Below are 116042 nucleotides of genomic sequence, written 5' to 3'. Positions count from 1 at the left end.
CCCTTTCCTCGGAGAAGGTTCATTCTTGCCTTCCTACATGCTCCTCTATGACTTGCCTACTCCACTCTCTCACTTCTAATTAACACTCCATCTACAAGCACGTGGCAAGCATGGCTACTTGGTTTACACCTTCCCTGGCCCTCTGTGATTCAGGCCCTTACATCCCCATCAGACATGGGCGCACATCTGAAACAGACCTTGCAGGTTCATGTCCTCTGAAAGGCATCTATCCTACATCTACCAAAACCCCTCTGAGAAACAAACATGCCAATGGGGGGAAATAGAGGCTCTCAGGGTCCTGTTTCAAACCCCCACACAACGGTTCATAACCAAACCACTAGAGTCAATGCAGTTTCTCTTTTTCAGGTGTGAGACACAGTCAGTATTTCCTGTCTTCCCCTCCTCTCCCTTTCCACCCTTCCTTCCCACTTGGTGAGAAATGTTAGCACTACGCTCAAAACGCCAAGTGATTTTTCAGTTATTCCCGTCTTGAATCTGGAACAAACTAAAAGTAGTTGAACCTAAGTCAGCCCAGCAGGAATATAAATTTGCTTTTTCCTGACAAAGAGTTACAGATTTTTTTACCCTTTGGACTGCCCTGAGTTTGCTCATGGTAACTACTTTCCCCATCTAACAAGCATACAGGGCCAACCTTTGAATTCACCAGACACACCACCAAAAAGCAAAAGCTGCATTAGGTCTTCTTACTGCTGTCCCAGCCATGTGAGTCCAGGCCATGCAGTACATCAATGCTTTAATGCTTTACACCATGCATTATAGGCAGTGGAGAGACAGTCAGTGAAGTCAAGCAAATGACCCATCTCAACCCCAAATTTACACATTTGGTCACAGGAATTACAGATAAACTAGATCATCATTGACTGAAATGAGAGAAGACAGCTAACGTGGTAGGATGGCCGGGGGAGGGAATTATAGTCATTGCAAACACCTCTTGTGGCCGTTCAAATGACAAAAATCCCATTCAGAGAACTATAACCTTGGCCTGAATTGAGGAAAATCATCTCTCTGGACTCTGGGTTCCTCTTGCTTCTTTTTATCTGTCTACAGTGTAGGCATCTGCTTCTAAGTGGCCTCTCCGTTGACAATCATGGGTCTTAGGGACCCACTCTGTAAGTGTTACCCACAGCTACATGACAGAGATTTAAAATGAGGCAGGACAAAGTGGAGTAATTAAGGATACTAACTGAAGGGCTCTTACACTAGCTCTACAACAAGGGCCCTGGTTCAAAATGGGGAGCAAGAGCACCAAATTAGAGTGAAGTAGCTAGCAAAAACAGAGGTTGTGTAAAACAATGATAAATATCTTATGCATTCATCAGTATGCGTCCATCAAAAAGGAACCTCAGTAGGTAAACTTACTGACAGGGGGGTCGAGTTCTGGGGCAGAAAAAAAAGCAGGAATTCCTACAGGCACAGGTTTAACCTTTTTGCTCAAAAGACAGTGAGGACGTTTTTTAAAGCTTTAGATGACTGCCTCAGAAAGCTTCGTTCAACAATAAATGTTCATTGGTGTAAAGCTGCAACATTTTCCTCTTTTCCATTCTGAATGTAAGACACCACCTTCACCCCTATGCCTACAAACGATTAATTAGACAGCTGGTGTGTGGATGCTGCTTATCACACTGGAGGAGAAACGGTAGCACGCAAGGTTCAGGGTGTGAGTTAGGAGGGCAGCCATCCTACGCTTGCTCCGTGGGCGAGGAGACGGAGCTTCTGGGGTGAGTCAGGGAAGGAATACTCGAAGGAAGGCTGGGAGCTGCAGAGGATATTAGATCCGAAACTTTCCCAGGCAGGCAGAGTCTCTGCGTTAGCTGTCTGCAGGCACGGTGCATCGCAGGCTCTGGCTCGCTCAGAAATATTCACTCAGTTGTTTCTAAATGGCAGCTGCATTTTAGAAATGCAGGAAGAAAAGCATCGGCTTTTGTGGAATAGGTGTGAAGTGATGTAAAGGTATAAAATGTTAAAGCAGGAGGAAGGGGCAATCGAAACAAAAACTGAGGGTTCAAACCGACTACCAGTGTACTGCTGGAAACGCCAGGAAAGGTCTTCCTCCTTCCCCGAGAACCCTGATTGTGGCTTTGTAGGGCGAAACAGAAGTGAGAAGAAACCACTGAGATTGACTTGCAGTTCCCAAGACATCCCAACTAGGTGATGATCCACGACAATTTTGCCTTATACTACAAAATGATTTTGCCTGCTGGTACCTGTCCTCAAATGAGCCACAAGCAAAACTTAGACCTAACAGTGTGATGCACTGGTGGGGAGAGAGAGGGATGGGGAGAAGTTCTTATTTCATTTGAGCAGATCAAGACACGGCTGGAAAAATAAGTCTCTCTAAAACATTCTGCTGCCCAGTTGATTAGAGGAAGAGTTTCAGACTAATGCACCGTTACTCAACATTAATATGGAACTAAACCAGAAATAGTCACATGTGACAACTTATGGAAACCTCAGTAAGGAGACAGACAAAAAAGAAATGTATGTGGTATTATAAATGACTTAAGATATCAGCATTTCAGGATCCTATTTTTATCCTCCTAAAAAATGCATTTACACATCCCACACATTAGCTACATAATCTCTTCCTAACACTAACAAGCCAACAACCTTCCCCATCACATGGAATATAAAGAGCTCATCAGCCACTTGGAAAAAGCAAAGAAAGTGTCATTTGGAGAGGCCTTGGGGTGGGGGAGGGTGACCCAAAGTTTTTAAAGTCATGGTGCTGGATGCAGAACTGTTATCCATCACCTCACGCACAGCCAGAGTTTGTGGGCACCTGCTGAACCTCGCGGGCCACCAGTCCCAGACAGGGAAGAACAAGTGCATCTTGACACCACAGGCAGCGAGCTTGCACTCACTGCCTCGGGAGCGTGGAGGGACAGACAGGATCATCAGGTCCAAAAAGCGGCTAGAAAAATTCATCAACAACAGGCCCACAAATAAATAACAGAGAGACTGGGCAAGGGTGTACCCCCTAACAGGCCAAACACAGAGCCTGGGAAGGTGGGGAGAGTGAGGAGGAAGGACTGCCGCTGGCAGCCGGGCTCACATGCTCACCTTAAATGGCATCTCCTGCTGGCACTGTCAGAGTTAAGACGCTGGGCAGCCGAGATGGCCCATTAATCTGATTCAGGAGGACATTTGTCATGTTACAAATAACCTTCAGGGGGGGAAAGAATAAAATGAAAAAAAAGCTCTTCTATGTGACTGGAGAAAGTGAGAGAGGCACAGAGAGCATTTACACTCCTGGGAGCTTCCGTGGTGCTGGTCACCTCAGGAGCTGCTTAATTACACCGTTAAGCCCATTCCCCCCTGGGGCTCTCTGCAGCCAGCTAGCACTGGAGAAGCACTGGGGGTAATATTTCAGATGGGCTGACAGCAGGGATCACCGGCAGGGTCACTTTGCTGCTCTCTTCTCCTGCTCTATGTGCATTAGAAAATTAATACGGAAATTCAAATGATAGCAATTCTGTAGCGGGAATGGGTAATGAAACAGAAGAATAACACTGCAGTGCTGACATGGAATAAACTCTGGCCAGGGAGAGGTTAGGGGTATGCATGGTCAGTGTTCCCTTCAGTGATCAAATTTAAAGCAAGCCATGCGGGGAGTGAGGGAAGAACAGGAGGATACCTAACACTGCCGCAGAGGTGCCATGCCTCCGACACTGCTGAGCTGATGGTTTGCTTTTCCCCTTTACACAGATCCAGTCCATGCCGCGCTGTCTCATTCCGTCACTGCAGCAGCCAAGACATGTATCACCAGGAATGGTGATACAGAGATGGAGAGGAGGATGGGTGAGCTGCCGTGGCCTGGATCACCTGGCCACCACAGCGCGGCAAGGAGAGCCAATCTCTCTCAGTGCTGAGGTGGATGGGTGCACAGTGGAGATCTCTGGGAGGGTGCAAGCAAGCTTACATCACTGAAGGTTGGGGGGCAGCTGCTAAACGCAGTGATTGCAGATGGGTTTTGTGATGCTACAGTTTAGACCAGAGATTAATAAGCTTGTCTTCAAGTAGCCATTAGGGATGCGGCAGGACAGACCTTGTTTCTTTGCTTGCACCCCTCCTGTTGAGCACCCACCTGTGTGATGTGGCCACCTGTACTTTTGACTCACACCTGTGTTTGTGTGTGTACTTGCTCTCTCCCTGCCAACAAGTGCTTTCTCACACGAAAGGGCCTTTGAAGGTGGGGTTACTTTTTTTTACACCATCATTAAAGTACCGTGGCATTCAAACCCCAGTTAGGACCCCCGTGCTCTAACAGGATTTGTAGTCAACAGGATTAAGGCAGCTTTTCAAAAAGAACATGAAGAAAATAACTTGCTCTTTTTGATAGCCACAGGTCTTTTTGCTGGTGCTACCTAAAGGGAGTGGGGTGCTACACCTGCAGTTACCAGGCAACAGCCAGGAATTATCTTCTTTTTTTGGGCTTTACCCAGTGGACTTGTCAGCTGAGGCTTTCTGGTGCTGAGAGGAAATAGAGAGGCTGGAAGCCTCAGGGAAGGAGGAACAGGCTCAAGAACCCTGCAGATGATGAATTCCTCACTAGTCTCTCAGATTTCTCTTTCTTGTCTCCACAAGAAGATATTAGCTGGTCCATCATTAAGGATGCTGGAGCTGTGGGCTCAGACACTTTGAAATGTTCTGAGCTTTCCTGGGTGGAAGATGGGCTGTTCTCCCCTCTCCTTTGTCCTGCACTTTCTCCTCATCTCCCTCCACGCTGGGTGCCATGGCCCTGCAGCCACCACCTGCTTCTCCCCTGCTTACAGAGAGAGCCTGATATCCCCTGGGTTTAATTTATTTATTTTGTGGCTTTTATGATGCTGATATAAAACCCTGGAAAAAAGTGACAGCTATTATTAGTGCATTGCTGGAATGAAGTGATTAAGTGTGTGCCAAAAAAAAAAAGGGAAGGAAATAAATAAAAAAAAAAAAAAGCAACTAAGCTTTAAGCTTTGTCTACAGAAAGAGCATTGATGCATCTGCGTGCCTTGCCTGGAACAGCCTGTGCTGTGAGGATACACATCAGGGAACTCCCCAGGCTGTCGGCGCTGTACAGCCTCTCAACGTACAGCCTCTCAACGTCAAAGTAGGATCCGGCTGCTCTTTGTGCCCAGCCGCTGGAGGTGGGAGCTTCTCCAGCGCGCAGGCGGCTGCCTGTGCAGTTACGGTTCCATCTCACAGGGAGCCAGAGCCCCCGCTGCGATCGTCTGGGAGAGGCAGGCGACATTTGTGCACGCCTTTTCTCTCAGCACCTTTCATGACACTCCTGTATGGATTGCTTTGTCAGCAGTTGGTAGTCAGTGTTGTAAAAACCCGCTACATCTGGGGCAGGGAGGGAGAAGGCAGATGACAGACTATTGTGTCCTGTTTGGAGAGGTGCAGCTCTGCCATTACTGCTCACGCAAGGACCACGGTTCGCCATGGCTACTTAAAAACATCATGGCAGATCCTATGCTTTTTTGAAAGAAGATCGTCCAAAGCAGGTAGTAGCCTCGCAGGCTCTGCCTCGGGCTGCCCCACGGCTGTCTTAAAGCCAGCCTCTGTGGGCACGGCTCACCCAAACTCACATCCCAGGACAGCTGGGGTCTGCGGGCTCTCGTGGGCTCTGGCAGTCACAGCTTTGCTGCAGCCGAGACCATGACGGTCGGCTTGGAATAGAAAAGGCAGGTTGCTCGGTGTGGAGGGCAGCCCCTGGGCTGCCCTTAACAGACAGTACTGGCACAGTAGATTAGTCTTCATCATGCGCTAAGGGGAGGTCTGGGGCCAGGTGAACATTCCTGTCTGTGGTACAGCTGGCAGGCTACCTACCCGGCTGCACTAGCAATGCCCAGGCAGCATCAGGCCATCTGAGCCATCCTTACAGGCAGCCTCTGCCTGCAAAAAAAAATGCCAAGGGGAATTTCCTTTCCACGCGGCAAAGGTGGTTTCCCTCTCTTGAGTCTTTGCAGGACTGCCCGTGATAGGCGGGGTGGCTGGTGGCGTACCTGTCATCCTGTTGCTCTCATCTGTAGGGGGGATAGCACAGCACCCTCAAGCAAAAAGACCCCATTAACATGGTTTGGGTCTAGTTTAAAAAAAAAAAATAAAAATTAGTAGCAATAAGCTCAGTTTGTTGCCCCAGGAGCAGGATAACGCTCTGACTAAAGAAAGGCAGCACGTCCAGGAAAACGTGTGGGCTGCAGTGCATGATGGCTTTCACTGATCCCAGCGTCAGGATGACTCACTATGAGATGGTGCGAGGACAGACCTGTGGAGCGCTAATAAATCTGTTAGGCGAGAGGGGAGCACGCGAAAGTAGAGTTTTCACTAAGCTGCTTAGGAGACACAACATACTTCTAGGGCCAGCTTGTAAAAAAATAGAGACACAGAGCAGCAACTGCCGGTGGCAGCTATTGCCAGAGGCTGTGTGCCCTCCCAGGCAGCCACAGTGTGGGGACCCCAGGCAGGGAGTAGCAATTTATGGGATGGGTGAAAAGGAGCACCAACCCTCCCGCACTTTAAAGGCCTGCGTATGCTCCTTTCTGGCAATCGGTTCCCAGCAGTGCTGCCAAACTGGTTGTCCCTCCAAAGAATTGACAACTCCACAAAAAAAAAAAAAGGGGGGGGGAGAGGGGGTGGACAGGGAATGTGGTGGGTTGACCTTGGCTGGCTGTCAGACAGCCACCCAGCTGCTCTCTCATTCCCCTCCTCAAGAGTACAAGGGGAGAAAATAAGATGAAAAAACTCATGGGACATGATAAAGACAGGGACATCACTTACCATCACGGGCAAACATTAATTTAGTTTATTACCAATTAAAATACAGGTTATCCCCGGGTACTTAACAGAGGGGTTCACCTTGGCATGACACAGGCTGCTGAGCCTCACAGGTCCGCCAGCGCGGGCAGTGGTGCTCGCAAGGTGCTCAGAGCAAAATTTGGGTTTAGTGGGATTTTATCATTTGAGAAACAGCTGACCCCTGTGACAACTGACGGGAGGGACAGAGGAGGGGGTGTGACTGCAGAGGCTGCTTACAGGGACTCAGGACCGAGCATGAGGTGCCGCCTGACCCCTGATACTGAGTGACATGTACTGTTTACCTATATCTTAAAGCACTCCGGGAAGGTGGCAAAAGCTATAACAGAGTCGGAAGGCCTGAGGGAGGAAGAGAAGCTGCTTTCTAGGCCTATGTGAGTACTATTTCTGATCTTCTGATCTTTCCATGATCATATGACATTAAAGAAACAGGGGAAAAAAAGAATTCTTTTCTTGCTATGGCAGAATGTGATGACTTAAAATTCAGGCCCGATAGTTGTGGTTTTGAAGCCAAAGGGATGTGTTTATGCAGACTGGAAAGAAAATAAATCCCTTCAAAGAATAAGCTTCAGAAAATACCTCCCTGGTAATCCATCCGTCACTTCCAATAAGCTGGTGATGCAGTATCAGGTATTGTCATCCTCTGGAAAAAAAAATTCTTCCAGCCAAGCGTAACATCATGGGGGAAAGGGAACTTTCCTGAGCTGCACTGGAGAAGGAGGTGCCATGCCCCAGACCCCACACCCTGCACCCCAGGACTGCCTTCTACTTCCCAACCTGCTCAGACATGGGGCAACCCTCCCCTGCGTCCTACTGGGCTCTTATCCTATGACCAGTTTTCCCCTATCTTGGTACTGCCTGCTCTTTCTGTTTAGACCAAATACACTTAGAAAATCCCAAAGCAAAGCCCAGCAGGCACAGTTCTCGGCATGGGCAAAGCCGTGAGCAGCCAGGCAGCAGCAGCAGCCCAGGTACCACTGAACGGTGCTGCTGCAAGGACCAGGATTTTCCTCTCATCCTCCAGACAACAACATTCAGTTTTGCCCATGCTTTGAGCTGCCTCTGCATATTGCTTCAGCGATGTCCTTTCCACCCTGGCTGCTGCAGAGTGGGTTGAGGGACAAGAGACGTGGGTCCAAGATACCTTCCCCTCTCCGGCAATGACTCACATAGGTGGGAGAGGCCTTTTTCTTCCATTGAGAAGTCTGGATGAAGGTTTTTCAGGCAAAATATTTCCATTTTCGGAAAACAAAACAAAACAAAACAAAAAAGTCTGGCCCACAGACATGTCAGTGGGAAAGACGGACAAGCCCAAACCCATGTATTTTCTTCAGAGAATAAAATTTCTGTTAGAGAAAACCTAAATCTGACAGAGAGTTCCCCCAGCATTGATGCTGACGTGGAAAAGTTTCTTCTTTCCTTTTTGGTCATGTCCTTTTATCTTCTAACTCAGAAAAATGGGGTATAGGATATCTCTTGCTCTCTAAAGGCCTGAATAAATTCAACCAGACAGATGCATAATGAGGTTTATTTAACAGACCCTTTACACTTCAGATGTTTCCACAGACAAGCATGCATGTGGAATCCGTCCGTTTCACAGGAAGCCCATAATACCCACTTGAATTCGAAATGCACACTTAAGAAAAAACTGCACTGTATCTCAATAACTGCAGGGGACTTTGGAGGTCACAAACACGGGGAGACAAGTGGATGTATTAGCATCAGGCATTAATTCCCTTTTGCAAGGTCTACAGCACATGGCAGTTCTTGACCTGTCACAGCACAGCGTTGATTTTCCGATGTTTAGTGGGCTTTTTCTGACCAGCATTAGCAATTGTAACAAACTGTATTGCAGTTTTATTAATCAAACAAACACCCACTGGAGACTGCTATTTTTGCTAACAACTCACTAATACCTTTGGTCAAAGTCCATGCATAGTGCCAGCAGGGGTTTAAACAATAATTCAAAGTTCAAGGCCGGGCTCGTTTGTGCACTGTCAGGGTCATCCGTGTAGCTGACAAATTTCACATCAGAGAGAGGAAAAGAGGGAAAAGAAATAGCCAGCATAAGCCAGGTCATCTGCGAATTGCTTTGATCAAAGGATTCCTGATGGCATCCCTTTATTTACAAAACCACTGATTTTCTTTCCTCGACGCTGGTAATGAAAGCTAGATATGAAAAAGCACTCCTGACATCTTCCATATGTCCACGTGCCTTCCAGTGTGACTGGGAGATATGTGTGAACATTTCCTTGTGGCAGGACACAGCTTTCACAGAGCTGCCAGTCGCGCAAGCAGCCCGAGGGCATCCATGTCACACAGACGCAGGGTCCCTCCTTGGGCTGAGGGTCGCTTCATCCATTGGGCTCGGCACTGCCTGAAAACCTACTCCGTTTGCAGCCTGCGGAAAGGTTCCCCAGCCACACATTTCCAGGCTGCTGCCTGAGAGCATCACAGGGCTCTTTTATTTCAGTCGCAAGAAATGCTTTTAGGACTAATCTCGCTGGCAACCTGTTTTTATCGTCCTGCTTTCACATGATTTACACAGTCTTTTCAGCATTACTCAGTCAATGCTCAATTAATCTCGGTTACAAACCTTTATATCTAAACCATTTGTATCTTTCTTTTCAACAATATAAACAAATTTCAAAGCAGGTATTGCAGCATAAAATGTATTATTACCCGAACAGTTCACGTAAGAGAATATTTCATGACACCTTTAGCTTCCTTATACTCTCCAGGCAAAAGATGAAGGGATCAGGCTATCCCAATGTCCTTGAAGAGGTATCAGGAGCAAAGATTTTGCTGAGCTGCCCCTGCTCAGGCACATGGCAGCAGGTTGCTATGAAAAAATATTTGGATTTCCCTTTTTAGCATATGCAGTTGATGGTCTTGGAAGGCTCAGAAAGGCCTGGGGGTCTTGCAGACTTTCATTCATGCATCAAATTTGTCAGATATAACAGACTTGTAGGAAGACAGGATAACCTTGACTGGATAGTTCCTCCTATTTTAGGGTTGAGTAGGGTAGTGATTTACACCTGTGCACACCACCACACAAAAAACTACCTGAACCCAAAAAACATCATGAGGCCCTGTCAGCTCCCTGTGACTATGAGGCCAGTGCTTCACACTGCTTTGCTGCCATAGTGGCTGCCTCTACCCAGTCAGAACCAAAGGGGAACAAGCTTCACCTTGACACAAGCAGCTCGAACCTACAGATGCTGTGAGAACTTGTCTGAGTATCGGTTTTTCTGCGCCGTGCTGCCTTCACGCATGGCCGCAGTAGGTCGGTGTTGCTTGACATTGGAGCCCGGAGCAGACTGCTGACCTCCGCCCAACAGAAAGCAGCAGTGTAAGTAAGGCGCACAGTCATCTGTTTGGGTTTGTTGGCCTTGCTTTTCTCGAGAGAATTTTTCTTGAAAACCCACGATGTCCTGTCTTGGGGTTTGGCGTGATTGCAGGCACCGGTAGGAAGCCTCTGAAAATGAAAAATATCATAGTTTTAACTGAATAGAAGACTAGTACGGTGGTTGAAAGACAGGGGGGACTTTCTGTCTCCTTAAACCATAATGGTTGCAAAATGTGAGACTCCTGTGTCTCTAAATTACTGCTTACTGTGGCACTTCAGTGAATCAATCTCTGCAAATAGCTATCCTGTTTTAACTTCTCTCTAGGCATCCACTAACCCAGCCTCCTGCTCCGACTCTGAATGCAAGAAGTGGCTGCCACTGGCTACTGAATTACAGGCTCTGGCATCGCCACAGTGACATTTCATAACAACAAAAATTAGCCTGGGTTTAAAACGGAGGAAAAAAAAAAAAAAAAAGAGAAAGCATCTGAGGGGTGAAGGATGTTTCTCCCTTCCAATCGCTGTACACGTGGCAGCATGGCACCCTGTAAGACAACACGAGCAGGACTCGGTGCCGACACACCGAGACGAGCCGCCTACCACTTCTCATGAAACGAGAGGCGAGAAGGATCCCCTCCAATTGTCTAGCAACATCACCAGGCCAGTTACTGGAGCCCAAGTGTAGTTTTAGCAGCTGCCGGCATCCGGGGGATGTGGGCAGTTGTATATTGCGCATGCTAACGACACATACCGGTGTTGGCTGATCCTGCATTTCTCTTTACAAACCGCAGTTCCAGTAAACTGGTAAAGGAAAGCTTTAGGGATCGGGGCTAAGAGGTGAGCGCGACCCACAGCATCAGCCCTGTGCCAGCTCTCGGGGGCTGGTCCCAGGGATATTGCTGCTAGCGGCAAACCCGAGCGGAGCAGGGCCCGGCCCTTGTCACATGCAGGCATATGTTCCTATCCTCATGCAGTCTTCTCCACTGAGCCCATACAACAGCTCACGGGGACACGTCATTAACGGGGTCACGGAATCGATACAGCTGAAAAACAACCCTCACAAAACATACTGTGAGGGTTATTTTAAATAGCCTATCTATTCTATGCAAATATTACATATACATAATCATATATTATGTCATATATAATTGCTATATATGTTTTCATACATGTAAATGTATAGTTTTTACTTTGTCTGCCCAAACATCAAAACTTTTTAACCTGGATGACTTTATTGCTGTGGCTTCCCTTTATTGTGAAGCACAGCATTTTTAATAAAATCCTATTTCACAAAGCCTCTGCCTTGCACTGTTGCCTGCTCTGATCGGCCTCTGGTACCACTTTCCAGCTGGGACTCCAAATGGGATGCTATCGTCTCAGGAGCATGCAGCCCACAGGCTGTAGCCAGGACACGTAGCTTATTTAATGGAGCGTGCATAAAATCCAGGTCGTGCCAACGACGGCCACCCAAAATGTTACCCATTTGAACCAGCGCTCCTCTCCACTATCTGGCTGGTCCGTGACCTAGTGATGGGGAGTAACAAGGCGCAGCCATGGTCCCCCTGAAAGCTGGAGGTGCCCCTGCTTCTGCTCAGCTCGGTGGCTGCGGGAAGGCTGGCTGCTCGCAGAAGGGCAGAACAGGGAGTCGGCTGGGGATCTTCCTCAGCATCTCCCTCCCCCAAAAAAAGGCTGCTGGAGGTTGAAAGGCTGCACCCCCTTCGCTCAGCAGAAGAGGTGAGCCAGCAGAGCTGCTGGCCAGCCAGGCCAGGGCGTCTCTTCTGCCGCACGAGCTGCAGCCCCAGAGTGATCCCTCTGCTTCCCGTGCCTCCGCGCTAAACCACCAAGTTGTGCGACAGCGTAACAGAAATGATTTTTTTTTAATATAAAAGGCCCTGCTTTTGAAGCCAGAGGTAACAGGACCATAAATCTTTAGAAACAGCTCATTAGGAAGCTGGAATCAAGCACAAGTGAGTAGGAATTTTAAAGATGACATTCTAATTTTTTAATTCAAATTATTGATACTGCAATCTTCTATTAATTTCCCTATAATTTGTATATGCACTTAAGAGAACATATACCCTCCATCCATCTTGTCAGGCACATACACCCAGGATTTTACCAGCAAGAGAGTGAGAGAACAACCCGAGGTTAGTAGAGAGAAAGCTGGAGCAACCCCCAGTGTCACAGGGAACTCTGAGTTCCTCTCCAGCAAAGGCACCAGAGCAGAGTTTTTTAACACGGGGAAACACGCAGACCCTATAGCTTCACGGCTTTTTTTTTTTTTTTTTCCTGTGAATTACTTCAGTTGAAGTGCTTCAAGCACACCACTGATAATGTCGGGGAACAAATCAATATCATCGAGAGGAGAGCGTTGTTGCTGCACCGCCGTATCACATGTGAAGAGGGACCCAGCACTCCTGTCTGCAGGGGTTTTGCTGGTACGAATGCAACTGCCTGACATTTTCCCTCAGGGAAGAGAGAAGTGTTGGGATTTTAATCTTACTTCAGCTACCCATCCTCACTCTAATTCAGCTCAAAGCTCGGAAACCGTGACAAACCATCTCCGAGGTATGTCATAGCAGACAACCAAAGTGCTTGTTTAGAGAACGGGAGCAATTTTCATATACTCGGGAAAAGCCGAGGTTGAAAATAACTGTTTTCAGCTGACTCATTGCATCCGCTACCTGCTGCCCCAGAAGACACCTATCGCCTGCAGTGAGGAAGGCAAAAGCTCTCTGCCCACAGCCAGCAGCTGCAGATGGCGGGGAGGAGGAGGAGGAGGAAGAAGAGGAGGGACATGGGTCCACTCAGGGAGGTGCAACCCAACCAGACAGCTTCACAAGGGCTAAGGTGCAGCAGCAGCAAATGGGAAGATCTCTGCTGGACTTTGTGACAAAATCCTGTGAATCAATCAGCATTAAAAAAAAAAAAAGCCAATAGAACCAAGTGAGTGGCTCATACTTTTTAGTTGTGCCAGACTCCCTGTGAATTCAGCCCAGGGACATGAGAGTGCTTTGTCACTGTGGTCCCTACCTCCTTGGTGCTTTGTAGACACCCAGTTAAGTAATTAATAGACGCAAAAATCTTGCTCACAGCAAGTTCTCTTGTCTCTGTCTTCAGCAGAGAACTTTGTCATGTGACTTGGTCTTATTTTGGTATCATAAGAGGGAGTTTTGACAACAGTTATAGAAGATGAAGGTTTTTTTCCCCTCTTTTAACATCATGCGACGTGCCATTAATTGGCAATCTTTTGTTATGTTATGCTCACCTCGTGCTAAGCCTAACCATTTTTAATTACTCCCTTGCTTTTGACTTTATAAATCTTTTTCCCTTGCCTTCCACTTGTTTTTTTATGCTCCTTTGTACATTTGCACGTTATCATCTTAGATTTTTCTAGGCTTTGTTCTGATGTAAAATATGGCCAAGTTACATGCAAAGCCTCGGAGAATACCTATTGTTACCTCTTTTCTGCACTTAATTTTCCCCACACCCTTGGCGGCATTATTCATGTGTTTCTTGGCTGGCACTAGCATACTTGGGATACGGATGCCTGGTGATGTTACTGAGATCTGGACAACAAAAAAACATCCCCTGCCCAGTTGCCTAATTCCTGTAGCAACCACATGCCATTCCTCCTACAGGGAGGACATGGGCTATCAGGCTGGTGGGCAATGATGTCCTCTAACCAGCCCCAGCCCCACAGGGCTGGAGGTCAGGCTGCAGCAGAGACCTCTGCCACGTGGCAGCGTGAGCCAGGGGGCCAGCGAGGGCAGAGCACCAAAGATGGTAGGTGGCCGCGGTCAGTGGTCCCATCACCTTGGAAATGCCCCGTGCCCTTTCTGCTGGCCCAGTCCCAGCAGCTGAGTGACACTGTGGGGCTCATGTGACCGCTGGAGCCTTCAGCTCCACCATGTGTGTTAATGCATCCCCTTCCTACGCCCCCAGGATGAGTGTCCTCTCCCTTCAGGAGCATCATTAGATTTTATAGAGTGCTGCTTTTCTATATCTGGTGTGCCTGAATTCATTGCCAGAGTGACATCAGCTGGGAAAAGCTGGTACTGGAGCACAACTTCATTTTAAAGAAGTTTCTTTCCACCCAAAAGCAAGGTCTCCCTATGCTGCGCAGAACATCTCAGTTCTTTTGAAATCCAAAAATCCCAGGCAAATTATAACTTTCCGTAAGCTGAAAGCAACCAATGAGCTGCCTCTTCAAGAGTGTTGCCCAGACTAACTATTAATTTTAACTGTAAATTCTTCATACATGAAACAAGCAAGAGAAAATAGGAGGGCGACTGCAGCCAGCCTTGTTGAAGGACGGAGTTGAGCGCAGAGGGGTTTTCTCTTTCAGGCATACAGGAATGCAGCTTCAGCATCAGCTCTCCTGGGAGCTGGGGGTGGCAATTACCATACCAACGAACCGGCTTCTTGATGGGATCTTTTTTTTTTTTGGTCCTTCTGGTGGTTGTAATTGTATTTTAATGTTAACTTAAGACCACAGGCTTCTCATTAAAAAGCAAGGCAGTTGCAACGCTATACTAAGTGATTTAACGCATGTTTATAATAATTTCTATTTCTGGCTGGCAACACATGTTACTACACAAGAACATATTGTGTGTCGTATGATCTGGGCATAAACCAGGACCGCATTTCTTTATGAAAGATATCAACAATTACTGTAAAGTAAAGTACCTTGGACAATTTTGGCATACAGAGATGAGCAGTAAATATACCAAGATTTTTTTTTTGCAAGAATGCTTTATTTCTGAATATGTGATAGGTGAGGTTGGAGACATCCTTCTCAAAGAGGAATATAGTAGAGAAATCCTCGAAGACTCAGGTCAGCATTGAAAAAAAGTTTCTTTTTCTTGGGACAGGGGACAAATGTGTAGGATATTTTTCCAGCCAAAAATCTCTATAACTGAGCTTGTCTTTTGGGAAAAGAAGTTGTATGAGCTCTCGTTTAGTACTCAGTAATAGCAGTGATGTTTTCTACTCTCAAATCTATTATTGATTTCCACAACCTTGACAGCAGGGCTTCTGATTAGGATTTTGTTTAGTAACTAAAGTTTTGTATTTCCAGCAACTGACAGGCATTTTTGGTGTCTAAGGCAAGCCTTGCAAAGGGAAATTTCCCCTTTTCATATAGAAAACTGATTTCCCTGAAGGTCACAGGGAAAAAAACCCTTTTTTGACACAACCTAAATTAAGTGATGATGGAAACATCCCATGAAAATGAGTCTGCACACTGCATGTCTTGTGGGAGAAGGGAAAAACCTGAGCTTCCCAGGAGAACGTCACTCCTGGACTTGTTTTGGCACCAATGCCCTTTGGTAAAAAGACAGGTGCCGAGCTGGATTTTTGCCTTCCCATTTCATTGAAGAGTTTCCAAGGCGATATAAGGAAAGGGAAGGAGCAAAGTGCATAGCAGACTAAGTTGCTCCAGCAATTCCCAAATTATTCATGAACGTCAGATTGAGTTGGTAGTTTGTGAGTTTCGTTGCAGCATCTGGCCAAACTTTAATTTTGCTGCTGATTGAAAGAAAATTGTCATCAGTAGGTGAAGCAATGGAAAACTGCAGGAAAAGTAGAGAGAGCTACAGCACACTTCTCTCTAGCAAGAGCTCCTCCATGACTGCAAGGCCAAATACAGTTTAAAAAAAGGAAACACAAGATCAGGTGGTACTTAGAGGCTTCAGGATCGAAGGCTTTAAATGGGTAATTTAAAATGCTTCATTGAATAGCTCTGTAATATAACAGTCCATTGGAAGCTGTGTGCTCCCCAGGATCACCACTCACCGGACATATCTATTAGCTGATACTGAAAATAATTCTCCACAGGACACCCAAAGTTTAATCAGAGCAGGTTTTTCGAAAGCCTCCAGTGAGGCCCAGTTAATGAAAGAAGAAATGTTTCTAGGTTCACACTGTTGCAAATGAAAGAGGAAAAAATGTGTTTATCTGTTTACTCTTCCTGGCCCAAGGGGATAATCAATGCCGGTTGCTTCGGTCAGCAGCTAGCGAGGATAGAATCAAGAACTACCGAAACACCACCTGGTTTAGTTACAGAGGCTCTCTGAGATACGGAGCCAACAGGAGACAGTCCCTCGGCTTGCAGCACTGGCCGCCCTCAGCCAGCAAGCAGCAGCGACAGCTCTCGCTGCCTTTCCTCGGAGCTGCTCGGGCTGAGTCAGGAGTTTCTCTGCTTCCCTGCATTTTTGCAGCGGTGGCTCCCTTTCCCTCCCCTCTGGCTTGCACCTTCAGTCAACGTCGGTGGTCTACCTGTATTTATACTCAGTATATTAAATAACGTATCTGAGCAGCTTTGCACCTCTGAGGCAGAAGTTTCTATTTCTTCCTTCAATTTATTCTCTTCAGCCAGGTCTCTCAAAACCAAAAAAAAATAATAAAAGCGCTCCTCCATTTAAGCTTCGTCTACGGCACGGTGAAGTCCAAAGGGCACAATGCCATCTGCCCAAGCAAAGCAAGGGTACCACCCCCGTGAAGAACCCACCCCGAGGACACTCCTTCCCAATATATTTATTGATTTATAAACTCACACAGTACTTTTGTGTCAGGACCTGTTCAGTCCCTCAACACAAGTCGCTTTTCACAGAATCACAGAACAGTAGGGGCTGGAAGGGACCTTCAGAGATCATCTAGTCCAACCCCCCTGCCAGAACAGGGTCACCTAGGGCAGGTTGCACAGTAACACATCCAGGTGGGAGTTGAATATCTCCAGAGAAGGAGACACCACCACCTCTCTGGGCAGCCTGTTCCAGGGCTCTGCCACCCTCTAAGTAAAGAAGTTTTTCCTCGTTTTGAGATGGAATTTGTGCCTGTTGCCCCTTATCCCATTGCTGGGCACCACTGAAAAGAGTCTGGCCCCATCCTCTTGACACCCGCCCTTTAGATATTTATAAGCAATGATGAGCTCCCCTCCCAGTCTTCTCTTCTCCAGGCTAAACAGACCCAGGTCTCTCAGCCTTTCCTCATAAGAGAGGTGCTCCAGTCCCTTGATCATCTTTGTAGTCCTCAGCTGGACTCTCTCCTGTCTTTCTTGAACTGGGGAGCCCAAAACTGGACACAGTACTCCAGATGTGGCCTTGCTAGGGCAGAGTAGAGGGGGACGATGACCTCCCTCGACCTGCTAGCCACCTTTTTTTTAATGCACCCCAGGATGCCATTGGCCTTTCTGGCTGTCTTTTACTCCAGTCCTGTGCAAAGCCACCCTGATTACCCCAGCAGAGCGCCCAGGCCAAGGCTGTCTGTTCTCTTTGTACCCACCAGCCTGGCCTGGCTCGCCTTCTGGTCCAGGGAAAAACTCACCCCTATTGGCACCTATCTGGCTTTATAAGCTTTTTACAGTAGTTTTCAGAAATTAATTAAAGGTGCTGTTTTCAGTTTAGTGCCAGTTCAGTGTCATAAATCAGCTACGGGTATGGTTCTGTGCTTTAACTGGTTTCCGCCTCTACTTGAAGAACTATCCTTTGACAAAGCATTTCAGGAGCAACAATGAGACTAATGAAAAACCTGTTGAAACTAGTTTTCCAAAAAGTCCTTTCTGTCCCAACATGGCCATGAATTGCAGCTCTCATCTGTCTTCTCAATCTGTCAGTTGAGCCAAATTCAGCCAGTGGCCAGTCCAAAAAAGCATACCGATTACAAAAAGGCTGAATTATGCTTTATATATACGCTAATCGGGCACACCAATTCAAGCACGATCGCACCAACTCATCTCTTCAGTTTCGCAGAATTAGTGAACATTTACTGTTTGCAAACCCTTAGATCTAACAGGCCCATGGGTTGAGAAGTTGGTAAGGCAGGACAGACAGACGCAACTCTTCTCTGTAAAAAACCCTCAGCACTAGAAGTATTCCCCAGCTGATTTTTTTTTCTCTTCATTCTTACAGAGCTCACTTTATGCCTGGTGAATAAATCCCGAGGACAACTTCAAGCTCCTGTTACAGCTTCTAGCTCCTTGTTGGGTAAAGTTCAGGTCATCTTATTAATGTATGGTTCTTAGCCAAACTGCTTCCCCATCGGTTCTGCCTCCCTCAGCTGTTTTTAGCAGACAAGAGCCAGGGTGGACCCCAGCTACACAGCGAGCTTCACACCCTCACCGGCCATCGCTAACCTCCTTCCTCTGATCCCAAGGGGGAAATCAAATTCCTGAGGCGCGGATTACAAATTCCTGCACAGGGCAGTTTCTGTGAAGCCCACCGTGCTGGCATGCCTTAGGAGGCAAAGAGCACGCTTCATTTGGGGAATAATTCTGCTTTGAGTTTCTGGAATAAAACATTGCTTTCGGGGGGGGGGGGGGGGGGGGGGGAGGATAAAATAATACTTCTTCTGTCCTAACCCTGAAGTTCAAAGAACTGCACCCGGCAGGTGTCCTTCGCCCTAGTTAATCTCATTAAATCTCATCTCTTGCATTCACTCCCAGACTCATTTTTTCCATACAAGCTGTTTGCAGCTTTCACTCTTACAAGATTTTTTTTAAATGTACTGGTTTCTCATTGTCTTCTGCAGCTGAAGCTTGTTACAAACCCAGTTCCCGTGAAGCAGTTCCTGCAGTCCTTGAAAATGAGAGTATTAAAAAAGAAAAAAACCAACTAGGATTACTGGGATGAAGGGGGAAACAGCTAGCCAACATTTTTTCATCCCAAAATACCTTTCCCTAAGTGGGAAGAATTTCAAATAAACAAAAAATCTTCTAATTTCTAAGAAACAGTTTGTTTTAGTGCCATCCATGCTTGCTTCATTTATAATTGATAACTGATACATAATATATTATATATAATTATATTAATTTGCTTTTTGTCTGCCAAGATGGCAGTATTCTACTTTGATTAGTGAATTCTGATAGTCCCACACGGGACTAGAAATATGGCTCCTTCCATTTAGGTTAGAAGGCAGGTTGCAAAGCTAAGAAAAAAAAACACGTCTTAAGATATGAGATCTATTATGGACAGTGCTTGAGGTTTGTTTTTTTTAATACTAAAGACTCCCAGCTCACTCAGATGATTAGTAGCGAATACCCGAAGCAAATCAACAGACAAAATTAAACGTTTCCACAAGTCTTCACACTCACCAAAGCTTTGCTAAACTAAACAAGTGTTTTTCCTGCTGTTTCTGAACGACCATTTCAACTCTGGCAACCTGAAAATCACTGTAAAGAACAAACTGAAATTTTATCACTATCTGCTGCCCAGCAGTTGTTTTACAATGCGAGAATGTTGGGCAATTAAAAACTAATGCACTGCAGGTAGTTTCAGCTGTTTCTGGTAATGAGACAGCTATTTACATGAGGATTCAACCGTTTCTGATACAGAGTTTTCTTCTCCCTTAAACTGCCTTTATTTTTATTAAGTAACTGCATGAGTAAGATGCTTACAATGATGATCAATAATTAATTACTTTCAGATCCTTTCTTTCCATCATAGCCAGTTACAGTGACACCACCTACAAAAAGAACCTGCATAGATGTTGTGTGTCACGAACCACAAATGCAAGAACCGATTCCTCTGTTTTTCCAGGTACGTGAGAGCTGTTTGACAGGTGACAGACATATCTTCCAATACCACTGCCAGTAGCCCCATTTAATCTCGATTTCCAGAAGACCAGTTCCATGAGTAAAGACTATTTTTAATTAAAAGCAGACGCTCAATATTTTTTCCTCCCTCCTCAGCAATTTTTTAATCTTAGTTTCAAATTATTAATGGCGGAGATGTCAATACTCTAAAATTACACGACGATAAAATTTCAGTTTGGTGCCCAATGAGATGCTACGGGCTCCGATCCTGAAACGAAGATGCAAAATGTAATTGAGTGACAATACATCTAAATGTATCGAGTCCCACATTACAACTCTCGACATCTATCATTCCGCTCCTTTGATTTTTAAGTAGGATTTTGTTTAGCATCATCCATATTAAGAATTACTTTTCCAAAAGAAAAACTACACAGCATCAACCCAAATGTATTGTAGAACTCCTGATACAGCTATATTAAACCCACAGCCTTTAAGAATATGTATGATCTTGAATAACAAACCCTCCCAGTCCAGTCAGTGAAAATATTCTCCTTAGACCTGTGTGAATGGATCTTATGATGTAACGCTCTTTTAAAAAAAGTTTTCCCCATAAACCTGTGTCAATGGACCTGCCATCATCCTTCTGTCTTTCACTCTCAGGCAATGGAGCCCCAGGTCAGCGTATTTTTCTTAAGACCGACAGTTGCAAGCTGTTAGTTTGTAATTCCCTATATTGTTCCAATAAAAATCTCGGTCTGAGAATGGGAATCCCAAAACAAACTCACTGGCATAAAGAAACACATTACTATAAACAGAAATAAAAAGTCCTCAATTAATCAGATACTGAACACTTGTAAATGCACTTTAAAGGCGGCTAACAAATTACTGAAATATTGTAAAAAGTTATTTTCAGTCCCCTTCATGCTGTTGCTGCTGAACTAAACATAAACATTTTGAAGCCAAGTGATCTGGTAGACTGAAAGATGACAAAATATTTCAGTCTTGAATTTGACAGTCCAGATGGAGGAGTTCAGAGGTATAATGAGAATATTCCTATTGAGACACGATTGAAAAATAAGGTAATAACAGTATAATCAGAATTTTATCTTCCTTTTAACGAGGACAGTACTAACAATTGACTTAGCAGGCCACAAGAAATAAGCAGGGCTATTTGCAAGAATGAAACGAAGTCCAAAGTTTACAGGTCAACACGAACCTTTCAAATTTAAACACTCCTAAAAGCATACACCGAAATATTTTACCGGGCTCCATTTTGTCCTACTGCTACGCTTCCATCATTATTTTTATCAAAGCACCATTTTGAGACCTCCAATTAAGATGTTAAAGAAAGTGGTTACAGTAATGAAGGACACCAAGTTCCAGTTCAAAAGCAGAAACACGCAGCCAAGGACTGAATCAAAGATGCATCTTCAGAAAATAAGACAGTCTGCAAGCTCGTTACAGGAAGAAGGCAATCTTAAGAGTAATGAGAATAAAGCATGTGTTAACCTTTAAACTGGTTGCACCTGAATGAGATTACAAACAGTTTTCTGAAAAACTAAGACATCAACAGGCATTAGCTGTATAACATTTTTATTTTACTATATTGACATTTTATGCACAAATATTTTATCAGAGTAAAAATAGAAAATAATTGTTTCATGTAAAATTACCCAAAAAAATGCAAAACACAAAAGAAATACATAATTATTAGCAGAGTATAAGTGTCTTTATTTAAAGAGTAAAAAGTATGCAAAAAACCTTCAGTTTTACAAAAAATTGAGAATATTCTTTCTATGTTTTCCTTCTGGCAGCAACAGAACAACCTTTGACAATATATTCTACATCTTTTATTTTATTGAAGACATCAAGTTAGTCAGAGTTCTCCCTCAACTACAGAGAATGCGACAGTGATTTTATACTGTTTGAAGGATTCTTTCTTTACTAATTAGAACACGGTGGAAAAGCAGATGATGCCACAAGGAAGAACCCAAAGGACTATCATACCTACTGAAAAGCTGCGACATAAGAATTCAGATGTATTTACAAAGAAAGTGTGATATCAGAAGTTTCCCCTAGAGGGCTTACATAACAAAAACATTCAAGGGGATAAAGTATTGACATTACATTTCAATTTTGTTGTTAGTTTATCCTCCCACAGTCCAGTTTGACCTAGAAAGCTGATATTTTAAGCTTCTCTTCTTTTCGTACTGTATTTTAGCTAAAAAGGCCTCTTATGAATGCTGCTCAATATAACCAGTCACTTGTATTGGGCTTCTGGTTAGTACTGGAGCGGTGTGATACACATAGCTGCTGCCACCAAACTTTCAGCTTCATCTTATTCTTCGCAAGCAAACTTGCATCTATTTGCATAAGTCACCTCAACCACTTGCCAACTGGTAGAATCAGATGACTGTAACAGTAATAAATGGATTGATGATTGACCTCATGGCAGATGCATTTACACATTTTGCTCAGGGCTTAAGATTTTTTTAAAAACAAAATATAACCAGCATGCTCAGCAGACTAAGTGCTTTAAGAGCTCAGGAGTGAAAAAAATATTGAGTTAGTGAAAGAATCTAGCAAAAAAAAATAAAAATCACGGCGATGATGAAAAAAGTAGGCTGTAACTACACGCAAGATTTCTAGTTAAGCAAAAGCTATCTGCAGATGAACATCCACCTATAAACAAAAAGCTTTGTCCTCAATGCATTTTTAAAATAAACATGAGTCTTCTGTGTTCTTTGCCCTCGGCCTGCTGTCAAATCAAGAGCAACAGTCCAGTGCTCTCCCTACTCAGTATAAACACATTTTATGTTTAGAAACTCGCTGTACAAGTACTTCTGATCTAAGGTTTAAGAGTAGCTCAATCCCTCACAGAATTATAGGTTTTCCCTTATACATTTGCATTTTAATTGTTAAGTGTTACCACAGGGGAATTCTCTTATATAATGTTGGAAAAGATGCATGGCGACATAATATTTATACTGTTTAATAACATGTAGCGGCAAAACCAAAATCAAAACTGCACCGTTTTCAGCCATCAGAAGAAAAAGTCTAACAGGCATCAGTACAGAAGCTCAAAAGCTGCAGCCTACTTTCTACTGCACGTGGAAGTTTGCATGAAGGACTCTTCACATCTCAGATTTCAGGATACATTCCAACTATTTCCATTCACCACCCAGACTTCAAACTGCACCCAGCTCTGGAGCATGCATTTGGTTTATGAAGCTTCAAAAACATCACTTGAAGTTCAGAATGAAATTAACTTTAAATGAAAAAATAAATCTTTGTATTTTAATATACGTCAGAGCGTACAATAATTTGGAAATCAAACTTCAGTTCTCTGTAAAACTATTTCCAACTTGCATTTTGTTTCTAAACAGGGACTACTGACTGTGATTAACTTAAGTCTTCAGTGACCAAGGCTGACTACCCCGCAGGTATAAGCACCTTGCAGAAGAGCATTAAACCCCGCCCCACCAAAACAACCTACTCTTTGGGTGAGGGCTATTTTTTAAAGTTTTCAAATCACCTGATGGGGGGTGGTAATGGGGAAGAAGTTTATCTTTGTTTTTTGCTAAATGGCTAGCATTAACAACGTCTTTCAAAACAGGTAAGTACTTGCCCTCATATATGCATATTATCTACATATTACAATGAAATACTCATAATTGGCTTTTCACCGAAGCCAGATCTAAACCTGGATCTCCTTCTTCAGCACTGATCTTCAGTTTGGTCTAGTCTTAGTCTCCCTTGCTTATAAACACAGAAGCTATTTTAAGAACCTGATGCTTTGTAACGTTGAATGTGTCTTTCGGCTCTGCTTGATTAAGTGAGAATAATGAGCACATTTAACTTGGAAAGCATCAAATGCCATTTGGTAGTTCAGCAGAGAACAAAAGACTGGAAAGGACCGAGTTCAGACAACTGGATCAGCCTGCTTGCTGAAGGTACTTCATTTTTGTAAAAAGCGCTGCAAAAATTATTTTGTACAGCTGTGGACACAGCGTTGACCACTTCTACCTTTCTCACCAATTTCAGATCGCATACCACAGAGGCCCTGACTCAAAGCTGCAGATGTTGTGGTGATCCCTTAACTTATACTGAAATATATGCTGTTAAAAGATCCAAATTTATGCGAGTCCCAGTTCTTTGTAGAAAACCATGCACTATATTGTATGACAGGAAACAAAAGAAGTTTCCAAATCTGATAAAGGTAAGAGCAGCAACTGCTCTGGTTATATTGGAAAGGCCTCAGGCTTCCACTTTCAGGTCCTAGTGCTTAATTATCTTTCTCTGTTTGCAGGGATGCTGTAGCTAGCGCCACCGCGGTAACTGGTTGTGCAATACCATGGAGCTGCATCTTGGCTAGTTTCTTCTGCTCACACTCTGTGACCAACCGATTCAACTCTGCTGCACTGTATCCGATGAGAGTTTTCAAGTCGCAGACAAATTTGTACACAAACCTCTTGCCTTGCACCTTGCAGATCATATCCCCATCATAGTAATACCTGTAAAAAGGGGAGGGGGGAGAAAAGTAAACTTTCAGCATCAGGAACTTCCATACACACCAGTCATTTACTTAAGGTCACTTGGAGGCCAAAATATTAATCTTTTTCTCATCATGATTCTCACATAATTTCATATACTAAGGGAAGAGGGTTGAAAGTTGTCACTGTACCTCAATATGTTAAGGAGAAACAAAACAGCAATTATTTGATATGCTGTAGGAAGCACCAGTTCAGAAATGAAGGTCTCAGAGCAGTTTAAAAATAACTGAGGGGGTGTGTGTGTGCATGTAAGTTTTATATAGTGCTTTGCCTTAATAAGAAAATGTTGTTTCCCCCCTCATTACTGTCTTTTGCTTTCTTTACTCTTGTCTCTGGCTTTTCTGAGGAAAAAATCATGTTGGAAACAGTTTGAAAATGAGTGGTTTCTATGATACCAAAGCAGCCATTCTCTCCCTGTTGTTTCCAAAGATGAAACTAAAACTATAAAAGCATGGTTTGCTTTTTTCTTTTTTGTATAGTTCATATGCTGGCACAACTACATCCTTTGCCTTTATTTACAGCTCAAAGTGACTTCTATAACTATGAATACTTTTTACAACGTGTCACAGAAGAGTTATCAGACCGAGCAGAAATGCAGTAAAGGTGCCAAAGTCTGTATGACCCACTGTACTCCAGAGACATTATAAATCTTTAGGTAAGACCAACAGAACATAGGTTAGAATTTTACAGTTTTGTTGCTGTTCTTGTCTCACTGCGGGCATTTAACAGAATGCATGTTACATTTCTCATTAAGAAAACTGAAGTGGTTGGGACATAACTTGGACCTGATGAGCTTAACAAGCTTATGACAAATTTAAAAAAAACAAAAAACAAAAAAACAAAAAACCCCACCAAAACGAAACCAAACCAAAACCCCCCACAAAACCCAAAACAAAACCACCAATCAAAAAAAAAAAAAAATCAACCAAAACCAAACCACCCAAACAATTTTATTTCCTCAAAATCGTCACCCAAATCAGCCCATCACACAAGACAGATTTCTTAACTGTCTAAAGCTCAGTCCTCTGAGCAACATGCTCGTGAAGCGAAGATGATTCTCATTCACCAGCAAAATTAAGTCAATTAAAAGACTAACTTTTGTCTTCTAGCTCTAATGGAAAACTGTCCAGGAAATTAATTATTTTTCTTCAAATCTCACTTCCCTAGTGGATAATTAAACAGATGTTGATTTTAGAAAAATTTACCAAGGTGTATATAACAAAAAAAGCTGCTCTTCCCTTTTTCACCCTGCCCTAGTTTCTCTACTGCCTGGTTTCCCTACAGCTGGGCAGAAGATCTAGCATATTTCCCAATAATATCAACATCATTTTCTGTATTAATCACCAATTGACACTGTAATTTCAGCCCATTAGTAAACAAAACATATTACCGTTTTTGTTTTAATAAAACGTTAGCTTGACAACAGTGTTTATCATGGGAGTAGCAAGAAGCAGACAGACATTCCCTTCAGACATTCAAGTGTCAGACATTCAAGACATTCATCCCTTCAGACATTCAAGTGTTAGAAAACATGTCAATATTGATGCAGCTGCCAAAATGGCAACATTTTGAGAAATGTTATTTCTGTAATTCTGTGACTAAAATACAAATGCAAAACTTCTCTAATAGTGATTTATGCAAATTACTGTGCAGACATCTGTTTAATATCCCAGCGATAAGAGCATTATTCAAAAGTTCTTCAGCTGCCTTTGAGATCTTCTGCGGAGTTTGTTGACAAAACCCAAAAAACATTAGCATCATTTACATCACTTTTATGTTCCAGAAAGTTTTCACATATACTTTCAGTACACAAATGCATAGATTCACAAACCAGGTTAGAAATATGGGAATGGCATTGCCACAATAGAGGCTGGGGAGCAGCTCTACTAGAAAGGCCCTGCTTTGGGCAGGAGGTCAGACCAGAGACCTCCTGAGGCCCTTCCTACCCGAGGAATTCTGTGATCCTATTAAAAAAAATAACATTCTAGTTTAATGTATATAAATAATGTAAGAACAGCTATGCAAGACCAGACTAAAAAATCTACCTAGAACAGGCTGTAGACTCCAACAGACCAAAAGCGTAGGGCAACTAAGATGATTAAGGGAGTGGAGCATCTCCCTTATGAGGAAAGACTGAGGGAGCTGGGTCTCTTTAGTTTGGAGAAGAGGAGACTGAGGGGTGATCTTATTAGCGTTTATAAATATATAAAGGGGGAATGTCATGAGGATGGAGCCAGGCTCTTCTCAGTAGCAACCAATGATAGGACAAGGGGTAATGGATTCAAGCTGGAACACAAGAGGTTCCACTTAAATTTGAGAAGAAACTTCTTCTCAGTGAGGGTGACAGAGCACTGGAACAGGCTGCCCAGGGAGGTTGTGGAGTCTCCTTCTCTGGAGACATTCAAAACTCGCCTGGACGCCTTCCTGTGCAACCTCATCTAGGTGTTCCTGCTCCGACAGGGGGATTGGACTAGATGATCTTTTGAGGTCCCTTCCAATCCCTAGCATACTGTGATACTGTGAAAAGCAGATGCCTAAATGCCTAAGGAAAAGCATGAAAGTAGAGTAAGCATATAATGACACTCTTCTTTACTTTCAAATATCTGGGGCTGGAAGTTGCATTTTTCCATACTTTATATCCTTCAAAATATTTCTTTTTCATTAATTTGTCCACTTTCCTCTCAAACTCAAAACATATACACACAAACTCATAAGTTATCCACAATACCGTGCCTAAAGAAGTTAGGCACAAACTAAAACAAAAGGGTATAGTTAAGCTGTGTATCTGGTGCCTGCCAGTTTCTTCTGAGTCCTCCTATTCATGCAAATGAGATCCTGAGCAGTCATTCTATACTGACTTTGTGACGTTCATGGTCTTCTAGACTTCGCTCTCCCCCAGTGAAAGTACTCATTCAGCATTACAAATAATGGTGTTACTTAAACCTTCCCCAAAAGACTAAAGAAAGCCAGAAAGCCGTTTCTCATAGACTTATTTTTAAATAGAAGTTGATTTTTTTACTTTTTTTTTTTTAATAACGTTAGATGAATTTACTTCCTTTTAGAAAAATAGTGTAGCCAATAGTGGAAATGCTGAAAAGCAGATCTTAGATCTCAGACTTCAAGCATATGCTTCACTGATATAATTGTTAAAACTGCTTAAACAGTTTGCAGGATTAGGCAATAAATACCTTGAAAACTAATCAAGAGAAAGAGCTTTAACCATACCAGATTACAAAAATTAGAAGTTCAATCTTAATGATTTCAGAGAAATTCAACAAATTGTCAAATGATTCCAGAGGCCAAAATACTCAGGGAAAGAAAGTCTAAAATTCAGGTACTTGTGTTTTTCCACCTCCTCAAGAACATCACCTACAGTGATTCAGTAATACAAGTCCCTTTTACCAATGTCAAGTACAAAATCATAATGGAACAATGACAAACTGAAACACCTTCATCTTTCTTCAGATGATAAAAGTTAACTATGTTGGAACCACTACTGCTGAAAGTTACCTGTCAACTGCATTTTTTAATTTAACATCCATACCGTAACAACAATGAAATGGATCAATGAACATTTGAACTTAGAAAAAGTTTTGTTACATACAGAAAAATATCCTACATACAGAAAACTACTAACAACTATGTAATTACAGGGAAGTATCACTTTATACCATACAAGAGGAAGAGGAACACAAACAAGTTAATGGTAAAATATAAAAATAAGTCAGTAATTCAGAATATTCGCATCTTTCTGTATCTTTCACCAATAATCAATATTGTTTGGCACATTACTGAAAGCATAAATGCTGAAGATGCATCAAAAAACTGTATTTCCAAAAGTGAGCTACACAAATTAATTATCATGTCAGCGAAAAAAAGAAATATATTTTCAAATGTTCAAGAAGTTATTGTATTAGCTTCTTTATAAAAAAAAAAAAAAAAGAACAAAAAAACCCAACAAATACCTCACCCCTGAGACTAGTACGATCTGATGGGAAGGAGTAGCTTCAGAAGATCTGTTTATCCCTTTACTAAAAAAGCTGCAAGTCTTGCATTATGATAGTTAAAAATAAAGTAGCCAAATGGAAGAAAATCACTGCATATCTGATTAGCTTCTAAATTTTCTTACCTCAAAGCCCGACTAAGCTTCTCGTAGTTCATTGTGGGTTTGTTTTTGCGCTGTCCCCATTTTTGTGCAACCAGTTCAGGCTGATTCAATTTGAACTCTCCTTCGTCACCAACCCAAGAAATACAGTCCCGAGCATCTTTGTCAGTGAGAAGTTCTAATAAAAACTGCCACAACTGGATCTGGCCATTGTTTCCTGTTGAAATAGGGATAGCAAGATCCATTTCAATTAGTCCTTTTTACATTCCCCTCATAGCTAAAAATTTCCAACCAACATATTAAAGTAGACCAACATAGAATACACGATGGAAGGAGAACTTGCACTTAATTAGTTTCTTTTAATTATTCTTTTGTAAACATTTTCCTGCAAAATCATCAGCATTAATCTATTAAAAAATACGCTGATGAACAGAGGGGGAAAAAATATATCAAGATTTCTCATAAATATGTCCCTAGAACTTAAAAAGAAACCCCAAACCAGTAACATAGTCATTTAGACACATATCTATCCCTAAAATAGAACAGATTTAACAAGAGCTGCTTATTCCTCTTCAGGCATACACACACACACACATATATATATACATGCACGCAATAGAAGTTTTTTTTTTTTAAAAATAGTTTAGTCTTCAATAGTAATATTAGAAATACAAAAAACCCCACAAACTTCAGCTTAAGTCAATACAACACCATTCATGTCCAATCATTAAGATTTCTTTTTAACTCAAGTATTAAGAGTTTAGAAATTTAACTGCAGATGAGATAAAGGTAGCAGACCTAATGTCTAAAGGGAGAAACATAGGGTGTTCCCCACTGATGTCAGCCCATAAAATCTTGGCCTAAGAATGAATGATATCATAATAGACTTTTATGAAGAGTTTAAAACAAAAATTCAATGGAAAGGAGAGGAAAGGTTTTAACAGAAAAATTCACAACAGTGGAGAGAACCAAAGGAAAAATGACAGCAAGAAAAAAATAAGATAAAGAAATTAAGATAAGCTATTAATAATCAAAGAATATGTACGAATAACAGTAATTCCAAAATCAAACTGCAGATTCAGTGTGCCGTTTTCCAGAGGGTGCATTCATTTAACAAAACAGGAATCTGAAACTTGCTAAATTCTAAAGTCACCAAATTGTGCAGGGCCAGGGGTGGGAAACAAGTAGAACAAGTAGTAGCAAGGCTAGGATTCTACAACATACAGTTTATTATCTTCCCTTTCTGCAAATGGAAAGAAGTTAAAAGCTTGAATAGATGCTATGTAGTGGTTTGAGAGGACAGACTGTTAAGTGATAGAAAGAGAAATAATTCTATGCATCTCATTTACTGCAAGACACAAAAGCTGTGGGATCACATTAATGTAGTGCCTGCATAAGCTAACAAACCTGCCAGGTCTGCATGTGTTTGTGATATATTTTGTAGCTACAGTCCCCTTCATACCACATGGACTTCTACAAACCTCACATATAGAGTGACAAAGGTATGTCCTACAAAACTGTAATTGAAATTAATGAGCGTTTACTGTATTTGCACTTAAAAATAACAGAGACAGTACCTGTTCTATTCCCAGGGGAACTTCTATCTTCCCCAGAGATCCTTGGAGCTCTCTGTACTTTAGCTGCCTTTGCACTGCTGTTTATTACTTTAATGGTGGTTGGGGTAGCAGGCTGTACAGATGCTGGAATAATCTGCACAGCTGTAAAGCAGAGAACATTGCAGAACATCAATTATAAATTGCTGGCACAGAAAGAGGCATATATTATTTATTACCTGTATTATCATAACATCTAGGAGCTAGCTTTTCCTTTGCTAAAACGACACACTATATAACTCACAATGCTAAGAATAATTTAAAGACTTTTTACCTCTTACAGTGGAAATTGTGGTTTTAGACTCATAGCAAAGATGCCACATTACAGACAAAACATCAGCTTTAGTTTACTACCATGTGTAATACATGTTTCCGTAAAAAAAACCCTCTCATGCCTTTGTTTTAGTCTTTATGCTGTTCCCATATGAACTACCCTAATGCCCTTTTCTCACCTGCTATTCAAACAGCAATCAAATACTCCTCTATTGCAATGGTGTAAGAGGTTGCAAATGCCACACTCTAGGTGGCTTTACCGAGACACAAACCCAGGATATAACGCACACTCTATCTATGTAACATATAAGCTGCTTACAAGTCTTCTGAAAATTGATTCATTTTAATAATTGATGACACTGCTTCAGCTGGAAGAATGAGGTTTCAAATAACTGGAAAGTTACTTTTCTAGTATTGGTTTCTAAACAAGTCTGCTCTTCCACACTCCCTTTCAATTTTCAGAAATGCTTTCTTTTGAAATTACAACATTTGAATATATCCATTCATTAATGCACTATCTAACGTAAAAAAACAGAAGAACTCAAGATCTCAAATATGCATCCTAGACAGCTTATTTCAAGAGAGTGGAAAACCTACCATACAAAATGAAAGTTAGAAACTTTCACAGTTCAGGTCATATATCACATTTCAGCCAATAACAAAATATCAAGAAAACCAACATTTTGTTTTGAAGTTTAAAATATGCCCTCCTCCCCTCACCAAGAAAAAATTCTCCCTCGAGTGACTTTCTAATGTTGTACTATTATAGTGCTGAACCAAAGTACAGTGCTAAACCTGCAAAGAGTTAATTGTGTCAATTAACTGCTGGAAGAAGTACTTACGCTGATCAATAGTAACAGTTGCTATTTCTCCAGAGTGTTCTTGGCTAGCCAACACATCTACAAATTAGGAAAAAAAAAAAAAGTTTTTATTTAACCCACAAATTTCAAGTCACTCAGAGATCAAAAACTTTCATATTTCATAAATGAAAAAAGTCAAAATTGGCTATCAGTTTGCAAGGGACGTGCATAGCTCTTATGACTAGAGATATTTAATGTCTGTCATTCAATTTTTAGAAACCAGGATGTACACGGTGCATTTCAAGGTATTTTATGCATTCTCCATCCCCTAAGACCTTTAGATGTATCACGTAACTGAAGATGAAAATAGTTTTTAGCCTGCCAAGTTACATCCAAGCATGGTAAATCTGAACTGCACATATATATTATTGTATTATGCACATACAATGCATCACTTATCGGTTGTGTTGTGTACAATCCGAGGATTTAATTATTTTGCTTAATAACTTTCACTTCTATGTGACACAAAGATGTCCATTAAATAACTTACAATCAATATTTAATCATAAAACTGTCAAATTCAGGAGACGCACAAACCAAAAATCTTTATTAAAGTAAAGGAGGAATCATCAGTCACTACTTCCTCCCTATTAGTTATGAAATTCGATGAAAGACAGGCAAACAGTGTTTAGCATGCAGACACGTTTCATAACGGCAGACAGCCTCACTAATACCTCCTGTTATCTTGTATTGATGCCCTCATTTTTACTGCCAATATTAAACAGAGGAAGAACAACTGCTCAGAATTGGGTTCATCTTAAAAGAAAGAAAGAAAAACAAAAAAAAGAGAGAAATGAAGAGGGGGAATAAGTAAAATTAGTTACAGAAAAATCTCCCGTACACTTTCGAAGAAGCTCCAAATGGCTCCAGAGGATTTCTCCCCGCGGGACGCGCTGGAAAAAGTCTTCTTGACTGAGGCTGCAGAGCTCCCGCCCAGGAATACTGAGTGCATTGAGGTCAATGTCAGTCATGCTGAACTCCTTCATCACCCACACCACCCAGTGAAGCACCTGGTCTGTTGACCACTGCACTGGGTCTGGGAAAGAGAGAAGAAAATGCAAATCCTCTCGTTGAGGCTCCTGCTCAATTATATAACAACTTTCATAAAAGTAAATACATAACATCAAGAAGCATAGTTACCATGACCAAATTTGACTGGATGGAAAGCTGACTCTTCTTAAAATACTGATGGAGTGGTCTGGCTTGGTGGGGAGATGGAAAAGGCAAAAAAGGGATTTTCTTCAGCAAAAGCTTTTACATCAGAACTACACCTGATATTTCTCAAACACAGAAAATAATTATTTTTCTTCTTCCATAGGACTTTAGTTTCAAAAAAAGAGTAGTCTCTCTCACACAAGGATGGTCTTCCTCAAATATGTTGATCAGCATGTGATTATGACCAAGTATTACGTTCTAAATTTATTCACGTTATCCCAGTTTCTAAACTATCAAAAATTACCATCATACTGGGTTTGGCTGGGATGGAGTTAATTTTCTTCTCAGAAGCCCATATAGTGCTGTGCTTTAGGTTGTTGACCAAGATGTTTTAGCTACTGTGGAGCAGTACTTGCACAGAGTCAAGGTGTGACTAACTAATGTCCTTGGGGTAGAACATGACTCACACAATAAACCTCTACAGTGGAAGAATGCTCAGAGAAGATGGGCAACGGTGAAGTGCCCATGCAGCTCAGAAAATACTGCAAATTGAGATAATGACTTTATCTCAAAAAAAAGACAACTAGGGGGTGGCCTTTGTTTTAGATAAACAGATATCAATAACTGAGTGGATCAACTGGTGGTATAAATGTCTCCCTGAGTCAGCCAAACCATGAACACGTGGTTCAGCCCAACGCAGAGCACACAAACTGGACAATTAGCAAAAGAATTTCAAACAGAGAAACAGCTTGAGCTGGTTTCAGCCCACATATTCCTTCCTGGTGACCGGGGACACCCAAGATCATGACGGTGAGCACATTATTGACAAGAATTACTATTGACGAGAAGCTCAACATGAGCCAGCAGTGTGCGATCGCAGCCCAGAAGGCCAACCGTATCCTGGGCTGCATCAGAAGTGTGGCCAGAAGGTCAAAGGAGGTGATTCTGCCCCTCCACTCTCGTGAGACCCTACCTGCAGTACTGCATCCAGCTCTGGAGTCCCCAACATAAGAAGGACATGGACCTGCTGGAGTGTGTCCAAAGGAGAGCCACGAGGATGATCTGAGGACTGAAGCACCTCTCCTATGAGGAGAGGCTGAAAGAATTTGGGCTTTTCAGGCTGGCCAAGAGAAGGCTCTAGGGAGATCTTATTGTGGCCTTCCAGTACCTAAAGGGGGCCTACAGGAGAGGTGGGGAAAGACTTTACTAGGGCATGTAGTGATAGGATGAGGGGGAATGGCTTTAAACTGGAAGAGGGCAGGTTCAGATTGAGCATTAGGAAGAAATTTTTCACTTTGAGGGTGGTAAGGCACTGGAACAAGTTGCCCAGAGAGGTTTTTGAGGCCCCATTCCTGGAGGTGTTCAAGGCCAGACTGGACATGGCCTTGGGTAACCTGGTCTAGTGGGAGGTGTCCCTGCCTATGGCAGGGGGGTTGGAACTCAGTGATCTTCAAGGTCCTTTCCAACCTAAACCATTCTATGATTCTATGATTATAGAGACTGGTAATGGGAATCACATTGCTATTGTGATTGAACAGCATATTGCAATTGCTGTATTTTTCTAAGTGTAACTTACCTTTTTATTGTGTTTGTAGTATAATTTGTATCACTCTGCTAAATCAGAAATCCCATGTAACATCAACCATCTTCAAGTAAATTTGATATTGAACATTACATCTCCATGCATGGAATATCTAAAAGAACCTGGTCAGAGAGTATTGGACTCCGACGCAAGGCCTCCTGTTCCTCACATGGCCACCCCAGTGAGTAGGCTGGGGCTGCACAAGAAACTAAGAGGGGACACAGCCAGGACAGTTGACACAAATTGACCAAAGGGATATTTCATACCATACGACATCAAAAGTAGCAATAAAACCAAGGGGCAGTTTTTTCCAAAGTAGCCCTTGCATGGAGACTGGTTGGGCATCGGTCTGCTGAAGGCAAGTGATTGCTTTTGCATCACTTTTTTCTTTTCCTTTCTTTCTCTCCTTTTTTTCTAAGTCTATAAACGTTATCTAGGAGCCACAAATTCCATTTTCACAGAATCACAGAATGGTCAGGGTTGGAAGGGACCTCTGGAGATCATCTAGTCCAACCCCCCTGCCAGAGCAGGGTCACCTACAGCAAGTTGCACAGGACGGTGTCCAGGCGGGTTTTGAATGTCTTCAGAGTGGGAGACTCCACCACCTCTCTGGACAGCCTGTTCCAGTGCTCTGCCACCCTCAAAGGAAAGAAGTTCCTCCCCATGTCAAGATGGAACTTCCTATGCTCAAGTTTGTGCCCGTTACCTCTTGTCCTATCACTGGGCACCACTGAAAAAAAGACTGTTCCCATCCCCCTGGTACTCTCCCTTTAAGTATTTATAAGCATTAATAAGATCCCCCCTCAATCTTTTCTCTAGACTAAAAAGACTCAAGTCCCTCAGCCTTTCCTCATAGGAGAGATGTTCTAATCCCCCTAATCATCTTTGTAGCCTTTTGCTGGACCCTCTCCAGCAGATCCCTGTCTTTCTTGAACTGGGGAGCCCAGAACTGGACACAGTACTCCAGATGAGACCTCACCAGGGCAGAGTAGAGGGGGAGGATGACCTCCCTCGACCTGCTGGCCACACTCTTTTTGATGCACCCCAGGATGCCATTCACCTTCTTGGCCAGCAGGGCACGCTCCTGGCTCATGATCATCCTGTTGCCCACCAGGACTCCCAGGTCCCTTTCCACAGAGCTGCTCTCCAGGAGGTCAGCCCCCAACCTGTACTGATGCATGGGGTTATTCCTCCCCAGGTGCAGCACCCTACACTTGCCCTTATTGAATTTCATAAGGTTTCTCTCTGCACAACTCTCCAGCCTGTCCAGGTCACACTGTAAGGCAGCACAGCCTTCTGGCGTGTCAGCCACTCCTCCCAGTTTTGTGTCATTAGCAAACTTGCTGATGGTACACTCTATCCCTTCATCCATGATAAATATATTGAACAGGACTGGATCCAGTACTGACCGCTGAGGGACATCACTTGTTACTGACCTCCAACCAGACCACTAACCACAACCATCTGTCAGCCAGTTCTCAACCAACGCCACTGTCCATTCATCTCACCCACACTTCCTAAGCTTGCCTGTGAGGATGATGTGGGAGACTGTCGAAAGCCTTGCCAAAGTCAAGATAGACAACATCCACTGCTCTTCCCTCATCCACCCATCCAGTCACCCCATCATGGAAGGCTATCAGATTAGTCAGACATGACTTCCCCTTGGTGAATCCATGTTGACTACTTCTGATAACCTTCTTTTCTTCCAGGTGCTTTGAGATGACACCCAGAACAAGCTGTTCCATCATCTTTCCAGGGATGGAGGTGAGTCTGTCCTTTGATAGTTTAGAAACTGGGATAATGTGAATGAATTTAGAATGTAATACTTGGTCATAATAACATGCTGATCAACATATTTGAGGAAGACCATCCTTGTGTGAGAGAGACTACTCATTTTTTGAAACTAAAGTCCTATGGAAGAAGAAAAATACTGTCCTTTATTTTGCTTAGTAAAGGACAGTAACATTGCACCATTTTTCACTGATGCTACCTAAAATCATGCAACATAATCCTTTGGGAAAAGCCATATCAAAAGGGTTTAGGTCTTCAAAACATTATCAGTAGTGAATTTTCATCAAAAAGCTGCTAATTTGTTGATGAAGATACTAAACCACTATCTTTCTGGATGATGATTATTTAATGACTGGACTTGACTTTTAATATCAATGTACCCTGTCTTTTCAAAAGATTCAAGGAATAATTCCAGATTAATAATTTCAGATAACTTCACAGAACCTAGCCTCACAACTCTTTGAAGGAAACTGGCCTCTTTTTCTATTTTTTAAGATGTATATTTATAAATGTTGGGGGAAAAAAAAAAAAAAGACACTTCTTTGGTTTTGGGAGACTACTAGTTAGGAACATTCTTTATTCTCAGAAACTTCCAACTATATTGTAACATAGAACTTAGTGATGCCTTATTTCAACCCAAGTCCCCGCAACGTCAACTCAGATAACATTTAAAATTTTACTCGTTCTAGGAAGGCAGTTTAGCACACTTTTCTGATATCAAGAGACCATATATTCTCTGAGAGAGATCTCTGCCACAGCCAAAACTAGTTTGATTTTCCTGGAAAATCTGCACTCCCGTGACACAAAAGACACTAAATTTTCAAAGTTACACTTGTGGGTTATAGGGTTTTCTTAAAGCAACAACATTATTAAAGTTTATAACAACATTACTCAACATAACAACAACATGGCTTTAAGGAATTTTCTTCTTATATTAATGGGAGAGCATGCTGAATATCAGTCTGCTCCTGATAACGCCTCACTTTTTTTTTTTTTTTTCCAGACATTCTGTGTCAAATCCCTGATTATCAACAGGCATAGCGTGATGAAAGCTATTTTGGAAATGCTTGTCAGTGAGAGCAACAAAAAGACAGGAAAGAGCCATTGCTTTAGTTATGAAAAAAAAAAAAACTTTCAAAATATTGTCAAGCTACATGTCCTGCAAAGAAGACCTGTGACTTTACTAGAATTCTTAAACACTTCCAAATATCCCACTTCCCAAATATATTTCAGTTTTGCAGGTCTGCTTACATACTGCAGCTTCATGTGCTAAATATGCCTTGACAGTACATTTCTGCAAGTCACAACAAGCAACTCAGCTGGATAATCTGAACATGATATAGGTCTAAAACCCACAGTTTCAGCTCAATCCTAAGCAAGGATTCAGAGGTGCTTTTTATAAGCTAACATTAAATTAGCAGCCTGTCAAGTAACAACATCAATTCAAAAGAGATGATGATCTACCAGAATAGTTATATTCAGGTTTGAATGATCTTTTTCCGCTTTGTTGAAGCCAAGTATGACTTTTCATTCAAAATCTGATTTTATACCATAGTCAGCATCCCACATGAACGATTTGTTTCAGTCTCTTTAGAGGGAAGCCCCACCAAGTCTAGTTCAAATTCAGACACATGTAAAAAAGAGCTTCATCACTAACATACACATTTTTAAGGAGGGGAAGAAGAAAAAAACCTGCTTTCTAAAAACTGCAGTGACAATATTTATGCAAAAAGGCCAACACTCCCCCCCCCCCAAATGAACAAAATAACCAGCCCCCACCTCAACACACACAGAGTCGTGTGGTATTACCATAGGGTATTCCAAGGCGCTCCTGCTCCTTTCGGTAGCCTTCCAATGCTGCAGCCCATCGTGTCACTTGTTCAGAGGTCTCATCCGAAATTGTTGTAATATGTTTTGTTCCATCCAAGGTTATCACTTGAGCTTCCTCAACAAGGTGAGCTTCTGCCTCTGCATGATGAGCATCTGGATCAATCACTACCTCCACAGTCTCCACAGGCTTCACAATTTCAAGGATGTTTAACTTGGGCTCTATCCCTAGACATAGAAAGAACAAATACAAAACTTAAAAGATAGCAATGCAAATATGACAATGATGTTGTTTTAAAGCTTTCTGATTATTAGGTGTTAGCATACTTGGGAAAGAAGCATGACACAAAAGCATCACCAAATTTCTGCAAGTGTCCTAAATTAGAATAACATATTCTATTATACAGTATATACTTTAGCAAGGTGAATACAAAGCTGTCCCTCTTTCCTCCCCCGGTATTACAGCTTCCTGTTCTATTTAGGTGATCCATTTCACATATCTTGAACAGAATGTTCAGCATGTGGGCATAAAGAACAAGTATTTTGGTCTGCATGAAATATACTGAACCAAAGGAAAAAGGCAAACCCCAAAAAACCAAACCTAACATCCACCTCTTTCCCCCAACCAAGAGGCCATTCTTTCAGCTTGTACAGTATTTCCCTGCCATCTCTGGGATCTACACATAGGAGTTAACATTTTCTTTCAGTGACCTGCAAGAGGCACTGTGTTCAACAGCAAGTTCAAAGAAAACTAGGAAATTCTTCATGTTTTAAGCTTTATTAGCTATTCATGTTTTGGTTTTACATCTGTCATTTAAGATATTAGACCATGGAGTTGGAAGATGTATCTGTACCTATTATGCAGCAATAAAGAACACATTCAGTAATGCCACTAATACTTGTATCATCACCTCTTCATCTTCCGAGAAGGTGCTTTGTCCAGCTGCTGCCTCACCAAATTTCTGACATTGTATAGAAGACTTTTCTTGTCATTATAATATGCTAAACAGAAAAAAAACTTTCCATTTTTTGTGACATAACATTTCCATTATAATAACAACTAACAACCACACTTCTTTAACAGATTTGTATCAAACATATTTGGACACTGGAAGAAAAAATAATCTGTAAAAATCCATTTTAGCATGACTTGGAAAACCTTGACTAGGGTTAGGCAGTTGAAAGTAGGATTCACAGAACAATCCATGCCCAAAATAACTTCAGTATCTTGTGCCACAAGGTATTACTTTGTGTCCCTCCCATCTAATCTATATTAACGCCCAATGTGAGATGGTAGGTTCTGTAGGTGAAGAGTCTTAAAAGCTAAAACCACAACCTATTCACAGTTTGTAAGGGAAAACAAATGAAGTACATACTTGTAGCACAAGCAAGAACAAACCAAGTATTTTTCGGATAAGTATTCCTCTAGACTTTACAAGCTTGAGAAAAATATTAGAAAGGGAATACTACAAAGACCTTAAGTACAACACACAGCAATATGAAATTAAGGAAGTGACAATAGATGTAGACAACCAGAAAGTGGTTGATTAGATGAAGCAGCAAACATGAAGAAAAAACAAACAAGAATCTTACTTTGGAGACTGTTTTATCTAGGCCATCTAAGATTAACATTTGCAGTGCAGGCTTCTTTTAAAGTCAGATAGAAATGGGTAAGGGAAAACACCAAGAGTTAAGATTCTAGAGTTAAGAAAAAAAAAGCTTCTAGAGAGGAACAGTTCACTATTGCTTCACAAAATAATTTACTGTCTGTCAAATAACTGCTTGTCAAAAGAACTGTGAATCTACTGCTTTATCCATAACACAAACACGGAGATCAAAGTGATGAATTTCTGTAGAAGAATCAGTTTATAAGTAAAAATGTTGTGAAGTAACAGTCTGCCACCTAATCTACTGCAATGTTAGATCAACATTAATTCATTTGGTTTGTCTGCATTTCTTCCCACATCTCTCTCTTTACCTACTGCATAAGAAAAAGAGATGTTCAACCTTCCTTGGACAGCATGTAAGCTGCGGAACACAATGTCACACAGCCCAGAACCATAAACTGGTACAAAAAGTACAAAAATTCAAGGACATTAGCTATCAAGGCATGTCCAGATGTTGCCAGTACAAGCCACTTCACTGCTAATTGTCTGAAGCTAGAGCATATACTACAATTAAGACTGACTTACCTGTTTTTGTTTGGTTGGTTTTTTGTTTGTTTGGTTTTTTGTTTGTTGTTTTTTTTTTTTTTTTTTTTAAAAACTTGAAATGTCTAGTATTAACTACAGCCAGAGACAGGACATTAGTCAAACTGCACCCTTAATCTAAATCAATATGTTTCATTACACTTGTGAACCATTCCTTTCTATAATAAAAATAATAAAAGCCTAGTTATTGCAATGAGGAGTTACACACTTAAAACAGGACACAGACGTCAGCTACCTAAATCCGAAGAACCTTTTGTGCTTAACTACCACTTAGTCCCAATATCTGTGTAAGTATCTATAGTACAGCCATGCACACATGGTCAGAAATCCTCAAAGTAGCTAGACACTAACCTTGTATGTCAGTCAAGCATTTAAAAAGTAGATGGAAGAGCATCTGTTTGGGAAAATGTTAATCTTGCAGGTGTGCTTTGGGTGTGCATAATAGACAGAACTGAGCTGAACACAAACAGCAGCTACAGACATGTTCATTCGCAAACACGGCCTTGACTCGTTTAAGTTTGTGTATGTGGTACGTGAACGACTTGAACAGCATGTTACCTGGACCACCTGTTCAGAGACTTGGCAAACGAGAAATATAAAGCAAAACTACATCGTCCACCTCCATAACACAGGTCTCTCTCCTCCTATCATTCAAACCAATGACTGTCAGAGATTGAAAGTGCTAGAATTAGAGCAGCAATCTAGTATCTGTCTCACACAATTCATCTGAAAAAAGTGTGGCAAGTTCTTCCATTCAACCTTCCTTCTACTCTGGCGATTAAGGAAGTAGAAAAAGAAATGAAAGACTCCTTCAGGTGACAGACTGCCAGCCAGAACTTCCATCTCTGAAGTTTTCCTGAAAAAGATTTCAACCTATTGCATACAACCAGCACTGGAATTTACAGTCAGAAAAGTTTATATTCCCTCCACACTACTCATTTCTTTTCTTTAAAAAAAAAAAAAAAAAAAAAAAAAAAAAAAAAAAAAGCAAGCAACTAAAGGTAGGGTCAGAATCAATTTTATGATGTTATCATATCTCAAGAAAAAAAACACCTATCAATCTAAACAACTTAAGGATGGCAAAATGTTAAATCTGATATTATCTACAGCCTGACAGGGAGGAGAAAGGCTTGATCAGATATAACTTGTGTCGGGATTAAAAAAAAAAAAAAAACCACCAAAATATTTGCTATGGAGGTCTTCCAAATTAAAGCTTTTTTCAAATTCTTTGACATACGATGCAATGCAGTTATTTTGATCTCCACACACTTGCAAGAGGCTTAGTTCAGAGCAGTACAGAACAGAGCTGCGCTCAAAATAGCCGTTCTCACAATGGCAGGAAAACCATATACATTTCCATTCTTCAAACCAGGAGAAAAGAGTTAAGGCAAGGTGGACTGACAGAATGGTCTTTCTAGTAAAAAGAATAAACAGGACTGATATTTTATCTGCTGTAACTTATATTAAAATACCTTTGTATGAAACACTATAAAAGAACTACAATGGACTATATTTCAGTTGGTGTTTATTCCACTGAATTTACAAATGGCTTATCAAAATTTGATAGAACATGAACCAACATAACAACTCGTCTCTTAAGAAATAAGTGAGTTTCAATCATCACAAGGATTAGCATCATTGATTACTGCTAGCTGAATTCTATGTACTATACAAGTTGAGGAAAAATAAATAAACCAAGAATCATTCAATATCTCATCCATAGAAGAAAAACACGCAGATGGCATAAGAGGCTGTTTTTTTCTCGCTGGCTTAAACCGTCACTGCAGTCAGAGTAACAAGTCCATTTCCCTGTTAGTGATCTAAAGAGCTTCCTTTTATTATTTATATCCATGCTATTTGTTTTCTGATATTCTCTCCTGCCATACTTTACTTGCCTTCAACAGACAGATTTGTTAGGAGTTGCTTAAGTGTCAAGTATCATGGCCTGAAAAACAACACTGAGGATTGTTCCAAAGTTATATCAAAGTAGTTAATACTCAGGTGTGTAACAGAGAGAAAGTTCTTTGTGCTATATGATCATGCACCTCAGTTTTACATTAAAGAAGGAAAAATACCCCAAAACTCAGGAAGAAAACAGAAGATAATAGTGAAGATATTTATCATCTGCATCTTTTTGAAACTGAAGGTCTGAGCACTGCATACTACAAGTTACTGGGCATAAGTTAAGAGCAGTTATTCTAGTACCCTGAACGATATTTCTATTCTACTTTTAAAACTGCAAAGGTAGTTCAATCCCCATTACATATGGGGAGCTGAGGATTCAACCTAGCAGTAGTCACCTGACACTCAGCATTAAATGCAAATCGGAAGTCTTACTTAATACTATTAATACAAAACAGAAAGGCTTTCTTCTGTATACCCTGTGTTGAAGCCACAAGAAAACGAAATGTGCTCCCCAAATTTTGCTAATCTACTTTGCTGACATAACTCAAAACAGATAACCAAGGATACTCTACTCCAATAGGAACTTGTTGCCACTGTTTATTTGAAAATATGACAAACATGTAGCTGTTTCCAGAGCCCAATATGAATGTTGTCTTCAGTGAGTGGTGGCAGTCCTTCCACTCAGACATATGCAGGAGGCAAAAGAGAAGAACAGGACAAAAAGTAAAACAATAAAGCTACTCATTCCTAAGGATTCAACAAGGGGAAATCCTGTCATACCTGATAATACAAATAAAAAACTATACATCAAAAAATCCCTACCCACCTGGTTAATGTTCCTTTGTCACAATGGTTTACTCTGAATTCTCATTCAAAAAACCCAGACAATAGTGATCCTAGCCTTTCATACATATTTTTAGTTAGCTACATATATTCTCATAATCTAGTCATTCCTCAAGCACACAAGCCCACTTGCCTCACAAAGATGAAATTGTCACCCACCTGGACAAAAATATTTTGCCTGCTTAGATATTTGGCCTGGTATGAGTCATTGCTCACCCTTAATGAGAGCCTCATACTCTAATTGTCACTATTTGACCCAGTTTTATTTGGTTTGCTTTTTAGAAATTGATATGAAGTTACTATAAAAGACATTTTGAATAGATCAGTCCATAACATTTATTTTAATTATTACAACTTATAACCACAGTACACAATTAAAGAGATATTCTGAAGCTATGTGACCATTCAGTGATTTTCTCAATTTGGCAGCTAGAAATAGTAGGGGATTGGGTTTGCTCGCAAGTGCTCCTACAACATTAATTTGTCTGTACAACAGACAAACATAACTGCTTACCTTGTCTAGATATTACTTGTACACTGAGTTGCACTGTTCCATCTGTTTTTACTCCTTGCTCAAAAAGGCTTCGATCTGGGTCCAGCTTAATAAAAGCAAAAAAAAAAAAAAATATATTTTTAATCTGTATCATATTTTTATCAGACAATATCACAGTTATAAGAAACTCAATCTATTTTAAACTTCAGAAATACTTAAGTGCCTGCAGCAAATTTTCAGAAGCATGCAAATATTTTTAGTACTATGTACACATAGTACATGACAGAAAGAACTTCAGAATTTGAAACTCGCCACACTAGCTAGATTAACATACAAGGACGTTTTTTAAACTAAAAAAGCAATTGAAAACCTGGAAGTACCTTCAGTTTGTGAAAAGTATCTACAGTTCTTTTTCTCAGTTTTTAACACATAAAAAAATCTTGTCTTTAAAGCAGCATTATCCCTGTTGTTTCTGGAAAAGCCACATATGTTCGATTATGACTACAAAGAAAACATCCAGCTAAACACAATGTGAAACAGTTGCGCTGTCTAACATGTGGTGATGCCTGCAGAAATAGTGTTGAGGGGAAACTTTCTTGAGTAGTGTTTTGCTATCTATGCACCTGAACAATATAAAAACCTTCTCGCTTTATTCAGATTCAAAAGAAGATTAGACTCGCATAAGTTGAGGTAGCCCACATTTGTTGCTGCCCGAAGAGAAAATAGTGTAGTTGCTCTCATTCTTCTTTCACTTGCAAGGGTTTTTTTTTTACTTTTGCTTTCTTACCCTCACCCCAGGAACCCTGAAAATTTTTTTATTCTAGTCACACTGAATTAGTACATATTAAATAGCGTGATGATAACAAACCGGAAATAAAATTAAATGCTTGATTACAATTAATATACCAAATGAAGCATGAATTCCACAAACAATGGAAGAAAAGAACACAGTATGTAAAATGGTTCTCCATCAAGATGTTAAATCTTTCATAACATTTCAATTTACCTGGATATCTTGCAGGCATATTTCATGTGCATCCAAGGAACACTGCAGTCTGGGTTCCAGCAACTTCTTAAGATTTCCAATTGGTTCATTGATGTCAATAGCTTGACTCACAAATTCTGCTGTGGTGTAGGTTTGCTCAACGATGCTTAAATACCAAATTAATACAACAAATCATTACCTACACGTTAATACATCTTGTGCAATACAGTTGGTGTACAAAAGCTTAAAAAAAGTTAGAGGTAAACAACATAAAAGGTAATACTGACTCTAAAATCTAAATACCATCCAGAAAAGCTCTTAGCTTGAGTAGAGAGTGAATTACTAAATTTGGTCCCACTGATTCTACAGTTGTGTAACTCTTCTTTAAAAAGTTATTCTTTTAAAAGTTAAAAAGCTAGATTAAATACCAGGATTATTTTCAAATCAGTTTTCAAGAGATTAAGCCATGATTAGTATATTATACATTAACTTGCATGTAAACTAGTTCTATTTTCCTTGCCTAGACTGTATTTAAAAGATATTTAAAAGATATATATAGATATGTATGTATATATATTTAATATATATATTTAAAAGATAAAAACAAATACAGAAACTTAACAGATGGGGAACAAAGAAGGAAAAAAATATCCACTCTTATGCAAAGTAGTTGTCCATGTCTTTTAACCAGTCAGCTCAAGGATAAGCTTAATGCATACAAGACAAGCAGAAGGAACTACAGCAACATGGAGCCCTGAAGGAAACATTAGTCGCATGTCATGGTTGCCCTGCACTAAAACGACGACAGTATTGGTGTAGGCTTTCAGAAACATCAATGTTATGGGACCTGTATCTTAACAATTACCTTAGACAGCTGGTGTCCCTACATTTACACAGAAGGAAATCAGAAAAGTATATAGACATAGTCAGTTTGTGAGCAGTGAAAATATACAAAGAGCTCAGAATAAGAAGAAACTAATCAGTAGTTTTGAATCAGTTCTCCAAAACAGGTTCTTAAGGAGCAGGTCACCTACCAGCTTCAGCTATTTCTATCCAACACATTAACTGCCTCTCTGTGCTTTCAAAAGCAGTTGTAAAAATTAGGAGGGAAGCATTAGGAAGAAAAAAAAACAGGTTGAGGTAATTTAGTCAAAAGCTATCAGACTTCGATATCTACGGTTTCAATGACCCTAACAATATAGTCAATATACAGAACATCATTTCTGCTCGGTTAAAAACAAATGACCCTGTATAACAGTAAAGCAATGGACTGGAGAAACTGCAAGGTTCATCTCAATTACAGAGGGATGCACAGCTGAAAGGTTTGCAGCATGTACATGTAGACATATTCCTACATACACAAGAGTAGGGGAAGAGAACTATTACGAATTTAGCAAGAGACAAACAAAACAGTTTGGGATTTAAGCAATTAAGATTGAAAAATATGATAGCACTATACTAGTTTCCTATAGCGTCTACAGTTCCACTTCAAGAAAACCACCATGTAATTACATATGAAGCAGAAAAACTGAGAGCACAACCAAAACGAAGAACTTCATATCCAGCAATAAAGCTGAAAAATTGCGGAAACAATCAAAAGCAGGATTACTGAGATCACAATGAGCCAGCTACTTCTGCCAGTTCAAAGTTAGTTATTTCGCCTAGCTAGAAAACACTTGTACTTATTTCATAACCATGGCTATCTCTGAAGCATTACAAAATACCCAATAATAAATCTGAATAACCAAACTTAGTGTGCTCAGCCACAAATCTGAAACCAATTAAAGAAAATAAATAAATAAATAAATTGCAGCCTAAGGACACCAAAAAGCAAAGAGAGTACATACCTTTCTTCAGTGCATTCCTGTTTCTCAGTTCCATCGATTTCTATTTCTATCAGCTCCTCTGCCTCTCTCTTAGTCATGGCTAAAATGTCTTAAGAACAAAGCTATGAACAGAGAAGAAATTTTTTTTAAGTCATAGACAAACAAAACTAGATGATGGGTTGTGTCCTATCAAACATCTTTTAAACCAAATACCAGGATAGCTTTTTTAAGACAAAAATTCACCTAAAAAATAAAGCCAAAAGCTAATACAGATTTCACAAAATAGATGATAATACCTGTTCCTCAAACACTCCAGGGGAAAATCCAGTACTATAAACGGACATTAGCCACAGAGCCCAAAGCCTGATTTTCTTGGAGGCATCCAAATTTATGGAATGTTATGGGCCAGCTACAGCTTTTAGTGGCTGGTTGCAAAGAACTTCTTAAAATTCTTTGAAAGTTACGTGTATTTTGCCATCTAGATTCAGCTACATACTACCTTCTTAGCAAGGCTGAAAGATGCTGTTTATAAATTTCAGCAGCTTTTTACATAAAATGCTGCAATAGGAAGCTAGACAGAAGATCCATGATTTCCTCATAGGTAAACAAACTCAACAATAAAGCATTTATTGACCGTTTCATCTTTCCACCCATTCCTCTCATGGGCAATCACTTGACAATAGGTACATAATGAATGCATCTTGCTAAGTCCCAAATTAATGTAGTATGTTAGCAATTAAAAGGAAAACTATTCCATGACGATATTCTCATTGACACTGCAGATTTTCATGCCCTGTAGAATACTGGAGTCTGTTGGAACATAAGGGGGAAAGAAAGAATTACATACAGCCTTTGGTCTGTAAAGACATAGTTTGTGTAATACTATCATGTTTCATTGACCATCCCACACGTCATAAGCATGAAATACATACAATAGAGAACTGGGCCAAATTATAGTAACAGTTTACAATAAATAACACCACCAACTTACAGGAAAAGGAGTAGGAAGTAGGAGTACAGAGGAGAACAACACATTTGAAAACGCAAAACAAGCTACTACTTAAATATCCACAACAGAAGAGATTAGTGAGGAATCGTCCTGGAATCATTCTTTCCCAGGAACAAGTCTACCCCAAACCCAATTGTTAATAAGTGAATTTCTTAAAGACAAGTTAATAAGGGAACTTACTAAACTTTAAAACTTCTCAAAAGGAATAGTAACAAAGTTGTACAGATTTTTACAGAAAAGGTTAAAAGAAATTCAAACTGCTCATCTTATTATATCCTTCAAAAATTATTATAAAAAATTAGTTTTTAAGAAATCAAGTGCTGCATCTGATAGGAATCTGTAAGAAGCTACCAGGGCTAGACAGGAAGTAAACAGCACCTCATGATGTGCACCTCAGACCTCACAACACGAAGCAAAACTAGGATCTGTTCTGCTCACAGATCTGGGTCCATGAAAATCCCCTAACTGCCAGGGTAGGGTCCGCTGAACTGGAGTGGTAGTGTCCACTGAACAGAGTCCTGGGAGTCCAATTTCCGTATCACTTGATCTTGTCTATCACCTTCACAATAAATGAGGAAGAATGAAACACCACTTCTGAAGAATGTAGACAAGCTAAATTAAATATCTGAAAGAACTGACACCTGCACGCTTACAGGTGATCTGGTTGAATGTTACAAGATTTTTCAAAATTCAGGTTTGAGCAAAGTCCCTTACTGAAAACTCCCGAAGAAGCTAACTGGTACCATAATAAAGGGGGAAATTCATTCTTGCAGTAGCAATCAGATTAAAAACCCCAAACAAAGTAACATTTTTTTTTTCTGAGGAAGGGAGTTTACCAGTAAGGTCACAAAAGGGGTTAGACTAGGATTTCTGTTCCTTGATGTATTCCTAAGTTATTTATTGAGAAAACTCTGCAGACATATACTGCTAAATACAAAGTGATGCACAGTGAGTATATATTATAACAGCATAGTAACTATATAGAATTAGGTAAGAGATTTTGAAGTCCCTATGGATTGGACTCCAAATTGGCAGCTGGACAAATAACTGTTCACTCACTCTTTAAAGACAGTTTGTGGTTGCATTTCATAGACTCTACTACATTTCTGATTACCCTGAGGAGATAGGAGAAGGGAGCACAGGCACAGGTAGCAGCAGGTCCAGAAAGAGGAAGATGGTTCCACTGGACACAGATGCAAGCAAGGGAGATGATGGGTGGAAAGAGGAAGAATTACATTATGAAAACATGTGAAATCATTAACAGAATCACAGAATTTTCAGAGTTGGAAGGGACCTCTAGAGATCATCTAGTCCAACTCCCCTGCTAAAGCAGGATTGCCCAGAGCACATTACTCAGGACTGCATCCAGGCGGGTCTTGAAAATCTCCAGAGAAGGGGACTCCACAACCTCCCTGGGCAGCCTGTGCCAGTGCTCTCTCACCCTCACCGTAAAGAAGTTTTTCCGTGTATTTGAACGGAACTTCCTGTGTTCTAACTTGTGCCCATTACCCCTCGTCCTGCCACTTGGAACCATTGAAAAGAGCCTGGCTCCATCCTCCTTCAACCCACCCTTTAGATACTTGTAAGCATTAATAAGGTCTCCCCTCAGCCTTCTCTTCTCCAGGCTAAAGAGTCCCAGCTCTCTCAGCCTTTCCTCATAAGGGAGATGCTCCAAGCCCTTAATCATCTTAGTTGTCCTAAGAGAGTTCAGAGAAACCTAATGGGGAAAATTGTTTTATTTTTCCTGTGCTAAATAGAAAGAATCTTGATGATATAAACACTTCACTCAAAGTCTAGAGAACTTGCTACAGGATGATGCAGAGATTGAACATGTACATCGGTTCAGAAGGGACTAAGCTTCCTGAGCCTTCCCTGAAGGCTACTGAGAAACAAGAGAACTCAAACAGCCTGGTTTGCTAGAAGGGTCAATGTGGTAGGAATACCACAACAGCAGCGTTTGTTGGAAGGAACATATAATACCGTGCTTCATTTGTGGAAGTTACAGCCTATTGATTTTTGTTTGTTTTTATTTTTCCTTCAACCTAGAAAGCCCTAAGACTTACATGTTACCCAAGAAGGAATCTGGCCATAATGCCCAACACAGACCTCCACTAACCCAAGAGAAGGCACCTGTTAACAGAGCCTTTTTTGCCCCTGTGCAATAGCCCACTGCTACTCCAGTACCTTTTACAGTTTGGCATTTGCAGTCAGGGGAGAAAACCCATTGCTCTATTAAGATCCATATTTTCTTTTCCCTGGAACACAAGGAAGTAAGCAAGTAACAAGCCCATTGCAACAGGGAAACAAACTCACTAGTAGAATTAGTGTTTGTTATCCTACCAGGTAATTATGAAGTGGGGGCAGCTGCTGGAGCCCATATGCATTATCGTCTAATACTGAAGCCAAATCACTGGAGATATTTGTGCTGCCAAGAAACTCCAGTGTTGATGGAGCATTCGGTACTATCCATCCCTGTCATTGTTCGAGTTGGTAAATACCAAAGCAAACTATATAACAAAGAAGACAGCTCATGCTTCACAGATCAGCTTTTGCAAGTTACCAGCCAGTTGGGATTTAGCACAAAGACAGCGGACCGCTAAACGGGGTGGAGTCATGCCAGGTTTCAAGTGGTTTCCTTCCTTATCGATAGTCGTAAGTTAGAAATAAACCCGAGCCGGGCGAAGTGGTTGTGCCGCACGCACCTGGCCGAACACCAAAAAGCAAACTACGTAAGATGCCACATACCCTCGTACGTTTTCACCCAAAAAAAAAGTTTTTACGAGTGGAGTAAGTTTTTACGCCGCGGGGACGACTGGCGGACCTCGGTCGGTGCTGCCTGACTCGCCCCCAGCCACGGCGGCGGCAGCACTTGGCCCTCCTCCCCCCCCCGGCCCCGCCACCTCCGCCGCGCTGCCCCAGGGGCCCTTCCCCGCGCCCCACCGCCGCCCGCCGGCTCCATTTCCCGCTCCCAGCACTCGACCCGGAGGCGCCAAGGCCGCTCGAGTCGAGGCACCCCGGCCTCCTCCTCCGGCCGCAAGGCCGCCGCCAAGGGGCCTCCCGCCGGCGGGCGGGCCGGCGGGGGCCGCAGCCAGGCCGGCGCAGACCTGCGGCCGGGCGAGGCCGCTCCTCCCCGCAGGCCCCGGTTCTCCCCCCTCCACACACCCCGCCAGCTTCCCCCCCCTCCCTCCCCCCTTCCTCCTCCTCCTCCTCCTCCCCGCGGCGCCTCGTCGTTGCTTGAACCCGAAACGGAAATGAGACTCGCGGCGCCGGGAAGAAACGGAAACAAAACACGGGCCGGGCCGCCGCGCCGCGCCGCGCCGCGCCGCGCTCACCTGCCGCTGCCGCCGCCGTCCGCCCCGCAGGCCCCGAGCGGAGCGGCCGCACGACACCTCCCGCCGGCCGCGGCCCTCGCAGCCCCAGCGGGTCTCGCCGCCGCCGCCCTGAGGAGGCCGTCGCGCGCTCGGGATTGGGCAGCGCGGCCCAGCGCGGGCCCGGGCAGGGAGGGCGCACCGACACTGCCACCCCCCCGCGCAGGGGCGGGAACTACAGCTCCCGGCGGCCTCCGCGCGCCGCCAATCCGCGGGCAGAGGGAGGGGTGGGGGCGGGGATGATGGCGCCTCTCCCGCCGACCCGTTTCCTCCCTCCCCCTCCCCCCCGGAAGTGTATCGCCGACTTCCGGCGGTAACGGGGGTAGTGGGCTTTTGCCGTCCTCCCTTTTTCTTCCCGCCCTCCGGTTGGCAGCCGAGCGGGGTTGCGTCGTGCGGTGGGCCGGGCGCCGGGAGTCTGAGCGGGGCTCAGCGCTGTGGTGGCCCCGGGTAGCGCGGACGGGGCGGCTTCCCGGCGTGCACTGCGGGGGGGGCGGGGCGGGACGGGACGGACCCGGGGTGGCGGCGGCGGCGACTCTCCCAAGGTGACTGTAGCTGGGCCGGGGCAGCCCCGCCGCGGCTCTCGGCCCTCCTTGCCGCGGCGCCGGGGGGTGATGGGGGGCGGCTTTTCCTCCGTCGGTTTGCTCTTGGGGCGTTTGGGCCCTGGGGCGAACGGCGCCTCCCGGCCCCGCCGCCTGCGGGGGTGCCCGAGCGGGTCAGAAGGAGACAGGGAGGGGGGATAGGGGACGGGGGGGGATAGCGGCGGGGCTGGTGCTGCTGGGTTTGGCTGGGTTAAAAATTCTTGCTTTTAAGGCAAAACCTGAGCTAACTAATCCCGTGTTTCTGTTTTGCTCCCCCCCCCGTTTGTTTTTTTTTTTTTAGCTAAAACGTTGGTGCCATCATGATTCTGCATCAGATTCTGAGACTTTCTTCCATTTTTCGCTCTGCGGTTTCCATTCACTTGCGCAGAAACATAGGGCTTTCTGCTATTGTCTTTAATAAGACAAAAGAGCTCGATCCGGTTCAGAAGCTCTTTGTGGACAAGATCAGAGAATACAACACAAAGAGCAAGTAAGTAAAGGAAATTATTTTAAGGCTGATGGCAAAAGGGGGAAAAATGTTGAGTTTGACAAATGCTAGTATATGCTAGCTTTGTAGGTTGGTTTCTAAATGTTTAAGGTATGCTTTCCTGCAACCCTTATTGATAGTGTCACAAGTGAGGCTTGTTATAGAATCGTAGGACATCTCAAGTTGGAAGGGGCCCGTAAAGGTCATTGAGGCCAACTCCCTGTTTCTCGCAGGACTACCTAAAACTAAGCCACATGACTAAGAGCATCATCCAGATGCTCCTTGAACTCTGACAGGCTTGGTGCCGTGACCACTTAGCTGGGGAGCATGTTCCAGTGACTGATCGCCCTCCTCTACAGTAACGGGAATTGGAGGAGAAAAGAAAAATGTATTTCAGATCAGCTGCATTCTTGTGTACTTGACAGAAAATGTCTAATTTTTCCTCTTAAAAAAAAAAAAAAAAAAAGAAGTAAAGCCGATGTCATTCTTCTTGGGGAGTTAAGGCACTTAAAGTTAAGGTTTTTTGTGCACTACGTGAACATACCAGTATGTTAATTTTTACCCATCTGTGTGCTCTGTAAAAAGAAAAAAAAAAAAAAAAGCCCCTTTTTTTTTCATCTGGGGAAGATGGCTGTTCTTCAGTCTTGCTGCCAGAAGCTGAATGGAAATTGCCTCCAAAAACAATTGAGAATTAATGGAACTGTGAGGCTGATTCCTTAAACATCTAACGTTAATAAGCAGTTCATTCAAATGGAATCTTAGATTCTTGTAATGTTTGAATTAACTACTTAACAGGAAACTGTACTATGGTAATTCTGTAATTTATTCTTGGGAATTATTCTTGGGAAGGAAATAAGCTACTACTTAGTTCTACTGGAGGAAGATCTGTGTTTCCACACCCATAAACTAGCCTGTGTAGGGAGGCATATTTTTGGTGATTTAACAACTCGTAAGCGGTATCTGTGTTGGTACAACTGAGCATTGGTAATCTAAAGAGTTACTATTTTATATTTCTATCCCAAGAAATCCCTGTCTCTTGGGTTTTTTGCTTGTGTAGTATTCAAAACACCTTCTCGTTGCAAGAACAGTTTAGCTATTTGAGAAATAGCGGAGGTGCAAATCACAGTTTTGTTAGGAAATCGCAGAAAGGTTTAGGTTGGAAGGGACCTTGAAGATCATCAAGTTCCAGCCCCCCTGCCATGGGCAGGGACACCTCCCACTAGACCAGGTTGCTCAAAGCCCCATCCAGCCCGGCCTTGAACACCTCCACGGAATGGAGCTTCCACAACTTCCCTGTGCAACCTGTTCCAGTGTCTCACCATCCTCAGAGTGAATCATATCTGGAAAAAGTGAAACAAAGAGCCCTGAAAGCCTGGATATTCATTGTAGCTTTATGTCTTAAAAGGCTACCTCTGTAGCTTGGATTTTCATCATTGATAGCAGAAAGCCTGTACTTTACCCTGAGAACCTTGTTTGTAAGGTAAGTAGACCCTACCTAAGATGTGTTGTATCTTGACTTTTGGAAATATTTTAAATGGTTTGCTTTAGTTGGTTGTCAAAAAAGTTTGTAATTCATAAATGGCCATGAAAATGTAGAACTTCCACATGAAATTTCAGAACTGAGCTATTAATCAGAACTTCTAATGTTTTTTAGGCAAGCTGGAGGGCCTGTCGATACAGGCCCTGAATTTCAGAAAGAGATGAATGAATCTCTTGCTAGACTGCAGCGGGCATATGGTGAGGGAGATCTAACCAAGTTCCCAGAATTTAAATTTGAGGGTGAGTTAAAAATCTTACTGAGTTTCTAATTGCAAGTAAGGATGTGTTCACTGACTGTTTTACTTAATTCCCATTTAGTTTTTATTTGGACCATTTATTTCACATAAGATGCCCTCAGTGAGTATCTTTACTTATGCACAGTTCACATCTGATTCCATCTGGCTCCTTTTTTTGATCAATTGCCTTTTCCATTTGAGATGTGGACTTAGACTGATGCTTAACAAAACTTGCAGTCAGATCCAGCTATCCTAATTACCCTTCACAGGCCCTAAAGAAATAGCACAAATATAATAGAAATAGCCAAGGGCCTATTGCGAGGGTTTTTTTTTCATCCTCCCCAAAGAGGTCAGGCAACTGGTTTTCAAATGATAGTCTGCTATGTCATCCAAACTGCAATTTGTAAATTCTATTAGCTCATCTGGAAAGCTGATGATTTCAGAAAATGAACATAGAACTTAACTTTGTTGCTTAGGATTACTTCGTGATGAAATTATATTAACCTTTTTCTTCACTTGTTTGGATACCACTTCTGTTTAATTGCTCTAAGTTTGTGCTAGCATGTTTTCATATTACCCAGATTGATTATAACAAGAAGAATGCTTGTGTTGATTGGTTTATCAAGAATGCAAAGAAACCGCACAAACTCTGTCTGCCTTAGGACATAAAGGCAACTTTAATTTTTTTACGGACAAGCTCATTTCTGTAGTTCTTTGTTTCTTTTGCTTGCTTATGTAAGTACAGCTCAAAGTCTTCATTGCTCACAAGCAGTTTTAGCCTAAAGTCAGGTTTTGGAGGGGTAAGCTGTCTTTCTTATAAGCTGTAGGTAGCTGGGATGCAGCAATCTTGAATGCCCCAGCGTATTTGGTTTATGTGGCAAGGTTTTGGTAGTGGGGGGCTGCAGGGGTGGCCTCTATCAGGAGAGTACAGGGGGTGTCCACACATCTGACAGAGCCAGTTCCATCCGGCTCCAAAATGGACTCACTGTAGGACACAGCTGAGCCAGTCAGCGATGCTGGTGGCGCCTCTGTGACAACATATTTAAAAAAGGGTGAAAAACATTCTCTATTCTCAACCCTCCTGTGGAGGGAGGGAAAGAGCAGGAGAGCACAAAGCTTGGTGAGCATCTGGCAGCCAGCCAGGGTTAAGCCACCATAGTCAGTGACTTGTAATTCTGATCAGACTGACTGGAATTTCTAATTTAGATTAGGAACACACCTAAAAATGTTTTGGGTTTTGGTGTACTTCAGTTGGATTAAGGAAGAATTTGGTATCAGGTTGTTACTGCTGCAAATGAAACAAAGCATCTGTGAAGTAGGATCTGTGGTGTTTCTAACCCCACCTCCACCCCCCATTTTAGGGACGTTTTCTTTATATTCAGTTTTATTTCTGTGTAATACATGAAACAGTACATTTTAAAGTTTAGGATTTTTTTTTTTGTAATGAAACAAAATTTGTGTGACCATAGGAACAGAACAAAGGGGGAAGAGACTGTGTTTTTACCACTGTTGCCTATCCTTAATCTAATTTCAACAAGTTTTCAAAACTAAGTGGCTAGATGGATAGAAACTTCTTTTTTTTTGTCTTAATGAAGATTACTATAAGCTGAGCATTACCTCTCTGACTCTTTGTAGCAAGGAGAACAGGCATTAATAGCCCACCTGTCAAAAGCCCTAACCCTTCTGAGTTTGTACCTTTGACATCAAGAGCTCCTTCCTCAGTGTTTGTATGTGGAGAATGTCTTTTCCTGAGTGGACTTGAAATTGTGCACTCCATTCTGTTAATCAGCTATAAGACAACAGGAAAGAGCTTGGTTACTTGTTCTTATATCAGAGCTATATTGGAAATACCAGTGTCATGTTATCCAGTAATGTTCCAGTTGGCCCCTTCATTTCTCTGCTGCCTTCTCCCCTACCACAGGTTTTGCTAAAAGCTGTTTTGGTGGAATGTTACTAAGGCACATGTCTGTCTTAAACCTTATGTATAACTCCTCTAAAGTGGAAAAGAACTGTCTCCAGTGTAGTTTATTCCTTTGTACTGCCCCCATCACACACTGCAGTGTACAAGACCTTGCTTTAGCTTTCCAACTTAATGTTTATTTTTCTTTGAATAACAGATGAATTGTGGTGTTCAAGGCTGGACTAAGAAGAGACTAATATGACTTTTCTCTCTCTCCCCTTCCTCCTTTAGAGCCCAGCTTTGAGGAGACTGCAAAGTGATCTCTGCAGGTTGTACACCAAACAGCAGTGTACCTTAATGGAGTTGCTGAACATGGCATGAATTGTAACTTAATAAATGCAGTGTTTCTGTTTGATTTCAGACGTGTGAATACATTCTTAACTGTATGGTGAACATAGTTAGCTGTGCATGTCAACTCTTTAACTGAGGCATCTGAGTACTGTTTCTCAGTGTTAACTGCAGAACTCCTTTGCCAAGCTACATTTTCGCACTGAGAAGTTACAACACTGGCAATGATGTACCAAGAAGGAACTACCTGTTTTTCTGAGTTTGTCACATCCAAAAAGCTTCTGCAGAAAAAACCCCGTGAACTGTAAATCTGTAGCCAAGCCCTATGGTAGTGATGGACCTGCACAGCCAAAGGCATAGGCACAAATATACTAATTTTACACTGCATCAAATAAACATGTAAGTGATGCAGTGTTACTCTTATGGAAGTAACAAACCTGTTAATGAGGTTGAGAGATTTAAATTTTAGTAACTGAATTATTGACACAAACACTTCAGGTTTTGAGGAACTGTTTATTTGTGATGCTTCAACAGCTAGAGTCCAGATACTACAGCTTGAGTTGTTCTGGCATGATTTTTCTTCAGACTAAAATTACACATGCAGTCTACAGAGAGGGAGATACACTTCCTTGTGGAAGAAAAGCTGGAGGCATTTTATATTAGACAATAAAACACTGATTGAGCCTCAATTACAGGAAGTTTTATTTTGTCAGGATACTGAGTTTAAGTCTGTGTGACTACTTCTGCACTCACAGATGGCTTTGATAAATCTAATACAACATCAAAGTACTAATAAGTGAGAGTTGTAGGAGATTTTGAGCCCTTGACAATGGTGGAGACATAAGTAATAGAAGCAGTGGTAGCAAGGTCATATATGAAAGTTACCTGAATAGATTGTTCCAAGCTGTAAGAGTGAATCCTGTAGCGCTGCATGTATACATGAACAAAATGAGAAATCTTCACAGAAATTGATTGTATATTCAATTTAGTTCTATCTTTAAGGATTTTTTAGGGTTTTTTTTTGTGTTTTTTTTTTTTTTTTTTTAAAAGCAATCACAGTTAGGTTGACTAGATCTAAACATTGGCAGTTTCTATTTTCAGCATGTAGTATGCGAAAACAGTATTTACAGAGTAGAGGTCAAAAGATCCCTTTGATACTTTTGTATAACAAGTAGTCATTTGATGTCCCTCACAGAGGCTGAAATCTTCTATATAACAAAGGACTTGGTATGCTTGAAATCCTAAATGAAGCAAACGAGGTCACATAAGTAATACTTCAGAGATTTTAAACAGATTAACATTTAGTATACCTTTCAGAAGAAACTAAGGCATTGAGATTGAAAATAAGTATGCCTGCTATTAGTTAATGTTTACTCATTTCTGGAAAGCGAAGTCTACAGAATGCACTGCTACACAGAAGTAATAACCTATTAAAAAATACAATTATCAAATGACTCTGTTGAGCATCTGATTCATAAGTGTGTTAATATTGATAAACAGATACCACAGCTCTTCAAAATTTGTTCCTTCCCAACTCAGAGCAACCAGGTAGGTGGCCTCAGCAAGTTTCTTACATGCATCCTAGGTGAAGGAATAAGCTTGTGCTGTTTAGTACACTCTGTTTTCATTAAAGAAAAATGGGCAGCATTCAGTGAGCTTTTAAGGCTACTACTGTAGCTTTAAAATATAGATAGTGAAACGAAGTTGCTCCTAGTTGAAGCTTTAGTTGGTGCTCCGTTCCTTTTGCACCAATCCGAAAAGCTGGAGCAATGTACATGCGCTTACAGCCTGTGAGCCCCCTCAATGAGGAAGGGGGGGGGGGGGGGGGGGGAAGTAGTAAGTTTAGCTTCCATATTTAGTCAAGCCTTTTGACCCACGTTAATCTTAGAGGTAAGGCCAGACTTTCTCTAGCTGCTGCTTTGGACTGTGTCCAAGTTAGTTTCTTTGGTTAACGAATATGCACGAACAAGGCAGAGCAGAAGACTTCACAAACAAAAAATGGCATAATTAAGTGGACAATATAGAGATGAGATTGCCAGATAGTGTTACCATTTCAGTTTATCTGATGAAAGGAAAGTAATCATGAAAAGGGTAAAGAAAAAGAATGAAAGAAGCTAATAGACCAGGGAGATGTAGGAAGAAGTAGGTAAAAGAGAACCACTGCTCAGTATGGTAAAGAAAAAGATGGCAAAGTATAGAGCAAGGTGCTGTAGTTGCATGGCACTTGAGACTAAGTAAGAGGAAGCTACAAACACAAACAGAGATAAGGTATCTCCAGGTATTGGTGGCATATAAGGTTAGGGGGGCCTGTGCAAAAACATCACAGAACTAAGGCATTTTGAAGACACCTAGAACATTTAAACATACTACCAAATGCAAAATACTTGCCTTTTCACTTGTAGATTGATAGAGGGTCTTCTTTCTGTTAACAGAAAAGGAACATAGGTTAAATAGTGACTTCTCTGGTGTTAGTTTTAACCCTTTGAGAACTTATTTATGAATGCATATTTCCTGATTTCCAGCAATCCTTAGAGTTTTTCCCCTTCTTAGAAAAAATGATAACAAATCCATTGAGTGCTTTTAGAGAGCTGTCATTGTCTCATTAACCACTGTTAAATTACCTTCCCATACTTGTCTTTTCAATGCTTCCAGTTATGCTTTTTGTCTAGTTCATGGCCAGTATAAACAGCATAGTATTTTAAAGTAATATTAGTATTTCTCTTTAGTACTTTTTTTTTGTACCTCCTATTACCTAGAAGTGCTAAAATAAACTTTTAAAAGAAAAAAAAAAAAAAGAAAAAAGAGAGAGAAAAGACTTAAGAGCAGCCTCCAATGAAGAACACAATTTCAGCCTTGTGGGGGACTTGAGGAATTCTGACTTGCTACAAAGAAATTTAAGTGCATGAAATAAATCCATATTAAAGAAGGGGACCAGACACCCTCATAAAGCCTCTACCTGTCATATTTTTACAAATATTTCCTGAAATAAACTGCAGACATGGCTATGAGGACAGTTCAATTTAGTTCCGAGCATTTTTTGTCTAGTTTGAAGAGAAGACAAATGCATGCCTGTAGCTGAGTTAGGGGTGTGAACCATAGCTATGTAAAAGGACACATCTCTGGACACTTATGACAGCAATAATCCTTAATTCATTTTCTGACCAACACACTGGTTCTAATAAGGGAACCAGCTGGTGTGTAGGATTGAGTTTATTTCAGCATTCAAAAAAGCAACTGTACAAGAATCATGTGAGAAAGGCCTTAAACAATCCTCGCAGTTACTAAACCATGAGAAACGTAAATGAAGTTTGCGGTGATTTGTGTACTACTTGCATCAAGATACTTACTGGGAAGAGCTTCCCTCTGAAAAAGAAAAAAAAAAAAATTAGCACAAGAACATTTTCCTTAGCTAATTTAAAGTTCTTCAAAATAGTTATTTATAGCTTATTCAGCTCTTCAGTTTCTAGAAGGAGTTTTTGAACCAAATGTCCTCTTTTTGGTGTAGTGAGTTTAATCAGGAAAAGATTAGGTTGCTCTCAAATGAACTTCCAAGTGAACAAGAATTCTAACACGGCTCTGTTAGCCTTTTGATTTTAGGCAGCGGACCTTCTCAGCCCCCGACATTTGGCATCCCTCCTTGCTGTCCTGAACTCTACAGTCACTAACGTAAACGGGCTGCTGGGTGTCCAGGTTTTTTGCAGCGATCCTCAAAAGCAAGGTTTCTCCATGTGCACTTTCGCCGCGACCCAGAAGAGGGAGCCAGTAATTTAGTTTCCCCTTCATCAGAACCCGGCCGCTCAGGTCTTTTAGTCTGCAAGTGAACGTGCACGGCTTGCTTTTATGATGCCTTTCTTTGCCATCCTTTCTCAAAACCAGAGCAGAGAGGCTCCTGGAACCAGGGTTCGGCTCGTAGCTTTTCCCCAGATTGCTGTTTGGTAGCCTTATGCAACTGCACAAACATCTCCGTGTTGTTCTTAAAGTATCTTTCGCAGTAGAAGTTAGCAGAATAAAAATGTCTACACAATAAAGTTGCTGTTGTAATACTCTTTAGCTTTAGTAGCATGGAGTTAGAGCCTTCATAAAAAGGAAGACCCGTTACAGTCAGCAGAAATACAGACTGTTTTGACACATGGAAGGAATGATTTTACTTTACTTACTTGAAAAGTAGCCCTTCTTTTGGGCATAAAATACTCCAAGGCCGCACAATGCCATTACCAGAGCCACAAATACTACTGCAGCAATGATACCACTTACGTTAAGGTCATCTGTAATTATAAAACATCAATCCAATGTTATAAGCCGTACAAGTTTCCATTGGCTGGATTTTTTACCTTAATTACTACAGGCACCTTTTGTATCTATAGGTGGGCTTTGGCCCAGGCTACATAAGTTAATTAGTAACATGCAGATGTAGATAAGCAGTCCACAAACATTAGTGCATCACAGCCACGTTAACTGGAGTGTCCAATACACTTCAGCTGCTTAGTTCGGCTCAAAAGTAAGGAAAGAATAAGAGGGTCAAGGGGTACATACTCCTCATTATACCTGTCCCCAATAAGTATTATCCATGTCATATGTCTCTAAGGGAAAATATCTTGAAATCTTTAAAGTGTTTCCACACAGGTAGTTTGCCTAAAATGACTGAAAGAGCTGGTGGCAATGTCAGGTCCCAGTCCTGAAGAACTCTTCAGGAGAGTTACTTAAAATTCAATGTTTTGTTTAAAAATAAACAGCAAAGCTTTTAAAATTGAACACAATAAAGGCCAACAAGTATTTTAGCCAGATGTCTAAAGTTAAATTCTACACTGACCTACTGAAACATCTAGCCGTTTTTATTTTCAAGGTGATGACCCATGCCCATTTCCTGGTATAATCACTAAGAGCTTCAGACAATCATCCATTTTAGGAAAAACAAAAACATCAACAAGAAGAAACATGTTCATAGGTTTTTTTTTTGTTATATATCCAATTATTCATTTGGATCCTGACTTTAAGCATACATTAATATATGGCTGGGAATTTTACCTCCAAACCTATCCATTTTTGTGGATTGGTTGATAGCAATTTAGGGCTTTGGCGAGTATTTCCACAACAAGGGCATTCTGTCTTGGTAGCTTGTGGAAGACTTGTTTATAATCAGCCAGGAATGTATTAAAAGTGACGATACAGTGATTTTCAGCTAAGTTCTAGGAAAGCACCAGACAATTGCTTTATGGAATACTTGGACATGTGCAGTATTAGTTAGGATCTTTTAGAAACTTTGTTTCTTTACCACCTGCTTTCCTATCGAATCTGCAAGAGCTAGTTTTATATTCTGCAAAAACATTCAAACTTTTTGGGTTATTATAGATTCTACCCCTCCAGCCTTTACTAAAGTCTTTATTAACAAACCAATGTTACACTTCACCTACACTGTGCAAGTAGAATTTTTTAAGATGCACTGACTTCTTCCGTGTTCCTCTGGCAGGTATCAGTGAATCACAGTTAAATTTATGATCTGTTACATTAAGATCTCACATGAATGCATCTCAAAAGGGAGGCTTTTCTTAAAGAAAATAACCCAGTGGACTGGCACGTTATGCTGTACAGCTTCCACAAAAGCATTCTGAAATATTAAGCATCTCAGATGAATACTGCTGTTGTGTGAAGTTCAGTGCTTAGCAACCTAAAGGCTGGCTACTACAATAATTTTAAGGTAGCTGCTTTTCTGTGAAATGCAGTGAGACACGTTTGTGCTGTAAGAAAGGAATGCTTTCAGTAGCCAGAGCAACAACATATAAGGAATTGCTATTATTATTATTATTCCTCCCTCAAAATGCCATAATCAAATAAAAAGATATAATTCAATCTGGTTTTAGCTTCTCAGTGACATCACGCAATAAAATCATTCGGATTGCAAGACTGTTTTCCACCCTTATTTGCTTTGATACATACCAACTTGCATTCGCTTCACTGAACATTTCTGAGATAATCCAACCCCATTGGAGGCTTCACAGAAATACTCTCCAGTGTCATTCTTTGTAACTGTGTTAAATAGCTGTTAAGACAGAGTCCAAAACCATTATCAGAATGGAAAAAAATTCAGAATTCCCTGTGGGATAGAAATTTTCACATGTCAACAGGGTTTGGATGGTTGGTTGCGTTTTTAAACAAAACCAAATTAAAAAATGAAAGAAAATAAGAAATTCACCTCTTAATTCAGCTCCCTAGTCATATCCCTTGGTTCTTAAATTCAGCTTCTGGTCTAAGAGGGTCTTTTAGATGGATGTTCTAACCAGGTGGCGTGTATCTATAAGGACATTCTTTTTCAGTGCTTTCCAACAAAATAGATTTTTTTAGACACGTTCTAATTTCAGAATCCCTGATATAGAAATATTTTATTCATTTCACAAAAAAAAAAAAAATAAAAAACAACATCATGTAGTACCAAAAAAAAAATATTTCCCATGGGAAGTTTGTGGGCTTCCACACACCCCCCCAAAAAATGGCACTTTCTAGTGCTAAACTGCATTATTTATCAACTACTACTGCTGTAAAAATAAAAATAGGGAAGCAAGAGATGGACTGAGACTGACTTCATGTTCGTTCCAGTGTTTCTCTGTATTTATTATTATTTTTTTAATCGTTAGGCTTGTCAACTTTTTTCCCTTTAATATATCCTGTACTTTAGAACTAAGATTTTTCAGAAGTGATTGGTAATTTTGAGTAGTCCACTTAATTTCCACTGTGATGAAAGATCCACAGCACCTCAGAATGCTTAGTCACATTTCGGCTTCCAGGTTTGATCATGCACAAGAGTAGGGTGTCCCTAGAACAGCTCTTTACTTCTGAAAAACTTCAGCTTTTTCATTTGTTTTTGTTTTTAGAAGGATCAGCTAGTGGGGGAGGGGTGAGAAACAGACAGCCAGTCCTAAGGGGACCGTCCATTTGTGTCCCCCCCAAAGCAAACAACTAAACCAAAAGACATACTAATGTTACTTACAACTCCGACTCATTCCCTCTGACTTCATATGTACTGGACTGGAAGCTGTAAATGCCACTGGATTGCACAGATTCTGGAGAGCCCCGAGTGCTGCACTCCCACTGAAGTGTGTGAAGTTGCTATTTCAGATTTTAAGGTGCTATCAAATATAACTCTCTTGACATACTGAGAGATCATTCTCACCTGGCACCAGTTAGTTGAATGACAAGGTGAAATTTGTCATTTATTTTCTAGATGCTGCTCATTTCTCGTTACTGCAGCCTTGCAACTCACCCAATTTGCCTCTATCATTCAACCTCTATGGCTTGTCTTTGGTCTAAGGCAGAAACCACCTTCTATGTTTGTTAGCACGTATTTCAGCATGAGATTCATCTCTGACGAAGACCTTGTGCATTTTTGGATCAAGACCCCTGTGCATCGTTGTACTAAACAGTAAATTTGGTTTTCTTGACAGCTGGTTATGACACTTACCAGAGTGCCAGACTTTTTATTCATGGTGTAAGTTATATTTGCTGCTCTAGCACTGCCTGCTCCTGTCTTTTCCAGTAAGGCAACACCGTTCTTGTACCACTGGTACTCAGATGGAGGAGACCCCTCAGTCTCCTTACAGCTCAGTTCCACTACTGTTCCCGTCATTGCGGAGCTGGGTACCTCACATACCGGAGTAGTCGGGGCAACTGGAAAATGAAATCGCACTTGTTACGCAGTCTTATCAGTATTGTCTACATGACAACAGTTTGACAGTCACTGGTGAGGCGGTGAGCACTTCTGTACACACTTAGAGACTACCACATTAACGAAGTGAGGTGCTGGAGTCCTGTTACTGGACAGCACAGTAAAATTTGTGAGTTGCTAAAAATGGAAGAAAGAGGTTTGCTCCCAGACTCCCCCTCCCATGCTGTGTCATCCTGTCTCCAATCTATACACTCCCATCCAACCCCAGAGTTTGTTTCACTTCGTTTCTTGTATGGGGCCTGTTGCTCACAGACAGAGGAGGGATAACTCAGGGAATTTGTAGTTCAGCAATTCCCCCCTTCCCTTCCCCAATATTTAAAAACAGAAGCGAGGAAGATGAAAGAGATTTTTTTGTATTAAAAGAAGCCAGCTGGTTTTGGAAAAATGATTTCCAGAAAGAATTACCAAGACTGGCTATCATCACGGCCACTGTGTGAATCCCAGGTTGAGGGCCAAAACCAACTGCCTACTAACTTTCAGTTTACATTAAAAACAAACATTCCCACACACAGGTGCAGGAGAACTGATCATTCCTTCTGCCATGAAGATGAGTGTCTCTTTTCTGATTTTTATTACGTGAACAGAAAAGGAACTTAATTTTTTTGGTAACTTGAAGCTATGTAGAGGAAAACTAAGGGTGAAGAGGCACGCATGGGACATTAAAAGCTCAAGTGACACCTTGATAAGTATTCATAGCTTTTTCTTGGCTGATTTTAAAATAAAAAGCAAAAATAAAGAAAACCAAGTGAAATACTAACTAATTCAAATTAACTTTCAAAAAAAGGTTTGTGAGCAACACACAAACACACACTCTCCTTTGGGCTCTAAGACTTCAACTTTAAATTAAGAAGCCACATTTAAAAGAGGAAAGCTGTTGAGAGAGTGGACAAAAGGGATAAGTGGGGTTACCTCATTGTTGGAGCTAATCAGGAGTTCATGAATTTATCATCCTTTATGAAGAACTTTGAGACTTTTTTATAATTTTAAAAGATCAATTATTTTTGTACAGAAAAAAAATATAGAAACTACAAAAGCAAACATTTTCTCTTCTCCCTATACAGAGAAAAGAAGAAAACTACCAACCTCTACCATTCATCCACAGGGAAAGATACCAGGAACAATGTAAGAAGAATGTGCTCAGTATTCACTTTTCCCTCCTTTCCCCGAGTGGAAAAGAAAACAAACAAAAAACCCACAAAGAACAACCACCCCTCTAAGCCAAAACCATCTCTCCTGTAAATAAAATGCAGAGATTGCTAGCTCACTGGCTGGCATTGCGCAGACACTGCAGCAGTTTCTCCTTCCAAAACCAGGAGGAGACTGTAGCATATTGGAATGAACTGTTGCTCGGGAATATTTGATAGATGTTGACAGATGCTGACTTTCCAGTGCCAAACACCATGACCAGCTTATTCAGATTCTCAGCCACTGAGTGACTTCAGTTGTAGTAGAAACGGATGTTTCGCCATCACATAAATCAGCATACTTGCTAAGTTTTGAGAACTGCAACCCATATTTATATCAACAAAATCCTAATTATATTCCTTTCTCATGCAAGTGTGCATTTTGCAAAGCTATTTTGTGAAGTATGCTGTAGAATGTGCATGTGCGCATGTGTTTATAAAGTCAGCCCAAAGGAGACCCAAAAACCCAGCAGCCACACACCGTATGGACAACCCTACCTTCAACACCCCTTGCCATCATTCAGTGTCTTTACAGAAGCCCAAATAACAAAGTTTGTACCCAATACTGTGAGAGTAATAGTAGCTTCTCCCAGGCGTTGCCCCTCTTCACTCTTTGCACTGATTTCACAGCGGTATGTCCCAGAATCTTTTCTAGTCACATTTCTAATACGAATTCCTGTATTCAGCATCTCTGCTCGGCCTCGAAGATCACCTTTAAGGGAGAACAAAGAGGTTTCTGCTCTTTGCTTATAGCATATAAGTCTACGTCTCATTGGCTTGTTCTGAAGTCATGTGCAATTTATGAACTATTGCTCATTTGTTCAGTGTTAGTTATCTATCATGAAGGAGCAGTATGTAATCCCCCTCCCAAGACAGTAAGAACCTTCCACAACTTGTCCATTTAGTCCAAAAAAACCCTCAGTTCAGAAAACCTACATCTGTCATACATTATCTACTTGGAAGACAGAATGCTTTTTTCTGCAAACATCTCAAGAAAACAGGTGACAAAGTCAATTTTCCACTAGAGGGATGGCAATCACTAACTTAATTACCTTACAGAAAGAATTGTGAGTGAGACCACAGCAAAGGATTTGACATGTTAACTTGGCAAGAAAAACTTAATGGATTCAGTAAAGATATTGCCATCAGACTTCTTACAATGAGGTTTTTTTCATTCTACAGCTTGTTATGAAATTAAAGTTACATGCAAACACAGGACCATCATTTCCAGTGTTTTTCTAAATTAAATATATGCAGAAAAAAACAAGTTCATCAACAAGACCCGTACATCTTGCAAGCTCTACAAACTAAAAAAATTGCTGTGCTTTAATTTTACTTCTTAACCTTCATTTATTGTGTACAAGGTATCAGAAACCCATATTTTCTTCAACACCTAAAGCTGAGGTAAGTCTTTTTCAGAACACGTAAACAGAAATTCCACTTCTGAAAAGAATACAAATAATTTAAAATATACAGCTGAGTTTATATTTTATGTATATAAAATTGCTGCATTATTCATAGCTAAGCCTCCAGCTCTACAGGAGGCTGCAGAAACCTCTTTGTAGGATAGGAGTGCAGAGTTTGCAGTAGTTTTGGGGAGTTTATATCTGCATGTAATTTTGTTTTTGAAAAATGCCAAGGAATGTGCACTGCCATTTTTCTTAACCTTGAGTTTTATTATATTTAACTTCACTAAAAAGGTAACTAATCATTAATGATTTTATGAAGGAATGCTTCCGTCTCTCCCCCCAGGGAAGAATTATTTTCGTCAAAAGGACAGTTGTTCAGTATGGAGAGTCAAGAGCATTCTCTTTCAGTCATTTTCCTAATGTTATTCCTCAAGAAAGAGCCCATATCTATGCTGGAGAATGACATGTTAAACCAACAGTCTAAGTTTGTAGTACTGTACCTGTAAATTCACCATTGTAGTAAACAAATGAGACTTCTTGAGACTGGATTTTCTTCCATTCTATTCTTAAGCTCATCCCTTTTGAAAATTTGTGCTTGCAACTAAGAATAGCCTCTAGAGAAAAAAAATAAGAATGCAAAAGAGAAAATTAGAGACTTTAGCATTGTGTTTGGGACACGTTCAGGCCCCATGAAATTAATATTCCCCCTTCAAAAGAACTTGAGCTGTCATCTTGAGCAGTCAGCAAGGGCCAGATGCCATCAGACCTTCTCCAGACTTACACAAACAGAATGGAGAACAGAAACTAGTAATTTTCCCATACTTCAGTGGCCTTTGGATCAAAATTCAGAAGTTGGGAACTAGATATTCCCATGTTAGATGGACACAGATTCTGTATTACTACCGTCATTTTAGGCTTAAATATTTTTGTCAGTGAGCAGACCACCATTAAAAAGGACTCTGACCCTATTATCAACAATATTTTGTGAATTACCATTCTGAATTCAGTATCAGTAGTTTAACTGTTCAAATGTATAACTTAATGCAGATTGAAGACATACCAGTAAGATGGTTAAATATTCTCCTAAGTAACTGATGTATTTAGTTACAATTCCACATTGGTTATTGTAAGGGTATGTGGAAGGTGAGAGTCTGCTTCATTAAGGTTTCCCAATCAAAGACCTTTTCAATGCAAAAGTGGTAACAAGCAAAGGGGGCAGCACCAAACCAAAACAGAGACACACGCATGACAGACAGGGACTAACAGAGATGATGGCAAAGACCATCAGCCTCCAAACAAACCGATGGGACTGAGGTGGGGGCACCTGGAGCAAATGAGCATCTCTGCATCAGCAGTTGGAGGAGCCACAGGAGTGGCCTGGAGTGCTAGCTATCGGGGCAGAGAAGGGTGGCTTGAGTAAATTTAGGGCCAGCAACTGATGTCACACTGGGGGTGTGTGTGCAGTATTTGTATCTTCCCTAAACCTGGTGTGCCTGGAGGTGTGTGTGTGATTCACTAACAAACCTCAAACTGGGCAAGCTGGTGAGTAGGGCAGGGATAACAGATGGACAGAGGGGCTCCGCGGGTACTCAGGGGATCCAAGAGCATGCACGTGCTTGTGAATCTAGAGAGTGTTGTGTGAGGGCTTTCACCACTGAACTTCAACCTTCCACCAGCCAGAGAGGAGGAAGGATGCTCAAATGTCTATACTTAATGCTTTACGTGAGCCCAGGCAGTGTTATACGTGGGTGCTGTTGAAGGCAGTGCCTTGTGTGTAGTGGACTGTGTAGCTGGCAGCGCCAGTGTCATGAGTGTCTGTAGGTGTGAGTTTGTGCACACAGGCACACATCCCCAGGACACACACACAGCCTTGCTACTGGTTGAACCTGCAAATGAGAAAGCAGCAGCTGTGTCTACCGGCCTGGGATAAAGACCCCCAGGTCTCCAGGCACACTGGGCTGGGTGCCAGCGGCTGGGCAGGAGGAACACCCAGGTCCCCAGAGCTGCTGGCAGCAGAGGCTGCTCATGACATCCCTCAGTGGTTCCCTCTTATTTTTCTTGAGTTCTTGAGAAAAGAAGGTTCATACAATTGTTCACCTTTCTGTCTGTCCACTCAAGTTTCCCTAACTTATGTATAGGGGGCATCACCAATCAAATTTCACAGAGAGGCTGAGATTTCAAGAGTTACTGATTATTGCTAAGATTGCCATTACCGTGTAGGAAATAAATCAAAACTAGTGCTCCTAATGAAGAGCAGGTCATACTGGGAGCTCAACAGTTCTTTTTTCCTCCCTCACAGCACGGAATCAGCATATGCCATCACTAATACGTAGCTTGCATCATAGTAATTGTGGTCTGTGTTCAAGCCTACAGTTATTATGGGGGAACTAAAGAGGGAGAGAAGACATGACAAACTGTATAGGTGAGTTATTGGGACAAACTCAGTGTTTCAGTAGTTCCATTCTCTGTGGAACAGCATGCTGAAATATCTATATGTATTTTTTCCCAGTAAATAACTCTTAACTCAAGGTAGTAATAAGAATTTTTGGGAGACAACATCAGAGGAAGGAATACAACCACACATCTGACTGGCACCAAATCATTAATAAGTTTAGTATCTCCCAGAAGTTTCTGTAAGAGATAAAAATACAATACGGATCTCGCCACCTTTAGGCTGCTCATCTTCCAATATAGGCCAGAGTATCAAGGATCAAAAGCCTTTATAGTTTTCGCAATGCCTGTTTAGCTTTCAGGAGACAAACATCCACTGCGCAAACATACAGTCACTCTGCATTAACCAGCACTCTCCTTTCCAGTCCCAGCAAACAAGGCTGAAGGACAATTAAGAGCTACCAACAGATCTACCCACTCACCCTTTAGAGTCTGATTTCCCAGGTCAGTTCTGTAGAGAAAGAAAAAGCTTCCAAGGGGCCAGACTGGTAGCCTTGGTGATCTCTCATAGGGGAAAAAATGTCCAGACTTGAAAGAAAAATTGAGGCAGGAGGGCATTCTTTGCCAGAAACATGTTACACATGCACTGGCCGCTTCGAAAAACATGCTGTGCACTCAGGAAGCCAGAGGTTCCTGACTTCAGGTTGAGTGGATGGGTGGAGGCTTCCTGAATCTTAAGATTTGCTAAAGTTTCCTTTCTATTTTGTTTTTGTATCCTTCTCACAAAGAAAAACCATCATTCAAGCTCAGCTTGCTTTTGCTACTGACCTTGTGACAGTTGGCTGGTCTCATGAGCTGGTCTTTATTAGTTGACATAGAGACAGTTCAGCTGAAGTGTTCTCAGCTGAACAAGCCACCTCCATCTTGAATGAGCTGCCCCTTTCTTGCATGCCACATTTTTTTGTTACAAAAAAAGCTAGCATTGATGCCCTCCCACTAATCTTATTCGGACAAAGGGAATGGTGTGGAAGAAAAGGAGTGCACACAGAACAGAGACAACATAATAAACCCCTCTTAGTTATAGTTCCCCTCTCCTGCTTTTTCCCATACTAACAGAGTCAGCAACAGGTATTTTCCAGAACAGGCCTACTTGACTTGCATTAAGGTAGGCCTGCAGGATGCTGTGCATCAGCACAGGCTCTGCCAGGCCTGGAAGAACTTTCCAGGATTTTTGAGAGGTCCAGACAATGTTTAATTTGGATTGACATCTGGTCTGGATGCTACCATTTGGTTATAGAATCATGGAATATCTCAAGTTGGAAGGGACCCGTAAGGATCATTGTGTCCAACTCCCTGTTCCTCGCAGGACTACCTAAAACTAAACCACACGACTAAGAGCATCATCCAGACGCTCCTTAAACTCTGACTGGCTTGGTGCCATGACCACTTCCTTGGGGAGCGTGTTCCAGTGACCCATCGCCCTCCTCTACAGTAATGGGAGTCGGAGGAGAAAAGAAAGTATTTCAGATCAGCTGCATTCAGCTGAACAGCTACGCCTATCAGCCCCTGCCAGTCTCTTAGTGCTGCTACACAAAAAGAACTCGGCATGGCATCTGAGCTATGTTAAACTGATCTCTATCATACAAATAACAAAAGAACAAAATGCACGCCATATATCATATAAAAAGAGAGAATCTAATCGAGCTTTAATATTACCTGAAGAGCTTATCTCTCCTCTTGCCTACCCTGAGCTCTAAATGCATTAAGTTTTTCTTCCCCAAAAGTGACAAAAATACTTAACAGGAGCCCAGCTGACAGCTTTAGACCTCCAAAATATTTGTTTATTTATCTGTTTGAGGTAATAAAGCCTAAAGCTCAGCAAATAATTCTTTCAGTTCCCAAATCCCCACCTCTCTCCATTTCAACCAAATGCAAAGAAAAAAGAAACAAAGAAAAACCCCCACATAACCGACAAACCTCACATGCATACTCTAGGATCCCTTTCACATCTACCCAGCAAACACCAGGTTTTCCTCCCTGCTTCCTTAACATCTTTAGTTAGTAGTAATTTGTCATTTTACATATGACATATACACATATAAATATGTAAGTAGCCATTATAGTTACTGACAATTAGCTGACTTACAGTTGTTCTCTCTGTAGTCCCTCACTTCTCTGTCTTGTAAGATAACTAATACTTCTCCTTTCTATCAGTTCCCATTATTTGGGGTGGAATAAACTCAGGCAGAAGTTACAGAGTGAGCTACCAGGACTGACAAACAAGTCACAGAATCACAGAGTAGATGAGGTTGAAAAGGACCTCTGGGGAGCATCTAGTCCAAGCTCACACTGAATAAGAGAAAATGAGGACAAGAGCAAGATTCACAAAGAGTCAATGGAGAGAGTAGGAGCAGGAACCCTCAGTAAAGATGAAGACAATCTTAACAGTTGCACAGCTTCTGTATACACAGTTTGCATGTATTGTGTATATATTAAAAATAATCACAGCAATGCCCATACTGTACCCTTAAACTCCTCTGCTTTTACATTTTTGTTATCCGTTTCAATGGAAATTCCAGACACTTTATGATCTGCAAGGGGACAGAAAAAAAAAAAAAGACAATTCAGAAAAAAATATTTGTAATTTCACATGTGCTTCAGCAGCTACAAGCTATATTTTTGAGACCTCCTTACAGTGAACAGATTAGATATTGTCTACTAGAGAGAGCATGGGACTACGAGCTAGACCAGGGCTGGCCATGTGGGTGGCCTTGAACAATTCCTCTTTTCTCTATGTCCTGGCACCTATAAAACAGAGTAATATTTCTCTTTTACAATAACATGATAATATTTACATGTGAAGAGTTCTATATAAACAGTAGATGTTTTATACTAGGCTAATGTCTCAGTCTGTTTCTAACTACAGAGACTTGCATTAATCCGTAAGTGTATTTTCCATTGTATTCCTACTACAAGGCAGGCATGTTTACTGAAGAATATCATGTACAGCTCCTACAGGGTAAAACAATGTGTGCAGTAATTGGCAGTTACCCCAAATTCTTGTTGAAATAAGGAAAACATTAGTCAATGTTTCTATAGTTTTATATCGGAGACAGAAAAAAAAAAACCCACCACCATACATTCTTGGATATCTCTTGAATGGAGAATACAGAAATTCCAGAGAGAACAAGTGAAATAACCACTAGCCCTACACCAACACCCACCCAGCTACCTCCTCCCCCACTGCACATCACTATACATCCTCTCTTAAGAGCTGCTCTCCTCCCAGGAAACCACTCCACTGTGTTCTTTCACGATTCAGAAGCGTTCCTGCAAGTCCCAAGAGTCAGTCACGGTTATTCCGATTGCTCCATGGCAGGCTACAAGTCTACCAAGTGCTTAACAACAGCTAAACACAGTTCATTGCACAGGTTTACATTAACTTTTTTATTTTTTTCCAAAAGCATTTCAAGTTCCCTTGTGTTTAGGACCAGCTTTGAAGACAGCATGAACACTTGTAATGCAGTCCATTTCCTCCATCTGCATCAGCCAACTTAGTAATTGCTACAGAGGGCATGAACAAGAACTGAGCCCCTCTCCCCATCAACAATGCCTAGAAACATGGCTTGTTTAAGAGCACAATACTCTTTTGACTGATAGAAACTAGGCTTGCCTTAGTCCTTTTAGTCTGATCTTGCTATTTACCTCTCTCTCACGTACACACAGACCTCCTTTGTTCATCCCCAAAGAATTAATTTTCCTTTCCCCTGCCTAATAGAGGAGGAATTGCACACAGCCTGGCAGATGGATATCTAGTCTTGATCTGAAGATGTGAACAGATCAAGAATCTTTTACTTCTTATTGTTTTCTTTTGACAGTTGACTACTTCTGTTGAAGCATGTGCCTCTTCTCATTTGAATGAGTCCATTTGGGTTTTCAGCTATGGGTTCTTGTCCTGGTTCCGGTGAAGATAGAGTTAATTTTCACAAGGAGTTGGGACAGGACACAACTAGGTCAGCTGACCCAAACAGGTATTTATATTTGCTGTACATTAATCATGTTTTGTATATTCTTCTATCAGTATTATTGTTGTTGCTTTCCTCTTTCTTTCGCTGTTCTGTTAAACTGCCTTTATCTCCACCCATGAGTTTTGCCTTTTTCTTTCAATTGTCCCTCCATCCCACTGCTGGGGGAGTGGAGTGAACAAAAGACTAGGTGGTTCTTTATTGTTGGCTGGGGTTAAACCACAACAGTTCTCACAGCTCTGAGTCAGCATGCTGTTTTCTTTGTATGAAGATACCATCATAGAATAGTTTGGGTTGGAAGAGACCTTTAAAGGTTATCTAGTCCAACCTCCCCTGCAATGCATAGGGGCACCTTCAATGAGATCAGGTTGCTCAGAGCCCTGTCCAGCCTGATCTTGGGATGGGGCATCTACCACCTCTCTGGGCAACCTGTTCAGTGTTTCACCACCCTCATTGTAAAAAAATTTCTTCCTTGTATCTAGTCTACATCTATCTTCTTTTAGTTTAAAGCCATTACCCCTTGTCCTATTGCAATAGGCCCTGTTAAAAAGTTTGTCCCCATCTTTCTGGCCTTTCAGTACTTAAAGGAGGCCTGCAGCAATAAGGTGTCCCCAGAGCCTTCTCTTCTCCAGACTGAAAAACCCCAACTCTCTCAGCTTCACCTCATAGAAGTGTTCCATCTCTCTGATAATTTTGTGGTCCTCTTCTGGACTGGCTCCAACAGATCCATGTATTTCCTGTGCTGAGGGCTTCAGAGCTAGATGCAGTACTCCAGGTGGGGTGTCACCAGAACCGAGGGGCAGAATCACCTCCCTTGGCCTACTGGCCATGTTTCTTTTGATGTAGATACGGTTGGGTTTCTGGGCTGCAAGCACACATCCAGCTTTTCATCCACCAGTATCTCCAAGTCCTTCCCAGCAAGGCTGTTCTCAATCCCTTCATCCCCCACCCTGTATTTGTGCTTAGGATTGCTCCAACCCAGGTGTAGGACCTTGCACTTGACCTTGATAAACTTAATGAGGTTCACATGGCCTCACCTCTCAAACCTGTCCAGGTCCCTCAGGTCCCCCATCCCTCAGACGTATCAACTGCACCACTCAGCTTGGGGTTGTCTGCAAACTTGCTGAGGGTACACTCAATCCCACTGTTCATGTCACTGATGAAAATATTAAACAGTAGCTGGTCCCATACACCATCATGGTTTTCTTCTCAATTAAAGATCATTCCTTATTGTTCAACTCTGGCACTACAGAGGGAATTCTCCATTCAAACTGTTCCTATGGCCCTTTCCCTCCATAATTTTCTAGGTTTTTTTCCAACATCCTCTAAAAATACAGATTACGGTTCTGTCAGTAACCACTGCCTCTGAGTCACGAAGCAACAGTCAGAATAGGTATTTGAGTCTCGTAGCAAAAGTTCGGTTACTCATTCACTGTATCCTGTTGTGGTGGGTTGATCTCGGCCAGCTGCCAGATGCCCACCCAGCCGCTCTCTCACTTCCTTTCCTCAACATGACAGGGGAGAAAATAAAATTAAAAAGCTCATGTGTCAAGAGAAAGATGGGGAGATCACTTGGCAATTACCACCACAGGCAAAACAGACTAAACTTTGGGAAAATTGATTAAATTTATTGCCAACTAAAAATAGAGTAAGCACAGGGGATGTGGGGAATGAGGGTTGCGATCAGTCCATAACAGCTCCTCTCTGCCGCTCCTTCCTCCTCACACTTCTCTGCTCCAGCATGAGCTCCTCTCCATGGGCCGCAGTTACCATCAGGAGCCTGTTCCAACATGGATCCTCCATATAATTCAGCTCCCTTCAAAGCTTATCAACTTGCTCCAGTGTGGGATTGTCCATAAGCTACAGTGTAGATACCTGCTCCAGCACGGTACTCCACGGGCTGCAGGGCAACACATGCTCCACCATGGTTTCTCCATGGGCTGCAGGGGATCCTCCTCCTCTCCCCTGGCAGGGCTGTCTCACACTGTTCCCCTCAGCCCCAACTGCCGGGCAGCATTCTGCCCTTTCTGACAGAGGCTTTACCCACGGTGCCGCCATAGTGGCTGCGGGGCTCAGCTGCGCCCTGTGGTGGGTTGGTTGGAGCCAGATGGAACCCACTGTGTCTGGCTCGGGGCAGTCCCCCCTGACAGCCCAGCCTGGGCACACACAGCCTGTACTCCTGTATTACTCTTCAGAGCTGCTGCTTTCTAGATATCTCCCCCATCCCCTTCCCCCTTTCAAATGCATGTCCAACATTTCTTGTTTCTAAGAAACATAAGTTCATATATGTACATCACCAAAAGATCCAAGTTGGTGTGCAACTATCCTGTCCTTAATATGTTTTAATTTTATCACCACATTTGTGTTACCCCCAAAATATGTACAGCAGAAGTTTATAATACAAAAATAAATAAGTGAAGACAATTCCAGCAATGCCATTTACGTACTCTTAGAATACTGAAATAGCAAAAAATATTTGCATTACAAATAGCACTTGGAAATTTTTTCCACCCCATCAAGAAAGGAAAAACTTTCCTGTTGTACTTAAAAAAAAAAAACACAAACCAAAAATGAGTCCCCCACCCCCTGTTGAAACCAGAGGAGGGAACTGCTTCTCCAGCACCTCCCAAAGTTACTGTTACTCCTGCATGTCCACACCGAGCCCATCTCCTCATTTTTGTCCAAGCTTGGTCTAGAATAAAGCCTGAAGTCATTAAATCATTTTCCTTTTATCCTGTTAAGCCCTATTTAGATTTATGGAAAGAAAATTAGCTTTCTACTTTTACCCAAGCCATGTTGTTTCTAGAACAATACCACCATCACCCCCCCATACCCCCCATCCTATATGCCAATGGATAAGAAAGCACGTTTATCTATTGAAGTAACATCTTCCTTCATGTGTTCATGATGGGGAGGGGCATTTTGTTCTGAGGCTCTGACAGCAGCTGACATGTGCCAACACTCAGGTAGGAAGCATTTCTAGGACTCCAGTGTGTGGGTAAAGCCATTTATAAATTATTGGGACATCAACCTTCTCTGCCTGGACACAAAACAGCTGAAATACATGCAATTCACCACTGTATTACATTCACTTTTTTTGTGGACCTGGAAATTTCTCTCTTCCTCTTTAATACAGATGTCAGGCAGCTCTATGTCACAGTTTAAGTGTTCATAAGCTAGAAGCCACAATAAGAAAATGTTTTATGACTTCTGGGGCAGGATCATGGTACTTACTTCTCACTGTGGAAGTTATGAAATTACTTTGCATACTTTGTTTTGGGAGCTCGCAATTGCACAGTCTCCATGTTTCCCCTTGCATCAAGGGATTTATAGAATACATGAAGACCCTATTATGCAATGCAGAAAGTACAAAATACATCAGAGAAAAATAAAGAAGTTCAGCATACACAGAGCCCTCCTCCTCACACAAACACACCATGTATATATATAGAATCATAGAATGGTTAAGGTTAGAAAGGACCTTGAAGATCATCGAGTTCCAACCCCCCTGCCATAGGCAGGGACACCTCCCACTAGACCAGGTTGTCCAAGGCCACGTCCAGCCTGGCCTTGAACACCTCCAAGGATGGGGCCTCAACAACCTCTCTGGGCAACCTGTTCCAGTGCCTTACCACCCTCAAAGTGAGAAACTTCTTCCTAATGTTCAATCTGAACCTGCCCTCTTCCAGTTTAAAGCCGTTCCCCCTTGTTTTGTCACTACATGCCCTAGTAAAAAGTCCTTCCCCAGCTCTCCTGTAGGCCCCCTTTAGGTACTGGAAGGCCGCAATAAGATCTCCCCGGAGCCTTCTCTTCTGCAGGCTGAACAACCCCAACTCTATCAGCCTGTCTTCATAGGAGAGGTGCTCCAGCCCTCTAATCATCTCCATGGCCCTCCTCTGGACTCCCTCCAACAGGTCCATGTCCTCCTTATTCTGGGGGCTCCAGAGCTGGATGCAGTACTCCAGGTGGGGTCTCATGAGAGTGGAGTAGAGGGGCAGAATCACCTCCTTTGACCTGATGGCCACACTTCTTTTGATGCAGCCCAGGATACAGTTGGCCTTCTGGGCCAACCATGACCCTCTTCAAGAAGCATCACAGACTGAACAGTAACTTAAGGTGGTGCAGATATAGCTGACCAAATTAAAACCATTATATATTCTGATCAAGCAGAAAGACAGGAGACCTCTTCAAAGTTAGAGCATCTCTTCCTTAAAATGTCCTTTTAGAAATGCCTCCACCAATTATTCGGAATCCAAGAGCTGAGCTTTGGGTTTTAATTCACCATATAAACAGCGATACTGAAAATATGACATATTACTGTACCAGTAAATGTTTTTATACAGACTGAAAAAAACCACCTTACTCTTATGTGTGAGTAGCTTCATTTGTTTAGAAGTAAACCCCCAAAATACACACTTTCCATTTGATAATCACTCACACAGCTGTAAACTGACACTACTAGCTGGAGGAATCATTAAGGAAAAACACATTAGTCAAATCAAATCAAAGGAAATAGCGTGCCTGGAGGAAATTGCATGAGAACAGAATCAAAACAAAGTTATAAGTACAAGAGAAAAAGCAGTCTTGTGATATTTGTTTTGCCAAGTTTTAAATAGCAGGTGGTCTAAAGCAAAGCTTAACAAAGGATTTCAGAGGATACTGTAAGTTTAGGAAGTCCGATGTCCCAAGAATAAAGTGATAACAAAGCCAGTTCTCTTACTGAAATCCTTAAGAGAGAATAGGAAACCAGGCATCTGTTTGGCATTCGCATGCTTCAGACACATGACCACCTCAGGATAAACCATTGGTGACACGCTTAGATGCTGATGCGGACTTCTCAGCTATGGAAGCACCTACCATGAGGCACTCATGTGATACCCAGAGTTTTGCCACAGTCACATCATTTAAACACTCAGGTCTGTGTTGGCTCTCCTGTTGCCGTATTTTTTCCTAAGAGAAGTAGTCCATAGATTACATAGTCAATAAATGGGGAAGGGGGAGGAGAAGCTATCGACATTTGGACAGAATTAGTTGTGAATCACCTAAAAAGAAAAAAAAAAAGGAGACAAAAAAAACCCACAAAAAAAGCCTTCCTATTCTTCTTAGTAGTCTAAGATGTGGTGGCTAGGTGGCTACAACCAAAAGGCTAACAACCCTGCTCACAGTGACGTTGGCAGGCCTGGCTATGTTAACTCTGACAATTAACAACAGGCAGTCAGGGCTCAGATTCAGCACTCTTCCCAGCCACGTTGCTGTCAGTCAGCATTAAAAGGCCTTCATCCTCCATCAGTTCGGCTTGGTAAATGCTAACCTCCAGCAAACATACTGGAGAGAGATCAGGAGTATTCACAGCCTCTGCAGGAGTCTCCTGTGTTGAACCAAGTCCTTAACTGATCTCTGAAACTGGAGATTTAGGTGCCAAGGTGTAGCCTGAAATAACTGGAGTAAACCCAGTTTCATTAAGTAAGCATAATATAAACATGGTGTTAAGACTTCAAATTTTGGACAAGGGCTAGAAGAAATTATCTCATATCATTGAAAAAAAAAAAAGTAAAAAGAAGCTCAACTTCAGTCTTTCAGTTACAAAATTTCTTGAATCTTAAAGAATAACAATAGAACAGGAATTACTTTGGGCAGAGTTTATCAGATTCACAAAAAACCAACCCTGGGTATCTTCAGCAGCCACAGAAAACAAATAAGGGAGTAGTCTGAAGGGGGAGAGGGAGGGGACTGCAGGGTGGGAATAATAAACCTATCTAAGCCCAGATGCCAAGAGCAAGTTTGTATTTTAATAGGCGTAGTGCAACGGCATAAAGGATGGTAATCCAAGAGAGAAGGCACATTTTCCGGCTGACCAGCTGAAGGGGTCTAAAACACAAAAGGAATTTAAAGAGCTTCTCAGCCACCCCTTCACTTATGTGGTAGCTGTCAGCAGCGCTTCTGTCATGTTTTGGAAACCGCTAGACTTAAACACAGCGAGTTTTAGTCGTTCAGACCCCGGAGCTGCTGCAACAATCTGAGACCTGGTGGTAACATACACAGCTCTTGAGAGTAGCTTAACACGCTGTGAAATACGTGGCAAGATTTCCAACACTCTTACTGGCTAATTAGGACATAGACTTTGCTAGACTTTGCAAATGTTTTTAATCAAGGAAGAAAACTTAGGGATCCTACACTATGTACACATGTGCTATCCCTATCCCTACATCAGTGGTAAATGAGAAAAGTTTTTTTTTTTTGTTTTGTTTTTTTTTTTGTTTGTTTTTTTTTTTTTTTTTTTTTTTTTAGCAGCTTGAGGAAATTGCTTTTAACAAAAAAGTTAAGTTTTTAGTCCTTACAACTGTAAGGAAAACTGTTCCTTGATGCAGCAGATGCAGTGCTGGTTTCCTGGCACTACAAAGAAATTGTTTTAGTGTATCTGCGCTGGTAATGCTTCAAGCATCAAGAAGAAAATATGGCTCATTATTTTCACCCCATAGACAGCACTAGAAATGTAGTATCTTGGTCTTGACTCTCGGGAATGAAAGAGATACAGCAGAAGCAGCAGGCTTTTAGATACTCAGAAAGTTCAAAGAATAGGGAGATGCAGGGAATAAAAGCTCACTGGCAGAGTAACACAGCTTAACTTCCACATTGTAGGCAGTGCCCTTTCCATATGGAGATTTGTCATAACCTCATGAAAAGCCTTGTAATGAACCGCAACTTGTGTGCGCAGATACCTGCTAGCTTTCCCTCTCTTCCTTTTACACAAGCTCCCTCCTAACTAATTTCTCATTTGCTGAGAAATGGACTAGGTTTTTTGGAGCAAGGGAAGAGCTGGGGCAGTGGGAAGAAAACAGCTAAATCCAATATTTGGTTTGGCTTCTCTTTTGGAAGAGCAGTTATTACAAAATTAACATTCCATCTCTACAGCTGATTATCTGACACACACAAAATTGACCTCCCCCCCACTCCCAGCAAAACAAAAAAAAATTTCCCCAAAACCCAAAGGCATTTTCGCCCCTTCCAGCCCAGGCTCAGAGCCATGCACGATGGAGTAATCATCCATTCTGCTCTCCTGAGCAGAACTATACATATGAGGCTGATAACAAGACAAGCATCCAGATTTTAGATATATCTAACTGACAAAAATCTATAACACACACATTAAGAGTCTTGCTGGGAAGTCAGCAGATACTTTCTTCACCTTTTTTTTTTATTTTATTAAAAGATCTCAAAATAAGAGCAAAACCAGTCAAATTTAAAAATTAAAATTGTCCACAGATACTCAAATAAGATAAAGCAGTCAAGTTTTAAGGTATCCTGCCTGAAGGATCTCTATTGCAAGGTGCCACCCTAAGGTGTACTTTAAGGTGGTTCCTCCAAACAGGAAAAATTTGACAAGTAGTAGGCTGTTTCAGAAAAAAAAAAAAAAACAACCCCCAAACCACAAAAAAAACACTAATACCCTACCCGCCCAACATTTAGGCTAAAATGACAGAGTTTAAATGGCCAAGCTGCTCAAGTTCAAATAGTTTTTCTTGGATTTACTACTTATTATATATCCAGAGGTCTAGAGCCTAATTAAAAAAAAAAAAAAAAAAAAGAGCTATTTTATTTAGATGTAGCATAAAACTGAAAACAATCCTTCACACTCATCCGTTACAGAAAGTAGGTTTTAATCAGCTTCAGTAACTCTGCTTTCATAATGGAAATCACATGAGAAACAGAATGCAGAACTGCATTTTCATCCAGCCAGGAGCTATTTAAACAGGGGAAGAGAAGCTTTGCCAGAAAGTGACTAAGAGCGGGACTTCTACCTGTATTAAACGCTGGTATTGGATGATCTGAGGAGCTCTGCGTCTCACAAGCGAAAGAAGTTCTTGTGTTAAATGCTTCACTTCAACTACAGAGCAGATTAGCAAAGAGGTTTTCCTTTACAATGCCAACCTAAGAATGAGTTAATCTCGGCTTTGTGTCTACTGTTTTGTGCAGTCTGGAAGGCTGGCACACCAGCTGATGGTGCCTTTATTATTAACTTTCAAGTTAAGAAAAAAAAAAAAGAAATCTTGAGAGTAAGAGACTGAAGTTTTCAGAGCCAGTTATCTAACGTTATCAGTAGTAGTCCTAAGAGTCTAAAATCATGTTAATGATTCATTTCAGAGCAGAACCCCAAGGAGCGTTGGTCCTGGAAACACAAAACTGGAAGTGCTTTTAGAAGATGAAGTTGGGAATAAAAAAATCAAGTGGCACGGGACAAGAAAGGAAGAGATTATTTAGGTCAGCCTCTCTGAAGAAACTGAACACCAAAATACAGCAATTCCAGGTAAACTGTACAGCCTCCCAAGTGCTTTGAGCAGTCCCAACACAAAGACTACTGCATGAGATGGTGTGGGAAATTCTGGGAAAAGATAAATTTATAATTGATTTTTGCCTAATTAATAAACAAAATGTGAATTCCAATTCCCTTTGAAGTTGGGGGAGGGTCTTTTTGCCTCCTCTTTTTCTTCTCACACAGAAGAGAGGAACAGTTTGAATTCAAGGCTTGCAAAGGTTCAGTGCAGCATGGAGCTTATTCCAGCAGAGAGACAACTCAGAAAGCATATGCTATTAACCAATAAATATTTATAGCTCACACTTTTACAAGCTCCCAAACTCCGCTACTCTTCCTGTCTCCATGGCAATTCAGAGGGAACTTCTGAAAACGAGGGATGGGGTTTTAAACTCGTCAGGCTCCCACAAAAAAAAGCCTCTTTTCCAGCCCTCTCCAAGTCCTGCTCAACATCGGTTTCCACGGCAACTCAGCAGCAGCTCAAAGGCAGCTTGTAAAGGCACCGCAAGCCTGTAGCTGCTTCAGCTGTTGCTTATTTTAAGATGCATCAGGATGCTGATGGCCTGTCTCATCATGTTTCAAAAGACCATGAGAACGGGCTATGGGAGGAGAAGCCCTTTGCCACTGCCGTCCCGCCCACCTCATATCACACACTCCAGCAGTGATGGGAAGAAACAGATTGCCAGTTGCATTACTAGGTGTAACGATTCAGCAAAACACTTGCCTGTGCAAATACCTAGAGAACTTGTCGTAGAATAACTATTGAATTAAAACAAAGCTGGGTACCCAGCACAAATTAGCACGTTCCTCTGAGGTCAGTAGTACTAGCCTGATTTACATCAACTGTAAAATCAGCCCTGAAACACAAAGAGCTGGGAAACTAGAAGAAACAAACCACCCCAAAAACACCCACGCAACAATTCTGGCCCACAATTAGAGATAAAGATGTCTGAAACCTACAAGGCTTGAGTGACTTTTGCTGGAATTGCTGGGAAATGTGAAAAGGAAAAATCCTTGCAAGAAGTTGTATCATTTATAAACCTACAAATACACATATTAGTTACCTAAAAAAGCCTGAAAACAAATTTAGTTTACCTTCCAACTGTGCCAGCCAACATTAGTTACAATTCCAGTAAACATTGTATAAAAGTGTAATCCCTGCTCATTCAGAACCAGTGAAGTCATTCAGGCTCCCTCAATGTAGGATCATGTTTCCAGACTCTAGGAAAAACATCAAGATGCTACAATTTTAAACCATTGTAAGTAAATACATTGTTATAGTGAAGGAATGCCTCTTCCCATAGTCAGTTTTATTCATTTAAGCTTGAACCAAATTTCTTGTGCATCCTCAGTCCCTTCTCAAGTTTAAGAGCAGTTTTTCCCCAGTAGGTCTTCTCAACCCCTTTTTGATTAACCTCAGCGTTTCTACAAAGGGCTTTCACTGCAGAGGATGAGTATGTATTAAGTTCTGGCTTCTTCTGGAATAGCTAACTAACCAGAATCACACATTGCAAACAGATCTCACGTAGCAGGTAGGACAGCTAATTTGACCAACTATGCCCAAACGTCTCATTTTCAGCAAAGTGTAATAACCAAAGCCAAGTCGGTGTTGTCACCTCATGTCCTCCATGGAACATCTGAAATACGTTAATTTAAAAAGAAATTGTTCTCTCTGAAGAAAATATTGACCTAGAATATACTTCTATACTAATATGCAACAGATGTAAGAATAACTCTTTGTGGTGAGTTTTTAAGAAGGGATTTACACAGGCTTTCTCCCATTCAATTTTTGCTGACTTGGGACATATCATGACCTCATTCTAGCTAGCGTGTCCACTTAAAAAAAAAAAGTCCAAAAACAGCAGGATACTCTTTAAATACAAATACTCAGCAAGAGCCTTGTGTAATGCTTTGTGAATTTGGGATTTCTGAGGAGGTGTTTCCAGTAACTGGAGGTAGTGGTGGTATTTTCACTTAAGCAAATTTCACTCAAACTGTGAATTTTATGACTGCATCCTATTACTGATAAACAGCCCTGAACTTAAACTTTTTAATTTTTTTTTTTTTTCCCACCAGGCTATAGACCAGATTCTTTGCTAATATGATCTGGGAACATGATGACCACTTCTGTCCTGGCCAAAAGAATTTGGTGAACTCTTCCTAATAATCCAAACGCAATCGCTGAATTAGCTCATCCCATTTTCATTCACACATGATCTCTTGCACTGCCAAGTTTGCTCAATTGACTCTTCCTGCCAGAAGCAGCTAATGGTCATGTTTGATGACTATTACTTTCAATCAACACAGTTTACAGTACAAATGCATATCTTTAGCCTTAATTCTACAAGCCTTTAATAGATGATTTAGTTCTTTAATATCAAATTTTATAGAAGCACCTTCCGGCACATTTGAACAAGTCTGAAGCCACTCCTTAAATTCATTTAAGGCTGATATGTATCAAGAGGTTCTAGAACAAACAGAAGATGTTTTGCACGCTTAAAGGAGAAAGGTAATTAGAAGAAATCCTCCGGAAGGTAGAGCTAGGAACAATAGGTCACAGTATTATAGTAGGTGCCAAGTTTTCCTTAAAGGGGATGAAGACGGTAAAAACAAAACAAAAACACTACAGTCTTCATCACATTAAAAGCTACACAAGCAAAACAACATATGGGTATTCAGATTAGAAAATGTTAGAAGAACAACAATGGAAAGTTACACAGGAAACATATAAACATAATAGAGCAACTCTGTGCTTTGTTTGTTTATTTTTAAAGCAAGCATAAATGTTAACTTGGAGATCATCACAGCTTTTCAACAGATGGGATGTGTTAGGAGCCACATCCTCAAGAATATTTGGGTAAGGTTTGCTAATGAAACACTGCTGCTTTGCATCAGAAGAAGGGAAAGCTCAGTATGTGAGCTAACAGTCACAATTCACTGGTTTGCTGCTTCATGTAACAGGATTTGATGATCTTGTCCACAGTTACTTAAACTAACAAAGTACCAGCCGTTTCACTCTCACAAAAGTGAAACAAACAAACAAAAGATGTCAGCAATTCTGTAATGCTGTAAGACAACAGAAAAATAATCCCAGAGACAGAATGATTTGTATGGAAGACATAATCTGGTCAGAAGTAAATAGTCAATCTAGTCACAGTTCAGAGAGAGAAAAAGCACCAAGAACATGTAGAGCTGGGAATTTTTTGAATATATATTTTTTTTTTAAGCAATTAGATTTTTTTTAAAACTTTTTTGTTTAGAATAAGCCATACCCGATTAAGATTCAGCCCCCTGGGCCACTACCTTCTCAAATGCAACCTAGTGCTTAAAAGTCTGGTGGTTAAAATGCCTATATCTGGAATACTCTACACACATAAGATACAGCATCATCAAAAAGCATGTGCTACATTTCTAGAATACTTGTTAGAGTCAATAGATCACAGTTCATGAAATCATGACTCCCAGATGGGCATATATGCTGCTTCAAACTACTGTTTTGCCACCTGCTTATGCCCATATTCCCTTTATAACCAACTGTTCATGAGATACCGATGCTCTAGAAACTTGTGCCACACTATTGTTGCTTAAGCTGAAGTTTCCTTTAGAAGTAAGACTAAATAATACTACTTTGAAGGTGATTGTGTTCCTTCAACTCAGGTCAACTCATTTCGTTTTAAGGATCTCTTTTTGTGAAAGATGACTGAAGATCGGGCCAAGGACTGTGCTTGCAAACAGATTATACAGGCAGATGCACATGAGCATAAGCACTGTGACCACATGAAACCCAAACACAGAATAAGGTCTTCAGAGTTCAGGTCTAAATTCACAGAACAGTATATTTTAGTAAGAGGAGGATCAGGGCACATTTATATATTTATTCCCACTTTTGTTGCAGGGCTGAGATTATTGCAATAAGCCAGGATGGTACAGAGCTAGCATCAGCAGAGCTATGGGTGGTCAAGAAATCAAACACGGGAACAACATGGCTTAGATTGCTACCAGCATTTCTCTTCTAGAAGAGGAACTCATCACCACTAAGTAAAAGTTCACCGGTTCTGCTGAACGTGCCTTTGTAAAGTAAGCCCATAAGTTTTATGATTTATGTTTACAAGTGCCAGGTATTGTTTTAGAGCAGATAAGGAACAGGTTCCTTACAAGAAAAAATTAATTCTCACAGAAAAGAGTATCCACTTCAGACCTTACAAATATGCAACTCTTCATATCCAAGTCAACACATACCTTCCACTTAAAACAGTCTGATTTCTCAACTAAGCCCCTCGCCACATTTAGCCATAGGAGGTTCCCTGGATAGTTTGTCACCCAGCACACAGTTCCCATCCCAAAGCAGAGGCAGCTAAAGAACATGGACTGTCTACCCTTCAGTCACCACAAGTGACAATGTAAAATAATCAGATTTCATACCACATTTTTACATACGAGATTTCAGCAGGGCTCCATAAAGTTATAAGTGATTCAAATGTAGCATATAGGTGCAGGACTGCAGCCTTAACAGCAACATGATGCATTAGATAACTTTTCTAGTTTTCAGGTGGTTAACCCCACCCCACAACTGAAGGTGTTTAAGTTACTAATGTATTTACATTTGACACACTATTTTAAATAGTATGCCTGCAAACAGGGTTACTAGAACTTCAGTCAACTTCTTTATGTGTTTATTGGACACACAAACTACTCAGTTTGATTGATATTCTCTCTAGTTACAATTTGTTCCTCTCCCCCTCTTTGTATTCATGCAACATGAGCTAATTCATCCTTCTTTTGCAGCTAAGTTCTTCCTTACACCCTCCCAATATTTCATTAACTGCTTGTAACATCTAATTTCTGCTGGAATCCATAGGTACAATATTGCTTCAGTAATGAACAGCAGCTCTATTCCTTGCCCATGCTGTTCTACCTCCAAGCTGCTCTTTTGCTTTGGGGGTGGGGAGAGCATGCACTGGTGTATACAATCAATTGTTAAAGATGCCAGTAAGAGCCAAGTTCAACTTTGCCTTCCCCCTGAAAAAATTAGATGAAGGTAAAAACCAGTTGTGTTCAGAGTTAATCAAATGTTAGGCTGATCCTAAATACTGAGTTATTCCCAGCTTTCCAAAGTGAAATGTTTAACAACCTTTTGGGTTTAGTAGAATTTGTTATACAGATATTCTATTCTTTTCAGTTCTATTATTTTACTAGAAGACAAAGTATCTGTCTTAGAGTTTTATGACATTTTTTGATTAGAAAAATATAAGTTCTCCACGACTTTTTTATTGGACTGAAGACTAGCCTAAAAAGGTAAGAAAAAACCTAAACACCTGTGCAGCTTTGATGTTCCATAGAAGACATTAAGTTTGCTTTAACTAAGAAAAATATTCTGCACCTGAAAGTCTGTACATATGAGAACTGGCCATGCCCCTCCTCTTTCTCTGTTTATATAGCTTTCAAAAGCTTTGCATAAACTTTAAATAAGTTGAAATGCTTATAAAGAGACATCACTCCATTCTTCTCTCACAAAAATCAGTGCATTCTCCCAACAGCTATTTATGTTAGAAAGCCACTGCACTCTTTGGCAACTGGGCAAAACCTTTGTAGCACTGCTTTCCCTCCCTTCTCCCCCCTAAAAAAAGAGGGCTAAGAATTTGAACACAGCTGGAAGGCAAGCAGCGACTGTGTGTGTGTATTGTTAGTGTCTTGAGGACTCAGCTAGAGATAAAACTGGAACGTGAATAAAATAAGAAATAGAGTATACAGTGACAGGGCAAAAGTAGAGCTAAAACCATTTTTTTCAGTTAGTCTCTCTACATGTGGTGCTGATTCCCTGTTGATGAACAGCTTCCCCAGATGAATTTTATCCCCTAGAACATTATTAATTGAAAGGCTCCAAAGACAAGTGCATTAACTTCTGGAAGTACCCTTAAGCCATCATTTCAACAACCCTTAAACTGAACACATAGAAAGAAGACAATCATATTTACTTCTTATGCCTAATACATTTCAGAAGACTTCAGTATCACTTGATTCAAACAGCACTAGTTGACGTCCAGGTCTTGTGTAGAAAAGGAAAAAAATAAAGCAAATTATTTTCAGATGGAATTATGTGAAGGCCTCTTAGACTGTACGGCCAGCAGCAATTCCATACACTAGCGCAGCCCAAAGGGTTGCTTCTTGATATCTAAGCATACTTCCACTATGGATGCATCTGCTTACTTCTCTCTACCTCCCCGCTCCCAGGCACCAACCTTGATGTTACCAGTGAATTTGGAGTGTCTGAGTTTGTTTGCTTTACTAGTCACTCCAATACTACAACAACATTATCTTAAAAATCATATCAGCCCTTACTATTACCTGGCTGTCCCATCCTTCCCTCTTTTACATTTGCAGATGCTGTATTGCTCTATTCCAAAATAGAAATATTGATTTTCTTTTCAAATGATTATGACATTCCTGTGCCTCAGTGAATCACATTACACCAGGGAGGACCATTATGTTGGTGAACAGAAGGCAACAGCAGCATTCGTTGCAAGATACAAAGAATACTCAAATACTGACTAAAAATAAAATATTTACCTTTCACATAACAATATTTACTGACATTTAAATGGAAAGCTACTAAGTCTTCTCAGAGGATAGAGACTTTTTCTGCACAAACTCTTCCAACATATAAACATTGCTATTAGTAATCTTTTAATTGGATTTTATGTGAACATTAAAGGAGAATTAAAGAAAAAAAACAGAAAAGAGACACACCTCTTTCCCACCTTCCAAGGAGAACCCTGCAATACATGTTTGTTCTTTAGAGAAAAGGAGGGGGGATGGACAGAGGCACAAAAAAACACCCCCAACAAACCAACAACACACAACAAAGGAACTCAACCCAGTAACATTTGTCACTTATTTTTGTTTCTGAACAGTGCTAAGCAGCTATCAGTGATGTCTTCCTATGATATTCTACTACTTTGGTTTTAGAGATAATCCTCCTCTATATAGTTATCCTACAGTTAAGAGTTGCAAACATCTAAAACCAACTGGAGTTGTTAATGTGCAGTATAAGTCACTGATTAGTTATAATTCTTTAAGTCTCAAGCAATGAAATATATGCATTTATCTGTTAGAAGTTACTAAAATTTATACCCTTTTCCAAATCTTGACATATAACATCTCAATTGGAAGTACGTCACATTAAAATTTGTTTAATTCAGCAGCAGCATCTGACTGAAGAGTCTTCAGTCATGTCACATTTATTACAGAAAGCATGTTTGTTTAGAATTAACTTGCACAACTTAAGAGTTAATTAATGTACACTCCTTTCATAGAGCATGGGTCAGCTAGGTGCTTATTCTTGGCAGGGTCTGACTTTCACCTCAAGCCAGAGCTGTAGGGGCTCACAGCCAGCAGCCCTCCATGAGTCTTGGCACACCAAAGGCCATACTCTCATCCCCAGCCACTGTGCCCTCTCAGATTTTGCTGTATTTACACAGGGGAGCCGCTCCCCAAACCCAGCAGCATAGCCCTTTGTTATTAGAGACAGCTTGCTTTAATCCCAGTTTCAAAAGTGCTCAGCACGACCAGTTAGAAGGGTGTCAAAGCTGCATAAAGGCCCGGTCATGCTCCCCAAAATCCCAGTCAATCTGGAACAAGGGTACATAAAAGAAGAGCCACAAAAAAAAAAAAAAAGCGCCAGGAGTTTAAGACAGAATTTCTCACCTTTGTGGTTGACTAACTTAAAGACTAGAGGAGGAGTAGAAAAATCAGTTGAGGTCGCCCAACAGACAAATGGCAAAGAACCAATATTTACTTTTTAAGACAGTTTTCATAGAAATAGAAAGGGTACTGGAGCACAAAGCTAGGCATAACACGCACCTAAACACACCTACACGTTCTACAGATACCATTCCAGATGATGTGGTTTTACTCACTTTTGCCAGTACAGTTACTAGAAGTTATGAACCAGGACCTCCCGGAGATAAGTACTGTTTATACATTCAAGTGGCAAACTGCTGTCTAACTCACATAATATGTATGGAAACTCTGGTTTTCTGCCTATCATTTCCTCATATGTTTAGAAGTATGTCAAGCACAAGCACTTCAACTCTAACCCAGCTCTAGCCAACATCCACAATGTTATGACTTAGCACGCTACCCCCAAGAATTTCTCCCAATTCATTTTTGCAGCCTGATACACAATGCATAAGCATTTTGGTTTCTTTATTATGTTTATTTGAGCAGAAATTCCTTCTCAAACATGCATGTTCCATCACTACCTCCAAGTACTGTGCTAGCAGTTTGTGAACAGCAAATACAGCTCCTACTGTTAACGTTATCTGGTACCAAAACAACCCCATAATACATCACTTTCCATCCAGACCATATGTTTTGTTTCCCTTTCAGTCTGATCAGGTTTGGATGGGTCTGAGAGTGTGTTCAACCCCAAGAAGTTAATCCAAACAAAAGCTATGTAAATATATCTACTGCAACTTCATACCTGTAGGATCTGTTCTTTCCCGCTTAAGTCTGACCATTTCTTACTTTTTCAAAGAGCCAGGATCAAGTCGTAGCTATTTCAATGCAAGTTTGATCTTCCCATCCCTTACTGAAAACTGCTAAGTTTTGACCTCGTAAAAAGCAAGCATTCAGAAGGGTTTATTACCAGATTTTCCTTTCATGTTTTCCCTGCAAATAATCTTTGAGAGAAACCGGATGCCTGCTTGAATTCCTATTAACCAGGAGGGGTTACAGACTTACTAGTGGTTCAACAACCACTGCTGTTGTATGACTTGCTGCTGTTCAGAAATTGCTATTTTCCCCTTCTTCCTTCTCCGAGAGCTCCTTCACCTCCCAGTGTATATTAGGAACTGACAAGTGAACAGGACCAGATGTTCAGCTGCCAAGCTCACCTTCTGCCTGGTTTAAGAAGTTTTATATAAGCACTCAAGGGCTCAATGATATACTGTAGCATAGAGGTGACACAACTCATTGGAGCCCTCCAGAAAAAGAGTGGCTTTAGAAATACAGGTGAGCACAGACACTGGCAGCCATCCAAATGCTCCTCCAGCCTCCTTTGCTGTCTCATTCTTTCAAATACATATTCATTTCCCTAAAAAAAAAAAAAAAAAACAAAAACCAAAAACTAACACAAACACCTCCCAGTATTTAGATGAAGGAAACAAATCATTTGTCTTGATTACAAGACACCATAATATTTGCTTTAAGCTTCCTGTGGTGGAATTACAGCACAACCACGTACAATGTTTTGAGGAAGACGTGACAGGCTTTTCTGCAGAAATGTTTCATTAAAACTGAGGGTTCCTTGAAGAGTACTTGCGATGGGAAAAGACATGCCAGAAAGTAAAACTGTAACAAAACTAGCTTTACAAAATTGGGCGGGGGAAGAAGGTGACCTAAACAGAATAGAAATAATTCCTGGTAAATGAATTGCTTTTCAGATTCCACATAACATTTCCCTGTTTCCATTAAAATGCTCACCCCATTGCAAATTAGCCACTAAACTAGAAAGTAAGAACTTGTAAATCATCTATTTTCCCACATTTATGCAATAGTGCAACAAAGTTATTACGGTGGAGAAAACAAACAAACAACCAGCTAAACAAGAAAAAACAGCAATAAGATAGTTGATTGTATACATCCACAGGGACACTATTTTAAGCAATTTCTTTTATTTTTTTTAGTATCATTGTATAACTTCTAAGGGAACCTTAATTTAGCTATTCCATATGGCCCTGGCAAAAAGTCTGCAATGACAAATACAAATGTCTACCTTGTGCTTCAATTGTTTTGATATACAAGATATTTATATTGCGATGTGGACATTTCTGGCTGTGTGAACATTTCTTAGTAATCTTCCTTTACGTAAGCATTTACACTGGAGTCACTTGCTAAGAGAAAGTATGACATTGCTAAGTACAACATGAAGCCTTACTTTGAGAAAATTATTCCGAAAAGGGATGACCAGCTGCAGGGAACTGATGACAGACAGACTGTCTTCAAAAGTGCTCCAACAGAAAGATGACTTTTTGAGTGTTGATGGACTCTAAGTAGATCATACTGTATGTAGACTTTAAAATCCTAGTTTTAGAATTAAATTACCATTTGTTCCTGCCCCTCCAAAAGCACTGAGGGCCCAAACCTATACCCCTCCCTCCCAACAAGGGAAGCTTGCTTACTCCTACTGCAGAAGATTCACGTGCATGTCACTGTCCATCTTCAGTGAATATCACTGTGTCACTGTATACATCACTATTATTTACTCATGTGAAATAAGAAAACTGGATTTTTTATTTTTTTTTTTTAATATCAGTTGTACAAGAAGCTTCTCTCATACTTAAGGAGAGCACTACTCTCGTGACCACCAGCACTTGAGAAGAAGCTAAAGCACTTGGGGCACCCTTTGAGGAAGGGTAAAAGCCTTCGCTGACATTTTTAGCTCACTTCTTTAAAAACAGGTCTCAACACATCCCCAGTGACATTTGGGGTTAGTCAGTGGACACAGACAAGTTTGGTAGCTCTAGGTCACGAAAGATGTTCCTATGTGTTTTGTTCAGTCAGCTAAAGAGAAAAGGTGAAGACAAAGTTCAACTACTTGCGAGTTCTTACCTAACCATTTGTGATGTCATCAGCCAGCTTCTGCAGCAGAACCTGGCAGCTACTGTACTGCTGCCAAAACAGTCTGCAGTAGGAAATATTGGCATAATACAGGAAATAATCGCAAAAATCTGTGCAATTCAGTTAGATAGCCAATGAGAAGACCTCATTCAGGCTCAATTAGATCTGCTAATCCCAGAGGTAGTTTTAACTCTCATTATTAATGCCAGATGCCCTATGGTATTCACAATTACCAGAAATACATGTCCTATGACATGAACAAAGAATTGTTGCAACATTAAAGCTAAGAAAACAGGACCTCAGAGGCCAAGAGACAAAAAAAAGCAAGTCCTTCACTTGCATACATCTACCTTACGCAGAAGAAAACACGAGGAACTGTAGTTGTCTTGACATCACATTTCCAGGTACGTTTCATGTCTCCTGGATGCGGGGAGGGAAGACAGTCACCCTCATTTTTTCATTTGCACATCCAACAGCAGGCTGCGGATGGATGTGCATAACCTCAGCTAAGGATACTGCAGGGCCAGCCAGGGACCAGCTCTCTCTGCCTCCTCTCTGCTGGAGAGAGGCAAAGCCCTTACCACAGAACAGCATTTCTTCTGGCTGAGTCCTCTCAGATGAGGACTCCTTTCCGGGTAGCATGCCTAGGTTTAAGGGAAAGAAAGTGACTTGCTTAAAGGCAGCAAAGACCATGATTTCTGAGAGACGTGGCAATAACTCCCAGCTAAAATTTCTTCTGAGTGCTAACCAAGAGGGTGAAATTGAGACCCCACTTGAAGTACTGTGTCCAGCACTGGAGCCCTCAGCACAGGGAAGACATGGACCTGTTGGAGTTCGTCCAGAAGAGGGCCACAAAAATTATCAGAGAGATGGAACACTTCTATGAGGAGAATCCGAGAGAGTTGGACTTATTCAGCCTGGAGAAGAGAAGGCTCTGGGGAGACCTTGTTGCTGTCTTTCAGTACTTCAAGGAAGCCTACAGGAAAATGGGGACAAACTTTTTAACAGGGCCTGTTGCAATAGGACAAGGGTTAATGGCTTTAAACTAAAAGAAGGTGGATTTAAACTAGATACAAAGAAGAAATTCTTTTATAATGAGGGTGGTGAAACACTTGGTGAACAGGTTGCCCAGAGAAGTGGTAGATGTCCCATCCCAAGGTCAGGTTGGACAGGGCTCTGAGCAACCTGATCTCAAAGATGACCCTGTGCGTTGCAGGGAAGATTGGACGAGATGACCTTTAAAAGTCCCTTCCAACCCAAACTATTCTATGATTCTATAAGCTAGAGAGAAGAGTAGGTCTCCCTTTTAAAGACAGGAATGTTTTCCAACCAAGTCTTCAATTTTTATCTGTTTAAGAAGCATACTGGTATCCTGTGCAGTGTCACCATAGTCATAAACAAAAAAAGTTAGGCTGAACATTAGAAACAAACGTTGCCTTTCTGTAGTTAAATTTCTTTTGTTTGTTTATATTTAAGAAGCTTACCATCACCTCACAGCCTATGTTATGGTGTCTAAGGGTCTGTGCAGGTTTGCAGACCACTAGCAGTCTATAGCAAAGAAATACTGCTTCTCAACTAAAACAGCTAGAGAAGGAACCTTCCTTTGGTGTCTCTTCCATAACTCTCTCTCCACAAAATAGGTAGTCTGGTTTATGGTATTATGTTGTACAGGTATTACTAGAGAAGTATGTAGTCTTACAAATTTAAGAAAACCCATCTCACCTGAATACAGAGACAGATTTAAAAATTGGAGTAAGTCCTTACCAAGTTAATCCAGCAAACAAAGAGGATTCAACAGAAGACTGGAGGTTGACAATATTCTCAATTTTGAGTACATCAATTGTATATCACATATACTCTGGAAAGCATAGTTTAAAGACTTCCACTGTCAGTTCCTACGGCCAATGCAGTCATGCTTTACAGTTTCTTGTTGAGGGTGGGGGGGAAGACACAAAAGGCTTTTTTGGCCTTGAACCTCTGTATCTGGCTGAAAGATTCCTGAGCACTAAGGAATGTTTGTTTTAAAGACAAAAACAAGCAAACAAACAAACACATGCTCACCTTATTTGTTGCTCAAACTACCCCAGTGAGCTCCATCAAATGTTTATGCAAGACTACTATTTATTGCCTCTGCATTGTCCTCACACAGACACATTGTACTGAATTTGCTTCCAGCTTCACCAGCTTACATTTAATTTCTACTGTATGCTAATGCAAGAAAAATCACACCTAGAAGCTTCACAAAAAGGCCAGTTCATCAGTACATACCATCTCCTCCAGAGTAGCTGTAATGATTAATAACAATAATTTCTGGACATTTTCTAACTGTCTTGCCAACAGGGTTCACAAGTCTTACTCTGTAGCACCTTTTAAAGCTTTCCAGATAGCATCAGTTTCAGGACCTCATGCCAACAGAGAATATGATTGAAGACCTCCAACTCCCTTATTTTCCCCTCAATTAAAGGTGAAAGAGAAGCTTTAAATCCAAGAAACCACTATTTCTGTGGGTCATTAGTACTTCTTAGTAGGTTCTCACTAAAAAGCAATCCAAAATTCATCTACCTCAGCACTGTTCTTGGCTATGCTGATGTCCTTTCACCAACAGCTCTTAATTTCTGCAGCTAAACTACCAAGCAAGTTCTCTAGACCCACTCCACAATATAATGTTCACATGCTTCAGGTACCAACCACTACTTTCTTTTCCTCATCAGTTTCTGCCCATTCCCCACTACCTCTATAGCACGTTGGGCCCCAGTCCCACATAAAAGACCGCTCAGCCCATGTGTTGTCTGACTTGGACGCCAGTATTACTCAGTCTTATTGTTCTTGTGAACCTACTTCAGCCACAGGAGCAGCAGCAGACTCCCGATTGCCTGGATTTCTGCCTGGATTTCCTCTGGCTCACACAAACAATCGACATTTGCACACCCACCTACAGTCGCTTTCTTCATGCAAAGACTTCTTATCAGCACCTTGCTGGTAAACTTTCTCCCCACCTGGTGTATCTTGGGAATTGGGACAGGAAGAGGAAAAAAAATAAATGCAAGTCTGACAACAATGTAGGCACCAGACTTTGATCCACTGTACGGCTTCCAAACCACCCTCTATCATTTCCTCACTGGTCAAAGCCAGCACCGCCAGCAGACACAACTAAGCAGAAAGCTGAGCAGCCTGAAGACACTGAAACCTGTCACCAAAAAAAAAAAAAAGAAACCCACAGCAGCCTCATCTGCTCAGATATACCCATGCAGTTAACAACAAACAAAGACAAAAGAGATCAAAGAAAATAATTTTTATTATTACTTACTATATGAAAGAGAAACTCTGCGCCAGCTGCCCATCCAACAGCCCAACATTACCATAAGGTCTCATAAAAGCAAAGAGAGAGGAAAAGAAAAACCACCACCAAACCAAAGACCTAACAGACACGTGTCACTTCAGGTCTCTCCTTGACCGGACTCATCCCTCCTCAGCAAAAAGAGGAGCTTACACACACACAAGTTTCTGTCAGGTGAGGAGGAAGGAAAGGTAAACTACAAAACATACCCTACTTCATCAGCACTGTGGATGTCCCACATCCACAGTGGACTGAACCTGTTCCAGGCTGGTCCCAGGTGGTCACTCCATTGGCAAGACTGTGCTACGTAATTCTTTTCAAAGCATTATTTCCATGTACAGCCTCTTTCCCTAAAGTATCAGCAAGACACAAGAAGCATACAACAGGAGCACAGTAAGATGTGATCTGAAAGTGACAGCCTTATCACACGACTGGCACTACCAACACTGCATATTAATGTGGCCCCACGGTACTTTTTTTTTTTCTTATTTGCCTGTGCTTTCTGGGTGGGGCAGCTTTTGCCAACTTATTTTAATATTACATACCCCTCTACCCCCTTTTTGTTTGTTTTGGGTTTTTTTTGTTTTGCTTTTTTAACCAGTTAGACAATAGAACATAAGTCTGTTCTACACCTGCAGCATCCTGGGCTAGCAAGCGAGACCATGCTCCCATCACTTGCTCACTCATCCCGTAGAGGCCACCAAAAAAGCAAACCACGCAGCCCGCATCCTAAACTTCGCATCACTGCAGAAAGCCGCTGCCTTCGCGCTGACACGGGTCCGGCTTAGAACAGGTTACATCTGCGCGCAAACAAGAGACACATGGAAACTATCAGGGCGCAGTGCTGCCCCGGCTGCAGCGAGGGACGCCCTCGCTTTTACCGCCCTGTTGGGAGTCGGGACTCGGCTCCTCTCGCTCCGGGGTGGAGGGGGAAACGCCGTCCCGCCGCCGCCACCGCTCCCCTCGCCCTGGCCCTGTTCGGAGCCCACCGGAGCAGGACCCGGGGGACCGAGACCTCCCTCCCCTCAACACACACACACGCTCCGGGGGGACCGTTCCGCCCCGCGGTCGGGCGGTCCCCGGAGGGAGCGGTACCGCGGTACCCCCACGCGGGGAAGGGACAACGGCCACTTACAGCTCAGGACCCCCAAGTAACCGAGGAGCAGCAGGCGGAGGCTGTGACTCGCCATCTTCCCGGCAACGGCCGCTCCCCACCGGCGGCAGCGGCTAATAACCGCCGGCGGCGGGGCGTGGGGCGCGGCCCGGGGCGGGGGGGACGGACCGGACCGGCCCGGCCCGGCCTCGCTTAGCCTCGGCCCGGGGGAAAACGGGGCGGCGCCGGGGCCGCCTCGGACAGCGGCCGTGGAGCAGGTGCGGCAGCCGGGGCGCAACTCCCGCGCCCGCCGGGATCTGCCTCCGCCCCGGCGGAGCTTCCTCGTGCTGCTCCCGCCGGCCCCGGCCCCCGCCCCCGCCCCCGCCTCCTCCTTCTCCTCCTCCTCCGCCGCCACCCCAAAACTTTGAACGTGCCCGAGGAGGCGCCTACCCGCCCCGTACCGGCTCCCAGCAGGGGAGACGCGGCGGGCGGCAGCTCCGGGTGCATCGCCCTCCTCCTTCTCCTCTTCCTCCTCGTCCTCGCCATGGGGCCAGTGCGGTGCCACGCGCATCCCGGGGCCGCACTGTGCTGTATGTAGCAGCTCTTCCCTCCGAATTACTTTTTTTTTTTAATTATTATTGTCTTTTTTTTTTTTTTTTTAACCGCTAGGTCTTCCTAAGCTGAAGGACATTTGTTGCGACAGGATAAACTTTTCATTCCGGAAAAAAACTTAACCTTCTCAAAGCTGACCGTAGTCCCTGTCGGGGACCTTTCCCGAAGTCAAACCCACGCGGGTTGGAAGCGGGAATAATCGGGGAACGAACCCGCGGGGAGGCGGCGGGCGCCGGTGGGAGCCGCAGCGGCCCCTTCTGCCTGCGGGGCTGGGGCCGAGGAACCACCCCCCCACCCCCCCCGCGACCGCGGGGCACGGCCCTCAGCCAGCACACGGCGACCTTCAAAGGCTTTTTTATTAATAGTTTATACCAGTCTAGCACTAAATATCCAGGAGGTCTCATGGCTCTTTAAATTTATGAATCAAGGAAAATTACTCACTGTGACAGTTAATAGCGCATCTGAGCCATTTTGAACGACATCTTAAAAATATGTTACCACTGATGTAATGCGGTTCTGTAACAAGAAAAGTATCGCAAGCATTTCTTTGATAACCAGAACAGCAACGTTGGCTATACTTTGTTACAGTGTAGCAAAACGAGGAAAGATTATTTAGAAATAAAATCTCTAGCAGCTATTTTAATGGAGACCGAAGAAGTAGGATGCCATGATGCTCTTCATATCAAAATCTTCTTAGCTTGTTTTTCACATGCAAAAATATATTTAGAATACAAGTGATCTTTCTGCAAAAAATATGTATATATATATATACACACTATATATTACCAGTGCAATGGTGACATGCATTTAATAAAATCAAAACTATTTCATAGGCAACAGAAAAGTTCTTTATTTTGTGTGGCCTAACGCATCATAACTTTTAGCATATACAGAATTTCATTGATTTCAGTAGAACTGCTTTACTGTTTAAAGCCACGCAGTGATAGAAAAACTGTGGTGATATAAAATTTAAATATAAGGGAGGGGCCAGGTGCAAAAGGTGTAGAGGTAGGGAATGTTAAGAAATGGCAGTACAGAATTAAATTAAGGGATAGCTCATAGGATGACTGCTAAACTGAGGTAATGACAATGAATTGATGAGGGGAATGAAGAGATGAATCGTGAGAAGGTATCCCATGAGACAATGGGAGGAAGATAGACTTGTACAGTAGCCTTTCCACAGCAAACATTCAGTTCTACTTGCCCACATACATAGACTCACATATAGGGTTTAATTTGGATTTCATTAAGATGACTCTTATACCACAGTAAATCCACTTAAATGCATCAAGTTTATGTAAGCATGAGGTCATTTTTTTTTTTTTTTTCTGTTCACTGTTTTGTTTCTCTTGCAAATGAAACAAACATCCAGTGTACAGGGTTGTCTCCCCAGCATTTCTCTGACTTTTTCTAGTACAGTTTCACAGGACTTTCACAGTTTCTTTACGTTCCTCTCTTTTATTTCAGCAACACCTAGATCATGGTTTCTCGACTTGCTTTATACAACTGCAGGAAACACCAGCAACTAAATGAGGGTATTCCGAATGCGTTTACAGAATTATTGGAAAACCGGTTGTAATGCATACAGTTCATTTAATGTGCATACTTTTTCTGTATGTACTTTGCTAAACAAAGGTGTTCTTAAAAATACTAAGTCCTTTGATAGAAGAGTACAAGACTGCTATCCATATTTTTAATATTTTTAAGTTAAATGTAGTAAAAATATTTTCATTAAACAGTACATAGAGCCAAACATGGGTTGCACAGTTATTCTTGGAGAGCTTTCCATGGAGACTCCTTTTTAGAATAATAAAAATAGTCTGTAATTAACATCTGCACACAGAATGCCAGTCAAGAATAGCTATCTTATTTTGTAATAACTATTCTAGTCAAGTTCTTTGTGTAGAAAAGCCTTTAAGAATTGTGCTGAAGTGCAACATGATTTCAAGACGTGGATCCTTCTTAATGATCTCAGTAATTCATAAACCAAAAGATTACCCGCATTTCATTAGATGATATTTTAGATAAATCTACATTCTTACACTGCAATGGAATTCTTTCTCCTTTTAATGAAACTTTCTATTAAAAATGCAGAGTGCTGATGATAACCTGCTCTAACAACACAAGTTTATCTCTTTTATTATGGTACCATCACTCTGTTAAAGACCTCCTTTCTAAAACAGTTTTGAAAAATAATTTTCAAAAATTCTGTGAAACGGTATGAGCTGAAACTCTGACTCTTTGCTTTGGGAATGTTTCATTTTTCTTAGCTATAGAATGATAAAAATGAATACAGAGGAATTAACCTATATTAAGAAGTTACTTCTTCTGGTGATTTCTCCACTCAAAATAGGTTTCATTTTGCAGAAGGAACAAAACCAAATCACCCTAGATTTATTTTTCTGCACCTTGCAGGCTGATTTCTAGAATAACTTTGCGGTATAATACTAAAAAAATCAGTACAACAAGTTAGGATACGTGGTTACAAATGTGTTGCAACATAAATACTTGAACACATTACAGTTAGGTAAGAGAGGAAGATTATTATGATTCCTCTTTCAAAAACATGCATAGCATAGGGGGGAAAGTAGCTCGGTACAAGAAGAGAACTGGCTGTTTAATTAACGCTTAGAAGAGTAAAATGTTAATTCCTGTGTAATCACCCATCTGTCATGCCTTACACATACCAAACTAGAAGGCAGTCATGGGATAGCTAATGAATGTTCATCCTTGCACCTCCATTGAAAAAAAAAAAAAGCTTAATGAAAGGCAATGCTTCCCTAATATATCCTATTGAGGCATAAATCTGACATATCTCAAGTTTACTTGTTGAATTTAAGTAGATCAACTAGTGTAACCCTAGCTTCATGTAAGCAAATGCACATTTTGTATTGTGTTGATGAGCAGGTAGTGTGGATGTGCGACGATTTGTAAGTAGCTCATCTCTTTTTAGTGGAGTGAAAACATCAAAGATTACAGATATGCACCACTTTTCCCCTTTCTTCCTGTGCTTTCCTAAGTTCAGTGTTCTTTAAACTTTTTAGTGTCTCTTAGCTGATCTATAGTAGCAGGTAGCCCAGCAAGGATCTGGAACCACTGAGGGAGAAAGTAAAAGATATAGGAAAAAAGCACTCCTGTGCATAAGTATACCTCTATCTTTATTTATATGGAGAGCTGATTGTTGTTGGAATTTACATTGTTTAGGTTTCAATCAAGAAGACACCTTTGAATATTTTTCCATATTCAAAGAAGAAGAAACAGATTTTCTCATACTTCTAAAAGAGGAACATTGTGTTTGAGGTGGTCAGAGATGCCATTTGAGATTTGGTGCCATAGCCTGTGGGTTAAATCTCTGTACATGCCTTTTTTCTGAGCACACCAAATTATTGTCACAAAGGTTTGTTCTAGTAAGCGCTGAAGACAGGAGCGCATAGCTGTAGAGTGACTGTTCTGGCGTGATTCTGAGCATGGCAATGGGACAAGTTGATGGAAATCTATGTTGTAACACTGCTAAAACAGATTCCACTTAATAAAGTAGCTTAATCATCAAAATATGTATTTCGTGCTCCATGTTACAAACGTCGTTTCTGAAACTCATTGATCGATGTGCTATGTATTTTTTGTTGTGCCCATACTACCAGCCTGCAGTACATTGAATCTGTCAGCTTGAAAGCCCTGCTCTTCACTATGAAGAATTATCAGCAGCTGTGTGTAAGTGTGTGGAGAGGTTGATATCTAGGGATATTTTTTTTCTTTTGCAGTTTTAGCTGTCACCACACCTAGCTTTTTATAATGTCCTGGGGTATTGCTTTAATGGCTATCCACTCCTTGCTCCTTTCTGCTTCTTGGCCTTGTCTCCTTTCTATTTCTGTGGCATCTTGTTATTTTGTTTCACTGCTTCATGTTAGTTGCTTTAGCTGTTGTCTGGAAAAAAAATCTGTTAGCTAGCAGATTATCTGCTTATTATGTACTTCGAAACTGAAAACTGTGAGCAAGTATAGTTTTGAGAAAAGAAGCAAAAAAATTTCAGATATTCTTTTTTTCCACGAAGCTGTTGTTGATGTTTAAAGAGACTATGCCAGTTTAGTCATCTTGCTATAGCGAAAACGATTGGAGCGCTGTGATAGAACACTGTATCTCTATTAGACTGTTAAAATATTTCATATCTAATGTGTCAGCCAAACTTGAACAAGGAAAGCCAGAAAATGTGAGGGTAGAACAAAATAACAGTAATACAAATTGCTTGTTCTCTGTAGCTTTTTTTCTGTTAATATCCCCCTCCATTTTCTGGAATGTCTTGTATAATTTTATCTTTGACTTGCAAAGTACAGTATCAATGACATTTTTTTCAAGTGAATTTGCAAGATCACTGCCACTGAGGAGACAGCTCAGTAGCAATCAAAGGTACCTTTCTAAAAGAGATACAACAAATTGGATGGCATTGGACATTTCCTGATACAACCTAAGCAACAGTGGACGATGCATTAGCCATGATGCTGATGGTGCTACATTCAGAATTATTTCACCACAGCGTGCACAGGAATGTGTGTATGAAGCTGCCCTTTAAGCCAGGTCACTGAAATAATGTGAATAAGACATAATCTTTCAGCAAAACTGATCCTGCAATTTGTATCACTTCAGTGTTCTTTGTGTTCGGCGCCTTGTACAGCGCTGCCACAGTTATCTACCTAGAGCGTAAGCAGTGAGAAATGGATGAGAATGGCAAAGGAAGGGGTAGGAGTTTTTAAGCCAGTTTTGCTTTTGAGGCAATCTTGCTTCCATAAGAGCCATAAACTGTCATGGTTTGTCACTTATCCATTACGGTTGGGTCATGTATTATGGCATAAGAGCACTTAATGAGGTTACTGTTGCCTCACAGGGCAACCTCCCATTTTCTTCTGCTCATTAGAAACTAACATCCATAGTTAGATCCAAGACACAGGGCTTTATGAAGTCTGATACCTTGTAATTATTCTTGGACACTTTTGTCACCTGTCTCTTCTTGGTACCACAAACATGCTCCGTGTTGGACTTCAGCCTAACCCTTCCCAGAGTACTTCTTAATCAGAAAGCCTTTGTCTTTTGGCATTGAGGGATTGACAGCTGGGGGGATTGCACCAAGCCTTTACATTTACTGCCATGTTTAGCAACCTCCAGCTTGCCCTCAGCAAAGTCCATGGGGTTCCAGTGGACCCAGGGGTTTTTACCCTTCCACAGAAGCCTCAAGTAAATATATTGTCATAAACAACTAAATATATTGTCATAAACAGAGAAATGACATTACGGTTGTGAGCCAGCTATGTCAGCATGAATCAAAAATAAGGTTGGAGACTGAACTTTTTAATTAACCCCAAATCTATGCTATTGTTGTGCGTCTTTTCTGCTTTTGTCCGGGAGCTGTAGAGATGCCAGCTGAACCTTTGGTGAAATTTCCAGTGGCTTTGGATGTCTTTTGATTTCCACTGGGGTGTAAAGTTTTGCACTGTTCCACTGGGGTGTAAAGTTTTGCACTGTCACTCCATTGGACAGGGATTTCCAAAAGGCAGAGGGCTATGACCATGCTCCTTCTGTAGTCTTCAGTGTGTTACAAGTCCCTGACGGTTTTTATCTGCATTGTGCTTCCAGCGCAGCATCAAACAAGTGGTAGGAGGGACCAGATGTTCTACCACCATTTTTTGGAAGATTAAGTTGAATAAAAGTTGCAAATACTTGTACAAGAGAAGACTTAGAGATTAGAAAGTGTCAGTTTAAAACAGAGAGACATATAATAAAGTGCAGTATCAAATAGGATTTTACTCCCATCGTTCAAGACTTTCTCAGAGTGACAGAATAGGGTTTGTTTCTGTCACTTTGCATACGTTTTGAATTTACCTCCTCATAGAGTAAAAATGTTCTTTTTATACCCTACATTGTGAACTTTGTTTTGTTTGGTTGGTTGCTTTTTTTTATTATTATTATTTAAGACAAAACAATTATGTGATGTGGTCATTGACCGCATATGATTCCTCACACCATAGAAAAAAAAAGTTAATAGAAGAAATGGTGTAGTTGAACTGTAATGACATAAGTAATAACAAAATCTTTGTGTTTCTCAGGACCTTTCACCTCAAGGCTATAAACTGTTTCACATGTGCAAGTATGTAGCCTACAATAAGCCTGGTGCACTAAAAAATAACTTGTATTTATCTAGTTTTAAAATACGAGGAAGTAGGATGATGGACTTGCTGAAATTCTTAATCTATCAAATAATGAAATGAAGGGCACCAATAGCTACTGTACTTGCACACCTGGTTTTCTGGATGAGAGCCCGGGTGAGCAGGGAAGGCAGTGCCAGGTACTGAACAGGGAGGAGCCAGCTGTCCCACTGCTCTGCAGACGTGTTTCCACAGTGGAAAATTCTCTATCTGTTGCCGGCCCTTGCCAGCATTAACACACTTTTATTTTTTTGATGCTGAGTTTAATTACATCCTTTGGCTCTTAATGACACTAATTCAGCGCAACTGTTTGACATTGGCATTCCTGACGGCTATTGTTATACCGTTGCCAATCAGGGATTGGGCTGAAGACCACCATCAGCTAAATTGTAAAGCATTGAAACACATTCTGAGTTATTTCACAAATTTTAACACAAGCCATGGTTTTCCTACCTGGGCAGTAGCTAGTTTGTGCTTGGCTTCAGTCTTTTGGGGAGGAAAGGCAGTAGGGAGGTCGGTGATGGCGAAGGGGAGCTGCAGTTACACGGGTCTGCCCATGGCCCTGCCACAGCAGGGAGCTGGGCACCAAAGATCATTTCCACCAGCCACCAGGCTGTTAATGCTGTAACCTCACTACTACATATCTGCAATCCTTACTAGGAGATGACTGAATCACAGAATCATAAACTCATAGGCTCATAGAATACCAGATTGGAAGGGACTTCAAGAACCACCTGGTCCAAGCTTGCTTAGCAAGAGCACGGTCTAGACGAGGTGGCCCAGCACCCTATCCAGCTGAATCTTAGAAGTGTCCAATGATGGGGAATCCACTACTTCTCTGGGAAGATTATTCCAGTGGGTGATTGTTCCCATTGTGAAAAATTGTCTTCTTGTGTCCAATTGGAATCTCCCCTGGTGTAACTTGTATGCGTTACCCCTCATCTTTTCGATGTGACTCCTTGTAAAAAAGGAGTCTCCGACTTCTTTGTAGCCACCTTTTAAATACTGGAACATGGTGATAAGGTCTCCCCTAAGCCTTCTTTTCTCAAGGCTGAACAAACCCAGTTCTCTCAGCCTTTCCTCACAAGGCAGGCTTCCCAGTCCTTTGATCACCTTGGTGGCCCTTCTCTGGGCCCTCTCCAGCACACCCACATCTTTTTTTGTATAGCGGGGACCAAAACTGAACACAGTATTCCAGGTGTGGCCTGACAAGTGCTGAGTAAAGTGGGATAACGACTTCTTTATCTCTGCTGGTGATGCCCTTGACGATGCAGCCCAGCATCCTGCTGGCTTTCTTAGCCGCTGCTGCACACTATTCGCTCACATTGAGCTTGTCGTCCACCAGGACCCCTGAACACCTTCAGGCCACCCAAAAGCCGCTGGTTTTGGGGATGACCTTACTGCCTGGCGAAATAGGGCCAGTCGAGGCAAAGGGAGGACAGAGGGGTACGCCTGGCCCCCAATGGCAAGCGGAACCGGCATATACGCAGTGCGGCCTCAGAAGGGAGAGCTAAAAGCCGAGGCCGAGGAGGGCCGGCTCCCCCATGCGCTGCGGGCAGCCGCCGCCGCCGCCCCGCAAGCCCGAGGCGGCCCCGGCCTCTGCCCCGGCCCGGGCCCCGCGGCGCCGCCTGGCGGCCGCGGGAGGACCGGCGGGCGGAACCGCGCTGCCGCCGCCGCCGTTTCCCCCGGAGCCGGAGGAGGAAGCACCGGGGAGGCGGGACTGGGCCGGAACATGGCGGCGCTCTGGGCCGCCGTCTGCCTGCGGGGCAGCCGTGCGGGGCGGCGTAAGTGGCGGCGGGCCGGGGCCGGGGGCGGTTGCAGCGGGGCGTCGGGTGTGCGCGGGGCCGGGCCGGGCCGGGCCGGGCTGGGCTTGTCCTACGCCGGTGCTTTTGAGGGGCCCGGCCTGGGGCGGCCGGGCCTGGCCGGGCGGGGCGGGGCGGCGCGGGCCGGGCTGAGGAGGCCGCTGTGGGCGCAGGCCGGGCGGATGCCGCCGTGGGGAGGAGGGGGCCCTGGGGACGGGGCGGCCGTGGGGAGGAGGCGCGGGTGCGGTGGCGGCGTCGCGGAGCGGTGGCGGGCCGCAGGGGCCTGTGTGGGGGAAGGGCCTTTGCAGCCAGAGGACGTCGTGTCCGAGTTTTCTGTTGTGACTGCAGGCGGGCGCCGCAGGGAGCGAGAGTGGACGGGCAGCGAGAGCTGCTGCAGTGGTCACCTTGTGCACATTGAGACAGACACCTGGGTTAGCAGTGCAGCGGCACGTCCTCCTTTGTGTAGAAGCGAGTGTCTTATAAAGAGGCTTTAAAACCTCCTTATTGCTTATTTTCAATCATTCCTCTTACCAGGATTCATCTCCACGCAGACTGTTTCTCGACTGACGTCAGAAGAAGTGATTCAGATGCGTAATGAGCTCTTCACCAAAGAGAAAGAGAGACAGTTATCTTTGTATCCACGAATTGAGAAAATTGAAGTAAAATACACTGGGAAGTCTCACCCCGGAAGTGTGTTTGTAATGAACAAAGCTTTGTCCACTCCGTACAATTGTGCCATGCGTAAGTGAACGGACTCTTAAACTAATGTTGTGCCACTGGTGATGAAAATTGCGCCGCCAGTTGCAGTGCTTGTCATCCAAATTTGAAATATTTATTAATATTATTGGCGTTTTAATGATCAAGATAACAGATAAGCATTCAGAATATTTGTAGTTGGTATGCTTAAAATACATTTGTACTAAAACACATCAGCAGAAACTGAGTTAATTTTTGGAGGCTGCATGAACAGATCATTCTTGCAAGTAATTTACACAAGTGAAACTTGTAGTTTGTTATTATAAATGCAGGGGTCTAAACTGCTGACTCTGAGGAGTATGGTTAATAACTGTGTAATACTTTTTTCATTTTCTTTAGACTTAAGTGAATGGCATTGCAGCAAATCCGTTCTAGCTCTTGTGGATGGTGAAGCCTGGGATATGTATAGACCCTTGACCAAATCCTGTGAAATCCAGTTCCTTACTTTCAAAGATGAAGATCCAGAGGAAGTCAACAAGGTAAGTCTGTAAACCCATTACAGGTGAGCCTGATTATGACTGCTTCATTCTGTAGAATGTCTGTCAGCAGACACTTCAACCTTTCAGTTCCGTGTCTGTCTGCTTTCTTGAACTTTGTTGTTGTGAAAGTTCAGATATTTTTAATAGTTGCTTGGCACATCATGGCTATTGTTAATGGGACCAGGGTGTGGGCTAGGTGATGTGCGGGCATCCCTTTCAACCTATATTGTTGTATTATTCTATGATTTCAGATTTAAGTATCTCCAGGGAAACATCTGCCTTGCATTTTAAGTGCAGTTTTGATTTTTTTGATTGATTCTATATAGAGATTCATCTCCAAATAGAAGTTTAAATACTAAAGAAAGTAACGATTGGGTTGACAGCTAGGTTTGTGCCTAATTCAGTTAAATGTTGGTGTTCATTTGGAATAAATAGCTGGTGTTCATCTAGTATGGGTTGTCAGTCTCTAGGTAATAAATCTCTGTTTTGAAATTCTCTTTATAGGCCTATTGGCGTTCCTGTGCCATGATCATGGCGTGTGTGTTAAAGCGGGCATTCAAAGATGAGTACTCAGTGAGTCTGATCAAAGCTCCAGAAGTGCCAGGTGATACGTGTTTTATACTGATTGTCTTGTCTTTTGGTGCTTCTTATGTGACTGCCTAATAACGTTACCAAAAAAATCAGAAGCTCATTTTCCAATGTTTGAAGGTACTTAGCATTAATTTGTGTATTACATGCTGTTGTTGAAGGCTTTAATGTATAGCAATCACACTGAAAACATTTTTGTTATCCAAGTGCAGAAAATTGGCCTGTGGCAACTGGGTTTCAGACCGCTTAGGATTTCATAGGCTAAGTTAGTAACTTGAAGACATAACCTTTTTATTGTGACGTTCCACAAATAAGGTATTTAGAAGATGTGATGTGTTTCTGTGAAATTTGTCCTAATAACTACATAACCTTGTGAGCACTTGTATACATCATAATTTTTAGTAATGCATCAAGTTGGAAGATTATTGAAGTACAAACAGGGTTAGTAACAACTTTTGCTTATCTGTGACCTGGTGCAGGTTTAATCTGCTATTTGACTGTGTAATCACAGCTGAAAATGTATATTTTGTGGTGGATTTCTTGTGATCGTTTTGTTTTTCTTCTAATTGACTTTGATATAAGTGTGTATTATGGCAATGAAATACGTACTGTGTTACAAACATGAATAGTTTTCTCTTTGGAATTTGAATTGCAGTGATCTCTGGAGCTTTCTGTTATGATGTAATTTTGGACAATAGACTGAATGACTGGAAACCAACAAACGTAAGCACAATAACTTTTCAAAAAGTTGTAAAGCTTGCATCCTTGTGTAATGGTTCTTTTCTAATGGGGAGGAGAGGGTGGTGAGGTTTTTTTTCTTTTCATAGGGTATATCTACACTAGTATTTTATTTTAGGTCAGGAGTACTCTTTGGAAACTCATTTCTGCATTTACCATATACTTTTTTTCATGGAAGACTGGTCTCAGAGCACACAAACTGGGTTCCTTTCAGATGAAATTAAACCTAGAGCTGTGTTCCAAATACTTACAGGTTTTAAGTGTATGGGGCTAGAGTAGCTGTAGTCTGAAATACAATTCCCAAAATAGTTGGCGTGAGGGTTGGGACCTCAGTGCCATCTTTGTTACTCTACAGATGTGCCACTCAGCCACTCTTGCATCGTAATGTAGATGTAGAATAGATAGCCCTATAGCCTTTGTGTGACTAGACCCCTCTGAAAATAGAAACGTGTGTAATAAGTGTATTTTCACCTAGTGGTTTACAGCATAATCAGTCTATTGTTGTAAAAGAACCATGAGCACATTCAGCTGAAGCTTTCCTTAATGACTCGCTTATGGTTCATGCTCATTGGTAAATTTAATTATCTAAAACCTTAAAGTCTCTTAACTAGTAGCTGGTGTCATCAGAATTGTTTTACTCGTCTGGTCCCAATTCTTGTTCTCATGCCGAAATATTAGCAGAGGTGTGTATGGCTAACAAAACAATGTTAGGACAATACAGATTTTTTCTTCAATATGATCTTGTAGTTGAAGTAACTTAGTTTGAAATGTTTTCTAAGTGATCTTATAAATGTAATTTCTCTTAATAAAAAATTCTTATTTATCAACAGTTCTGAGTATGCAGAGCTTTGGATTCTGGACCAAAGTGATCAATGTCTGTTTATTAATTATTCAGTAGTTTTTCCTTTTGATTCCATCAGAATAGAGGTCATTTATAAATGGAATCACGACTCTGGGAAACAGGGTACACAGATGAATATTTTAACAGTAGAAAGACTGTATGTGTATATATCACGTTGGGAAAACCCGAGAAGTGTAACTCTAAACAATACGTATCGTTTTTGATGGAAAAATGCCTGTTGATTTCACTGGGCATTGAATCACTCCATTCAAACAGCAATAATCTGTAGCAATCTGTTGCAGATAAATATTGAGTTACAATCCTACAGCACTGTTCTTAGGATTTATAGTAGATGATCTGTATTGTTTTGGCTAATATTTAGTGTTTTCTATGCTTTGTTTATTTAGTACAGCTGTGAAACAGTGGTGACAGTTTTGTATGTATCAACTGTGTTTTAGGACAACTTCCGTTCCTTTACAAGGGATGCTGGAAAGCTAATTCATAAAGACCTGCCGTTTGAAACACTGCTTGTTGAGGCGAAAGTTGCACGTGAAATGTTTCAACATAACAGGTAAGCGTCTGAATTTGCCTTTCTTTCAGACAGGCAGTTAGAAATTAATTTAAATCTCTGGTTGTTTTTGTAAATCTAAAATGTGACAGGGGAAGTAAGAAGGTACTTCTCCCACTACTCTGAATGAACTTTTCTCCGTTCTCTTTATTACACTACCTTACTCCATTTTTAATGTCCTCTCCAGAGGACAACACCAGGCACCTTTGCTAGATGTTGTTTTGTGACAAATGGAAAGACTGTAGACTTCTTACTTTAATAGTGAGCTTCAAGATTTCACCGCTTTTTAATTGAAGCTCTGGTGGTTAGACGTGGCGTGCTAGTTACTGTCAACCTTCACTGAAAGGCTGTCATATTCAAAGAAACGTAGATTTTTCATATCTTGGTATCTTCAAATGAAGATTTGATGAAATGCAGTTTTTGAGCTATGCAGGGTAAAATGGGTAAAATACTGTGGCCTGTGCTGTAAAAGAAGGCTTGTTCAAAACACTCCAGTTGTCTTTGCTGCAAAAAGCAGTTAAGCAATGTTTTGGGAAAAAAATTCTCTGGTCCACAGCTTTTTGGCAGTTGGAGAGAAGTGGGTGGGAATGATAAATAATTTATACTTTTGTGAACCAAAATAAATTTACGCTAAAGCTAAAGTTGCAAAAATAACTAGTTTTTTTTAGCTTAATAATGATGATATTAGTGTGACATATAGACTAGCACCTCTTTGCTATGTTGGCTTGCAAGTTTTGACAGCAGGTGGGAGCTGACTTTTGACAATAGCTTTAGACATTTTGCATGGATTTGTGTGTGTGTGTAGAAAGAGCAGAGAACACTTTGCTGTCTTGGAGGACCACACATTGCATAAAATGAGTTTAGGTGATCTGATACTGTCTTCTAGTCTTACATGTGACTTGAAAAATTCTTATTTTTATTTGAAGTAGAAGGTTCATTTTATCTGTCTGCTGAGAGAGCATGGCCCTCCTATAACATATGCATAGGATATATATATATATATATATATATATATATATATATATATAATAGAGTAGAATAGTCATGAATGAAATAGTCTTTTCAGTTGGAGGGGACCTACAATGACCATCTAGTCCAACTGCCTGATTAATCCAGCTGACCCAAAGTTAAAGCGTGTTGTAAAGGGCATTGTCCAAATGCCTCTTAAACACACAGACTTGGGGCAGTGACGACCTCTCTGGGAAATCTGTTCCACTGTCTGACCACCCTTTTGGTAAAGACATGCTTCCTAATGTCCAGTCTAAACCTTTCCTGATGCATCTTTGAGCCGTTCCCACGCATCCTGTCACTGGATCCCAGGGAGAAGAGATCAGCACCTCCTTGTCCACTTCCCCTCCTCAGGAAGCTGTAGAGAGCAATGAGGTTGCCCCTCAGCCTCCTTTTCTCTGAACTAGACAAGCCCAAAGTCCTCAGCCACTCCTCATGGGACCTTCCTTCCAGCCCTTTCACCAGCTTTGTTGCCTTTCTCTGGATGCTTTCAAGGACCTTCACGTCCTTTGTAAATTGCGAGGCCCAGAACTGCACAAGGTACTCAAGGTGAGGCCGCACCAACGCTGAATACAGCAGGATAATCACCTCTTTTGACTGGCTGATGATGCTGTGTGTGATGCACCTCAGAATGCAGTTTGCCCTCTTGGCTGCCAGTGCATACTGCTGACTCCTGCTGACCCTGCTGTTGACCAGCACCCCCATATCCCTTTCTGCAGGGCTGCTCTTCAGCCACTCCTCTCCCAATTTATACTTGTGCCTGGTGTTATTTCCTCCCAGGTGCAGAATCTGGCATTTTGACTTGTTAAATTTCATCCTATTAATCATAGCCCAATGCTCCAATCTATCTAGATCCCACTGCAAGGATTTCTGTCCCTCAGGTGAGTCAACAGCAACTCCCAGTTTGGTATCGGCAGCAAACTTGCTAACGGTGCATTCAACTCCTGCATCCAGATCATTGATCTGAACAGAACTGGCCCTAGAATTGAACCCTGAGGAGCACTGCTGGTGACTGGTTGCCAGGCAGATGTAGCTCCATTCACTACAGCCCTTTGAGCTGTGCCCTTCAGTCAGTTCTTCACCCACTGCACCGTGAGCCCACACATCCCACAGTAGGACAGCTTGTCCAGAAGGATGCTGTGAGGGACAGTATCAAAACCCTTACTGAAATCCAGAAAAACTACAGCCGCTGCCTTCCGTTCATCCACTAGGCAGGTGACCTTATCATAGAAGGATATCAAATTAGTTAAACAGGACTTTCTTTCCCTTTGTGAACCCATGTCGACTGTGGCTGATGATTGCGTTATTCTTTAGATGCCTTTCAATAGTACTCAGTATAATTTTCTCTGTAATTTTTCCAGGAACTGAGGTTAGACTGACAGCTCTCTGTGACATGCTTTATGAGACATGCCAATAAGTGTTGTCATATAAAATTAAGAATTAAAAATAATGCTTGTATTTATGCGAGCTTTGAAACAGGTTTAAAGAATGCTCCTTAAATCGATCTCTTTAAGTATTCTTGTAAGAACTAGGTGTTAAAGGTAAGGATTTTTTCTTTTTTTTGTCTTGTTCAGATATAAAATGGAGTTGATAGAACGAAAAGCTTCACAGAATATGGAAGGAAATGTAACGTTACATAGGTGAGCAAAACTGAACTCTCATTCTGTAATGATTTGCTGAAAGATTTGATTACATTGCAAGTACTCTCTGCAATTGAAAAGAGTAAGTTGTGATGGTTTTCAATTTAGAAATTGCTTGTATTCATTGCTGTCTGTACTCTGTCTTAAGTTGTTGTTTGGGTGGCTTTCTTTATACAATCATTGTTTTGTGGTACTTAACACTTGGTGGGTCTCACTACATTTCTATTTCTATTTTAAAGGGTGGTGCCAGAGAAGTCTTACTGCTTTAAATATTTTTACATAAAATCTAAATAAATCTCTAGAGCTTGGCAGGTTAAATAAAATACAAACCAAACACTTGTTTGAAAACAAGAGTTAGCATTGTATAGTGGATTTTTCTTCCAAAGTTGTAAAGGTCTTCCTAACTGGCAAGCTACTGCCTTGTAGTGGTGGAGATGAGAATGGAGCTGGCTCCTGGGATACAGTGCAAGATGTAAAGTTCTTAGGCTGGAGGCAGGAAGCTTGTATTGTATCTCAGGCATGCAAAAGAATTTGTGACTAGCTTAGGCTAGTGTAGGGTATTCAGTTTTCTAGATGTCTAAATTGTTCTGCATTTGATTTTGGAGTCCGCATCTCTCTAAAGGAACAGACATCTTTGCACTGACGGTTCTTGAAACTTTAGAATGATGTTATATCTGTTGTTCTTCCTTCCTCCCACTCTCTAATTTGCTCAGTAAGAGGGAAAATGGGATTAGCTGTTGTTTTCTGGGAGAGGTTTGTTCTGAATGTTCTTTGCTGTATGTCTTTTTGTCTCTCGCTTTTTTAAATGGAATTGCAGTTTTCCAAGACCTGAAAAGGAAATACCTGTGCAGGTTGTAAATACTGTACTGTGGAAAATGTGTGATCTCGGAGACAAATCTTTTTCTGGTGAATGACAGATTTATCCCATGTGTAAAACCAACATGGCTTCAAAGATTTGTTAAACCTAGAGTCTTCTTTTGAGACTTGAGGTTTAAATTTCATAATTAATTTTAGGAAGTTTTGTGACCTTTACTTTTGCTTCAGGAGATCTAGAAGTGCTGAACTGGGATTTGTTTAGATTTGGTTTGGGATTTGTGTGGATTTTCTTACATCTGTTCTGTAGATAGGAATTTGCTAATCAAAAATAAAAACAAATAGGCTTGTACTTCTCTCCGAGTGTATTTGTCATAGGGTTTTTTTTTATTTGCTCCCATCAGGTTTGGTGACTTTGTAGATGTTACTGAAGGCCCTCATATTCCAAGGACAAGTTTCTGTTTCCAGTATGAGATAACGGCAGCCCATAATCTTCAGACTAATCAATCTGAATTGATAAGGAGGTTCCAGGGTGTGTCCCTGCCAATCCATTTGAAGGTAACTAATCCATTTTGTAAAGGTTTTCCTTCTTTAAGTTAGGGCATTTGGCTTACTTTCCAATCTTTATTATATGCTCTGCTGGTAGCCAAATGTTAATTCCCAGGTGAGAACAGCAGAAAGGAAAGACAAATGATCATGACTGTGTTGGATAGTTGGGGTTCGTTTTCCTGGAACTATTGTGGATGTGAAATCAGAACTAGAAAAGTTTGCATGAGAGGACCCTTGATGTTATTTTTCAATAAGTCTTTTATGACATCAAAGTAAAAGTTAATGACAATAACCAAAAAAGTCCTAGCACCAATCAGTCTTAAACTAAGGCTTTGCAGAACTATGGGTGGAGGCAAGAGTCTTTCTTACCATTTCTGTTGGCTTACGTGATTTTGACCTGTGCTCTAGCACATGCGCTATTGTCTCAGTGGAGGAGTTTTCAAGGGACAATTGGGCACTGAGTTTCTCACCTCATCTCTGTGTACCCTTCTTCATCATAAGATTTTAATTCCCATGTTTTGCCCACTACTGCCTCAAGGATTCCACACAATGAATGGGTATGATCAGCAGACATTTATTCAAGTCCCCAAAGGAATATGGGCAAATTGGACACAGAAATCATAACCTGGGTTTTTTTGGCCTCCAATAACATTATTTAATGACATTTTATACAGGCTCACCACACTGTGTGGCACAAACTGCTGGAAAGATCGAAGAGGCTGGTAAGTCTAATTAGCAGTGAAGTACAGCTTACCAAATATAAAGATATGCTGTAATAGAGTAGAATTTGAATGATTAGGGATGGGTAATATCTTCAAAAACATACCTTCAAGAAATGTTCACAGGTGAAGAAAAATCAGATGCATGTGAAATCTCTTAAGCTGCTGTTAATTATCACTTTAAACTATATCAGTATTTTTCAAATTAATCTCTAGAACTAATGTTGGTATCACATGTGTGTAAAACTTAAAATTATTTTTTCCTGGTTTAATCGTGAACATGAAATAAGAAAACTAAAAATTGGAATAACGTGTTTACACTTACCTAGTTTTTAGGTAGTAACAAGTTCTCTGCTGCAGGTTTGAGAGAATGCATACGAACACATTTATTACAAGTAAATGAAGGGATAAAAGCTGATACCACTGGGTGAACTTAGGTGGAAGTTACTGGACATAAAAGGGAATGCTATTTCAGTAAGCTGCATAAATGCACTAGCTAGAGTATTTTTTGCCTGTTTAAAATCTACATGGAAAATAAGAGTTCCTTGTAAGCATTCTTCTGTTAAACAACCAGTGTTTCAAAGTTGAAATGTAGTTATCCAAGAGAAGCTTTACAATGACTTGAATAAACGCAAAAAGCAAGTTTTTAAGATAAATGGAACTATAAAATATCATAACCAGAGACTCACTATCAAGGCATGCTTAAACGTAGGAAACCTTCATAAGAATTAAACAGCAGATGTTGTGGAGCCGTCAGATCAAATATTTTACTTATTTGTGTGAAGAGAGAGGGGAAAAAAAAAAAAAGCTCTGTGTCTACTGAAACTTGTTAGCCGAGGATGCGTTCAGAGCCTAACCCATGATATTTTTCTATGAAATTAGTTTGAAGATGCTTGTCATTCAGGTTGTTTAATTTTGGAGACAATAATTGTCTTTGTAGGCTGTCCTTTCTTGTTACAGTGACAGTATGAGGGGAGGTTTTCCAGGATCAAGGATAATGAAGTAATTCTAAAAAATGTAACAAAATCGGTATGTTTCTGCAGGTCACTGAAGAAAAGTATTTGGAAGCAGCAGCAGAATGTCATGAGGCAAAAGATGGAACTGAAGAAGGAAAAACTGTATCAATTTAAATCAACTTTAACATCTAAATGTACATAATAAAATGTGTATTTTTACATGACTTGTGCTGCATGTAATAATGTAATGTGCGCTTAATTTGAATCTCTGCACCTAAATCACAGATAGATAAAAAGCCACTGTCAGACATTTCAGTCCACTTTAAAAATTTCACTTAAAAAAAAAAAGAGGGGAGGGGGCAGAAGATAGTGCTTTATTTGTGATAACTCATCTTGCAAGTTACCTTTGTCCTTATCTCCACAACAATTGTATGTGTCTGTATGTTGTCCCCTGTGATTAGTGCAGTTCGGCCTACAGACTGTAGTTGAACTGGCAGCTGGAAAGGCCATCCCCTTTATCTTGATGTAATTTCAAGACCCCTTGTTTGGTCTTCCATGAAGAAAGTATTTCTTTCTAATTTCTGACCTGATATGTTTGTTTCTTGCTGGAACTTCCCAATGAAATTCTGCGGAGTTCTTTGCCTACTGCAATAGAAAGTCAAGACAAACAATATCCTAAGAAAAAAAAGCACCCTTTCAGAAGCCCATAAAGGGTTCCAAAAGATTATTATTTTACCCGTTTTGATTTCCTGTCAGAATTGAAATTGGATACTCCATTGTGTTTCTGGTTCAAAAGACTCCATTCAGTAGACAGCTGTGTAATTGCCATTGCTTTACTAATACGAAAATAGCAGAATGTAAAAGCTGAAATGTTCTTTGAGTTTAATATTTTCTGCTGTACAACTGCAGTTAAAGATCATTTTCAAGAATAGTACCAGGAATGTGGTCTATTACTTGCATCCCCAGTGTAGTAAGATTTATTATGCATTTTCATTCTTTGATATTTAAATATGGTGACTTCAATTAAATTTCCCAAGAGGTTTTCGTTAGGTGATGTTTTCTGACATTTTGTATTTTCATCCCTAGCTCATTAGAGCTGTTCTCATTGTACCAGAAGAGATTTTTATTACTTTTTGAAGGGCAAATAGTTTCTCTAAATTTTATCCCGATTATTATTTTTACCATAACTGCATCACTTGCTTTCTTGACACTATAGTTTTCTAAGAGCAGGGTAGCAGTTCAGTAAAATACGTTTAGGTAAGGAAATGTTACCTAGCTTAATCGAGTTAAATAATAAGTTGGTAAATGCTGAATGTGTCAGAGCACAGAGGAAGAATCACAAGTGGTAAAAGTAGCTTTTGGTGAAATTGCAGAAATCTGCTTCAGATATATGTTAAAATATGTTTGCTCCTGTGCATTTCTATTCTCAGTGCAATCTTTAGCTATTCAGATTTACTGAAATTAGTGAAATTTGAAGTCCGCTGATGTGCTACCAGCCTGTGACCTCTGGTTTAGTTTCTTGTTAAATACAACACATCTTTAAAGTACAGCCCATGCCTTCTCAGACTACGTGAAAAACTGATTTCCCCCCCCCCCCCCTTGATTAATGCTGCAGAGGACTTCTTATAATGGTATCAGATGCTCATTTTTTAACCTAAATAAGGTTCTTGATTCAAGATTTACCTTAAGAATACACACACATTCCATGTATTTTCTTAAGACTATCAATGATCTTTGCACTGCACTTCGAATATTTGGGTTTCTTTTAAACCTGACCTTCAGGGGTATATGTTGGCTTTGGACCTGTTGCTCTGGTGCTACTGAATAAGTCTTGAGGGACACAAAATTTGCTGTTTGTTTGGTTTTTTTTTTCTTTTTTTTGATGTATCATTAACCCAAGACCATAGTGAAATTACCCCAGTAGGATCTCATCTAAGTCTGTTTTGAGCTTCTGTCACCAAATCACACAGTCTCCTGATGTCTGCTCCATCTTTTGGGAATCCGGTTCAGAATTCGTCCTGGATTCCACCACTTGCAGAGGAAGGTGAGAATGCTGCTTCCCTTAGGAAATGTTTTAACCTTACCTGGAATTTCATGTTTCAGAGCTTTTCTGGTGGTTATTTTTTTTTTAATCTGGAGGAGGAGGGAACCCGGCTTTTATAGGGTGCAGCATAAGAAACGGTTTGAAAGGCATATAGTCGGGCTGAAAAATCTAGAAAGGGAATTTCCCCTCCCTGACTTTTACCGGGGCTGGGACGAGCGGGTGCGGGACCGGCCCGGGGGACCCGCCGAGCTCCGCCGCTAGGTGGGAGCAGCGCCTCGGGGAGCAGCCGCGCCGCCCCACCGGCCGGAGAGGAGCGACAGCGTTGCCCTGCGGGGATGTGGGTGAATTCCCCACGGAAGGTACTCTTGCAAGTGCAGAACTGCATTACCGAAAATGCTGTTGAGGGCTGCGAGCTGAAGTTTACACGAGAGTAGACTTCCCCCCCCCGCACCCCTCCCC

At 41.4% G+C, this 116042-nt stretch overlaps 4 protein-coding genes across 6 annotated transcripts; 2 read left to right on the top strand and 2 right to left on the bottom strand.

The window, feature by feature from the left end:
• Positions 1-23004: 23004 nt before the first annotated feature.
• On the bottom strand, positions 23005-50089 carry LOC309678995 (GA-binding protein alpha chain). Of its 2 annotated transcripts, XM_082492215.1 has the most exons (10): positions 50066-50089; positions 45746-45846; positions 43920-44064; positions 42935-43019; positions 37445-37690; positions 31949-32143; positions 31090-31146; positions 29939-30079; positions 28386-28578; positions 23005-24217 (listed from the first exon to the last, which is right to left on the bottom strand). In XM_082492215.1, the coding sequence occupies exons 2-10, from the start codon at positions 45820-45822 to the stop codon at positions 23989-23991; spliced, it is 1368 nt and encodes a 455-aa protein (XP_082348341.1). In that variant the 5' UTR covers positions 45823-45846; positions 50066-50089; the 3' UTR covers positions 23005-23988. The 2 variants fall into 2 exon arrangements, with proteins under 2 accessions (XP_082348341.1, XP_082348342.1); XM_082492216.1 differs by lacking the exons at positions 31090-31146; positions 31949-32143; positions 50066-50089 and having other exon boundaries at positions 45746-46031.
• A 318-nt stretch (positions 50090-50407) lies between these two features.
• LOC309676497 (ATP synthase-coupling factor 6, mitochondrial-like) lies at positions 50408-55261 on the top strand. 2 transcript variants are annotated; one of them, XM_082489049.1, is made up of 4 exons: positions 50408-50548; positions 50981-51169; positions 52821-52945; positions 55133-55261. In XM_082489049.1, exons 2-4 carry the CDS (start codon positions 51000-51002, stop codon positions 55159-55161), a joined length of 324 nt encoding a protein of 107 aa, XP_082345175.1. In that variant the 5' UTR covers positions 50408-50548; positions 50981-50999; the 3' UTR covers positions 55162-55261. The 2 variants fall into 2 exon arrangements, with proteins under 2 accessions (XP_082345175.1, XP_082345174.1); XM_082489048.1 differs by lacking the exon at positions 50408-50548 and adding an exon at positions 50600-50643.
• A 439-nt stretch (positions 55262-55700) lies between these two features.
• LOC309672867 (junctional adhesion molecule B-like) lies at positions 55701-95374 on the bottom strand. The gene is made up of 9 exons (XM_082484481.1): positions 95319-95374; positions 70416-70481; positions 66000-66113; positions 64650-64802; positions 62643-62848; positions 61124-61226; positions 59343-59454; positions 57578-57611; positions 55701-56430 (listed from the first exon to the last, which is right to left on the bottom strand). The coding sequence occupies exons 1-9, from the start codon at positions 95371-95373 to the stop codon at positions 56398-56400; spliced, it is 876 nt and encodes a 291-aa protein (XP_082340607.1). The 5' UTR covers position 95374; the 3' UTR covers positions 55701-56397.
• An 8424-nt stretch (positions 95375-103798) lies between these two features.
• Positions 103799-113763, top strand: LOC309680376 (large ribosomal subunit protein mL39-like). The gene is made up of 10 exons (XM_082493951.1): positions 103799-103866; positions 104419-104625; positions 104980-105119; positions 105624-105723; positions 106363-106430; positions 107745-107857; positions 110437-110502; positions 111720-111873; positions 112539-112586; positions 113627-113763. Exons 1-10 carry the CDS (start codon positions 103815-103817, stop codon positions 113711-113713), a joined length of 1035 nt encoding a protein of 344 aa, XP_082350077.1. The 5' UTR covers positions 103799-103814; the 3' UTR covers positions 113714-113763.
• Positions 113764-116042: the final 2279 nt, after the last annotated feature.

The sequence above is a fragment of the Vanellus vanellus genome, assembly GCF_965231255.1.
Source record: "Vanellus vanellus genome assembly, chromosome: 1".
Classification (NCBI taxonomy): Eukaryota; Metazoa; Chordata; class Aves; order Charadriiformes; family Charadriidae; genus Vanellus; species Vanellus vanellus.
The sequence above is the reverse complement of the archived record's forward strand: the minus strand, read 5'-3'. Positions and strand labels throughout refer to the sequence as shown.

What these genes read in the sequence shown, in the direction of transcription:
- LOC309680376 (XM_082493951.1), top strand. Translation starts at nt 103,815, where the DNA reads ATGGCGGCGCTCTGGGCCGCCGTCTGCCTGCGGGGCAGCCGTGCGGGG. An exon ending in GGGCAGCCGTGCGGGGCGGC is followed by an intron (nt 103,867 to 104,418) that starts GTAAGTGGCGGC and finishes TCCTCTTACCAG; the next exon opens with GATTCATCTCCACGCAGACT. An exon ending in CCCTGCCAATCCATTTGAAG is followed by an intron (nt 111,874 to 112,538) that starts GTAACTAATCCA and finishes CATTTTATACAG; the next exon opens with GCTCACCACACTGTGTGGCA.
- LOC309672867 (XM_082484481.1), bottom strand. Translation starts at nt 95,373, where the DNA reads ATGGCGAGTCACAGCCTCCGCCTGCTGCTCCTCGGTTACTTGGGGGTC. An exon ending in ATAAAAAGTCTGGCACTCTG is followed by an intron (nt 61,227 to 62,642) that starts GTAAGTGTCATA and finishes CTGTCTTAACAG; the next exon opens with CTATTTAACACAGTTACAAA. An exon ending in ATCAATCTACAAGTGAAAAG is followed by an intron (nt 56,431 to 57,577) that starts GCAAGTATTTTG and finishes TGCTTCATTTAG; the next exon opens with GATTTCAAGCATACCAAGTC.
- LOC309678995 (XM_082492215.1), bottom strand. Translation starts at nt 45,822, where the DNA reads ATGACTAAGAGAGAGGCAGAGGAGCTGATAGAAATAGAAATCGATGGA. An exon ending in ACAAGTAATATCTAGACAAG is followed by an intron (nt 37,691 to 42,934) that starts GTAAGCAGTTAT and finishes TTCTATGTCTAG; the next exon opens with GGATAGAGCCCAAGTTAAAC. An exon ending in TTTGGAGCTTCTTCGAAAGT is followed by an intron (nt 31,147 to 31,948) that starts GTACGGGAGATT and finishes CCTAATTTGTAG; the next exon opens with ATGTGTTGGCTAGCCAAGAA.
- LOC309676497 (XM_082489049.1), top strand. Translation starts at nt 51,000, where the DNA reads ATGATTCTGCATCAGATTCTGAGACTTTCTTCCATTTTTCGCTCTGCG. An exon ending in GAATACAACACAAAGAGCAA is followed by an intron (nt 51,170 to 52,820) that starts GTAAGTAAAGGA and finishes AATGTTTTTTAG; the next exon opens with GCAAGCTGGAGGGCCTGTCG. An exon ending in CCCAGAATTTAAATTTGAGG is followed by an intron (nt 52,946 to 55,132) that starts GTGAGTTAAAAA and finishes TTCCTCCTTTAG; the next exon opens with AGCCCAGCTTTGAGGAGACT.